Source organism: Rhea pennata, chromosome 1 (genome assembly GCF_028389875.1).
Source record: "Rhea pennata isolate bPtePen1 chromosome 1, bPtePen1.pri, whole genome shotgun sequence".
NCBI classification, from domain to species: domain Eukaryota; kingdom Metazoa; phylum Chordata; class Aves; order Rheiformes; family Rheidae; genus Rhea; species Rhea pennata.
In genome coordinates, this window is record NC_084663.1 from 76385391 (window position 1) to 76529569 (window position 144179).

Consider the following 144179-nt stretch of genomic DNA (forward strand, 5'->3'; position numbering starts at 1 on the left):
TAGGTCTGAGGCATGTTTCTTTACTGCCTTCCATTAGTGCTAGTTTCAATTTAAATTGACCTCCTGCTTTGTCACTTGGCATATATTCCAGCTTAAAACTATATATCTTGAAGTAATTCACTAGCCCTAATGATTTGGCTTTCAAGAGTTATATTAAACTTTTACATATGTATCAATCCTAAATCATTAGTAAGAGCCTAGAATCCACTTTCCCTCTATCTAAGTGTGTTTTGTTATGAGGTGTTGGCAAAATTAAGATCGTAAAACAAAGAATATTATGGGAGGGCAGAACCTTCAAGCTGAGTTGTCCAGTTTGTCCTTGACTGTAAATCTCCTTGCATAATTGGCTAGGATTGGCTCTCAATTATGAAAGCTATTATGCTTCTGATTTCTTGTATCCAGCTAAAGACACATTTGAACATACTGACAAGCTAGGTGGCTTTGTTGCCAAACACTGTCAGGACTGCCATGAAATCTTGGTGTCAGTCAAGTCAATCCTGAGATTACACTGACTCAGTGTAAGGGGTTACAGTTTCATACAGTGCTTCAGCATTGGCATATATTGCTTTTGCAGCAATACAGTAACCAAATATGTTGATAACTTACTTTCTAAAATATATGAAGTCAGAAACTGGTCTGTGCCTAGTTCTGCAGAACTCCACTTGACTAAGCATCCTTCCCTTTTTCAAAACGGGAAAATCCCGTGAATCAGAGAAGTTAGGTCTGTTTCAAATAACAAAATTTAAGGTGCGGAACCTTTTTCAGTGTGCCTATCTGACAGCTACTGTAGCAGATACGTATTTAACAAAGCATTTATGATATTTTGATATTAGGCTATAAAACAAGACACAGTGTTAAGAATCTCAAGAACTATTACTGTTTTTTCCTAGTACTGTCTACATTTTGAAATAGAGAAACACGTTTGGCGAAGAATGGGAATGTTTATATATCAAAATACTCTCAGGTGTTCAAAGTTTATTTTGGTCGTATTGATAAAATTAGGTGTATTCTGTTGCCTTAAACTCTTGTGTACAGTGTTTGTTCTTAAAGGCTGTTCAAACTCAATCCTTTAATATTACATGAGGGAGTACTAAGCTGGTATCGTCTGACCATTGTAGAAAGGAACGTGGCCTTCCTGAGTTGAGTCATCAACTAGGCTTACAAAAATAGCTTCAGTCTGCACTCTAATAATAAGTTTTAGTCCAAATTTAGTTTTGAGAAAACAATGATCTATAGTACTAAAACAAGGATGGGGAGATTTTGTCAGAGGCTGCATAGGCCTTTCAAGCACATTTGGAAGACTGTGCTTGATACCACACAGCATAGACTTACCCAGTAATAATAATGGGAGAAAAATGATGTTACAGGAGCCTTTGTTTGGACCGCTGCTGAAACTACATTAAAAGATAAAATGTTCTCCTGGCATATAGCAAATGCCCCAAAGTTATCCATACTACATAAAATATTCCTCTAAAAGCAAAATATAACTCATGCTGTTACTTAGTTAACACATGTTAGTATTGTACATATTTCTGTTTGAAATTTGTTGCTGGGTCTCTTAGAATGGATAAGATACAAATTAGGATGAGTAAGATAGAAATCAGATACAGTACTGGTATATTGGTATAGTCCTAAGCAAAATCCATGGTAGAATGGCTCAGACCTGAAGCAATTTTCCTCTTGGCTGATCATATTTCTAGCAATAGAGTTTGTCTGTGAAAAGATAAAAGGGGTAAGGAAGGTCTGCAGTAATGGCAGTTGCTCAAAAGCATGCCATTTGCTCGCATGGTAGTTTGCGTATCTTTTCACCTATTGACTAGTTGAAGTGCTCTCGCTCTTACAACCAGGCAGGGCAGTTCAGAACAGTAAGAGAGTGATAAATGCCTCCAAATACTACACCAGAAACCAGACCGGGATGCTTGTGGACTCTTAAATTTTATATGATCAGTACCAAGGTTGCGAATATGATTTGAAGGAGAATTTCTTCAGTTGTGCTAATATTTCTTACAGCCCTTTCTATGGCTGAAAGAGACCTGGGAGGACAGGAGTGTACTTTTCCTTTATACCAAAGGAATAAGAGCAGCTTCTTGGGATAAGGGCTTGTACAGACTTAACGCTGTAGTGAGGGCACCTCTGAGCCAGTGAGAAGATTGCAATGATGTGTGAAAAGGAGCGTGCACATTTGTGTTACTCCTCCTAACACGATGAGAGATTTCTTGGATCTGTTGAATATGAAATGTTAAAATTATTCTTTGTATTTGGAAGATCTGGCACATTAGGCACTGCTAAGGGCTAAAATGCCAGGTAGCGTTTGAGGAAGGTGAGAGAGGTAATGTGATAGGTTGCTAGAATGTAAGGAGCAGGTCTGCTATAATATTGTTAAGAGCATAACTGCATTTAATTTTAAAATGCAAGCTTTAGAAATATGATGCTGACTTTCTGACACTTAAGAAACCTTGCTTCAACACAAAACTGCTTGTTTTCTGTTGCTCTGTGCCCTGCTTGGTCTGTACTTGCTGCCAGTGGAAACATCTGCAAAGGATTAGAGACTAATATACAGTCTGCCTATCTTTCTAAAACACCTGTTGTTTTTTGTAGAGCATAGAAATTTCTGTCTGCATCATGCACTTTCAGAAGCATACAGAGAAAAGAAAGCAAATAGGCATTGCATTAGGACAGTCTATGTGAGCATTTACTCAGAATAATATTAATTACAGCTGTCGCATGGGAAAAAACCCTACTCCTTAATGGGACTAGGGGAGTTGAACTGACATGTAAGAAATTATCCTGAATTTTGTATGGGATAATAGGAGAACCATCCTAAAATTACCAAATTTTCGTGTATAGGGTTCTATCATTCTTTTCTTTAAAAGGGTAGAACCTGGCAACCACAGTGGTAGCTTTAGTTTTTAGGAGGATTTTTGCACAGCTTCTCTACTATGGTTTTGAAATAATGGTGTAATTGAACGTATAGCTGTTTTATAATGTCAGTGCTGAATCCCTGTTTGCAATTGCATTGCTCTTGTTGATTTTAACTTAATGCAGACAAGACCTTACACTGAATGTATTTTGTGCATGTCAGAACATTCAACTTTCATCCATTGTCCGGCAAAAAATACAGACTAGCCAGCAGCTGTTAGAGCTAACGTCTGCATGGAACAAATGGTCTTTGTAAAAGTTTTCTGGTTAAATAGAGAACTGTTTTGCTTCAGGGCAATTTAGATTAGGTAAAGTGGTACATTTCTACCTCAATATTCAAGAAGTAAAATTATTGAAAAAAAAAAAAAACATTTGGTATATCAGGAACAAAAACTAATTTTAATGGTGCCTTGTACCTAAGGTCTCTTATCTTACAAAAATAAATACAGGTATTATTATAATAGAACAAGGCTGTATATAATGATTTTCTACTTAAAACAGATGCTTTTACTTTGCTTCAGTATTGCCCCATATATTCAGTGAAATGTCACCATTATTTCATGCAACATATAATTACAATAATCTTTTGTATTCTAAAATTTTGAATGGAGTATAAAATGTTGTAAGACTTCAAGTAGAGGTAAACAGGAAACCTGTATAAAAAAAAGAATACCAGCAATGTTAATATGAGCAAATGCTAATTCAGACTTTTAATTGCTCCACAGAATATTAAAATCAACAGCACTGGGCTGAAATCAAAACAAGATTTTTGAACTCGATTGAATTTTTCCAGTGTAATTCTTTATTTGTGAAAAGACATGTTTATGCTCTGACAGTTTTCTTAATGAATATATTCTCAAAGGGACCTCATACCTGATGCGAGAGAGGGTACTAGAGAGCGTTTTCTGTAGTGTGTGCTGCTGGTGTCTTGTTCTGTGTGGCAGGTGTTTAAATGACTAATATTGTTGGCCTTCCTCATGCTTCTCCTCAGACAGAATATACACTTCAAATCAAAGGCCATCTGACCCATGCAGCAGCGGCAGCTGTGCTGCTTTGGATGGCTATGCCTATCGGACACTTAAACTGTAAAAGACTAACACATGCCTGAGGGCATTTACTGGCCTGAGTTGTTCATGGCCTGTATAGAAGAGCACTGTTTGTTCGAACCACTGGGATGCTTCTCAGAATGACTGCAGGTATTTTTGTTGTGTTTTTTGAAGTATAATTTTACTTTATTTTGTCTTGGGCACTCCCCTTTTCTGCTATAAATTTAAGCAGTTTCATTATAAATGTATAGGACATCAGAGCTGGAGGAGAAAGGATGTGTGTGTCTTTGAAACAGTGAAAGATGCTGCCTTGTAAGACTACATTTTAGGTATTGTGCTTAGGTCAGTGAAGTTTTATATGCTTTTTTTTGAACCACGTGTAGCTTGTCAGCCAATTTATATGTTCTGAAGTTTGTGCTTAAGGATTTTTCTGGTTGATTTCATAGTCAGTTCTAATACCTGAATGTTCTTGATTTTTTTTTTTTCCTTCAGGGGCTGGATAAAATGCTTTTTCCACATTGCCTAAAAGTTAAATGTAATCTAACATTTCAGCGTGAATTTGAATGAAGCATCAGCTCTGCTAGACCTGCTGTTGATCAACATGTGTGTTTTGCTGTGAATAGTGTTTGTTTTATGGAGTCAGGAAACTTCCGATCTATGGAAGGTTGACCATGAATTTGTAAACTGTCTCATTTGGCCTGTGCCAGTAAAATGCAGATGACATTCTTGAATTATTTAATTTTGCAAAAATGCAAATAACCTCAAATGGAATGGGCAACTTTGGCAATAATTTTTTTTCTATGCACCTCTTCAACCTAAGTAAAGCTGCCCTTTTACTTTCTTCTCTTTTTTTCTTTGTTTTTAATTTTTCCAAAATATTGTAATAGCACAGTGTTAGCTTACGACACAAAGAGCTGCAGGGGCTTTTGCACTCTCAAAGGATGCAATGTATGCCTGTTTTTTGTCTTGCTGCATGGGAGTGGATTTTACCTTAAGGAATGAGAAAACAGATCTGTAACTTTCTGGATACCTTACTGGTCAGCACTTAAAGCAAGAAATTATTAGGTAAAAATTAAACATACTCTGTATTTGAGGTCTCCATCTGGTGCACCAATTTATCACATAGGCCCTTGAAGATCTTTGCCATCGCCTTCCGGTTGATCCCCCCAGTTGGTACAGCTCTTAAACTTGACAAAGTTCTTTTTTAACTAGGGAGTGCTATGTATAAGCTAGGGCTGTATCTGATCATCATCATCACTGAACTGTTTTGAACCCTTCCCATGGAGGGCACAGGCTGTAAGAGGAGTGAATTGGTCTGTTGGGGAAGGTGATGACCTTCCTCAGGTCCCTTGAGCCTTCGCTGCAGGCCACCGTGCCCAGATAAGGAAAGGTGAGTGCCACGGGTCTGCTCTAGAAGCTGGCACCTCCTTAAGCTGAAAAATGTGCCGAAAGCACCAGTGATACACTGGTGCACAGGGATAAGTGGTCCAAGATGCTTCCCGAGGGCTTGAGGGAAAAGAGCAGGGGCAGCTAACTAGAACAGGCCAGGCATGCGTATGTCTCATTTGTATTTGCTTTGGAATAATTGGATACTTCACAAAAAAAAATAGCAAAGTTCTGTGATTATTTTGGTGATGGTGGCTATGACCAACAGGATTTTTAAGACATACATAGAGCTGTGCTCCCAGTTCTTGCTTGCTTTTGGCAGTGATTTACGGCACTATGGTACGTGACTGTATAGCTGACTGGACTGGAGCAGCAGAAGGCTTTAGTGGAAGACCATTATAAACACGAAATCTAATCCGTAAGAAGCAAATATTAAAGTAGCTGCAGGTTCTACTCCAAACCTGTGATTACCTCTCTGTTCTTTGCCTTAAAATAGGATTTGTCAGTTTTTCCTCTCTCCTCTTTTGCAAAATACAGCAGGGGGAATGGAGCCCATGAGGTGAACAGGAAAAATGCAATCAAATGCACAAGGGGAGCCAATTAGAGAAATGATGAGGTGAGAAAACATTATTTTCCAGAACCTTTCATTAGCTACTTATTTAAAAATTATTTTCAACGTGAAAAAGTAAAAGATTTTTTTTTTAAAAAAAGCAGCACAGGTTAAATTAGGCACATTTAGAATCTGCTCCAAGTTCTGTTAATAGCGGTTATGACAAACACAAAATGCTCAGCCTCTTTTTCTTAGAAACACCTTGGACAAAGTCAAACTGCATCCTATGTGGTGTTCCTCATTGGACAAAAAGGCACATTTCAGTTCAAAATCCTGCTTTTTTGTTTTCTCAATAGTATTCTCAATTCTGCATGACTGCCGTCCTATTTAACGAAAAGGCTACTCTGAGTTTTCTGCCTCTTTTCTTTCCTTGCAGTTTAGGGCAGCCCTGTGCAGCTTTGGGTAGTATATTCTTGACAGACATGGTATGGTAGCTGCTCGGTATAGCCAGTACCTTTTGGCCTTTGTCTGCAGGGTCAGTTACAGGCTTGTGATTAAATTTCCTTTCCCTACTTAGGCTGGTGGACAAGGCTGCCTAGTCCTGACTTCTGAAATGCACAGTATACTTTAAAAAGACATCTCTTTCACCTGTCCACTATTCTGACGGTGCTGTACCCTTGTATGTTCTTTGGTACTACCTTTATAATCTGAAACATGGACTAAAATTTGTCAGTCCAGCCAGCCATGTTCCTCTGAGAGCATCCTTTTTATTTTTATTTAAAAAAAAAAAAAAAAAAGTGTTTGCTCTTGAGCATATTTAGAGTTTGATCACCAAAGAGTTAATGTCAACTTGAAAAGAGACATCATTCCATCATCCGTAGCAGGCTGCAAATCTGTGATTACCTTTTTCATGAAAATCTGCAGTGCTGTTCAAAGGGGCCTTCCCACCCTTGGTCATGTGTTCCCACTGCTTCTCTTTTGCTGGCACTTGCACTTGTGTGACTTTATGCTCTGTCAGATCAGAAAGCTGGGCTGGGTGAAATTTTTATCTTTGATCAGGTGCCTAATAGCTGTTCTGGAAAAGCTACATGTAGCTGGAAGTGAGGTCTTTTTCAATGGCAGAGGGGATTAGCTCTGGCTAGACCTGTTGTGAAACTGCAAAGTCAGAAGAGTATTACTCAGGAAACTATTATGCTCTGGGTGTGTTATTTAGTGTTATTTCTGTGTCAGGTAAAGCAGGAAAATCTGTCCTGTATTCTGGGTGTGTGGCTCCTGTGCCTGTTGTGTTGAGGTGAATGTGTTTTTTTGCTGGAGTAAAGGCTGCTGATGGGGAACTGCTTGCAGGAGCAGGCCCAAAGGCATGTGCATAACTTCAGGTACCCAGCAGTCTCATTAAACTCAATGGGACCACTTCAGGGGCTTAGAGTTAAGTATGTGTGTAACACTGCAGGATGGGAGCCTAACATTGTAAATTCTTTAGGATCTGTTTTTAATGTGTATTCTGCAAAGCCCTTATCGCACTCCTGGGTGCTGTAAAATGATAAGTAATAAATTTGCTCCGTGGGATCACAACTTGCTTTGTTTTCTTGGGCTGTTTTTATGCACTATGCAGGTGGTGGGAGTGCTGGGCAATGTAGTGATCCCCTTCCTGCAATGCCCTGGGCCTGGGAATGCCGAGCGTGGCAGATGTGGCACCTCACGCCCTGTTCTCAAAATTGACTGCAAGAGAGATGCCAAATAGAGCAGGGAGCACATTGGAGGTGAGGGCTGGATGGATGCTGGGCTGCCAAATTAATAGGCAGATCCAAATTTGGCTGGTATGGTATAAAGCCACTGAGCTCAGCTGGCCTAAGCGGAGCTCTGACAAATGCCACAAGCTGAGAGTTTGCCCTTGATTTTGTCCTCTATTTTGTGGTGAGACTTGTGGCTTCACTTTTCTAGATTTTTTTCCCCCCTCCCTCCTGCTTGTTCTTTGCATTTGTCACTTGGGGACACCTAGTCCCTCTGAGCCCGTCAGTGGAAGCGACTGCCAAAGTGAGCTGAAATGGCACATATGCCCTTTGCAGCCCCCTATTCCCCCTTTCTTTTCAGTCCTAGTACACACAGCTGGGAAGGAAATCCCGGGCGAAACCTCTTAGTTTTGGCTGGAGGCCCTCTGGGCTCCCCTGGCGCTCCGAGGAAGCTTCAGGGCAGCCCTAGGGCGACCCCCTATCCCCAAACCCGGGACGCCGGTGCGAGAAGAGCCGCCGCCCCGCAGCTTCGCGAGCCGGGGCGCCATCCCGATCCCGGCCCCGGCCCCGGCCCCAGGAGGGCGGCGGCGGCGCCCGCGGCCTTCCTCGCCGTGGCAGGGCGCTGTGGCCGGCGGCAGCGGCTCGCAGCCCGCCCCTCTCCGCCGCGCACGCCCCCAGCCCGCCGGCCGCTCTCGCCGCGGCTCTCGGGCTGCGAGACCCGCTCCCCGCGGCAGCGCAGCGCAGCGCAGCGCAACGCAGGGGCCGGGCAGGCTCGCCGTCGCCGCTCGCCGCGCCGATGTCCTCCGCTCCCGTGCGGTCCCCCACGCTGCGGCCCCACAGGATGAAGAAGGACGAGTCGTTCTTGGGCAAGCTCGGCGGGACGCTGGCGAGGAAGAAGAAAGCCAAGGAGGGTGAGTCCGCCTGCGCTGCGGCCGCCGGGGAGTGAATCACAGCAGCGGCTTCCGCGGCCCCTGCGCGCAGCGGCGCAGAAACCCGCTTTGTGCCGGGGCCCCGGCGAGCGGGGGGCGCCGCGTGCTGCCCGCCGGGGCCCAACGGTCGCCGGCGGCCGTTGGTGGTGGGCGGTTGGGGCGGCTGCCGCGGGATCCCTCGCGGCGCCGTGTTGGGGGATCGGAGGTTGGGGGGGGTGTCTGAGACGGGCCAGCTCCTCTGCCCTCTTCCCCCTGGGCCGGCAGCTGCTCTGCTTCTGTACGAGAGGGAAACCCTGGAGCCCGCTTGCTTCTGTAAAATTAAACTTCTGGGAACAAAGGAGGGTTTTCCTTCTAGCCTGAGGCTGCAGCATGAAAGTTGAAACGGGAGCAGTTAAATCCATTCGTTTTGTCCCCAGCCTGGTTCATCCGTAGGTTTTATGTTGGAATAGGTGCTTTGCCTAGTGTGTTTTTCCTCCTAAAATATATTCAGCAAAAAAAACCCTTCACCCCCAAACCCCCCAAACGTGAAATGGATCCCTTATATTGGGGTATATACTGAGTGTCTTTAATTTAGGTTGTCACCACTGTGTTCTGGTGGAACAGTTAACGCCAGCCGGGCGCAAAGAAGTTGTAGCATCCTTCGCTGGTGTGGGGAGCCAGGAAAAAGGTCTGCGAGACCCCAGGTAAACTGCAGCCACGCAAGGGGCACTTTGCTGCTGCTGTATACCTGGGCAGCCCTCCCCAGGATGACAGCTGCCAGTTTGGGCTTAGCCTCACAGTGGTGAAATGGTCTTCATGTGGGGGTAACGGTGCAAAGCATTTCCTAACCACATTTATACAAAAGGCTGGGCAGAGATAGTGCTGTTTACTCTGAAGCTGTTTACTCGGGAGTCCTCTCTTTGCCACTGCACTGGATAAAAGTGATCCAGCCCTTTATGCACAAAATGCGGCTTTCCTCTAAAAAACATCGCCTTTGAGGGCGGCCTTTTCTGTTGGCCTCTCATTCTCTCACTGACCAAACACTGAGTTCTGTGGAGAAATTCCTGCTCCGCGTTAGTCACACACCGCTGCTGTCTGCTAGCAGGAAATTGGAGTGTCGTTTCCTTATGCTCTAATGTAATTTTGAGTTTGCGGATGATGAGGCTTGGCCTTGGTTGTGTTCTAGTGTCAAATAAGGGTAGGATAAGGAAGTCATTCTACTTCAGGTCTCCTTTCAACTGGTTATGGAGTAAGCACATGTTTTGCCCGTATCAAGTCCGTTAACTACCCATAACATTTAGAAGGCAGGTTTTTAATATTTAAAAATAAAATACTGGGCTTCAGAATTTGACTTAAGAAAATTGCTTCCCTTTCCCTCTCCAGCCTGTTTTGGTGTGGCTTTCCTTTGTCATCTATTTTTAATTAAGTTTCTCAGCTGTGGTTCTACTGAAGAAGGGCTGAAGCAGTCATGCCTTTCTGATGATGTAATTTACTTCTAAAGGAGAATGTTGGAGAAGAGGGATTCCGTCTACGTGCTTGGAAACTCTGCATTTCATTCAAAAGATTTTCGAACTGTAGCAGGTTGGCAGCATCCCTTCCTTTAATTAAAAAAAGGGGGCGGGGGAGCAATTTCAGCATTGTAAGTCTAAGGGGACATGTTGCCACAGTCAGGTTTAGAAGACACCATCTGCTCATTTTGCTGAACTTTCCCATTATTTTGCCAGCTCTCGTGAGGGCCACAGCTCCCTTCAGCTGTGGAATGGCCCATTTTAATTTTGACATTTTCCTTTAGTATTAGTAGTAAGGCTGCTACTGTGATAATACAAAGCAAGGTTATGTTATTGTCAACATGATGGAAAGGAAATTGTAATGTTCAACTCTTTAATATTTTTGAGTGTGCCTTTCAGTTTAAAAATATGAACAGAAAGAATATTTGGAAGCTGGTGGAGCTACCGGTTACTTATAACACGTTTACACCCAGCAGCGTGGTGCTAAGGGGAGATGGCTTTCAACCCTTTCACTTCTTCCTCAGTAGACATTTTAAGGCCTGGACAAGTCATTTTTTGCACTTTCGTATTCAGCCCAGTGTAGTATCTCCCTCAAGTACAAGCTCTTCAGACCACAGCTGTGAAACTGGAAGGGGCTGAGGGCTAAGGTGTGGAAAGGTGGTAGGGTGGGGACTGGCATCTGGCACAGAGAGGATATTCTGTAACAAAGTAGGAACTGGGCAACCACAGGGGCAAATTTCCAGGCTAGAAACTAAGTCTTTGTACATGACTGAAATAGAAGTAAATTGGAAACTCATCCAGGTGACGTTCCTTGATTGAATTGATAGACCATTTAAGGGGAATATGGTCAACTTTCGTTCTCTGCTTGGGAACCGCTCTACATGCGCAGGTTTTCCCTGCTCCCATTGGACAAGTGGAAGGTCAGCGAGGTGTGACTGATAGATTTCTGATTGGTTTCTCTGAGCGGACCAGCGGAGGTCAGAATGGTCTTCTAAAACTATATGTTGTCAGCTGTTTTCATGAAACAAACAGCAAACCAACATGTTGCCTGTTCTCTCCTACAAGCATGAAAAGTAAGCAAGCTGGAGAGCTCTTTCTAAACGTTTATTGCTTTCACTGGCCTGACTTCTGTATTTTAACATAAATAGTGGCCTGCTATCACAGTCTTAAGTATATTAATATAATGATCATTAACCTGGTGTGTACAACACTTGTAATCCTTTATCCTGAAGATATGAATCCTTTAGTCCACATGCATGACTTGTCCCTGGTCTATGTAGCTCAGAGATTCTTAGAATGGAACTGCAGAAGTTTTTGTTTGTTACTTAAGGTCATTTTTTTAAAAAATATGGGTGCTAGCCCTGGCATAAATTTCAATAATTTGTAGCTAGCACCCCGTAAACAACTGAAGTTAAATCATTTTTGGCTAACTACTTTATAAGATGCTGTCTTCTATTTTTAGTTAGGTTGTATTTGGAGAACAACATTCGTTAAGTGTCTCGAGACCATTGTAAATGCATGACGTTGCTTTATGACAGGACAATAAATAAAACTCTTAAGTACGTTGGTGATAGTAACTATGGTAGTATTTGAAGTATTTACCATAGCGTGTAAACAACTTTTCTGCTAATTTTGCTTTAGCTGTGTGGCATGACATAGTGGTTTGTCAGCAGATGCTTGTGGATGAGGTAGAGTTAATATTTCAGGTCAGATTCTACAACATTTTAGGTCAAATTCTGCAAGTCGTTTAAAAGTTTGAGGAAGTCTTTGAATTTTACTTGAAACCATTGCTTTATACTATTACACTTATATTTATGAATATAAACTGAGTTGACTCATTAGTTCATCCTGACTTAAAAATGAAAAGAAAACCCCCTGTTCGTTGGGAAACTGTTTTCATTCTGATTTCCTATGGAAATACAGTGTGTGTGTGTGCGTGTGTGTGATCTCACTGTCTGTTTGGCTCCTCCCTTCCTTTTCCTTCCCAGGAACATTTTCAACTGCTAGGTTGGCTAAAAGTGCCCCTGAGAGAAAACTACCAGTCTTAAGGGTCCAAATGTGTGACCAGTTAAAATAGGAAGACCATAGTGGAGCCCCACTGAAGGAAAAATTGCAAATAAGCTCAGCCCTTGTAAACTAGTAGGAAATCCACACAGGAGAGAAGCTATCCTAAAAAAGGAAGCAACTACAGACAGGGCGCTGAGTGGGGTTGTTCATTCTTTAATATTACAGTCAATCATTGCATGCATCCTTAGAGAGGCAAGCTTTGTTAGTTCTGATCCTCATGCAACCCCTAGAGTTTTACTTTTTAGTAACTTTTTCACATTAAGTTGTGTAAAAATCTGCATAAAATCTAAGAATGTGACATGGTTCTATCTTGATGTATCTTGGATCAAATCAAGATTTGCCAAATGTGTAAGGCAGTTAATAATTAGAATAGAATTCACAAGCTCTGAATTCTACTTAAATACCTCAGAAAACTGTAGTGTTGCCTGCAGAAAGCAGGATACAATTTGCAATATAGATGATCCCTTAGCTTCTTTTCAGATCCTGTATAAGATGCTGTTTTGGATAGTGCTGTATTTCATCTTGGTCTATAAAAGGAGCTTAAAATAATTCTCCTCTTTCTTGTTGGTCAAACAAAAGCAGTATCTTTGTATTGAAATAGAGCAGGTTTTGCTGCAAGTTTCACTCCCTGCCTGCTTGCAAAGCTTTGTTTTCTTTTCCTTATTACAGAATGTAGGAATGATCTGAGCAGCAAGTTATTTGGTGAAGTGAACTTTCTATTGTTGTGTGTGTGTGTGTGTGTCTGTATGGTGTACACAGTGAGGGAAATACAGGAGGCTTAATTACTAACTGTTGTTTCCCAGTGATGTGACTAAAGATTGGCACAGAGGTGAGAAAACTGCTCCAGAAAAGAGCAATGTGTTGCACCTGATGCGATCAATAGGTGTGGGCAAAGTAGAATTACTAGTGCTGCACAAGATGTAATTGCTGCAACAGTAGCTGAATAAAACAAAGGTTTTATGCCTATCAAGGGAGGTTAAAGCCTTGTTCTTGGGGTTTGTGCCTCAGTGAGACTGTGGCTAAGAAAACGTTACATTTGCCGACAGGCATTGCCAACTTGGTAAATAGCTTGCCAGCTGGGTGCTTCAAGGTTTTTTCTCTCAGAGGAACGTGGCTATTGCTCCCTCTGTTCTGCAGGGAGAAAAGCTGGGGGAGGGAGGAGAGGAAATGAGGTGACTTGCTCAAGGCCATCTGGCAAGCCAGTGACAAAGCCAGGGAAGAAAACTTATTTCCTGAGTCCTCTCTGGTGCAGTGATGTTCAGGCAAAGGTGCTGCATGATCTGCCCATTTCCCATGTGTACACACAAACTGAAACCCATTTCCAAGTTGTTCAGGCGGAATAACTTGTAGTGCCCAATCCACTTTTATTTCCTTATTTTCCATGAGGAAATAAGCTCAACACCAGAATTAAATTGAAGGAAATGGTTTCTTTATCATTCCTTTGAAACTGATGGGACTACTTGTGCAAGTAATTGGTTTCTGGAGGGAGTAAGAGGCTCGGAAATGGGTTACTCAGACCTATTTCACTGTCTTCACTGAGTGCATTTCAACTCTGTAAGGCATCCCCTTGAACGCAACAGGATAGGAGAATTGGACTTGCTTAGAAAATGGATCTCATCTTCTTTCATTTGATAGGATATGCTGAAAACCCTTAAAATCTCCCCCCCCCCTTTTTTTTAAAATGCACTCGATTGTGTGGTTTCCAGAGATGTGCCTGTGTAAACGCATTGCAAAAAATTGAACTCTGTCTCAGTGTGCTGAACCTTTACTATAGCCATTACCTAGTGGCTGCTTGAGACTTTAAAAAGAAATATTTAGCTTTGAAATGATTCTGAAAGATGCCTTTTAAATAGATCTTAGAAATATGTTAGTACCTTTAACTCAGTCTTCACTCACCTCACAGGTGGCCCATGTTGGCCATATTATCCATGCTGGAAATTTGTCCTGGTCACAGTGATTCTTGACCTGCTGTGCCTATGTATTGTACTTTATGAGCTGATGCTGGTGGAGTAAATGCTCTAACCTTTCTGTTGTAGAAGAACTGGGACTTTGGAGCTTGCCTTCTAGTGCCTAGAAACCTCGGGACAGAGGCGAGCTACTGACGTAGTGCCTGTGTTCAAGCTTCTGTCGCAATGCATGTCTGCGTTTCTGACTAGCTATCAAGTGCCAAGGAACTGTAGGGTGCCGGCTAGTCTTGTAGTATTTCTCACCCCAACAGCAACCTTCACAAGCAAATTTGCCTTTCCCAGCTCCTTGAGGTGTGAGCTTCAACTGGTTGCTTTTTACTCTCTTCTGGTGTGCTGTTCAATGTGCTTTTAAGGCTCTTCCTTTCAGTAGACTGGTAGTAGAACTCACTCCCAACTTGACCTACTTGCCGTGTCTGTAGTAGATGGCAGTGAATTCTTCATGTGATAGTCAAATAGAGAAGTAAGTAGGCTCTAATTCTGTGGGTCTGGTTCACACAAATATTTACGGCAGTATTGACAGAATATTCAATTGGGGGAGTGTGTACAGCATAATGTGCTATTGCAGCTGTAATATTTAAATAGAAGATGAGGCGGATGCTGGTTAAGCAGAATTATTTGTTTTTTAGGAGAGAAATTTGCATAAAATTATATTGAAATTTGAAATACTTTTCTAGCTATATATATGACTAGAGGGACAGTGTACAGGCACACACAAATTCAGGCTGAACTTAGGAATTCCTTACTACTGTTAATTTAAACAGAAAGAGACTTAATTTTCCTGTCGGGACTTGCGTAGCTTAGTTGTTGAGTATCTCCTGTAGGGCTCACTGGTACCTCTGACCATGTCTGTTTTAAGTCTTTTCTTGCTAGAGCAATGCTAATGGGAGTTACGAGATTCTATTCTGGTAAAAGTTTTACAGTAGATGTAGTTTATGTCAATGTCTCAACCAAAATAAACTTTTATATGCAAAAGAATCCTCTAACAGTGTAACTAAAAATGTGTTTTGCTGCTGTAGCTGCATCTGGACTCGGGTGGTTTAACCAACACAGCTTTAAGAGGGCTATCAGTGATACTGTACAGTTTTGGATAGCCACTGAACAACTGAGAGTTTTCTCCTAGGCAGGATGCAGCAAAAGTCAGCAAAATAGCTCCGTAGTTTTAATAGTAGATTGAAAAAAACCTGTTATTTTACAAAGATAGATATTTTGAAGTTGTTTTTATTTCAAAGTGGAAATAATTAAAATAAGATTAATTGCAAGAACACAATTATTTTTATCATAAACCTGTAGCAAGGTTGTTGTTAACATTTCTAATTCACCAAAATCAGAGTTTAGGATGAATTAAAAACAGTAACGTGAAGAATGGGAAATGGACTCCTTTTCTTCTTAAGAATCAGTCTACCCTTATTTAAAGGTAATCTTCCAGTGATATCTGTTTATTCTAATTTCTTCTAAATGGTTTATTAATATTTTGGGAGAAGCTTCTATAACCTTGCATCTGGATGTTTCTATTTCGAGGAGCCTGTGGTGAACCCTATGAGACTTTAGTGCAGGGAGGGCTGAACCCAGGCCTCATACAAATCGGGGGAGCTTCAAAGGCACAACTTTAAGCAGTGCCTGTGAAGATGCTCTTCACTGGACAGTGAGTGGGGACTCTTGGTCCCATTGAGGGCTAGGTGTGTGAAGGTGTGTAATGCATTATATCATACCGACTTAAGTACTCATTCAGCCTTTAAGAGTTGTAATATTTCAGATTTGTTTGTTAATGTAAACATGTTCTTCTAATTTGCACATAAGCAGTGAAAGAGTACAGAAGATTCAATATACTTATGCATAAGAGTGCTAAAAGTCTTTTTATGTACTTTAAGAACAGCTGTGGGTCAGTTGATCCAAAAACAGTTAAAGCTGGTGGAGTTTTTCAGCATACTGCTTTGGGCTTTGGATCATACCTTGATGTTAAAAGATCTAGAAGATTAGCAGGTAAACTCCTTCCATCACAAAAGCATGTCGGAACAACTTGTTGCTGAGGGATCCAGGCTTATGTGGTCTGCGGCAAGGCCAGCCATGAGGCAGAGTCTGCTGACTGCAGGAACGGGTGATCTAACAGTTACAGCTTTGCTATTAAGCTAAGGTTTTGTACGCATGTATCATGCATGCAGGTTTCATGAATACAGTTGAATCTTAAGTTTGTAGCAATAGAAGGGATTGGGGTGCTGAATTACTGTTATCTTTCAAAGGGATTTGGGTATTGAAATCTCTTGGGCCTGTGGATATTTTCCTGAGACTGACTCTCTCAGAGTTCTTGGGACATGATGGCTTGATGGAGACAGTAGAGAGGTTTATCATAAGGTGGAAGAGCTTTCTGCCTTTCATGTATCACAGTCTATTTATGGTCAGTGTTACACTCCGCTCCTGGAAATGGGCAAGCCTTTCTGCTTTCCTCATTAGCACTGGAGCACTGGAGTCTTGTTCCATTTTAAGGGTTTTCAGCCTTTCCATGTCCTTATGTCACTGGCTGAGCTCTTCTTTGCAGCAGCAGACTAGGGGCCATCCCTCAAACTCCTCACAGTTATTTGGGAGACCTGAGGGCACAGCAAGAAGGAAGGGAGGCGGGAGACAAGTTTCCCAAAGACTTTTTCTTTTGTTGGCTTCTGCTCATGACAGCAATCGTGACTCTAGCTGACCTCCAAGTTCCTTAAACTAATGGGATCTGGGTATTTTGTTGCAGAAGCCAGTGACTTAAAGGTCAGCCAGGTTGCTCCAAAGAAGGACCTGACCTATTGTCAACCTGTGCCAGTGTCTTTTGGGATGTGATTGATGGTATGGGTTTTGTTCTAGTTAGCTGTCACTGTGTCCACTGATAGATGCTTTCCTTTGCACAGTCCTCTAATTGAGCTGTTCTGTCAGTGATTTTAATAGTTGCTTAACCCCTCCCTTGTGCGTTCTCTATCCAGTCTGTGAAATGTGTTATACATGTACGTTGTCACTGACAAAACTTAGTTTTTCCCCTAGAGCACTGCAAAATCAACTGATGCAGTTGTCAGATTAACTCGCAAAGTATGCGTGTCTGCAGCAGGTTTTTCCAGCAGTATACAGCATTGGTATGCTTGCTTTCCATGCCGTCCCTGCAGCTGTGGGGTATGTGCCTTTGGTAGCTGTCATAAGTTGCATTGGCTCTTCTCATGCTGGGCTGAGGGATGGGAGGTGAAGGGAAGCATGGTATTTGGCACAGTGAGGAGGTGGAAGGAAGGCACTGGCAGAGTGAGCACTGGGAGAGCCTTGCTTTCTAGGGGCAGTTTCAGGCCTTGGCTCCTGGTACCTCCACTGCAGGACAAGCTGCTTGATGGGGCTGCACACTTTCCTCACCACCACAGGGTTTCCATGCATGGGAACTAAACCAGCACTCTTCATATGAGCAATAATGTGACACCTATTTGTCTTTGAGGGTGGGTTGAGCATGGTGGAGAAGTGGGAACAGGAACCTCTGTATTGCATGACTAATAAATCAGGAGCCAGCTAATCTCCAGGATGATGGGTATTCAGCTGCTCAGGTATAAATTTCCTAATTTGGACTTTTCTGTTTGTCAAGTAGAAAGCTGCAACCCAAAATTCGTGACTTCTGCTGTATATTTAGTTTAGTTGGAAAAGTATTATGGCTAGCACATGTGGTTTTAGGGTTTTGTAATTTGAATCCAGCTAACTCTTGCTCTGAAAACCAGATGTAGAGAGAACATACACACCTGGCAGCATGTACTGACCTAGAGCAGTGACTCTACTCTTACAGACTCTTTGGGCCATTAAATCACTGTTATTTCTTCGTGGAGGAACATACATCTGCACAATGAAGCTTCTAATTATAAATATTGTACACACAATTTGTTTACATGTACCACCTGCAGATCCCAGGCTAGGAACTTACAGCCCAATGGGAAGGCCATGGGACAGGATTCTGGTTTTGACTCTGTCAGGGGCTCTCAAGGCAATTTCTGGGAATTCAGTTTTGTCTCTCAGTGTTTCTCCAAATTAAAAAAAGGCTCTTTTGTAATCTTCTGAGATCTATCTGGCAATCAGGTATAACTCTCATAAAATCCCTTTTCAGTGCATGCTGCATTTTGGTTATAAAAGCAGCAAGCTGTTCTGGCTCCTATGAATTCCAGTTCCTCCTTTAGTACTTCTTACTTTCAGTAATTGAACAATAATAAAATACACTGAAAAAAAGGAGACTGTACGTTTTCCATTATAGCTGCCATATGGCCTCATTAGAGATTTCTAATTAGCTGAGAAGGTTGCATACACGATTTATTTAGAGTAAGGAAGGAGACAGAGAGCTGGAGGAGGAGGAGAACTTCTCTGATGACTGTATGGAATATGGTGTCTGTTTCTCTCTGACTTTAAATAGAAAAATGTGTGATCCTGAAAGTGTCTTCTCACTAGGTCTGTTTGGCAGCTGTAGGCATATCTGTTATTAAACAGATGCAGAGACTCCTGTCATGTTAAAATAGAATGTTTTTGTATATTCTCAAGCTTGCCTATCCTAACAAATGGATTGAAGGGATAGTGAGGCTTTGCAAAATCAACAGTATTTTCTTACTAAGTGGTAGAATGGAGAAAAGTACCAGGACATCCAGGCTGGAATTTTCTCCTTAGCATTATTCCTTGAAAATTGTCCCTTGGGATTATTGCTTGCCTTATTCCTTGCATGTGGCTCACAATTTTGTTACAGTGAATTGATTCCACTGGAACATTAGGCAGGATGTAAAGTATGGCTAGCAGTAGATATATCTTGGATCTACACTAAATTTGGTCTTTCAAGATTCTTGACCTAATCAGGTAATCAGCTAGGCCTATATAATGGAGCCCTATTGTGGAGGAACTGTGGATTTTAACTGGGTGCAGGATGTTGCACTAGTTCTGCTGTACCAGATGACTACACCTGGGAGCCAACCAAGCTGCTGCTGCCTCTACAGCAGCTCTGATGCTGTCTGCCACACAAACTGGTAGGGTTTTACTGCATGTGAAAATGGAGACACAGTGACAGCTGTCCTCATCTCGTTGACAATAGTCCAACTTCAAGCCGGACTTTTGAGGGTCCTTCAGACCAAGATTTCTCTGGTTCTCTGAAGCTGGATTCTTTGAGGGTCCCCTGTCAGGGGGAGAGAGGGATGGTAATGGGAAGGCAAGAGATACTGGCTTTGGGTATCCACTCTCTGCTCTTTGGCTGAAGGAGAAAAGTATGTATTTGTTTTCGTGAAGAGTCCAGGGTAACTGGGTACCTGTCTTTTTTCTCCTACTGCTACGTATTTAGGCTGATAGTTTCCTTCTTTTACTTGACCATTTACGATGCACTTATTGTGGCTTTTTTAGTTTAAAAGGTGAATTGTGGTGTCTGTTCCTTTGTCATCTCTGCTGATACCAGTATTATAAGCAGTAAGAAGGCTAAGGAGTTATGTTTGACCAGAAGATACTTTGATATTTAAGTTGTGTGTTTGTTTTGTACTGTCTTTCCAATAGTTTATTTCTGATCTCTTCATTCCTCTCACTTGCATATTACCACATGGATCACAGGTACCAGCATTTGCCAGGTTAGTTCAGCACCTGGTGGAGAGCCTTTCTCCATCTGCCCTTGAACCAACAGGGAATGAGTATGGGTTTTCTTTCCTGAAGACAATTTGATACAAATAATAATTTTTAGTGAATGACTTTTCTTCCCATTAATACTATTACAAGCAGATGAAGTGTCTGGTATCTTGGTAGAAGGCATCCTCATTTGTTTCCGTTATCCTCACTTGTTTCCTTTTTTTGCCTAAAAACCAGTGCATCAACATCACAGTTCTTTAAGAATTTATCAAAAAATGAAAACACAATTACTTTTGAAACTCTCTGAGCTAGAGAATTCCACTTTTATGCTGAACGCACAGGAGATGAGCAGTATTGTTCTGAGAAAACTGAATAATTTGCTGTGTTGCAGCATAGCTAGTCAGATGATTCTGTAAAGTGGTATTGGGAGTGTGAAAGATTTTGTATCTGTTATATTGGAAGAGTAAAAGCACACTGAATAATTCCTGTGCAGAATACAGAGGAAAAAAGATTCTCTTGTCTGCCTATGGCACTGCCTATGTTATGTGTTCTGTCTGTCTGGTGGTCTGTCTTGGGACCTGTCCTGTTTAACATCTTTACAAATGACCTGGAAGGGATGATGGAGGGTTTGCTCATGCTTTGCAGATAACACCAAACTGGGGGAATCAGTCAATACGCTTAAGGGCAGGGCTCAATGAGGAGGAGGCTCTCCTTCATGAGACCTAGAGAAGCTGAAGGAATGAGCCAACAAGGCCCTTGTGAAATTCAGCATGGCCAGATGTGAAGTCCTACACTTGGGAAGGGAGAAGCCCTTGCAGCAATACAGCCTGGGGACTGCCTGGCCGGGGATAGCTCTACTGAAAAGGCCCTGGGGTCCAGCTTGGCCAGTGAGCCAAGCATGGACCAGCAGTGTGCCAAGGTAGCAGTGAAGGCTGGCCACATCCTAGGCTGCATGAACTGGAGAGATGGCAGGTATAAATTGAAGCAAAGAGAGATTCAGACTGGGTGAAAGGAGAAACTTTTGCATACTGAGGACGGCCAAGCAGTGGAAGAGGCTGCCCAGGGAGGTGCAGTGTTGTTCCAGTTAGATTCAAACGTCCAGTTTGGCAAGCCAGCACAAACACACACAAACACTCTTCAGTAGCAAGCAGTTTATTAGTAGATACTTATGAACAGGCTGACCCGATGGTAATCTCAAGAAGGACCACTCCAATGCTTGTCCTGATCGTCTGCATGCTAAGAGGGAGAGGGTCAGCAGGCACAATCCTTGTGGGCGTCCCCGAGGAGGCAATGTGGTCCTCTGTTGTGTAGCAGCCTCTTCTTCTGAAAAATTCTGGTTATTTATGGTTATTTGCGGTAGGCAGGAGTTCTGGTACACGGGGCCAACAAGTGCAGGGAGTCTAGCCCAGCTCCACCCCGGCTGCACAACTGGGCTTTGATACTGTGCACACGTGCAGACTTATTTTGGGGGCCTCATTGACTTTGGGGGTTGCTATTTCATTACTCTTCAACTTCTGGCCTTCATGTTGACTGCTTCTCACGGTTGTTTTATGGCTGGAAGCCACAGAATTTATGTATAACCAACCGCTGTTCTTTCTCACAGATTTCCAAGACCTTGTTAGTTACTTATTTGTATTCTGCTTGACACAGTGGTATTGTTCTAGACACCAAAAGGTTACAACATGGACCATTCCCACCAGGTATCATGTAGTACGGATACATTGCTCTAGGCACATACTTTTGGTCACATGCTACACCAAAAGGTTACAACATGGATCATTCCCACCAAGTATCACGCAGTACGGATACAAGTGTCCATCCCTGGAGGTTTTCAAGATGCGACAGGATGAAGCCCTGAACAACCTGGTCTCACATCAGAGCTGGCCCTGTTTTGAACAGGAGGCTGGACTACAGACCTCCTGAAGTCCCTTCGACTTGAATGATTCTGTGATGCTACATGGCTCTCTGGCATCTTAGATCCACTGAAGGCTGAAGTGAGTATGTTTCTTGAATAGCGTGAAGTGTGTGGCATAATGATTCATGAGCATGTGAATAGAAGGTTGTGTGGTGGAACTGTGGTTTCTCATCAGGTCCTTTGACTGTTTTTGCATTTTTAAAGTCTTTAAGACATCTAGCTGCACTGGAACACCACCTTTTCAACCACATAGGACTTAATATTATCAATATAAAAACTTTTAAAGAGACTACAGAAAGCTAGAACTGCAAACCATGGAAAACTTTGGTTTTGTATGCTGAGTAAAAACAATAATAATAGAGCTGGAGGACTTGGTGAAATGTGAAATTATCTAGTACTTCAAGCTTATTTTGAGTAGATTCTTGGGCTAGCTGTTGTTTCATGACTGCATTTTGTTAGCCCTTGAGGGCTGCGGTTGAGGCTGGAATGGAGTCGCAGTTGGAGGCCTAGGATCTGCTCTTCCAATGTGGTCTTGGGCAACTCAGGACATGGTAATGCCTAATTCTTGTTTAAACAAGATAGAATTAAGGATGTGAATATTTTTATGGCAATTATTACTCTCACTGTGTCTTTCGCTCCTGGACTTTTTATCTGACTGTGGGCTCTTTGAGTTGCAGACTTTCTTTCACCATGAGCTTGTAACACTTACCTCTGAGGTGTTTGTCTTGGCAGACTCCCTTGGTACTGTAAGCAATGAGTAAAATAATTTCCCAAGTATGACCGGTTTGGAAACCATTGAGAAAACTTTTGTATTGTGCAGAGTCTGCTTGTGTAGTGACTTTCACTATGCACTGGATGCAGATAGGAAACAGGAAAGACAAGAACATCGTTAGTATACAGTACTCAGAAAAATGTGTTGAGTGTTTAGGATAAAGTTCCTAGTCTGAAGCCTATCTCTCCACTTGTCCTGAGTGTTTTGTTGAACTGAAAACCAGTCTTTACTAGGAAACCATAAATATTGATGTTACAAATATATGAAGGTTTTTCCAAACTTTTCCTTATCTGTCTTAGTGATGTTAGTGCATATGCTTAATAGCTGGAGTAGCACAGTTTGTGGTTTGCAGGATCCTTTATCTTAGCTTATTCTTCCTGTAGAGTCATGTTGCAGGAGCAAAAATGTTGCTTTTGTTGACTTGCAAGTCATAGCTGTAGTCTCCTTTCCATCTGTGTGAAGCTGGGTTGTTGAGCTCTGTCCTGTCAGCTGGGGAAGAAAGTGCCCTTCTCTTACAGCTTGTGTTCGTCTGCCATCACTGCCTTCGGAAGTGAGTCTGTTACTCTGTAGTTCTCTTGATGTTTTCAGAAGAACAACCAACAAAAAAAATATTTTCACATTTGGAAAGTAGATTGCTTTTGATGGTTGTTATTTTTAGGTGCCTTCATAGAGGGGGTGAAGAATATGGGGAAAACAGTAATCTGAAGCAAGTAAAACTGCTCAGACTGTTAGTTAAATAAATGGATTTCATTTAGGTACCTACAAACAGTGTCATAATCATGTGAAGGAGGTGGAGGGAAGTCTATGGAGGATATGGAAACCAGCTCAGTTGTAGAAAGCGTTACTATGAGCAGCAGTGGTGACTTTTCTGATACCAAGTGTTGTACTTGATAAAGTTTGCACAATTACATTTTATATGGGATCAGAAATAAAGTTTATAGGAGGCGATAAACTTAACAGCTGTTTTATCCCTGATTTCTGCATAATAGAGAAAGCAAGGGTTGGACTATGGACTATGAGTTTCTATTCCAGAGTAATACTATTAGCTCTGCCTCTGCCCTGTTGTCTCTTCTTTGGTGGTTTGCTTTGGCTGAACTCCTTACTCAAACATGTGCACTTTAAGTAATGATTCTAGTTTTTGGAGTCGCTTGATTAAAGAATTCTTATTGGTGTACGACACACACGGAAATCTGCCAGCTTAGGTACAGGTCTCAGACTGAGTTCGTAGTCTGTGAACATGCTGCTCCCTACCTGCTTGTGTCCATTATCTTCTGAGAAAAGCGTAGGAGAATCCTAAGCACTATATAGTAGCGTACTATGTTTCGTGGAGAACTGATAGTAGTAAACTTAATGCCTTAATGGAGGCAAATTCAGGCCAGAAGTCTCCAATTTTTTCCTCTTCTCATCAGACTTTTTCTTTCCTTATATTCTCATCAGGCAAATTTGACTCCACATCCTTTTTACAGATGGAAGTTTCCTTGGTGTTCACACTTAGTACTTGGAGAGATATAATCCTGCTCTATTGCTTCATGGGAAGAAATGCCTTTTTGTACTTTGTGATGGAATTTTAACTGGGCAATTTTGAGAAAGTACTTTATTTTTTTTTCCACTTCTGTCATGCAGAATTTGTGTCTAGAGGGAGGAGTACAGCTTTTCCTAGTTGCTTTTAGGATTCTTTCAGGATGCAGTTACTGCCTGTGATGTTTGAAGCTTCAGCCTGGCTTTTTCCTGTCAAAAACCCCTGGATATTGAAGCAATTTCTTCACAAGCTCAGGGCAATGCAAGTGGCAAAGGCATGCACAGTTCACACCTTGGAGCACAGAAGCTGTATAGTTTTGGTTTATCCTATGGTGGTGCTTAGGAACCCCAGCAAAGGATGGGTGCTTTACAGATTTTTTTTTTCCTTAGAAATAAAATACACAATTAAGGGCTTAGGGACCCTCTCTTTACCTGAAAGATTTTCCCATTTGTTAACAAGACTGTGCAAAAGCTAGTGCAAGAGGCAGAAAAATGTGGTTGAAGACTGCCATGTCCCTGAATGGGTGCAGTGTGTTTAACTTGTAGGATTTTGCTGCCAGCCCAGTGCTCTGGCTTACATGCAGGAACTAAGCACAGAGGACAGAACTATAGCAGTCAAGGTACATCTGAGAATAATTAAACGTGTAACAAGTAAGGAATCAAGTTTGCTGACCCCTCACTGCCCATCTGTGTGAAGGGGAGTGTTGTTCCATTTTTGGCAGGGAGGGCAAAATGTCAGAAGGGTTTGCTGAGAGATACTTGAAAATATCAGGCATGAGGGAGGGCAATTAAAAAAAAAGTAGCATTTTGAAAGCTGGGAGATTGCTGCTGGGAGGTCAGTGGAGGGAGTGCAAAGCGCAGCTGACTGGGTCAATATGTCTGCTCAGTGTTATGCTGGGGGGCTTTTTCAATACTTGGAAACCTGACTTGCACGGAAGTACCATCAGGAATGTTTCAAAACACCATCCTTGTCCACAGTCTCATTTCTGCCTCCTTTCTTCAGCCAGCATTAGTGTTTGTGTGCCCATATAGTGAAAATTATCTTTATACTCCCCTTTTCCTCCTGTTTATCTGGTTAGTTTTCAGCCACACTGAAACTCTGCTCTGTATCATGATGTGGTTTCTGCAAATGCTTGTGCCAGGAAAAAAAAGGGGGTGAGTGGCAGCATGGGGCAGAGGGAAGTCTGGAATGCCCTTTTGCTGACTGCATGGTTACGCGTCCAATGAAAACAGCCACTACCTCTAGTTTAAGACGTTAATTAAAGAAATGAGGACTTACAGGAGAAAGATGAGTCCTGAGTCTGACTTCTAGCTCCACGGCTCTCTGTGTTCTCCTGCCAAACCTGCATCTGGCATTTCTCCCTGGCAGAACTGATTTCTAAGGATTCCTAGTGAAGGATTTCCTAAACAGACATTACACTGGTCACTTGAGCCAAACTGAATGGGGTTGAAACAGGCAAGCAGCTTAATGCTGAAATAAATTTCTGGTCTGGTCCTTTGGTAGCCGTGGGGCTTGAATGGAATCAGTGTGACTGCTAGAAAGAAAACCAGAAAATACTTCCTACTTGGGCACAACGGCTCTTCTTAGCCTCTGTCACTGTTTATGCCCTGCAGCTGCAAGTCAGCTCCTGCTCCGTCAGTTGTTATCAGATTAATATCTTGGGGATATTTTCAGTTATTTCAGCAGTGTAACAGAAGCGGTAATCAGTTCTGCTTTGACTGTTTTGCTGCCCATAGCTGATAGACTGTAAGGTAAAGCTGTGCAGCACAGGTCATTGCTGGCTAGGGACAGGAACTGCCTCCTCTCCCCAGTGGCATGTGCCAGTGCTGGCATTCAGAGCTGTGCAGTGAGCGGAAGGAGGGAATTGATCCAGCAGATAGCAGCTTGCTTTTTGTGGGATTGAGCTTTCTTGCAGGATTAACATGGGGCATGTAACCATGGCTAAAGAGCTATCTGCTTAGTAACAGCAGATTCTCTCATTAATAGCCTTGAAAACTTTTTTTGGGTTACTGTGGTCTGTTGATCTCTTTATTGCTCTTTTTCAAGCTGTTTCTTCCCCTTTTCCCATTCTGCCTTAACACACCCTTCCTCTTTTAACTAAGGCTGGTGCTTGTGTGGGGCTGACCAGGACAGATGTAGCAGGGTTATGCTAGTTGTCTCAGCATGTCTTCAGGTTTCACTCACCAAAAATGCAAATTCTTTTTTAACAAAAAAAAAACCCACTTCTGTAGGAAAAATAAGATTTTTCATGGGAAAACCACTGAAAACAGTATTTCACCCTCCCAAACAAAACAAAACCCCAGTTTTTGATGATAGTTTCTGACTGCCTCATGTCAGATATCATGATATATATTGATTTACACCCACACACCCAAAACTCTTACTCTCACAGTCACTAGATAGACCACTAATGTTGGTAAGCCAGTGTAACCTGCTCTTTGCAACCAACAAGAAGGATTATTGCAACCCATTCTTTAGCTTTAAGGTCTTCCCATTTCTTTAAGTGACAGAGTCTGGATGTTGTAAGTGCCTTGTCTGTCTATTGAGGTATACAAATAATTTTCTTTATTACTCTTGTTGTGTTTTGAATGCGGTTGTTTGATACGATGCCTTTATGTAGATTTGATCAAGTCCTTTTGTCTTTGATCTGCTGTGGATTATTAATTCTCTAATTAATGTAGACTTTGTCTTTTCTCCTGCAGTTTCTAGCAAAATATCTTGTAGCCTTTTGTAAATGTTAAGCAATTAGTAATGCAGTTGCAGATAGGTCAATTCTGTGTGTGGTCTGTTCCTAGAAAAGGGACAAAGACTGCATCAACATATACTACATTTGGGGCTGGTTTGGATTTACTCAGTGTAACAGCTTTTATTGGAAAATGCCAATTTTTGTAAAACTTGGTCTTTTTATTCCTAGAAAATTTTTTGTTTTGAAGCTTTTTTTTGTAAAAGGCTTTTAGATGTCAGGTAGAAATTGTATGTGTGCATGAGTGTGTGTGTTGCTGTGTGCTAGACAAAGAACTGCGTGAACAGATGGGTGCTGCAGCCTCTTCCCCTCCAGGGAACTGCAGCCAGCCTTCTGATCTGATACTTGCCCACATGCAAGGGAAGACTGCTTCATCAGGAAAGATTGTCTGGTGTAGACACTTCTGATGTGTGAAAGAATGAGGGTTGTGTTCCTGATCTGAAGAGGGTTGGAATGGACTTCACCTGGGACTTTCCGTTTCCCAATGATTTTCTGAACTCTTATGATAGCAGCTGTAAACAGGCAAGGCACTATCTGAAAAAGTGTAGCTGATCTAGGTTTCGGCCTCATGAATATTAAGGAAACTTCTTCTTCTTCTTTTTTTTTCCTTTCTTTCTTTTTTCTTTCCTTTTTTTTTTTTTTTTTTTTTTTAATGGGAGCAGGCCAGGAGCTTCCCATGCAGTTTTAGTCATTGCATGTTTCTCCTCTCTGCACTGCTTGTACCAAGGAGGATGACAAAGTTATTTGACCAAATCATCTGTAATAAAGTCAAGGATAACAAACCGGACTAATAACTTCCAAAGTCAGAGTTTAATAAGGAGATCAAATTGCCTAATGTAAAAGTTTTGATGAGGCAGTGCTGAGGATCCAGCTCAATGCTGTTTGAATTTGAAAGAAAGCCCTGTACCCCAAAACCTGCAATTAGCGTTATGACAGCTGCTGCTTTCTGTGGGGTGAGACTCAGTCCTGCAGTCAGAAATAACTAGAGCTAAAATTAAATAGCATTTACCATCTGTTTTTGTAAGAAGCAGAGGCTTGTGGTCACTTTATATATATATATATATATATATATATATATATATATATAAAACAAGACAGTGAATGGTAGAGGCTTAAGAGGTGAACAGTGCTGTGTCCTTAATAAGTTTGTGCTTTCTTAAGATTATGCTGAAATTATTAAGGATGAATGTTGAAAAGATTTGATTATTGATGTCAGCTGGTTCCTTTTTATAAATAAGAGATTTTTACTGTGTTCCTGCTGACTGTTGAGATCCTTTCCTGGCTTATGAGAAAGCCTTGGCAACCTTCAGTGTTTCCAGCTTTCTACAGCTCATTGCTCCTGTTCTGTGCAGTTTGCATGAAACCCCTTGTAGAGGCAGCCTGCCTGGCTTACAGATGAAGCGGGGTATAGCATGCGTGTATATGACCTGCTTATTATATTAATTTGTTTGAAAGGCCAGTGTAACTTCCAATGTGGCTAAATCATGTCAGCTGCTGATACTGCCAGGAGGTTGTTGAAACATCAGAGGGCTGCCAGGAGCCCTTGCTGCTTCCTGGGCATCAGCAGAGAAGTGACCCTTCACTTGAGATTTTGAATTTCTGCTTTAGGGAAATAATCAGGGTTTTTACTGAATGCCTTGGCCGCTGGCCTGTCCTTTGTTGCAGTTGGATTTTGGTAGCATTGGCTGATGTGCTGCTCAAGTGATTTGGAGGGCTAATGCGACCCCTTATCTGAGGCTCAGCTCAGAGAGATGATCTCAGACTGGGAGGGGTGGAGGCGGGTAGCAGGCTCCAAGGGGGAAACAGTACCTAAAGTGGTCAGAGGTCTTTCCAATGCATCCTTGTCCTATATCATTTAGTTAAATCATTTAGACCGTCTGCAAGCTTTACCTTAATTCAGGCATAAACATTTCACAGAGTCCCTATAGTGTGTCGAGGTGGGGCAAACGCTGTTTGTGGGCAGGAGAGCATTTCCCGTCTCCCCTCTGGGATTTGGGCTGCTTGTACGAGTTTTGCTGGCACATCTGAGGGAGGTCTGCCATGATGCGAGTGTGCCAGCAGGAGCAGGCAAACCAGCCTGGAGATAGGTGTACAGGAAAGGTTTGCTAGGAAGCAGGCTGGACTGAGTGATTACTCCCTGGCCTGCACTCAATTTTGTACCTCTTCTTGTCTTCCCTGCACTGCAGGCTTCCGCTGACTGATCCATGGAATGAAATTATCTGGTGCTAGAGAAAGATGTTTTGCACAGATCTCATTTAGAGAGCAGGCGGGCAGTTTCAGCAGCATTGCCCAGGAAGATGTTCCTTGTGGGTGAAGGGAAAATAGAAGGAAGAGAGCCTGCAAGTGGGCAGGTGGAAGGCAGGCTAGGATTAGTAATATACCCCCTGTGGGATGCACCATGACCATAAGGTGTTGTGCAAGCTCAGCTCTGTTGTAGCAGTAAAATATCCCCGTGCATGAGTGGCTTATTTCACATAAGGGTCTGGAATAAACCTTACACCAAAGTCACTGTTGCTTGTATTAAGTCAGGGCTTGGTCAGGGACGGTTGGGGTTTGCTAGTTTAGTTATATCCGTAATCTTCTTAAGTGTATTTGGGTTTGAAAAAGTGTGATCTGAAGGACAGCTTTATTGTGACTTTGTAGACTTTTAATAAAACATTTATCAGGCTCTTTCCACCAGCATACCTGTTGCTCTGTCCTGACTGATTTGTTTTCATTGCAGTCTCCCTGCGTTGGTTTGCGGGTTCTGGTTTTTCTCCCCAGGTCGTGGGTCAGCTTCCTGTTCCTGCTCCTGTTCCTCTGTCTGCTTAACTGTGATAAGTGAACATGAGGGCAGTGAGCAGGGAAAAACCCCTCACCACTTGCTCAAACACAATGTGAAGAGCTTCTGGAGTTCAGCAGGCATTGGGAGAACCCTGGCAAATGTATATGCCTGGGAGCAATTGCTTGGGAACTGTGGATGATTGTGGAAACATTTTGTCATTTCCTTTCTAACTCATGGGACTATTTTCAGGACCTATGGAGTGTATATTTTTTTACTAACTCTCTGAAAACCTGTGGTAGGCCTAGCAGCACAGGCAAATGGAGGACGATGAAATAAGAACGTTTAGGTTGAGGGGAATGTGCTTATGTGCATGCTGATTGTTGCTTTGTGAACCTGCATGTTCTTCTGACAAGCTGCTGGAGTGGAAAATCTGCCAGTGCTTTGGCCAGAGGCTGAAGATGACTTTCACAGGGAACTCCCTGCCTGTGAAATGTTTGTATCAGTTCTTGCCCTTTAGCAGGCGGCAGCAGGCCAAGCGAGGTGCTTAGTGAGCAACAGAAGAAACAATGATATGGACTCCTGGCTAGGGTTATCCTTTGAATTTCCAACTAACCATGCAAAGTGCTTGTTCTCTTCTGCAGCCCCCACCCCCACACAGCAGCTGGGAGACTCTCTTACTGCCTCCTCCTATGTCACGGTGCCCAAATTAACATAGGTTTGGCTGTCTCCAAGTGTCAGTCCCTTGTCCAGTTGCCACTGCTCCTTGTGCACTCGGACCGCTGGTGCTGCTGGACTGTGGATGAGTGTGACAGAGCTCTGCGTGCCGAACAGCCCAGAATGGCAGGGCTCCTCTGCAGAAAGCGCAGAAAAGCAGGTACGAAAGCTTACGTTTGCAGCAAGAGTGCGTTGCTGAGCTGTTGGCATCGGACTTGGGGTTTCTGTAATGAGGGCTCGCTCTGGGCAGCAGGCTCTGGGAGGCCTCCTACTGAGGCAGCAGTGCTTTGCCTTTAGCAAGCAATTAGACAGTGTTTTTGATCCTGTGGAATGGGGCCAGCCACATTGCACTTGGAGACCAAATGTAAGGGTCTTACGTGGCTGCTCTTGCGATGAGGCACTAATGAGAGAGGGGGGCTTAATGCACAAATTCATATGAATGTTTTCTTTCAGTTTAGAGATTACTCAGAAAGGTGTTGATGTTAGGACAATGAAGACTATTTTGATACTTAAAAAAATGAAGGAATGTATTGTATTGACTGAACTTTAGGAACTGAATTTAGCCGCATTTGAGTGGTCTGTCTTAAAATGTACAGAGTATCTTGTTTAGACGATGTACGCTGAAGACAGTATTGTGCATTCACTGCCCCGTGGACCTTAGCAGCTCTCTTTTGCATCTGCAAAACATTCAGTACAGCAGTGCCCTGAACATGCTGAACACTTGGCTCTCCCAGAATTGTACAAATGCTGTAACAAAGGGAGTAAAATCAAGGAGGAAGACTAGTACTTTCAAAAGGAGTGCAGTTTAGATGGAATTTGGGCAACAGTAGTCCTAACAGCATTTTAAACATCTATACCTGTAATGTCCACTTTCCACGCAATTTTATTTGTGCCTTGTTATGACTGTATTCCTGTTGGCATCATAGTGCAGGAGCTGCTTGAGTGAGAAAGCTCCAGTTGGCCCCATGCAAATAGCCTGGGTAAAGCATGCTGTGAGAGCTGTTTTGGTCTGTTGCATGAGGCCTCTTAGCTCCCTGTCTTTCGTTTGGAAATTGTTCCAAAAAATAAGAATAGATGCAGAAAAGGGACAACTAAGAGTTTCTTTAAAAATGATATCTGTTCAAGAGGTTAAATCTCAGACTGTAGATGCTATGTGCTGTATTCAATTGAGAATGCTATTCTGTTCCCTTCCCACAGAAGGTGTGTAATACAGAAAGCAAGCTGTGCTGATACCGCCGTACTCCTTCCCGCAGGTTCTGTGCCGTATTAACTCCAACCAGCCACTCTGACGTGGTTCGTAAGACATAAGGTCTTAATCTGCGAGACTAGTGTTCATTGATTGCATAAGAACAGCATTTCACAACTGAGGATTTTAGTTGTGCATGATATCGTGCGGTAAATCTTGGAGCTGCCATTAAGAAGTGTGGTAATTTGCTTTCAGCGTCTTTTCATGTATCTACGAGAGAAGGAGTCAAGATTGTAGTGTGTTGTTATTCCCTTTCCTCCTCCCAGGCAGCAGGATCTCTTTTTTTACCCCTCTGCAGAGTGGGGCGGGGCAGCGAGTACTGACTTGGAATTTGGTAATGTATGCACGCTGCTTGCAAATGATTAGCCTGTGGTTTGATATATATATATATATATATATATATATATATATATATATATATATTTTTTCCAACAGGAAAGGGAAATAGTGACTGTTCTTGAAGGAAGTGCCTGTTGGGATACTGTGACTCTTAGATAACTGTTCCTCGTTTTCTTCTCCCAGAGAAGCATGCCTTGCAGATTTTCTAGTTATTCATCTGGAAATCCTTGCTTTCCTCCCAAAATAGTACAGGAGTACAGGACTTCAACCCCCTTCCTCACCTCCCTCCTGCCCCCACAGAGGACCAAAATACCACAAATGCCACCACAAAAGATCTTATCCCATGTACAGCACTGTCACTGAATGGATGGGAGTTATTACAGTATCTTGGTATCTCCTATTTCAAATGTGTGTATTTCAGTATTGTGACTTGCAACAAGTAATTGTCACCTGAGTTTAGAGAATGTAAAAACATTATAGCATTGTTAGCGCTTTTCTTACTGGCAAGTTCTGCAGAGATACTGAAAAATTAATCAGCCGTTTTCCTCAAATTCAGTTCTTTTCGTGTTGTGGGAGGTATGGAAGTATGTTAATATGTATTTTACTGATGCGAGGTATTTGACAAACTTCCCCAAATCAGAGTTGTAGGTTTGGAATAAGAGCTTGAAATCACAGATTTGTTTTCAGCTGACCATACTGTATCTATTTTTTTTAGCCAGCAGCAGTGCTAGAATTAAATACATTTTCATCTTGACTTGGCAAGTTTCCCTAGGGTTCTTTGAGACTTTTTAATAATAGCACGCAATCTAAACAATAGCAAGGCAACAGCAAACAGTAGTTGCTGGTGTTCTGCAGTTGGAAAAGATGATGATCAGTGGTGGTGGAGCTGTCAGAAAAGAAGTTTGGTTGTACAGTTTGCTGTCTGCTGTCTGCCCCTGCTTGCATCCTGCAGGAAGGGCTCACACCCATTTCTTATGGAGAAACAAGCACTCTCAGATTGCTCTTACCGCAGATTTGAGTCTCTTGCAAAGTATTCTCATGTGGTAGTCTGATGACTTTAGTTTAACAAAGTATAAAAGGATGTTATTTTCCGCTGCAGCTGCAGTTCCTAATTCTATTAACTCTGGGCCTATTTTCAAATGTGCCTACCAGATGTTTTCTTTTATTATGAATGCCCTCTTTTACCTTACGTGTCTTGCAAACTTTACATTTATTACACTATGTCTACTTTTTTTTCTTTTTAGTGAGTGACTTGCAAGAAGAGGGTAAAAATGCTATCAATGCACCAATGAACCCAAGCACCGTGGACATTCATCCAGAAGATACACTACTAGGTACAGTATTCATGCTACAGGCCTAGACTTACTGGGTATTAGTGAGGGCGATCACTGTGGTCCTATACCTGTTGCTTTACTGCTGAGTATAGATTGCTCAGTTGAAACTGAGAGAATTGAGTGTGGGCTGTTGCAGATGTAGATGAGACGGGCTAAAAAGGAATTTAAAGAGCAACATGCCAACTGTGCTCTTAAGTAGATCATAGGAAAATTGAGTTGTCCAATGAAGTGGTAGAGCAGTTGAATTCCTCTGTAGTTATTGTGAAAGGAAATAAAAAGTTGAGATCTGTGAAAAATCAGATGGAAAATAATACTGAATTTGTCTGCTTACATTTACTTCACTACCATTAACCCATTGTCCAAGTGCATCTCAGTCTTTATTTATCCTCACAGATGTCCTCCTATGGTAAGCAATTGGTATCTTCTCCATATATTAATAGGGAACTGAGGTGCAGAAGGATGAACCCACAGCAAGTCTGTAGCAGAAAGGTGTGATATGGTTCCTAGGCTCTCTTGGAACCCTTAAACCACCACATCTCACCATATATACTACAGTGCTGTTAACCAGTGGATACCATATTCTACCTTTGGTTATTGCTGCCACTTTGCAAATTGACTGTACAGCAAAATGGGATCTGATACTGAATGAACAGATGAGCGTTTAGGCTCGGGAAACAGTAATTAAATGTTAGGAGGACAGAAATTTGTAAGGCAATGAATAAGTATTCATAGAAAGGAGGTAAATTTTCAAAACATTTTTCCCTTGTGTATCAAATCTTGTTCAGAGCTTCAGTTTGCAGGGTTTTGGGTGTGTATTGTGTGTCACTTCCTTACAGCTAGACTGCCTGACTCATTCCAAGAAGCAATGAGGAAGTAAAGGAAAGGAGAGAAAAAAAAGAGAATAATAATAATTCATGTTTCTTCCTAGGTTTGTGGAAATTTGTCAAGTGTGTTCAGATAGCAGAGACTTATTCTATAAACAGATTAGAGATCCTGTGAAATACCAAATCCAAATGTCTGGGAAAGGTGTAACACAACTTAGATGGTATAGTCGGTCTTGTACCTACAATGTGTGAATCTCAAGTTTCCCATCTGACAGCCGTGATGTCCAGCACAGTAATAGTGAGTCAATGTAGTTTGGTCATTGTGCAGATTTTAAAGGGTTCCTTTATGCCAGGTGACTGTGGCATGACCTGTGGTCATATCAAAACTTCTCCTTTGTTGTCATGCTGGAAGGAATGTCAACATCCAGCAATACAGTACCACCAAGAAATGCTTAGTGTAACTTGAAAGCCACAAATGGTGTAACTGCATCAGTGCAGCAACCCACTTGGTCTAATTAGCTTTTCTGAGAAGTGGGTCCAAGCATAATGCTGCAATTTGGCTATGATATTTCCAGGATTGAAGCTGGTGCCCTCAGTTCATCAGAATTAGGATTACCAGCATATTCAGACCTCACTTTGGTATTTGAATGTGGTGCTGCTTTTGGGAAGGATAAATGTGTATGGTTTCCACTCGTGTACTTGAGAGAAACACACACAGGCTGGGCTGCCTAGGTGAACTGCTTGGGATACACTGACTTTATCAGGGTTCAAAGATGTCTTCCACATGAAGTTCAGGCAAGCAAATACTTGTATGAGATCTCTTTTTTGTGGGAGATTGGCCATTGACTTCAAATAAACATCTTTTCCATATTGCCGTCTAGACTCAGCTAAAGATAAGGTTTCTGCAAATGCTTATTTTAGCTGAAGATAAGTGGATCTCCTCAAATAGCTGTGACACCATCACCTATTCTTGTGTTCCTGTTGTGTAGTAGCTGAACTAACTTAGATCACAGCTTGTCACAGCTATTACAAATCTAACTTAGACCACAGCTATCACTTAGCTACTAAAGGAACTAAAATGAAGGGTGCAGGAAGAGGCCTACTCCTTGAAAGCATGTGCCAGAATTTAAAATACCAGACTTGGTCCAGCTGCTTCTTAAATATTGCTGTCCTTATCTCTGGTAGAATTTAAACATTTTTTTTGATGCATGTGTCCATGTGCACTATTATGGTAAAGATAATCTTGCCAAACTTTGTTTAGTTGTTAACCTGGCTGAGCTAAAGTTCACTACTGATATTTCTGTATCAAATCATACTTTGTAATAATTAGTCTTTACATTTATGCCTCCTGTATTTGTCCTGCTCACTATTGGAGAATATTTCTCACATCTTTCCATCCCACAGCAATAGAAAAAATAGAGGACTCTACCCCTGAGAAATCTCCTTTGTGTCCTTCCCCCAAGCCCAAGTACAAATGATGTAAATTGGGCTCATTTTCACTGAAAGTTAACCACAGGATAAGCAATTCATGCCTTCTGAGCAGCATGCTTGTGACCCTGCAACTTGCTGAATTTCAGAGAACAGGAGAATAGAGGCACAAACCATCACCCTAAGCCTCAGCCATTGCACTGAGCATAGTGCCATAAGCTTGCTAAACTCAAGATGGTATAATTTGGGAAGGGTGGTTTCAAATTTGAATTAAATACAAATTGAAGGCAGGGAAAATTAATTGACTACAGTCTTTGGTGTGGTAATATTGATATGCACCACTTAGGATGGTGATTTTTCTTGTGTATTCTGCATACAGACAGTCTGAGCTGAGGAAGGTCAGTGGAGACAATCTTATTTTAGGGAAGTTCTCTGAAAAAAAATGCCTAACACTTTGATCATTGGATATTCCCTTGCTAGGGTGATGACTAGGCACTGTCATTTCTTAATCAGCTGCCAGCCCACTTCATGAATAATTATTGTTGCATTATTCTCAACAGTGTACATTTGCAGTGGATCTAATTAAAGTTTTCTGTTTTACTTCGACAGAGGAGAATGAGGAACGCACCATGATTGATCCTAACTCAAAAGAAGACCCCAAGTTCAAAGAACTGATCAAGGTAGGAAATCAGTATTTTATCCATCTTAAAAAATTTTATACGGTGAGCTAGAGTTATTTACAAGCTGGTTAGGAAGAGTACAGTTGAGGAATAACAGCTTATTACTGAAGTATATCTGTGAAAACTAAGGTCACCAACATGGATGGTACTGGTAAGGCTAAAAGCAACCAAGAAAGAAAAAAAATAAAAGGTTTAAAGAATGTCAGAGTGCCTATGGTAGTTAGGGAGTGAAGCTCCGTGATCACTTTGATAATCACGGGATATAAATGGAGGATCAATGCTTAGCTTGAATCTAGCTGCACGTACATTCTTCTCAGTGACACACAAATCCGAGCTCCCTGTCACAACAAGAACAGGGAAGGAATCTTGGAAAGCAGCAATGAGATTTCAGGAAAAGAAAGAGTAGGACTGAAATAAGAAAGGGCATGGTAGAGGAGAATTAAAGGGAGACTCTGACATTATAGGAAGGTAGGAAATGAGATTCTTCTTGCCCTATATTCTGTTGTTGCTTAAGAAGAGAAGAAAAAAGAATGCTCTCAGTCATGAGAGCAGGCAGACTAGGCTCATCTGCCCTCAACTCTTATATTAAATGGCATCATGGTCTTTCAGAGCATGGACAGAGACTGACAGAAGAGTAAGCTGATCAACTGCTTTAGCTAATCGAATTCATTTCCAGCCCATTCTGTATGTCAAGGAAAAGATTAGGTTAACCAATGATTTTCTACCTCACAAGAACTTGCTAACTCATGACTTGGCAATTCAGTTGCTCAGAAGTTCTTAAACATGAGTTTGTTCTGATTATCTTCCACACGGTTCTCATCATTTTTACTGTGGCAGTGAATAATTTAGCATTTGTAAAAAGAGCCTGTGCTGCTCTTGAACTTCTTTAAATTATTGGTCTTAATGGCTTCTTGGAGCAGAATGTTCAATGGGCATTTTAGTCCTGTTGGTCAGGATGTGCAAAACACATTTGTTTTGTTTTCAGTGCCTCTGCCTCCCATGTTTCATTTTTTTTGGTTATCCTTTTGTACATGTCTTGTATGACTGGGAGGTTGAAAGCTTTTAGTTTACCTATGTGCTAGGAAATGGGCCAGATTGTCCAGAATCTGTATTGTAACTGGAGACACCTGCCTAAGGTGTTGGGGATGATGATGTTCCTAGCTATGCTGACATGAGATGTGGCTTTGAGCCTCAGGAGTACACACAGTTTGTGCTGTGTATGATGAAGGGTTTGATCCTGAGAGACTAGTATTTAGGAGAACCATTTCTATGTGGTTAAGTGGTTGAGGTTAACATAAAATAATTTGAGCTGGAAGAGAAGTGCTGGCAGTTTTGAATAAATACAGCCTCTTTCCAAAAAAACTTTTTGTGCTTGTCTTTTATTTCCTACTACATTTCCTTTGGATGAAGAATTTTTTTAAAAAATCATTTTTGTTAGAAACCGCAAGGTAGCTATGATTAGATGGGTCTGAACACTTTGGATGATGTATATTCACTCCAAGTAGGGGGGTGGGCTGCTGCACATTGCTTCCAGGAAACCTTGTGCACCCTATGTGTGAACATATACCTCAGCACTTGGTATATCTTAAAAACAAGCCAACAGATCTGTTATTAACATTGCAGTAGTATGGTTAGGATTATAAAACCACATCAAACCCAGTTTAGTGAGGAGCTGTGCTTAAGTTTTTGTTATCATAATTCACCTGGACTATATCATGATTTTAAATGAGGTGGATTGCACGTTCTTTCTTTGTTAATACCCAAATTTCTTATTTCTCTGAAAAGATACAGTGGTCTTGCATTACTCCTTCAAAACATACTGTGGTTTCTTTGCAGAGATATTATGATGAATAATTCAGTTGAACCAGAGTGGTTGCAATGAAGGAACCCAATGCACTCTCTGATGCAGGAGGTGGAATATCAAGATTGCATTTCCTTTGTTGCATTGAAAGTTTTGCTCTTGAATTTAATGAGTTGTAGAGTCTTCCAGGGATATCATAGTCTAGAAAGGTTGTATTTTTTGATTTTAAAACCCTGAAAACCTTTGGAGGGAATGAAGATCAGTCACACAGCAACACTGGTTTGAGTGCTTACACTGCATTACAGAATGAGGCTCTGGTTCACTCTGCCAGTTCACACTTACGTGAAGAGAGTAATGTATTAGCAATTAAACTGGAGCAGCCAGTGCAAGAAACATCTAACTGGGAATTATTTCCTTAGAGTTGTCATCCAGGGACAGAGAGAGATCCTGTAGAGTGTCCACGTGAAAATGGTCTAAGTTAGGTAATTGCTAAACATTTGCATGCCTCTAATCAGGTGAGAGTTTTCAGAGAGATTTAGCAGGAGAGACATTTAACATTATGTTGGTGTGAATCTGTAAATTGGGGAGGGGTTTGAAATATATTGGCAAAAACACTTTTTGCCATGGAATTTGTATAACTTGGCAGGGGGGAAAAATTTATTACTTGTTTTGTGTTCTTCAGTGGTTAATCAACTTTTCTAAGAGTCACAGTGTTGCAAGAGAACTGGCCATGTTACGTGTTGTGCAGTGCCAGCCAGAAGAAAGGGCTGCCTTCTCCGGAGAGCTTGAAATCAAAGGTTTTTATAGTTCAGAACAGTTCTGTGTTTTGTCTCCTCAAGGATGAATGTGTCAGTAGGAGCAATAGTGTCTGGTGCCTTTTAAAATTTGGCAGTATAGCTTAGTTTCACTGGTGCCAGCCCAAATTTCTTTCAACACCAGAGGTGGTAGAAGTGCTAGTGGTTTGCCAGCACTGATTTTGAGCATTTCAGTTCTCCTGTCATTCACTTGCAGTCGAGGTAAATGGAAACGTGGTGAAAAAGGAAGCAAAGGTATCTGTTGCTGATACTGCTTTAGTATCTCTTTGTCTCCACAAAATATTGTTTTATTTCCTGCTTGTCTGATGTCAGAAGAATTGCATGCGTAGTAGATGCGCAAACTTGTTGATCAGTGCAAACTTTTGTGAGCATTTGGAAGTGATTAGGACAGGGCTGTTGTAGCTCTGGAAGGCAGACTGTATAATGTTGTGGTAATGCAGAAAGACACCCCCCCCCCCCCCCAAAAAAAAAAGGGGGGGGGGGAAATAGAAACAAACCATTTCTTAGTCTGTCTAAAGCAAATACACAGTGAATCTCCCTCACTGAAGGCTGGTCAGTTGAGGATGCTGAAATAGATGCTTTAAATGTTCTTGCACATATGAAAATGATCCGGAACTAGAACTATGACTTAACAGGTATTGTTTATTATCATCATAGTCTGCTCTTAAAAAACAAAAGATCTCTGTTTGCAGGCTGGCAGAGCTTTGTGCATAGTCAAAAGATTTCAGGTCTGATACGATTTTTTTAATATGAATTTCCGTGTTCAACCCTGAAGTCAGTAAAGCTTTCAGATTTTTAGTTTTTTATTGCCTAATTCTTCCAGCTCCTACAGGGTAAAAAAGGAGTTATTAAAATCAAGGTTTTCTTTGTTTGCTGTTTTTAGTAACTGGATTTCCTGTTTTCCCATTGTGTCGGATGCACTGGTATATTTTGTTTTGTTTTTCATTTTATTCATTATTATGTAGCAGTGATCATGGAGTTCTTACGCCCTTGAACTCTACAGATTAACTCTGCAAGTGCCTCATCACCATGGGAGCAGTCAGCCTAGAGAACAGAAATGCTTCATGTATGAAGCTGGTGTAGTTTGGTACGAAACCCCATCTTACATGAACTAAAAAACAAGTGAACAAGGCAAATGATTTTTTTCCTTCTAGATTTCTTGCAGTGTTTTATTTCAGCTGTCACCCTCATGGCAAATTTCAGTTTTCAGGCCAGTGTTTAGTAATGCAGCATGGCTCATTGAATCAGACATGTGTGTTTGCCCTACAAATGGTATTATAAATGTATGTATCAGAATTTAAAGCACTGCTGGAAATTTTGTAATGACGAACATGTGCGTCTGAGTGTTTGATGCAATTCAAGAACGTTTTCTATGAGTGTGGATGTTCACGGAAGGGCAAGTATGGTATTGAGGACATGGGGATATTATAATAAAGTTTTAAAATCACTGTTTATTCCCTAACCTATAGAAGGTTTTCTGGAAGAGTAGCTTTCTGTAAAGTTATGATCCAGCAAGATACCATAACAAACACTGTGAGTCTCCAAGTGCTGAACAAGAAGAGAGACTGAGGATGTGTTAGAGATATTTGCTGGATGTGGGATCATTAATGACATGTGAGACATTACTCTGGCTTCGCTGGCCGTGGTGCAGGAGGAGAAGTATAGTGGTGGTGCTGGGAGGAAGGTTGCTGCAGGAAAGTTTTTCCTCACTCCTGCAGGCTGTCTCTTGCACCATTTCTTTATGCACCAAACATTGCTCTGGCTTAAAAGTTAGCATTGAACAGCAGATGTGTAAAGTACAGGCACAGAAGTGAAGGAATGGGGTAGAGCAGTGTGGGATTTGACAGGTTCAGATTAAGCATATTTTCATGCATGGGAACAACTCTGTGGCTGCAATTTATGTCTGCTTTCCTCTAGGTACTCTTTGCCTCTATCAAGGTGTTTAACTTTTTAGGTTAAACTCAGGTTTTTGAATATTTTGTGCTTCTGTCTTTGCATAAGGGAGCAACTATGAAGAACTAGAGAGCTGACTTTCCGTGAGAAAAGAGTCAAAGTATTTCTGTGTGTTAGTCATTTAAATAAGCCCAAATTGTGTTGCTTTTTTTCCCCTTGCGAAAGTTAAACAAATTAAAAAGGAATGTTGACTCCTACATTAAAAAGCTACTTTCAGGTTTTTATTTATAATCCAGTGGCATTTTGTAGATTCAGACTTCAATACCATTCAGCACTAGAAAGAGGAAATAAAATATTAATTACAGGTTTCAAAAGACTAGTATTTGAATCTTCCCTTAACAAAGCTACTGAGCACTTCTGGAAATCTGTCTGCTTCATGTAAGGACTTAAATGGGATCTGATTTCAAATGATAATTTCAGCTGCACATGATGTTTTTTTGAAAGTCGTCAACTATAAATCTCATAGATGACTCAAGTCTTCTATGTCTTTGATTTCTTCGGTTGTTCTCTGTCGATGTCTGTATGTATCAAGCTCATATTGTTTGGGAACTTTACAGTTGCCTTAACAGGCTGCAAAAATCTGTTTTTAGATGACCTGGGACAAGAAAGTGTCTAATTATTGAGAAGCTGCTTTTCTGTAGCACTGTTGAATAGTCTTTGAGACCAAAGATGGTATCTCTCTTCCTGCTGTCTTTCAGCTGTGGCAATCTTTAACTAGCTTTAAAAACTTGCTGTAACATCTTCCTCCAGCCCTTTACCATAAACGTCCCTCTGTGCCCTGAAAAAGACTGAAAAGAGACAAGTGCATTTAGGGAGTTTTTTCTCCAAATGTGGTCATGGCTTCCCATCTGTGGAGTAGAGCCTTGCCAACTGTTTTGTTGATGCTGCATCTTCTACTGAGCCTTTGCTGGCTATAATTTCTGATAGGCTAATTTTGGTTGATGATTTCAAACAAAACCAAGGGGTTTGGCACCCTATTCCTGATGGTAGCTAGCGTGTTATGATCCTTGGAAAATCCCAAGGAAAAGGACTGAGCAGAGAGAGTTAACATGATCAGAGATTGCTGAAGGGGTCCTGAGAACTACTAGAGGATAAAATGCAGAAGGAGCAGTCCTTTTGACATTTTTCTCTCCCTACATTTGATCTATATCAGGCGTGTGACGCAGGAGCAAGATTGTTTCTAGGGCGTGTTGGAGCAGGTGCTGGGAGGCAGGTGGCCCACCATTTCTCTCTTGACCACAGGCTGAAGTAGGAGGAAGACCGTTCCTGCCACGGCAGGGCGTTGCGCTGCCCCTCTCAACCCAGGACCTCAAATGTTAGGTCAGCTGGTGGATCCACAGGCTACATCTGTCCCGGGCTGCAGGAGCAGGGGAGGTACAATGGGCAATTTGTTGTCAGTCTGAGCTGGGAAGGTGCTGCAGCAGGGAAGCATGAGGTGGGAGAAGGAGGAGGAGAAACTGGATGATTCTTCTGTGTAACAAGTGATATAGGATGAATGTGAAAGCAAGTGAGAGCCTGGGGCTTTGTTGTATGTGTTGGGGTAGTGGTAGCTGTAATCATCCAGAGGAGGCCATCAGATACAGGGAATGGTCCAACTGATAGCCACGGTTCTTGTAAGGTCGCAGAGGAGAAGTGGAGTGTGATTGAAATGATACAGAGTACATACTCAGGTCTCTACATCTGTTTTTTAACATCATCTCTACTTTCCCTTTACCTCCTTTAGAGAAGACCACTACTGATGTGTTGCTGATGCTACCTTGTGAATAACTCATCAAAAAAGTTTTTTCTTCTCAGCTGCCTAGAGGGAAGAAAAATCTCATAATAAAAATGATTCCTTTAAGGAGCTTCCTTTCAGTACAAAATGATTTATATGTGTGTGCATTGAATCTGATCTTTACTCTCTCCAAATTGGCTGGTTGCCATTATCTCTCAGCTAAAATTTGCCACTCATATGCTATTTTTAGAGCTGAATTTTAGCCCTGCTCATTTTCAGAGTGCTTTGGAGGTACTGGAGATGGAGATTAGAGGTACATGAAGCATGAGCATTCCAGTTTTGAACTGTAAACTTCACTGTGGAAATTAAGCCTAGCAAAACTTTCTTGAGGTTGATAGATTCAATGAAACTGGGTAGTTAGGCAGAATTAGTTAAATGTCATTGTGAACAGCATATTTAAGTGTTCGTGTTTATTACTATTGCCAAAGCATGTGTTTTCCAGTGGAAGGCTATACTTGTTTTTGTTTCATAATTTCTTCAATATTAAAAAAAAAAGTTGTTAGCCATCATGACTGCCAAGTAGAGGCAGAAATATGGGGTGTAATCAGGAAGTGAATCTAAAGAATCCACAATTTTATGTGAAGTAAATTAAAAACCTTATGATTTTAAATTCAGACTTTCTACGATTCTAGTGGCTCTAGTTAATGGATTTTGCATGTTGCTGACTGGCAGTTCTGTACTCCTCTTTTCTAACATGGGATTTAGCAGAAAAACATTAAATCTCTTCCCACGTAATTATATTATTTTTGCAAAAATCCTTTAATTTTCCAAATATTAAATTGGGGGAAAATACTACTGCCAACTTCAAACTGTCAACACTGTTTTTCCTGTAACTATTTGGAAATTGTTATCTTTGGCACCTGAAAAATGTAATCGGTTCATTTTCTTTTTAAAGATTCTTTATGCTTACTCCTGTTTTGCAGGCAACTGAATGATTTTTTTTAATTATGGTAATCAGTATATGGGGACTATCGTATATATTGCAGGATAGCTGTTAGGTCCAGTTGACCAAAAATTTAATTCCAGACGCCTCTATTTTGCAATAGCTCTAACGCAAAATGCCTTGTCTTTTTGCTAAATGGCAGAGATACATCTCATGGATCTATTTAGCTCATATTAATAGGAGCAGATACTTTTTTCTCTCTGAAATACTTCCATCTGGCCCACCATTCAGTGTCTGTGCAGAATAGAAATTCGTGGAGGGAAAGCTGAGAGTCTCCATGCCAGCTAAGTTTCAAGGGATTGTTGTCCTCTACTTGTAGGTCTGCAGGTAAGACATGATATTTGGAGCCCAGGCTAAATAGATACTAGCAAGGAATATTGTTGCAGAGCCACTAGCTGCTACTTGCTTTAGAACTGGTGCAATAAAGAAACATTTTAATGAGGAAAAATAGAGGGCCACTAAACTTCCAGCTCTTCCAAGACCTGAATTAAAAGTAACAAAAACAGAAGCATCTTTTCACCATTATTTCTCTGTGATTTGGAAACAGGGTAAGCCTTGCTTTGTTCCTGATTATTGCCTGGGATAGAAGGAACATATTTCAGTGGTTTTTAGTCATTTGTCTCCCATTTCTGTATTTCAGGTTCTAATTGATTGGATAAATGATGTGCTGGTGGAGGAGAGGATCATTGTCAAACAACTTGAAGAAGACCTTTATGATGGACAGGTGCTGCAGAAGCTGCTGGGTGAGTTCACATGAGAGAAGAAGGCCCCAAGGACTAGAAGGGGCACAAAATTAATCCTCTCCAAAGCTGTAGATGGCAGCAAGTCTGTGCAGTAACTCACCATCTCACCAGAGGTGCAGATTGTTTTGCTGATAGCTACAGTGTCACCTTCTCCATGTTCTCACAGGGTGTTTTAAAAGGGGAGGAAATCAAGATGATTTTTAGATATCTGATTTGTGGACTAAGAAGAGCCAGACAACTGTAATGTGGAAGAGAAAATGTGAAGAGATGAATGTTTATGATGTGGGGGGGGGGATCAAGCAGAAGCTATATGGTCCAAAATTGTGTCTGTGGAGTTCACTCCTGAAAGCTTTTGGGGTGAGAACTTTTTTGAGATCATAATAGAATTATTTTTAGAAAAAACTTTGGACAAATAGAGTGCATGACAACAGACATGTGCTCCTAATGCATTCTTATGCGTGTCAGGAGGAATGATGCATAAAGGGTTATACTCAGTAAAGCAGTTGTGATTTGGCAACTCCCTTGCCTTTGCAATCCAGTGTTCACTCAGGAAGCATGATGGAAAAATCTTCTAATGATGATGCAGGGTTTCACGCGGCACTTCTAGCACACAAAGAGACTTTAAGCTCCAAGCGCCATGGTAAATACACTCCAGTTGTCTCTTGGGAGCCAGATAAGTAAAATGAAAGCAATCTACTTTTGATAGATTTTTAAGTGTGGGCTAGGATATGGGCTGTATGTGTCAGAGTGAGCCAAGAAGATTTAATGGTGCTAATTTTATTGGCTCTAATGGATGCTACTTACTGAATTTTCTGCATATGCTACTTAAGTAACAGTGCAGTGTTCTGGTGAATGTTCACAAGCTTTTAAACATTAGTTAACAATAACTGCTTTGTGTGTGGTTAAAACTCCCTTAAAATAGCTTGAGGAACAAAATGAGTGCTTTTAACACTTCTTGGTTAGACAGTGACTGATACCCCTTCAGATGTGGACAGAGGTGAAGTGGTGTAGCTTTGACTGAGGAGTATTTGCATGAATACAAAACGGTTACGGGTTTGGGGCAGCATCCGGTGGGTTATGTTATGTGAATTACCAGCTCTAGTGTGATATCTTTAAGGCTGTTCAGAAGTTGGAGGTCAAATTTTTTATTGTTACCTAAGTGTCTGTCTGAGGGACTTTGCCAGTCTTAGCACCAAGCTATGCTTCCTGTTACTGCGGCTTCTCCAGAAGCCTTTTGAAGTAAGTGGGGTGAGCTTGCAGTCCTGTAAGAGTCCTTTCTGGAATGCTGGGAACAGCATTGCAGACAGACGTGCAAGTTTGCCTCAGTCTCTCTTGCTGAAGGTAATGATTGGTACGTGACCACAGTCTGACTTCAGAGGATAATAAGAGGGCAGAATCACACTTCCTGATGAAGACCCTGCTGTTTCAGCTGACGGTAATGTGTTTTATTGTAACCATTTGTCAGAGGGAGTTTAGGCAATCAGTGATGTGTGCAGAGGCCACAGTTGCACCCTTAGGTCCACAGAGGATTTGCAAAATGCTTGGTTGTATGTGCACACATAGCTTAGCTGGACTCAGTAGCATGTCTTACAGAAGGAAAGTTAGGCAAGTTTATCTTTGCAGGCTTGAGGCTTTAACTGCACTGGCTTTTTCTCATCTTCTTCCCACTGGGCCGCTGACTGGAGAACCCTCCCTGCATCTCCCTGCCCTAAAGCCCTCACAAGTCGTCGTCGATCTTGCATTGTCACAACGTAAGTTCTTCAGTACTGGCTTGATTTCTTCAGCAAGAGGCATGCCGCTGAGTCTAGCCATCCTCGCAGTGCCTGAGTGATGCGAGAGGCAGCGAAGCACGTCCCGCTGGCGGGGGTGCTCCTAGCACTTGAGGCCTTGAGATTAAGTCAGCCATTGATTTCACACTCGTCTGCTCTCCCTTTGCTGACAGCACAGCAGGGTCATTAAACCTCAGCTAGCAGTTACTGTTCCTTGTGTGGGAGAGACGTTTCAGGAAGATCTATGTGTTGAGGGGAAGGCAGAAAAAATGACTTGTCAGTGGGCTTGCTCTGAAGCAGCTCAGAGATTAGCAAGTAGCTGTGCGACTGATTGGGAAGGGCTCACTGCTTGGCTGGTTTTGTCAAGGTGCAAGCCTGAGAGAGGCTGGAGTGGCTTGGTATTCGCCATGGCAGGGAGAGAGAAAATCAGTTTCTACTTGGTGAATTGATGGTTCACCTGCACTGAGAATAGATAGGAGCTGTAACACATGACCAAAATATGAACATTGTAGGATAAAATTTCTTTTTCTTTCTTCTTTTTTTTTTTGAAGTTATACGGTCATTTAAAATCATATTAAATGTTTTTGGCAATCGGTATGAAAAAAAGACTCAGAGATCTTGGCTAAAGAACATTTTTTCCAGTTAATATTTCAGATACTGATTTTTAAAAAAATACCCACTCTGTTACTAGAAAATGTTAAAATGTTCAAAGCATTCATGAACTGATAACATGCAAGTGTCTTCTGTTTGGCTTAGTAAAATATTTTGGTGTTTGTCACTGGTTTTCTGTTCCTTTGTTTTTATATCTATAGCTAGATAAAATGTCCCAAACAAAAGCAGTCTTGAATTTGACAGCATAAATATTTCCATTATTGGAATAACATGTTCTGACAACTCTGAAACATTTCAAAAAGAATCTTGAAGCCTCTCCTGTCTTGAGAAAGCTGTTTTGGTGAAGTGTGTTTTTGTTGTTTTAAAACCAGCAATAATAATACATAACTGGAATATGCTCAGCCAGTCCTGCCTTCCTACTTTCCTAGTCTCAACAGCACAGTGAGCGTGACCATTTTTTCCCCAGGCTGGAGGGAGAAAAGACATTGGCTGTTACCACTTCTCTGGCAGCTGGAGAGCTCTTACCCTAACCTTCCCCAGCTTGCTTTTTGAGAGAGAGAGAGAGAAATTCAGCTCTGGTGTCTTTGGTGAGGGTCACAATGCAGAGAAAGAAAAGAATGACTTGTGTATGATTTTGGTAACAAATAACTATATTACAGAAACAGAGCTCAGCTTTTAGTAATGATGTTTAGCAAAACTTCCTGCATTAATTCATTTTTAGAAGTAATCAACCATCTTGATAACATGACAATATTCTGCCAATTTACATTTTTAAATCAGTTTCACTAAACCGGTATGAATCTATTAGTGGATACTGTTCTAAGGGTTTGAGGAGATGCACTTTGATTTACTTGAAATTCATAACTTCAGCTGAACTGAACTAAAGCTTTTTAGACTAAAGTAAATGTAAATGCAAAATTTCTTCCCTTTCCCCCTTTCCCCCCTGTATGAACTTCCATTATTAAAAAAGTCCATTAAACTGGTGCAAATTCCTTGTGGAGAGGATGCTGAATTGTACTGAAGTTTTTCAGCAGTGGGAAAAAAAAAACCAGGGGCACAACCATTATTAACTTTGTGCCTATCTGAAAGTTATATCTTTTGAAACCAGATTGGAAACATGTTCTGCCAGACTTTATCTGTTTTCCACTGCAGAGTTTACTGGAGTTGACACACTTTGATGAAAAGCTTGCTTTCAGCCATTTGTTTTCTGAGGGTAATCACTCTTGTAAAATTTTCAGCTGAGGCCAGCTCTGATGGCTGGTGCTCTGTGCTCTTTATTCCCATGCAGGCCCTTGTTCCATCTAATATTGCCTGTTCTTTTCACTGTTACTTTCTCTAAATACAGAAAAATTAGCTGACCGTAAACTGAATGTGGCAGAAGTGACGCAGTCTGAAATTGGTCAGAAACAAAAGCTGCAGACGGTGCTGGAAGCTGTCCATGACTTGCTGCGGCCCCATGGCTGGACAATCAAGTGGAACGTTGACTGTAAGGATGCTTTTATGCCTCCTCTGGGCTTCCCAGACCAGGAAAATATAGTAACCAATAAATCGATCAGCTTCTCTGTACTCTAGTGGTGTTTGATTTTTGTTTATTTGCATAGAGACTGCTATCAAATCCATGCATGGGTTGTACCTGATACCTTCTCATGTAGCCTTTGTTTGGACTTTCCCAGACATGCAGGGCTATGGGATAATTGAAGGACGTTTTCTGTTAACCACATGCTTTAAAATGTTTTCTGTTTGCTCTCTGAAGTTGAATCCCTACAGTTACGAGAAATTTGTTAGATGTCCGATTACTAGAGGATGGTCTAGGCTTTCTGGCCACCACAGTGAGAGGCAAGAGCCTGCCTAGAGATGCATCTTTTGACAGGCTAAGCCAAAAGCACACTCAGTTCCAGCCTAGCCTGTTATGTTCCAGAAGTGAGAACGGAGTTTGAGAGATCCCTTCATCCAGGTAGTGGACGGTGTTTGTCTCTCGCAGGCAACCAAGCTTGTACTACCACTTTCAAAGTCTGCTAAAAGCAGGATTTTGCAGTATTCTGTAGTGGAAAGAGAGTGATAATCGAGTCCAGCTCTTTTTCCTCATTGACTAGAGAGGTAGCTGAAGTTTCTCTTAAGTTAGATAGGTAACATGAAGGGAGGGCTGAGTCTAGACTTTACTGCCTGTAAAAATTATTTTGTAGGCTTTATTAGTTCAGGAAAAAGAAGAAAGAAAGAAAAAGAAAGACAGAAGACTTTGCTTACTATAGACTTTTTTTCAGTTCTACAGCTTTTCTTTTTCCAGAGCTGTTTGTTTCAAATCGGGGTTCAATATGCTTTCATTTGCTTCCTTTTTCCCTGTTCCCTGCAGCAATCCATGGCAAGAATCTGATTTCCATTCTTCATCTTCTGGTAGCTTTGGCAATGCATTTTCGGGCTCCTATTCGACTGCCTGAACATGTGTCTGTACAAGTGGTAGTTGTGCGGGTGAGTATGAACCAGTATGAGAATGTAATCAGAGCAGTCCCTAGTTATCATGCTGATTTTTATACTGCAGGCTGCTGCTCTCCATTGTCCCTCTGCCTTTCTTCAGTTAGAAAATTGTCCTAGTTGTTAAGTGAATCCTAGTCCTAGGAACCCAGCTTTTTAATATTTAAACCTGGTCCTAAGAATATCATATGCCTAATATGCTTGGGATTGCTGCTTGCTACTGCAGTATCAAGCTGCAAGCATGTGATGGGGTTTTTGTGAAAGAGAATGGTGCCTCTAACTTTCAGCAGTTTAGTAAATGATTTATACCTTTTTTTTTTTTTTTTTTTTTTTTTTTTTTTTAATAGAGAAGCCCTTCAAACACAAATAGTACAAGGAGGAGTTTCAGCATATAGACTCTTCCTTGCCTGAAAATCCTGTTACTGTTTTCCCCCAAAGATGTATTGTTCAGACTTTGACGTATTGTTTTCCTTGGTGTACTTGTGACTTTCATCATTACTTTCAAAGCCTCATGTTTTTGTTAGCTTTCATTAGTTATGGAGATGAGGTCTGACCTGAGGAACCTTGACTTCTTGTCTACTTCCCTAGATATTGCTATATTTATTCCTTGCTCTGCTTGATGTTAACCATTTCCTTTCAGTCTACAAAGACATTATTTTCAGAGCATACATACTCTGGCTTTTTATCCTGCCTTCTATCCCAGCAGAGACTTCCACAGCATTATTGTCTGTAGTATTTGAATCTAGCTTTTCCAAACAGCTGTTGAAGTACTAGGCAGAGCTGTTCCTGCTGGCTGCTCTCCTGGTCACGCCATGACTGTGGTGGTGGGCAATGCTGTTTTTGCAAGGCAGGCTCAGTTGCTGGCAGCAGGCTGTGCAAATGCCTTAATGCTTTCTGTATATCTAGTGTTAGGGCTGTCAGATTTTCAAGTAGAATTCCTTTCAAGAACAAGGAAGATAAAATAATCCCAAACTCTTGTTTCGCAAATGCAGATCCCCTTACGTGATGAAGTTATATGGTGGTTGATTAGGCAAACCTCATTTTGCATTAGGTTAAATAATGGCATTTTCCAGGCTGCCTGCCTGAGTGCGCTAGAGGCACATGGTGTGGTGTAAATGGGTACTAATAGATCCCTGGCTCACAATGAATATACATGTTATCTTTTAGAAGTGCTTTTGAATTGCCTTTAGACAGTTCTTTCAGGTAGTCCTTTCGTTTTAAGAACTGTGAGTTAGGTTTGAAGCAGCATAAACAGGAAGAGAAGACTGATATCCTTTTTATCTTCTTTTAATTATATTAAAAGGGTATGGGGAAAAACGTGTGTATAAAGTGATCAGCAGTCCTCCAGCTCTCTCTTTACTCTCTCATAATAAGAAAACTATTATATCGTAGATTATCATCATCAATATTATTGTTAAACAATCTCTTTTTAAATATCTCAGTCATGATTAGGTTTCTGCCAAACTAGATCATGATAAATATAAGATATTTTATCTGAGAAATATTAGTTTAAATGCCTCGTCTTGCCTGGATGTGCATTTAAAGAAATTAATCAACAGTTTTAAAAGTGACTTCTTTGTAAAATTACAAAATTGATGCAGGAGCAAGAAAACCTTGCAAGATATTGTAGGAGTGTTGTGCAAGAACACATCCACACTGAAATTTTCAAGATCAGTTAAGTCTCACTTTCATGGGTGGCTGGGCACTGAGATTTATCATTGTCAATATTTTGAGCTGGTGGCACATCATATAGCTTCTTGCCCAGAAGAGCAGTGCTTACAGTATGAAAATGCCAGAGTTAGGCTGGCTTAACAAGTTATTGCTTAGCGAAGTTAGCATGTGCATTTTCATAGACTGTATCAGAGCAATGCAGAATACCTTATTAGCTTGCGTAAGTGCTGTGGACCTTTTCTTTTCTGATTTTCAGTGACCTTCCTAGTAAAATGGAAAAATGCTATGACAACACTGTGCTATAGAGAAAGTATTTGAGATCTTAAAAGACAGGTGGTGATTTTTCCCTTCTCTAAAATTCTGCTCACTGTTAAGAATCTTGATTGGTTCTTGGGTACTAGACTTAAGACTTTCCTGTGTTGCTAGATTCTGTTTTTTGATTAAAATAGAATGTTTTAAGCACGGCAGTAAATGCTCAAGTTATCCTAGGTATCCTAATAGAGCAAGAGTTTAGGTGAGTCTTTTGATTAAGATCTTATTGATAGCCATTTCAAGTGCTGAGTTAAGAGTCTAATAAGATAGTACTTGTTTTAATACGTGGATCATTCAGCATTTACCTCTTGTTCCAGCCTTCCTCAGTTAGGGCAAGGGAGGAAGAAACTTTGTGGTTTTAATGCCTACTTTCAGTGAGAACTGAATATCTTGAGACTTTTCTCCTAGCTTATTCTACCTCCTGATATTTGAAACATGAATTTACAGCATATAAATGCTCAGCAGTGATTCAGCAAAAGCATTATTGGAAAACAGTATAAAAACTGTTAAGGCATACTGTATATTGGTTATTTTTACAAGGCTCAGTAACGGTTGTCTTCTGTACTTACTTTTCCTCTTGCTCATTTTTAAAATTGCAGCATGTGCCACCTTGGTGCCCCTGGGAGATCTGAGGTATTTTTGCAGTAATTCTATTGAAGTCTGAATTGCAAACTGAAAGGTCAGAGGCAAAGCAGGATGGAGAGTAAGTGTATCTGGTAGTGGTGATGCAGAAAATCAGAGTTTTATTAAAGATTGGCATTTGTTTTTGGATTGCAAGGCTGATGGACTTAGGCTCATTGTAAGGACAGTGTGCTCAGCTGCCTGTTAGGGGGCTACAGAGCTGCCATTTTCACCCCTCGGAGAATCAGTGTTGTCATCCATTCTTATTTCTCTTCAAATATTTGGAGGCATTATTGATTAGTCACCACTTACTGAAGTTTTTTTGCTCACAGTTTGTAGCTTCTTCCCCCTGAAGTACATGGTGCCTGGAAGATGTGCAGAAGGTTATGTTAGTAGAGCAGAGGCTTGGTGAGATGGAATAAAGGCAACATTGGTTTGTATTCAAGAAAATACTGCCCTGTCAGTTACTTCCTCATTTTTCCATCTGTGGTGTCATCCTAGCTTGTTTTATCAAACCTTCTGGCACAAATCATAGCTATGACGACTGCAGGGGAGCAGAATTAGATGGATTTGTGATAGGGAGCTGAAGGATCTGTAGACGTGGTCAGCAGGCTAGATCTTGTGCAAGGCCAGGCACTGGCATGAGTGGTGGCAGCAGAATGGTGGTGGGAGAAAACTGCTCCCACTGTGCTTTCAGCTAGGCTGCTGGGGGGCTTGAGAAAGCAACACTGCCTTCATTTTTTGAACAGGGAGAGGAAGGGAAGGAATTCTTGCTACTGTTTCTTGGATTTAAATTTTTTATTTCTTATATTGCTTCTGCGGAAGGATGTGTTCCTCTTCGAAGGGGACGCATATACTCAGTGTAAGGACATGTTAAGAAAGTTTTGGAATCAAGTAAATGTACTTCTAGCCTCCAGTGAGAGGCACAAACCATGTCTCAAACTCTGTAAAGGCTCAGAAAACTTTGGTCCCACCTCTGTTAGGGGACTATGTCTTAATAGAGCCTGGAGAAATCTGTTTTGAAGTTGAGTCTCATTAGGTTCTTTTGATCTCATCAGATCTCTCTGTTGGGTAGAAGAGTTAATGCAGAAAACTACCTGAGAAAAGAAAATCCAGTAAAAGGGAAATTTCCACCATGAAATCAGTAGTCAGGCTTTTTCTACTCCCTTCATTTCCTTGGCGGATGTGCTCCTGACAATAGCGTGATTGGTGGCTTCAGGCAGATTCCTGCTCCAGGAGAGCCTCCCACCTGCACCAAACTGTTTGCCAGCACACCTAACCCTCTGGCCTGGGGGCAGTGGTCATTGCTATTTTAGTCTAGACCCCTCGTGAAAGCCAGGCTGCCAATTGTGTCAAAGTGTTGGTTGACACCATGATATAAACAAGCATCCGTGGGGCACTTAAGACTGGGCTGACAAACTCAAATCTGTGTTGTGGGCATCATGTTGCCTCTGCTCTCAGGAGAATTGCTAGCAAGTGTGTTGGCTGCAGATCCACATACGTCTCCCAAACATTCATTTGACTGTTGGCCTGAAAAATGCCAGTGCTCTAGGACTGAGGCTTCCTCTGTCAGTCCTACCCCTGCAAAACTTAGTCTTAGCAAGCACATTTTATGCAACATCTCTTCAGGGTTTCTGAAATACAATCAGTGCTGTAGAATCGCTAATGAACTTGTCCTGAATTAATGCAATCTCAATTTCTAACTTCCCTTTTGTTTTCCAGAAACGTGAAGGTCTTCTTCAGACCACTCATGTTACGGAGGAGCTCACAACTACGACAGAGTAAGCACAAAATGCTTTCTATTTAGTGTTGGAGTGTGTCTGTGAGTGTATGATGTGAAATCATATACAGAGACAAAACAGGCATAATCTTCCCCACTCCTGCTGCTAAATTAAAAAAATTTCATGTGTTACTTTTTTAAGTATGTAGAAACAACTTTGTTTCTGGAAACACCTTGCAAAGCAGAAATGAGTTGTCTTTGCAGTCTTGTGTGACAAAAGCTTTTCACTGGGTATTTCTTTGAGAGTGAGACCTTTGTGGATTTTTTTTTTTTTTTGCTGCATGTAACCATATATAACCGATCTCTGCCCAGTGGTGTTGCTCCTCTCAAATAAAGGACCAGTGTAGATACTTTGGGGAAGAATTAAAGAATTCCTTGAAATACCTCTCAAAATTGGAGTGATGCCTCATAAAAGGTAGGAGGAGAGATGGTCTCTATTTCATATAGCACCTCAGGAAAAGAGCTCAGCAAAATAAACAAACCTCTTCTCTCCACAGTTTTTTCAATGGCTTTACTTGGTTTTGTTTTTACAGGGTGTGTGTGTGGTTTTTTTTCCTTTTTTTTTTCTTTTTTAGCAAGGAAAAGGGTAGACATGCACTTTGGCTGAAAATAAAAGCTGAGAGTCTCCTTCATGTGGCCTGAAGGCAACTCTTTTAACAGGGGCTTACACAGTTTATCAGTGTATTGGCTCCCTGTAGAGTTGGCTCAGCTTTCCATAACTTTGAAGATAAATGAAATACCATGTGGCTTGCTCGGCAGGGTAGATCTTTCAGATGGAAGCATTCAGAAATTAGATCATAACATCTCTGTGTGGACATTAAAGATGTCAGTGTTTTTTGTAGGATCAGAGATCTGCCTCAGTGTTTCAGGCCAAAATTCCTCCCTGCACTCCTGTGCTCTTGGACAATGTATTTAGCTTTGTTAGATGCAATCTCCACAATGGTGTTTGGACATCTGCAGCTAGAAGGATACTTACAGATAGGCATGCGGCTTTATACATGTGTGTTATTCAGTTGTTTAATATTATACAATATTAAAAGGTTAATACATGTTGCAAACCCAAATTTAAGTAGAGGTACAAGAATCACCAGAGCCAAAGAATCTAACTTATATTGAATACTTCCAGATTTCCCTGTGCAGATCAGTGCCTGATTCTCAGCTGATGGTAAACATCTGCATATGTCTGTTAATGTCACTAGCTGTGAAAATGATTCATATGTGGCTGTATTAATTATATAACATCGAGAGATGGTATATGTTTTCTTCCTTCATAGAAAACAGATAAAAATGGGCTAGGTAACACCTAACCAAGGTCATTCTGAGCGGTGTGATGTATTCTCTGCTGACTATATTTGTGGAAACTGTACTCAGAAAGATATTTGTTCATTCACTGTTCATCATAAAAATGACTATACATAAGAAATCATAATTATGTATTAAAAATTTTACTTTTCCATTAATTTAAAATATATCTTCCTGGTCGTCTGCTGGGGACATTCCTGCAGCACACTGGATCTGGTCTGCAACATGCTCAGCCTTCTAGCCTTCGTAGGAGTGGATAGCCCTCAGTGTCTTGCAGGAAAAGGCCTGTTAAGCCCATGGTCTTGTCTTTTCAAAGTGATTATTCATGAACTAACCTAATATTTCTGAATGCTCTGACTTGCAGGATGATGATGGGAAGATTTGGTAAGTAACGAAGTTGATTCTGAAATTTTTTAATTTATGTCAGGCACAGAAATTATGTCTGTTTTCCTTGAACAGATTAAGACAGTGTATTGAGCAATTCCGCAGAGTTGGAATGTATTGCGGGGGTGGGTGTTTTACTATGCTCGGATGTGGAGCATAATGAGTAGAGCCTGACCATCCTGTCCTTTGCTCTTTGAACTGGTCTCTTAGTTTGTTTTCATCCATATGTAATGAATAAAAGCACTGCCACAAAGAACAAAATCTCCTAGTGCTGTTCTTATGGCTTTCAAAGAGAAATCTTTGCAACACTTGACAGTAAGAGTTGCACCTTCTTCAGAGTGTGGCTATTTAAATAGTATATAAATGAACATATGAAAATTATTGAAGCATAGGCTTATGGTTCAAGATCTAAGGAAGCTCTGATTTGCTTGTCTGCATTCAGCCATCGATCGTTCTCTGTACTAATTATCTTGCATGAATTATCTGATCCCCTCCCTGCTCACCAGGGATTTTACTAACCAGAGAACTGGTCTTCTAAACACATAGCAAGAGTTTTGCTGTTGCTTCCAGGAGTCTTTCTCTTTTTACATAGCCTGACTCTGACTGTGTTGGTTTTGTTAGTAGCGTTAAATCACTTCCACTCATCTGAGAGATGTGAGCTCCTGTAAAGGACTCTGTGAGACTATGAACAAGTCATTTAGTTTCTGTTCCCCAGCTGCAATATGCAAACACTCGCATTTTCCTTCACTGCAGAGTATGTGCGTTAATGAGTAAAAGGTATTTGGAAAATAAGTAATGCACGGGAGGGAGTGGGAAGGTATATAACATATCCTTAGATAGCAGAAGAGTTTGGATAATAAATAAGTTTGTTTATTTTACAATAGCAAGTGTTAAAATGTGTTTTGCAAATGTGAATGTGGAAAAACAGTTGAAACCAATGAAAATTTTTAGCAGCTCATAAGCCCCCCAGAATTTTCCAGCAGTGCTTTTTGATGTGTTTTTTGCACAACTGCAAATGGTTAGGGTTTTTTAGGGTCCTTTACCTGATGATGACAGTTCCATCCAAAAAAACTCTATTTGGAGAATTTCAGTCAGTTCTAAGCTACCACAATGTGAAATACTGCACTTCTATATTAAATTTAGTAGATCTTAGATTGGATTAGGTATTGTTACAAAGTATGTGAAGGTGTAACACTTCTACAGTAATTTAAATCTTCATACTGTAACTGGGTTAGAAAACACAGGTAAGTAAGCTTTGTTCTTAGTACATTGCAGAATCAGGTCTTACGTGTTCCATTTTAAGCTTTACTGAAGTCAAGGTTACCACTAATAAACTTAAAATTAACCATAGGAGTATCTGATTTTGATGCTGAACAGTCATTGTGAACATAGCTTTAATTATTGCTATATTGTAGAGCACCAAAATAAGGTGATGTTCCATTAGCCCGCTAAGTTAAGATTCAAGCACAGTGAAAATTTTTTTCATTTTAATTTTTCCCAACCTGTATATTTTGTGTACAGATTATGAATGGCAGAAAAGGGAAGTCGGTGAACGATATGTTTATTTTCAGTTACCCCTAAAATTCGCAGTGTAGTTTGTTCTGGGCATTGGTTAAATGCCAAAATAGGGGAACAATTTTAGCTTGAGTCTCTGTTCTGTGGTTTTCTAAGGTAGATGCTCAAGCATGTGACACACAGCTTGCTTTCCATACTTGGCTGTTACAGGTATATTGATTCTTTTTTTTTAACATTGTGTTTATGTTTTTTGTAAAACCAGAACGCGATGCCTTTGACACACTCTTTGATCATGCACCGGATAAACTCAGCGTAGTCAAGAAGGTAAAACAAACAAACAAACAAACAAAAACACCCAACAAAAAAAGTTTCGATTTCTACTTTTTTTTTTTTTTTTTTTTGGTTATGCTTTTGAAAACTATCCAGAAAGATCTGGCAAATAGCAGAAGATGATTCTGAAATAACAAAACATAGTGTCTGTCCCCAGAAGATTGCTGTTTCAGAGCCAATGAGGCCTTGATTTGCTGGCTGCAGTCAGGCTTGTGTGGTTGTTCTTGTTTCTTGCAATGCAAGAAACAGACACTATTAAATTGCAGTTGCGTATTTTGTTTTGGGCACACCTAAGCGAGATGAAAAGGTTACCTTTCCCAGCTGGCTGCTTGTCATCTTATTGTCATCTTATCTCCCTCCTCTTCTGCCAGAGGTTAGTGCTTCCTGTAACAGTATAACTGCTTCTACAATTGCTCCTGTATCTGATTTAGTCAAAATAGTGCAGGAACAGCTGCTCTGCAAAGTATCTAGAGTAATTTCAGAGCATTCTGACTGGACAGTCATATGTGCTTTTATGTCCCGGCTGCTGTCCTCCTGCACGGAGTGGCTGGCCTGTAAGGTAACGAGTAACTGGCAGTGGTGACATCTTTGTTAGGCAGAATAGTACTTTTGTCTTCAGCCTCCTAAAGAAGCAGCTGCACTTCAGTTTTTAGCTCATTTTTGTATTAAAGATGCTCTTCCACTACTGGAAGTAATTTTCCATAGAACCCTGTGGTTGAGGAGGAATAGGTAGAAATGTGATTCTCCCATAAACACACATGCAACAGACAAAGCTTTTATAGAAAAGTTTGAGTGCTTTCATCTTAAGAGTTCTTCTACTCAACACTAGCTTGGAAGGTCTTCTGATCTCTTCTGAAATGCTAAGCGCTATCACACAGCACACGTATCTGTACACAAAACTGTTCTTCACATAGCTGTTTGTAGTAGGCAGAGCACAGAGGTAAAGTAGCTGTTGATCTCTGCTAGCTTTTGTTAATGCTTCCTTCTGGAAGAGAACAGATAAAGAAGAGACTCCATGTTATTCTGTCAGTTTGTTCCACCGTGACTATTAAACTACTTAGCAGAAGAGTAGTACTCAAAAGTTCAGAATTGTAATCTGTCCCTTCATTTTATATGAAACAGAGGATGTATGCATTTAAAATAATGCTTTTAAATCTATAATTTTAACTTTCCAATCTGGAATATCTTCTAGAGAAATATTAAAGTTGATAGAGAATTAAGTTAACACTATATATGTAATAAAAATGTCAACATCCAGCTCTGTAACCCTCCTGGAAGTGTTCTAAGCAGGTCACCAGATCTCTGCGTTTGAATACGTTTGTGCAGTTGTTACTCACCTGGCTCATAGGAGCAGGACCTTGCCCAACTGCTTCCTGCGGGTATAGAAGTACATAATACAGATTTGAGGAACATCTTGTCTGTAACTTGCTAGTTTATATGCACTGGCCACTCGGTAAACAGAGTTTTCTCTGTTTACCTGTGCACTATTGGCATCTTCTTTTGGGAGTCTTAGCTCAGTGCTGGTGATGCCTTGCCCCCAGGCAGCAGATCTTCTCCAAGAACCTGAAGAGATTCGTGCAGACAGTAAATGCAGCTAAATTCCTTGCTTCATCTTCACAAAGAACTTGCAAAAGAACCAATGTCATCACAGAGTTTTCCCACAACACTAATGTTTAATGTCCTAGGAAAAATAAACTGGAAAGAAGTATGTAATAGCACCATCTGGTGACTTCTGCTGTATGTTGCAACAAAACCGACTATATTGCTGAGTTATTTTCAATTTTGTATACTTATTTTTGCAAAAGAAAATAGCTCATGGTGGTATTTATTAAGCCTAAAAGTGTCTTAATATGCTAACCCTTTCACATAGACATTGACTGTATTTTCTAATACCATTGATTCTGGTATTTTCTTTTGTAGTCTCTGATCACCTTTGTGAATAAACACTTGAACAAACTGAATTTGGAAGTAACTGAGTTAGAAACACAGGTAGGAGACATGATTTTTTGTGTGTGTAATCTCTCTGTATAAATTACAAATATAAGCCTTCGTGCCATAAAACCTTGTTATGGAGCTGCTTATCTTTGCGTATGTGAATTTATGGGATCAGAGGCTCTATCTTTTAAATAGCAATTACGTGCATTGATGTTTGCTTCCTTTGTGTACACTTACACATATTTTATATTGCTGATAATTTGCATTCCATTTTGTAAGGAGAAATTTTTGAATAATTAATATATTCATGTTAATGACTATAGAATATGGCTGATTTTCAGGGTAATTTGTGTCTCGCTTCAAAGTGGAATGCTGCGAAGCAGTTGCTATAGTTATGGGTGGTTGATGGGCTGTGTCTTTTCTTGCTGTGAGGATTCATGATGAGCTGGTGTAACTTCTTAATAATGGGCTCCCTGGGGCTCTCTGAAGGTATGTGGACTGCAGTGTGCAGTTCATCACAGAGATATCATTGCTAGCTTTGATCACATCAAAGTGGGGGCTGGAAACAATTTTGTGGTTGCAGCACAGGCCTTTGTATGCTCTTCTTCATCCTGCTGTCTGGGGAGTATGTGTTCTGTGCTTGTTTTCCAGCAGTGTGAATTAGCAAGTCTGAGCTCTTGTACTGCAGTGGCTTGAGAGTCATTAGTACCCAAGTTAGCTTGTTTAAAGCTCACTGAGGTAGCCGCCAGCTACCGCAGCCTGCTCTGTAGAAGTTCCCTGTCTCTTGCTCAGAAATGGGTAGTGAATATGCTTTGAAATCTCAAGCAAGTGTGAATTTTGGTGGCAGTGGGATAGTTCTCACTCTGCAGGTGACATTATGCAGATTTCACACATGGTTTTGGCTATATTTTAATAATGGAAACAAGAATTCTTTCTAAAATTTGCTGAACCTTAGATACATGGTTAGCCTAGTGTCCTGGCAAAAAGGGGAGCATGGCATCTAGAGAATTATTCCTGGACTATTAGTAATTGGTTTAGCTCTTGTTTAGTCTAGTACAAATCATTCACTGATATTTTGTAGCTTTGCTGAAGCAAATAGGTGACTTTTCCCTGGATATGTTTTGTCATAATATATCTGAGGTATCCAACAATTTATTTTTGAGAAGAATAGCAAATGCTACGTACACCGTATCAGAATCACAGGTGAGAGTTCTGTTTGAAATATATAGCATCATCCCTAGCTAGCAAAAAAGGTAGTTTGTCTGTCTGGTAGGAACACTGAACAGTATTACTGAAAGTACTTAGTAAGAATTTAGTATTTACTGTAACTGTAAATAATCTATTTTGGCTTTGAACAAACTTATTTTTGTGAATTTAGATTTCCTACCTATGGCATGGTAGACTTAATTTCAGGTTTGGATTAAGGCCAGAGATTTGAATGTCCAGCTCACATGACCTAAAAGAAGGATTGTATTTGAAATGACCATGTACTATAGTAGTAGAGCTGGAAGTATATTATGTGGCAACACGCTTCCTAGGAAATCTCTCTTTTTATTCCTCTAATTGAAAAAATCTACTTGAACACTGCAGTGAAGTTGGCAAGATTTCTGAAGAAAGAAAATGAGAATGAGCAAATGCAATAGCATACATAAATGTTTTTACCTCACCCTTAAGTATTCAGTTGCCTTGTAAATAGAGAAGTGGCTGGAAATACAGTGGACCTTGTTTTCAATCACTGCCTCATTCAAAACAGATACGCTGCAGCCCTAAGGAGTGCAAATTGTAGGCAACTCCCAGGCGAATTACTTCTAATTTCTTCTGCTTAGAGCTATTTGCTGTATGTAAATAATTTAAAGTCATTGGTACATGATCTTGAACAAGTTAATGTTATAGCTGTTGGGCTTCCTTGTTTTACTGAGGAAATAGGAAATAATGCTACCGGATGTAGGGAGAAAGCCTGGTATCCCATTTTTTGTGTTTTGGGGGATTTTTGTCTTTTTTATTTTTTCTTTTAAATCTGACAAGACAGCAACTCTATCAACAGGCTCCAAAGAACAGATTGATTCAGCTTGCTCAGCTGAACCTGTGATTGCATGGGTATAGGTGGATTTGGGGAGTAAATGAAACAAAGTCCTAAATGCTTCTGCTATACTTCCTATCAATTCCTTGTCATGCCTGAAAGGAACAGTCTCTGCCTCCTAAACTGTCTTATGTCTCTGTGTTAACAAACTCAAGTGGTAGAAATCAAGGTAGCTACTTTGGGCCATGCATTCTTTGTTCTGCTTGCTTAGGAATACTTGCTTGAAAACAGATGCTTCTACCTAGGAACGTCATCACTATTTCTATTTAGTTTGCAGATGGCGTTTACTTGGTATTGTTGATGGGTCTTCTTGAAGACTATTTCGTTCCACTTCACAACTTCTACTTAACGCCTGAAAGTTTTGATCAGAAGGTGGGTAGAAATTCCAGGTTATATTCTTTTTGCTGTTACCACACATGGTATTTTCCGTTCACCGGGTCTTTTCTGTTTGTGTGCAGTAAATCAGAGCCTGGCATGTTCATCTCTTCATGAGCTGTGATGCTTGATAGTTAATAGAATTTGTACTTCTAAAAGTTGTTTGAGAAATCAAGGGATAAATCCCAGCAGTTAAGCAAGAAAGGTATTCTCTTTCTTGCATCAGATGACACACAATATTCATGAATGTCTAGAAGGAATAAATCAGTAAGTGCTTTGTACTATGTAGTGCTTTGCATAATCAAAGTGATTTATTTACTTAAGTGTTTTCTTAAATTATAGTACTGCTTTGAAGTCCTTTTGTGCACAGAGTGCCTTACTGTGCTAGAAATGAGAGCTGAAGCCTGATCTTATCTAGTATTTACTATATAAATAGGCAAGAAAGACAAAAGGCAAGGGATGGGAAGCTGTGCTTTATCCCCATTCTTTACAAAGAGATTGACATGTGAATAGAGTAGGTGTCACTTAGTAAATCAGTCCTGAAAACTGACTACTGATCTTGTATCTGTTGCCTAACAGCCATCAATTCTTTTCTTCTGTGGTTGCCTTCATGTTTTTACAAACTAAGTGAATAAATATCTTTACCTGATAAGTAAATGAGATGCTATAGTTGAGGAGGCAGTACCTGGGCCGTGGTCATTGGTTGGACTAGAGTTACAGCCTGTATGCTGTGTGCAGGCAGGTAATCTGTTTTGTACCTGACTATAGAGCCGGGAGGGAGACCCTGATCCTGCCAGGGATGGAGCATCAGCCAATTGCCTGTCTGAAGTCAGCTTGCGAGCACAGAGATCTTGTTTTGTGTCCAGTTCCTGGCAGTAGCATCACCAATATTGCTGACTTTAAATTTTGAGAGAAAGTTCTAGCTTCTCATTTTAAGTTATTTCTTTCTGTTTGGTAAGGAGTGAATGACTTGCATTCTTACAGTGTTTCAGACAAAACAAGCTTTGAGGAAAAGGAATGCATTCCTTGCAGTCTTAAGGGTCAGGATATTAGGGATGGAAGGGGAGAAAATAAAGATCTTGCTCTTAGCCCCATACTTGTTCCATTCTCCTGTATCATTTCCTGGTATTAATAATGAGAAGGTTGTTTAACACAGCAAACATACTTTATTATCATGACCAAGTGTTCACCTCCTCCTGCAGGTGTTTCTGAACATGCCCACATGTCTGTGTATATTTATTGCCTGATACCTGGATACGATAACCCTGACTTCAGTGCAGGTCCTTGCTGTCAAACGCTCCTTGGCAGTTACAGGGAAGGTCAGGACTTTAGTGTTGGTGGGATAATCCTGAGTGGATCATATCAGCATTACAAGAGGGAATTAGGCTGTGCTAAGTGGACACTGTTACAATCCCAGGCTAATGTGCTGAGCCTGCTGGTTGCATGGCTTATATAGGGTTAGTTGACTTCCTCAGTAGAAGGCTAGTTGCCATTTGGGAGCTTGAAGGGGCTCCCTGAACACAAGAGATCAGGCTGTGATGCGAGAGGCCTCTCTGTGTTAGGTTTGTGGATAGTATGGGGAATAGTTGATTTTGAATATTGAATACAATACAGGAATTTCACAGAGCAGTAGGAAAGTAGTTATCTATTAGCTCTTGAGCAAGCTCTCAGTCATAGCTTTTTCTTCCTTAGTTGTTGCAGTGGCTTGAATTTCTCCCCTTGTACATATGCAGGATGCTGAGCTGTAGCCAACACCTGTTCAGTCAATATTTTATTGTTAACTGTTAAAATTCGTAAGGGTTATCCAACATTCCTAAAGCACTGTTTTTGTGAGGAGTCTTTGCTGTGAGGAAACGGTATATGTAAATGAAGATGAGTAACTGAGATATGTTCTGTGTTTTTTGGAAAAGGAAAAAAAATAGTCTTGAAAATGATTGGTTTTGTCACAATGAGTGAGGAGAAACTGGAGCGGAAGAAAGGTGAATAAAGTCCTGAGCAATAAATGTCAGTGAAAGAGGCCTTTCTTCATCTTGTTGCAGGGGAACTTTTATGCATAACTCCCTGATTTTGAAGATGAGTAGGTTTAATTAAATTTCTACCCCTTGCTATGTATCTCCAGACCTGTCATTTGCAGGAACAAAAACACACAGAATTCATAATCCAAATTACCTAGCTTAAATTTCAGTAAGCAGAGAAAAGAAAGCTGCATTGCAGTATTTCTCCTTAAACCAATGTTCTTTCCTCAACAAATATCTTCTCTTAATCTTACCTTGCATTTTTGTCTGTTTTTTTTCTCTCTGTCTTCGTATTTGTGGTGACTTCATCCTTGGTGGCACAGTTGTGACTAGCTTGTTTTGCAGATTCACTGTACAGTCTATTCAGGAGCTGCTACCACCAACTACTTCTCTGACATTCATTAGAAAAACTTAATTTGACTTGTATTTCCATTTTCAAGGGAGGGGAAGCAAAGGCACAAAGAGGCTAAGGGATTTGCACAAGGTCATCCAACAAACAGCCTTGCTCCTTGCTGATGATGTGCACAGCTGATGCTGCTTGGTGTATTGCTGATGATAATGCGAAAAAGATTAACCGTATATGGTTACATGGTATGTAACCATGTGTGGAATGGCAAGATGCCTGCTGCAATGAGGCCTGAAGGCTCTGTTGCACGTCTTACTGGGTGCTCTCTGGCCTCCACCATAGAGACTTTGCTGGGGCCTAATGGGGTTTCCCGGTTTATACAGTACCCACTCACAGTTTTTATGCTTGAAATTCGGGAATCTTCTGTTATATCAAAAAATGAATAATATAATGATAATAATGGTCTATAATGATATAATCTTTCTCTTAGTCTCTCAGAGATACTTTCTGGCATACTCAAATGTGTAAATATCTCGTATTGATTTAAATAGAATTATAATTTTATGTGTCAAAAGGGGGAGAGAATGAAGTTTTTTTTTTTTTTTTTTTTTTAATTTGATTAAAGCTTTTCAATGACTGTATTACTTTGGGACTCTAAACAGTTTTCCTTTTTCAGGTCCATAACGTTTCCTTTGCTTTTGAGCTGATGCAAGATGGAGGACTCAAGAAACCAAAAGCTCGCCCTGAAGGTATGAACATGACTTGTGGTTTTAAACTGTATGTAAAGACATGATAGCAGTTGCATTTCAAGTGCATCTCCATTAAAGACAGTAGGGTCACAAAATGGAGAAGATAGTGCACACATGGACAGTTTTCTAAAGAATTCATTATCAATGCAATATGTCCTTACCTGTGTTTCTTATCTGGAATAGATCCTCCAAGGTGTACAACTCTAGTTTCAGTGAATGATTCAAGAGCTTTCCAGTGTTATGTTATAAAATTAGCTGGTATTCTCAGTCAGAATTCTAGAAGGAAGCTTTTCATGCTGTAAATCCCATCATTGTTATATTTGGTGTTAGTTTGGACTTCTGTGATCAGACTGCAGTGACAGATAACTGAGAGTCTTTTCTTATTCTTAGAAGAACTGGTAGCAAACTCTCTTCTTCGTTTATATGGCCTTCAGGGTCAGAAATGAATGATGTAAAAACTGATGTTTTGCCTTTAAAACCTCTGAATCTTGAAACTAATGAGGTCTGCAGCGTTGCTTGTGCTGAGGCTAGAAAGAGGAATTAAACTTTCTGACAGCCAGCTGAGCAGATTTTATTCTTAGTGATACAAACTACATGCATGTTAGAGGCTTCCACAAAACAAACAGGAAAACAAGGACCTCATGAGGAATGGTCACTATGACGAAAAATGAAATAAAATGGCAGCAGTAAATAGATAAACAAATAATGGAGCAGGTTGTAGTGGGGGAAAAGAGACCATGTTAAATACATGTGTGTCCTGTCAGTGCTGTCCTTCTAAATTTGGGAATGAAAAGTGCTACTAAGGAAGAATTGAATGAAATAAAGACACTAACTTGGGAGACCAAAACTGGAGGAATGTTTTGAGTATCGGAGCTGATTCCATGAGATTATGAGGAGGACAAGGAAACTGGAGAAATACAAATGCAGGATCAGGAATGGCAATTTTTTGAGTGGAAGGGATTAAAAAGACTGTAATAAAAGACCAGGTAAGCTAAATAAGCCTGATTTTGGAGTGATAAACAATTAAAAGCCTAGAAGATGACTTGTCTAGTTGAAAGATTGCCTTTTTGTTTTGTTTTTATGTTGCTTGATCTGACAGAGATTATAACCTCCATGTAAGGCAATGCTATGTATATCCTTATACTACCATGACTGAACACTTTTGCAAATCGTATTTGATTTGCTCCAGACATGGTGTGTGGGTTCAGTAAGCAGCAGAATATCAGTATTGTTATACCTGAGTTGGATCTGATGGTCCATGGAAGCTTTAAGTGTTTTATTAATTTAAAATTTAATTATTAACTGAAGTTAGAAAGCCACATTAACTCTTAAAGCATTCCTCTTTGCTTTATGCTGCTGCTGGATGTACAACGTTTTGTGGGTATTCCTTCCTCTACTGTGTGTATACCCATTTCCTTTGGCAGAAGCTCGCAGCTATTGGAATGAGTGTGCTCGTGTTGTGTATGGCGCTGACATTTCCTGTAATACAGACTGTTATTCTTGAAAAACTGCTTCTGCAAAACGTTTTGTGGGTGGCATCCTCTGTGTCTGCCATGTAGATCCATTGTTCAGTTCTGGACAGGCTGGAAAACATGTTAGGTGGATCTGTGTTCTTCAGTGTGAACTGGGTAGTAAATGCTTCTTGAATTAGTTGCTGTAGGCTTTTCATCACAAGCATTATGTAAAAAGCAGGAAATTGTAGTTTTTATTTCTGTGACCCATGCTTTCTGCATTGCTTGCGAGAAACAGGTCTCATTTAATATTTCATTGTGTCTTGTTACCAGTGATGCACAAAAATAGGAGCGTACAGGCCAGATCTTGTTCTCTGTTCTTCCAGCCCTATTCAGTAGATTGAGCCAGCAGCAGAGCTTTATGGTGAATTATTATAGCAAGAGTACATTTTAGTGGATTGATTTATTAATCTCTAAAGGGATTCTGATGGAGTGTGAAACTTTTAAATTAATGGAATATTTTAAACTACTTTGATTTATAGCTATTTTCAGTTAACATTTTATTAGTTATTGCTGGTAATTTTATGAGTTCGTATGCTTAGTCTTAAAAAAAAGAAATGTCAGGTTGAGCATATGTTTATTCCTGAGAATGCCTGTTAGACACTGATCAATATCACCCACACAGGGAGGACGCAGCTCACACTAGGGTACTCCTTAATGTAGCAAGCAGTCTGAAAAACAGGAAATAGACTAGCTTTACAGTATAACTTTCTTAATGGTGAAGGTGATTAACCATCAGTCTGAGTTGTTGAGGGATGTAGCTGGAGTTTCTCCATGGGAAGATTTAAAAAGAAAAACTCTCCACTTTTAAGCTTGTATTTGTAGTTCAGCCACAGCTTGGTTAGTAAGCTCAATACAGTATTCATAAGGTGAAGTTCTCTGAAGACTGTATTTTACGTAAGACTGGACTGTGTGACCACAGTACTTTCTCCTGTGTGACCACAGTACTTTCTCCTGACTCTAACTGCCAGATAAAAAAGCTGGGTCTGGTCCCTCCTTTGGTGGGAGCCATGCCTCTGACGCTTGTGGAGATCAGAAGTGGGTGCTGAAGCTGCAAGTGCTGCTGGGGGTTAGAAGTAGGCCTTAAATGGCTCTGTCAGTATGAGAAGGGCGTGAGGAGGGTGCCTGCCTGGTGCACTGCTGCTGTGTTGGGTCCCTCACTCATGCCAGAGCCAGCTCTTAGCCTTAACCGTGGTGCTCCACAGCCCTGTGCCCCCAGCTGCTCTCTCCATAGGATCTGCCCTAGTTTCCTGACTGTGCTTCTAGCTTCCAGCCATGTTTCTTCTATACCATCTAGATTTAACTTTCTCTCCACTGGTATCTTGATGTTGGTTTATCTGTCAGCCAGAGGCAACAACTGAACCCTGCAATACCTGAATGCAGCAATTCCATGCTGCAGCAGCTGGCGCGGGTGGTGGCAGCTGCTCAGGGAAGAGACTCATCTTGCTTTCAGGGGAAGATAGGTGCCAGGGAGAAAAGATAACCAAATGGAAGGAGTATGGCAAATACCCTAAAAATCTATGAATGTTTAGTACTCTAGCCATTATTCTCTCATTTGGAGCTGGCTATCTGGGCCATTTTTTGGCATTTTCATAGTGCCAGGACTATTTTGTTTCATTGTTGCAAATCAAAGTGGTTGTGAGCATCAGTGAGTCAAATCTACCAGTAGATGTCTCTACACCAGATATTTACCTTGATTTGCCAGTTACAGAATGGATAGCTGTTGGGAAACATTGTTTCCTATGGCTAAATTTACATTTTAAATTTGTCTCTGAGGCTGCTGGGTCTAGGTCTAAAAGAACCAATGCTGATTCTAACTGTTTCAGGCTGTTATCTTACTGGGAATGCTATGATAGTAAACAGCTTTCTGTGAATCCTGGAAAACTTAAAAATATATTTCATAGTTCAGTTCTGGGGGTAAGATACACTCTTTCTTCAGGATGCATTTTTTCAGAGCAGTTGAAATAGGATCTTTCTTTGGGGCAGTAGAAGTTTCTGTTGTAACATATGAAGTCATGAAAGGGAAAGATAAAATAATACAGTAAAAAAAAAGAAAAGTTTGAAAGGTCACTGAAAATATCAGATGAACTGTGGGGATATACACTGCTGTCCAGTATGGGGTGGAGGGGAAAGGCGAGGAGGTGCTGGCAGTGATTCTTCCAAACAGGCAGTAGGTGTTTTCCTTGGACTTCACATTAATTACACATAGTCTGTTAACTGTTTGCTATCTTCCTAATTCCCCAAGTGTTTTTTAAAGTATCTTTTCTTCTTGATACTTTTTCCATAGATACTATTCTCCATGTAGTTTTACTTCCTCCTCCTTCCTTATCTATGTACCCTTTCCTTTCACCTCTTCAGCCTTCTCTGTATTTTGCCTCCCGCCTCTGCTGCAGTCCCTAGATTACATGTCTGTGGTATTTCCTGATACTTTATTATAGTAATAGGATGGGAGGTGCTAGCAGAAAACCTTTTGTTGAGAGCTACCGGAACTGTTCCCTGGTCTAGAATAGTAAGAATTATTAGGTAATATTATTAGAAAATTGTTAGATAATAGAAAACTCAGAGTATGCTGGGAGAATTTAAATTTTGTTTGTTTGTGGATTGTATGATTGCAGAGTTGCTGGCATATGAGGTTCAGAGCTGCACATGTGTGCAGTTACTTGTTCGCTTCTTCTACAGCTAGTATAGTCGTTGGTGAAAATTCCGAAGAGACTATACTTATGATGTTATTGCCAGCAGCAAGTGTTTTCAAAGCCCTTATCCCAGGTATCAGACGGGAATATGTTTCCTCTGTAACTATATTTAGATGGGGAAGGGAAGCTAGGAACTACTTTTCTTCTGTTTCCCAGAAAAGTTTAGCTGTAACTCTAGTATCATGAAAGTGTTTGAAGTGCATCATGCAGACACATTTAAAAAGCTTGACTTGAGGAGATCATACATATGGGGGTTTTCTGTTGCTGTTCCTACAGGCTCAAAGATGAGAAGGCTTTTGTTCCTTTGAGGGCAAACAAGGAGGAAGAACTAGAAGCAAATTAAGAATTTCTCCTTTTTTTTTTTCCCGCAGATGTTGTCAACTTGGATCTGAAGTCTACCCTCAGGGTTCTGTACAACCTCTTCACAAAATATAAGAACATTGAGTGACCCTGGAAGCTGCTGAGGTGTTCATCCTTCCAACCTCCTTAGGAAAAAAACCCACAATAAAAACACCTTCAGCACACTCCTTTTGTGCCTTACTATGCTATACCTCATGCATTCTTTCTGCACTTGATGTGGTCTCTTCTTTAGCTCCTTGTATGACAATCCCACTAAAAATAATGCATGTGTATTCTCTAGGTCACTTGAAAAAGTGTTGGTATTTCACACTTCTGTCAGAAAACATTGTTGGGTCTATTGTATGTTATGGTCAACAAATGTTCTCCTTGTGATAAAGGAAATATGCCACTAACTACTTTAATAAGCAGGGAAACCATGAGACCTTCCTCATGGCTGAAGACCCTTTGATGCTAATATTAGACTTCTTTTGCAAACTTCTTGGTTGCTACTGGCATTGGATGGTTTTCCAGATGCAAGTGTTAGGAATAGAAAATCAATGCTGGAATTTATTTAGAAGCTGAGCCTTTTCTGTTAAATAGGAGTTTTGTATGTTCTGCCTAGGGTGGGGGGTGGAGGGGATTACAGGCTTTGTCTGAATCTGCCTGGTGAAAGCCTTGAAGCTTTCTTCGGTTTTTGTGTTAACCTCATACTACTCAGTGTTATTGCCGTTCAGTGTTTACACAGAATAAGTCTTGCAATGGTGTCTACTTTTATTTCAGTTGCAGTCAGTATTTTGAGTGTGCAGCTTGAATCAGGCCAGTCAGGAGCTAGTCAAATGTGCATATGTTGGATTAATGCATTTCCTCTCCAATCATTTCTGAAATGTACATGAGGACTAATGACAGTTATCGACAACTTGACAGTTTAAAGGTTGACTCTTCATTTCATGTAGCTAAATTAAAGGGTCAGATTCCTGCTGAAGTTATTGGCAGCTGTACAATACTGGGGCTCTGGCATTTATAAACAGTTTTATGTATCTTCTTTCCTGAAGAGTACAATTGAATTCTTGGTATAAATAAGAGCTTGCCTTTACTTCTGGATTGCACTGGATTATGTCAGACGTAGTGTATGTGCATAGTGCAAGCCAATGGTTAGTATTCAGATTTGAAGCTCTTTAGTGATGTTCAGTTATGCTTTAAATTAATTTCATCCAGTTGCTTTGTGTCATCCCAAGAGATACTCTGCTAGGCTCTGGCCTAGTCCTGTAGTCTTTTAAGCTGTTACAGATTTTAGTGGGGATCTGTTTTTTTAAAAAAAGAATTACTAGTTTATCCTGGAGACTCTAGTTACCTCATAGCACCTAATGGATTTCATCTGTAAAGCTGTTCCTGGCTTTTGATGTCTTAGTTATAGTAGTGTGTACAGAGAGACAGTGCTGGAATATGAGTAGTCTGAGTAAATTTTTGAGAAAAGTTGTTTGGAGGAAATGGGATTGTAATTTCCAGAATAAATTATTTGTGAAATATGCATGTACTACAGTTTCTTTCTTTGGAATGCATAGGAGAGGGATTTGACCACAGAACTGTTGCTTTTATGTATCACGTCAGGGACTTCTTTTTATGGACAGCTATGATTTTTTTGTGAAATATAAGGCAGAGTACCCCAAGAGGAAGCAGATACAATTGCTTCAATAGAAGGAGGCTTCTATTTTTCCCTAAGAATAGACTTTTTACACCAAGCTTTATTTACCCTTCTGAGTTCAAAGGGAAACATGCTATCTGAATTGTTGTATAATGGAGATTTTTTCCTTTCTTCCTTCAGCCTTTTTTAATCTCAGAAATGTGGGGAAAAATGGGCTTCTGCCGCTTTGTTTTGGGGTTCTAAGTTCTAGTATTGACTTATTTGTGTTACTTGTGCTCTCCCTGCTCGTTCCCCTTCCTCAGCCCCCAAAAGGTGGAAGAAGGTTTCCCTTTTCTTCCATGATAAATTCGGGTCACATCTACTGTAGAAAGTTCTGTGGGGAGGCAGTGCTTGTGTATGCTTTAGGAAAGAACTGATCTCAGTGTTTATACAGTGCACAGTACAGTAGGACTTGAATTTCAGATGGGGCCATTAGACTCTACCATAGTGCCATCAGTTATTATAGAGGAGACTTGCAGAGGTACTGTGGGCAATGGTCAGCTGGAACTTTCAGATCTCCTGAAAGTTAATGAAGTTGGTCCAAATCTCTCGTGCTGTGAAGTAAGGGTATCATGGTACTCAAAGCTGGAAGATGATTGACTGAAAAGTCTCTCAAACTTTGTTTAATTCAGTATGTTACTGGGAGACAAGAGATCTGTTAAGGAACTGTCATTCCACCCACCTCCTTTCAGTTAAGGTAGAAGTGCCAAGGCTGTGCATATTCTCTGAGGTGTTAGGAAAGTCCTCCAGAGAATCTAGTTTTGAAATTCCTGGCAATACTAATACCAAAAGCAAAAATAAAATAACAAGTGGAGAGAAGAGCAGTTTTGGGTTGAGGGAGTTGATTATTTCTGAGAAAGGAATTTGTAATTGGTATCTGCATTGCATGTGAGCAGGTATGAACATGTTGCCAAGTTTTAAAATGGTTTGCTATTTTGTTCAATTAGGATTTTCTGGTCCTTTTCTTGAAACCAAAATCCCTTCTCTACAACCTGAGACATAGGTTCCTTTTAGTATTCCTTACATTAATATCCCATCAAGTGATGTTGCAGACTTGATGTCCTGGACAGATTGGAGGCAAGTGTCATATCCTGTGGGTTTTATTATATTTTAAAATCTGCTGGTAAATGTTGCACAGGGAAAAAATGCTCCTTTTCATTCTTGAATTCTTTCATTCTATGCTCCTTGCTGTCTAGCCAGGTAACTCTTCTTGCAGACACTGTCCTTATTGTTGACTAGATTTGGAGAGGAAATGCAAACTAGTTTACAGAAAGATTAACGCAAACAAAACCTTCTCTAAATACCTGTTTTTTTTTCATACCTCTCTGTTATATAGGCATGACACTTATCTCTTTTTCTCTTAAAAAGATAAGTCAATGTTAAAAATGTTATTCACGAACTTTTTGTGTAACTGGAGTTTTAGACATGTTCCCTTGGGGACCAGTGGGGTAGATTTGCATCCTACTGAGTTCATCTGGAATATTGAATGCTCTGCAGCGTTATAGCTCCCACATTTTTAAGTACTTAAGGAAAGGTCTGTCTTTTTCAGCCTATGCAGCTTGTCTTCTAGATGCATCTGCTAGATATACTCAGTTCCAGTAAGCTATATTATCACAGAAGAAGCCCAGATACTCCCAGCTGCATCCTGCTTCTCAAGATGGAAAAACAACAAAAACAAGATTTTTTTTCCCCTCTTAATCAATGTAAAACCTTGCAGGGCTTTCTACCCCTCTCCCCCAAAACCCAGTGCTTTCAGTATTAATGTATTTTTAAAAACCTTTTCTACTGTTTTTAACAGTGTTTACTCTGGATTTCTAGCTACTAAAAATGGCTTGCAGATAAAATTCGGAACTTGTCATATGCTGAACATATCCAGCTGTGTGACAAGGGTTGTGTACTGTAAGCAAGTTACAATGCAATGCTATGTTTGCTAAAAATGACAGCAGGAGTGTTGTAGAAAATCAGTGCATGGTTTGTGACAACTGTAATATTTATTCAAATAAATAAATGATAATCACTTGTTTTTCTACATCTTTTGGGGGCTATATGGACAAGTGTAGGGGAAGAACTTTTGAAAGATGGGCTTCAACTATTGTCTTCATCAAAGTTCCTTGATCTGTATGAGGCCTTGTAAAGCAGTGAACATGGGTTTCTGGCACCAATAAGCAATATGTCCATGCAGACACTAATGACCTTGGTTGTAGGTTTCATTGCCTCCCCTCCCCCCCCCATATTGCACTGCTACTGGGCGTGATCCACTTCTTCACTTCTCCTTTCCCCAAAAGAAAACTAACTGGATTACACTCTCTGAAGTCTGTAAAAGAGTAGGGTTCAGCCCTTCCACAGCAGTACAGAGGGAAGCCAAAGCTGGAGTCCAGGAGTGTCTGCAGAGTAGCTGAGAAGCCAGAAGCCCATATGCGTCTGGAGGACTATTGAAAATGCCTGTGGGTTTTCCTTTTTGTCTGGTATGGAGAGAGCAAAGAGTGGCTCTGTGAGGAGCAAAGAGTGGCTCTGTGATAAGCAAGATTGTGTGGAGAACCAGGAAAATGCTTTATCAAAACCTGTTACTGGTGGGAGTACTACTGATTCCTTGAATTGTTCCTTGCTGTTTCTGTATGAGGGCCAGGTGTGTGAGGCTGCGCATGCATGAGGTGTGCTTCAGGAGTGTAGGGGAAGAGTCTGGCTCGAGGGTGAGATGGGGATAAAATCAAATGCAATTCTGATACAATTTAGTAATGCTGGTACAAAAGACAGAATACAGAAGACTGGATGCTTTATGCACTGGTGACAGCATCACTCCTTGAAGGAAGACAAATGTTTATCCCACATGTATTTTGGACTGTTGTTCTTTTAGTACTGCGGAACTGTAATTGAACAAGACTTTCAAAGAAGAAGTTACCTGAGCTCCCAGTGCAAGTAGGGGAGAGTTACAAATCAATTTCCCACCTTTTAATTATTTGTTCCTTCTACCTGCTGATATGGAACTGGATTTGTCTAAAGGTCCCAACAGCATCTCTGTATATACCTTCCTTTTGTTTTTCTTCTCTGCATTCCTAGGCTGCAGCATGTGCTCCTACAGAGGTAAGAAGTTAATTGAACTTCTCTAACCTGATGCCATGTCATTGCCCTTTGATCCCTAGATCCAGGATTTTAGGTTAAGTTCTCAGTTGCTAATAGTTCGTGGCAGCTGGAAATCTGTCTTCAGCCTACTTTTGTTTATCCAATTTAGCTCATTTCCATGCAGTCGTGTCTAGCCTATGGAGCTAGACACAGGAATGGGTCCCTTAATAGCATTAAAGCAGACCAGTGTAATTAGTGTAGCTGTTTGCCGTCTCATTCTGGGATTTCACAGAGGGCTGCAGAGTTGCTTTTCATTTCAGAAAGAGCTAACAACTGCAACTGCTACTTGATGGAAGCATCAAGCTTCCCTCTTGAACAAGTGATGGAGAAGACAAGGCAGAGTAGCAGCACTGCCTAGTGAACAGGTGCCGTCTGTGGCTTGCTACGTGTAAGCTGCTCCTTCTACCAGCTAGGAAGAAAAGAGCATTTTATAATGCAGATCAGCACTAAAGGATCATGAGTACAAGGTATAGTGTCGCATGATGACATCATTTATTAGTGGTTTTTTTATTATTAGATGCAAAAAAATGAGCACTGTGAGTTGACCCAAGGATGTGCACTAGCAAGCTGTCATGCCGTGCAGTACTATGGAAGAATGATCGTATCTTCCCAATACTTTTTGTTATTTCAAGGAGTTGCAGGGACGTATGTTTCCTCCATTTGTGTTTCTGTTTATTTTTGTCTCCGGCAGGGACCGAGCACATAGACAATTGAGTTCCGGATACCACTGTGGTTTCGTTTTTAAGGGCAGCCAGTGCTGCGCGGTGCAACTTCCCTCTTGCATTTTTCTATGCGCCTCGAGCTGCCCTGCATGGGAGACTGCAGCTTCGGCACAAAACTGCTCAAACCTCGGTGTCAGTCTCATCCTCTGATAAACTGCGTATCGCTTGCTGGAAAAAGATCTTGGAAGAGCTTCCGGAGAATTACTAAAGGAGAAAGCAGTAAGTTTGGGAAAGGGATTTTTTTTTAAATAATGTAAAACTACATCCACATGGATTGTTTTTGGTAGAACAACATCTCTTCTGAGGCTAATGAGCAAAAATGGCTCGCTAGACTTAATGTATCGTGCTCAAGAAGGAAGTAAAACCAAGTTTTAAATTGGGCACATTCATGTTCTCGTTCTTTTTCATTTGTTTTTTAATTCTGGTGTGCTGAAGGCAGCAGCATTAACTGACTTTCCCCATTTGGTTTTTGTTCCCACCTCAGCACGATCTATTTAGCAAACTCTTCTTAGGCAATGTGTTTGAGCTAATGTGGAGCAGGGCTTTTGTCTTTTCAAACAGGAAATAAAGCAGTTGAAGCAACTTGGTAACATCGGCTGAAAAAGCAAGTGCCTTGTGTATATCCTACAGTTGATTTATAGGTCAGAGACCGCTGTTAGCATGTGAATGTGTTCTAGCAGAGATGTCTGGAGCCTGACTGTGAGGGCTCAGAGAGAAAAAGGGAGCTGCTCTGTCTTGGAGAATTAATTGTTTTATCAGTAATTGTTCATTGCAACGTTGTGCAAGTCCAGCTCTCGGCCTAGCAAAAATTCACTCGTTGGCCACCTCAGCAGGTGATCTAGGAGAAATACAACAGCTATTCACTTGAAAACAAACAAACCTGTACATTTGTGTCATTGTGTCCGTAACAGAAAATAAAATACCAAATTATGCCGTATCATTTGAAGAGGCAATAAGTAAATCTCAATGTTGTTTAAGAATTCCAGCATGAAATCCCACTGCAATCAGTATTCAAGCTGTTGTCTCATAAAACTCTCCTCCAAGTACTGATAAATAATACATGCAAGAGGATGAAGGCCAGAGAAAATAGCATGTTAGTAACAGTCGTGAATAGCAAATTGGAAAGATGGGCTGCAGAGTTCAGCAAACTCGTGTGTGAGATGCACACCTTCCATCCCTTCCTGCTCCTCAGCAAACAGCTAAGCTAAAGGAGGCCAAAGGCAGTTGTGTTCTGTTTGCTGTCATTTCTGCTGTTTGGTATTCTTTGAAAGGCTGCTGTCTAGGATCAGGCCTCACAGAAATGAAACTTGACACAAGAGGGACTACTCTAGAGTGCTAATTATTAGTAATAAGGAATGAATCTGTTACGTGCTAAGGAACTGCAGGTCTTGGGCTCTGAAATGGCTGTTGGAAATCAGTGTAGATAAATACGAAGTGAAACAGATGGAGCAAAAACAATCCCAGCTCTACAGATAAATGATGGTCTGTGAGCTGACTGTTGCTATTCACGAATAAACTCTTGGGATTATAATAGATAGCTCCATGCAAGTGTCAGCTCTGAACTCAGCAGTGATCAAAAGGCAGTGTTAGGAATTACTGGGAAAGGGATGCACAACAAACCTGAAAACATTACAGTGCGCCTCTCTAAATCCATGCAGCTCTGGGTCCTGGTAGTTCAAAAAGGATATAGTTGCACTGGAGAAAGTTCGGGAAAGGGAAGTTGATGAAAGGTTTGAAATGGTTTCTATGTGCTGCTCCCTTGTTTCTTCAGCCAGGAGAAGAGATGACTGATGAGGGTGTATGACAGAAATGTAGAAAACGTTACTGTTATCTAGTAACTCGTAGTGAGGTGAAGGGCTTGACTCAGTGATTCTCTCTGGCCCTCACCCATAGTTCTGTGTTCGAAAAAGTATTTTGACTTATTTGTTGTGTATTGCCATTGTGTTTTAATTTGAGGACATCTGTATTGGGAAGGAAAGTAGTTCTGCAATCTGTATTTAAAATAAAAATCCTTGGGAAGGATTAACATCCTTCCTAATTCATATCTAGGCAGACTTGTGTACCCAGAAGCAGGTCTTTTTTTTTTTTTTTTTTTTTTCCCTGCAATTCTGCCAGCTGGTCTAATAAAAGATACTGCTTCTATTCAGTAACTTTTCTCAGTAATTTAACTACTGCAGACTTGATTTAATAGTTGTTAAGTACTGGTCATTTTTATAATAGATACTCATTGATACCTAGAAGAGGAAAGCTTTTTCATTTCAGTTGAAATAAGATTTTGCTACTCTAATTTAGATGAAACAAAATGGGGTGGAATGAAGGCATTCCATAGTACTGCAATGTCCCCATATTTTAGTGATTAACAGCAGAAAAGGAAACTCCTTTTTAAATTTTCAGATTTTTTAAAAATAAGTCATCCACAAATCATGAAATAGTAACTTAAAAAAAAAGAAACTTTCTGTTTGTGCGTTTTCTTCTGGGCACTCGTTTTGATCTTAACATACTTTTGCTAATGTATCTTGTTCTCTCCCTCCCATATATATTTTTTTTAATAGTTAACCAGGAGTGAAAAAAGACAATGGATCCAGACTTTCTAAATGTGTTTACACAGCAGGCTGCACTTAATCAATTTGAAGTTGAAAATGACATTGCTCAAGGTATGTACTTTATGAACCAGGACAGAAAAAGGTCAGAGGAATGACCTAAAGATCTAAGCAGAAAATTTGCAGTACAAATTAATTGTATTCTTTTTTTTTTTTTTTTCCCAGCAGTGCTCCCAGCGTTTAATCAGCTACAAGTGAACTCCTAGTGTGTGTGTAATTTCGCCTCTGATTCTCTAGAGGCAAATCATGAGGCACTAACACAAGTTCTAGCTGATCCCTTACCTGAAACTTAAACTTCATATACAAGGGTCTGCCCAAATTTGGTTCTTTTTTTCCAGAATTGACCTTTGGATGTTATTGATTTGAATTCCATTGAAATATAATTTCTGATTGTAGTTGCAGTACTCTGATATACCATTTTCTCCCTCAGAGGAAATCTGTTAAAATTAAAACTGACAGTGTTTCTACATATGAAGCTTAGAGATACTGGCTAATATTAAATTGATAGCAGATTTTATAGAAAACCTACATTGCTCGTATCTGATAGTTTTAATGGATTTTGTTTACTTCCTTTCGTAGGAGAGAAGAGGAAACTCATAAAACCCACCTCTCGCAATAATTCCAAATTGGAAGAATTAAAACTGGTACCACTTCTTTTACTATATTATTTAAGTCTCACCCCAGGTTGTTTTAACCTCTTGTGGTAGTGCTCAGCCATGTAAACTACTAGCCTCTCTGGCCCAGTCCCACACTCTCTAAGGACATAGACTGAGTCTGGTTTTGGCACTTGGGCTACACACGAACAGACAAGAGCTTTTGCTTAAGCACAAGTACCAGAATAGCTGGGGCCGTACTGGATCAACCTTCAAGTGCTGACATTGCACAGAAGTGGTCACTGGCGTGTGTAAAGCTGCTTCTTTTCTTACATAATCTCTCTCCTAACTCGGGACATGTGGATGATGCATGCCAGAAGTGCCCCGTTGCTGGTTCGTTGGAACTGTAATGCAATAGCAAAGAGAATGGCTGTGGTTTGAAAACAAATCCACATTAACTTTACTGTTACTAAAGGCTGCTCTTCTGACACATGCAAGTTTACTGTCTTGATCCCATGAGAGCAAGTTTTCAGATTGCCTCCATGCTGATTTGCAACAGTTTTCTGTTCTGTCTTCTGCCTTGTGTCTACTGGTTGTCAGTGGCAGCTGGCTTAGGGAAAGCTGTGATGCCTCCCAACCAGGGTAATATAAAGCAGAGACAGAAGGGATGAGGGGTCTGCAAGTCACCACTGGAACTCAGGAGAAAAAGCTTGCAAAATCATTGTATGGTATATTGTTTGCTTGAAGTAACTGTGAAGGATGAAACCTGTTTCAAAGGAGACTGCTTTATTTACAAGTAATTTTGAAAATATCCCCTGTGCATTCAATCACCATATTTTTCTAATGTCACAGCCCAGAGGAAAGTTAGCATACTGAAATTTCCTGCAAGAAAATGACCTCTCTCTTTTGAGACCAGCACTTCTTGCATTATGAGATACTAAAATTGTTATAAATATCAAGAAAATGAGCTTAGGTTATGCACTAATATGTGTATATATTGTATTCATAAAGTCATAAATGTGTATGTTTATTATGTTTTCTCAAACCTTCATGCACACTCAATCAAGAAGATTTAGTTTTTGTCAGGCGCTCACAATATTTTTATACAAAGAGAGAATCTTGAAAGGTAGTACTGCGAAATGCAATTATATTGTCTACAGAGACACTGAATATATTTTTCTCAGAGTGCCAAGAATGAAGAGATTTCTTTAGTTTATGAAGATTTCTGTGAGCTTCAGTGTTTAATCCGTTTCCTGTCACAGTCACTTGAAATAATAGTTTTTACCCTCTAACTTCTTTTCTGTGGAAGATGGGGAGGTGGGATTTGAGCCCCAAAAGAGGGAATCTCCTGTGCGCCTGTCAGTGCCACAGGTCGTCATCTTGATCTAAAGAGCTCACGACTCCTTTAGAGAAGAGATAATGATTGTGGGGAGGGGGGCATTGAGTTATCTTCAAGGGAAGGGGAGCAAAGAAAGTCGTTTCAGAAAGATACTGTGTTCCAGTGCATTTTCATCTTGAGATGGCTTTTGGGAACTAGGAAATGTGAACTGCCAGGTCGCTCACTGTAGTTGTTATTAATATCAAACTGCAGGTAAAAGACAGGGTGGTTAAATTTAGAAGCTAGTGGAAAACGTCTTTTTTGCGTATTCTTTCTCCTATCCCTACCTATTCATTTTTAGATACAATTGTCTGCTCTTTTGGAGTGGAGTCCGAAACAGAGCTGTCTGGTCGGCAGGCTGTGATCATCACTGTTGAGAGCAGAGGCAGCAAACAAAGAATCTCATAAATTGCACTTAGCACTGCATTGCATTTGACCGTACCATTACTTTGGTGGTATGAGTCTCTCCCTTGCAAATCCAGAGCGTTATCAGAACCAGAACAGTAAGCAGCAGCGGAGGGGCACAGCTTTTTGCTCCAGAAAAGTGCAGGTTCCTTTTTAGTTGAGGAAGTATATGTTTCAAACACTTTGACAGCTTCTCAGTTCAGGGAAGTGCCAGAACAAGGCATTCGTGGTTCTTGTGCAGTTTCAAGCATCCCAGAGACGCTTTTTCTTATGGGCTGTTTTTTAATATTTTTGTTACCTTTGGCTGACCTGCAGGGATCTGCTGTGAATCTTTCCCTCTATTTATAGTAAGTGGGAAGGGTATAATCCACAAAAAGAACTCCAACCACTCACCTGTAGCAGTAATAATAGCAATACCAAAAATAATAACTCCTCTTTCTGGAGGTTCTTGCTAACAACCAGCTGGGGCTAGTGCTTTTTGGTTCTGCTTCAGTCCGTGAGCTTCGTGCAGCCGATCATCAGTGCTCAGCAGACGGTTTGATCGTCACCTTTCGCTGCAGGGTCTCGCAGCTGCAGCGTGGTTAGTAGTGGTAGTCTGGTAGCGGTGGCTGAATGCTAATCCCCTTTCATCAGCTCGCATTGTGAGAGACGGCAAAGAGGGATGAAGCAATCACTGGTACAGCTTGAGGGACCACGTCGGGGGGAGGCATTTTCCTCGGATAACTCCCTCGCCACAACTCTTCCTCTGATAGCTGCTGTTGGTAGCAGCAAGTCTGGCGATGCACAGCAGATGTGCTTCCAAGCATTTCTACTCAATGACAGAATCATGCTGTATTGGAATATTAGCTCTGGTCTTTTTTCCCGTTATATCAGCATATGTAGGCAAAGCGCATGCTTGGGGAAATGCTTCTGGATTCTTTTGGACTTGTGTGTAGAAGTGCAGTGCACAAGGGTCTGGCTGCAGAGAAAAAAGAACGTAGCTGGGAGCACGAGTCCTTCTCAGCCAGCCCTTGGCTTCCTAAGCAGTTTCCTTTTGCACAAGTAGGAAAAAGAGTAGAAAGAGCAATGAAAGGAATGCCACATAAGAAGGTGGGGAGGAAAAATGGAGTCCCTCCTCTCCTAATTTAGAGAGAGGATAGTACAAAATTACGGCGAGAAAACAAAAATAGGAGAGAAAAGGCAAGAGTGCTACTTATATTCATGATCGTAATAAACAGCAGAACGAGTGAAGCCTCTTTGCTTATGAACTTTTGTCTCAAGTGTGTGTGTGTGTGTGTGTGTGTGTGTGTGTGTGTGTGTGTGTGTGTGTATTCTCTGATGTCTAGTAAAGGCTGGGGGCGGGAGGTGCACTCTGCAGCCTGTTTCCTGACAGAAGCAGGAATAGGGTCTGCTCTACCTGTGTATCTATTTTTACAAAATGCACAGGCATATAACTTCTGAGATGTCTACACCCCTTACAGAATTGGCCAGCAAGCCTAATGATGTTGGGGAGAACTGATACTTTGCATTTCCTTTAAAAAGAAAAAAAAAAATGGAAAGCCCAAAAGAAATGGAGAATGAGAACAAAACCAGATGTGAGATAACAGGACTAAGGAGTAACGCAATACAGTGCTGAATATGGTTTTAAACAACAACAATATAGTTTCAACTGCTTTATTTTCCTCTACAGTTTTTGATTGACTGGATTAACACAACTCTGAAACAGGAACACATAGTAGTCAAAAGTCTGGAGGAGGATTTGTTTGATGGGCTGGTACTTCATCATCTTTTGGGTAAGCTGCTTTTTTGAATTTAGCTCCCAAGAAAATCAAGCAGGAACTTTTGGATCAAAGGATAAACAGCATGAATTGGAATAGTAGTAGAACTACTGGAATCTTACTTCTCTTTAATGGAAAAACAGAAGTGCACTACGAACAATTTATGGTTACTATTCTCAACAAATGCCTGCTGATCTTCTGTTCTTTTTATATAGTTACATTTTCTTCTTGTGATGTTACCAGCAACATGGGATGGAATCAGCACTGAAATTTGTTAGTTCTGGTTTTTTTGTAAAAAAAAAAAAAAAAAAAAAAAAAGTTTTAGGCCTAAACACTGGGTTGGGACCAGAGCTGATGAAAGTCTAAGAGGCTGTCTTTATTTCAAGGGGTCAATATGAATATGTGACAGCTGAAACCCAGCTTTTTTTAGGTTGATTTCTCTCTCTCCCTCTCTCCTATCTCTGCTTTGCTGTTTTTCCCTTTTCACTCTCCTCAGGGATGCATTTTCAAACTGTATCTCTTTTTAACCAAAGCTGAGGACTGTAGTATGGGTAGAGTTGGCTTACTTTCCTCAGTTAGTTGCCCAGCAGTGATCTGGAATTTCTTCTGTTTTTGTGAGCTGATTTGACCTTTGTGAGGTGATCGGCAGGGAAGGTCCACTCACTGCGTTCCTGTAGCTTCCACCAGAAGAACGAGGAACGCGGAGCGCTGGGGTCGGGGAACGACGCTGTGAGCAGTGACTCGAGTCGGACCCTTTTTGCAGAGCCTCACTCATTTTACTGAGGCTTTTGGAGAGCGCAGAAATTTAACAAGGCATATGCAGCTGCAGGATGTGGGTCTGTGCTTTGGAAGTTATTAACTGGTATCAGGCATTTAAAGCAAGACTTCGTGCGCTTTGCTGTGATTTTATGTTTTTGTTTTCCCTTTATTTTCCCTTGGCGGTAAAATACATACTTTTTCATATGGACTCTCTGTTGAAGAAAACCTAGGATCTCTCAAGCTCGATGTTGACAAGATTGCATTAACAGAAAAAAAACAGCGACAGAAGCTCTCTGTGATTCTGGAGGCGGTGGCTAAGTGTTTGCAGCTGGAAGAAAATCAGCTGAAATGGAGTGTTGAATGTAGGTGCAAAAGAGAAATGGGAGGGAATTATCCATCCTGGGGTCCTCTACTATAAGTCTGCTATGAGGCAAAGGATGTTTTGGGGCTAAGGGTGCTACAACAGGACTTAAATAACATTTCAATTACTAGTTGAACTACAAGTCGGACAGGAATATCTGACAAACATCGGGTCATGCAAGCCTCATTCTCAAAGTGTGTGGACTGCTCTTCAAGTTATGGATCACTTATGGCCCTCAGCATCCTTGTGTATATCTCACCAGATGTTAAATTAAGTGATGGTATTGCTTATTTGTGATATTGTATAACCCGCAATCTGATGCCCCACCTGTGATATGGCCTTCCATGACTTTGAGATCCTTTGCACAGGGAGAATTTAGGATATTACAGTGAGATTTAATTTGCTTTGCATGCTAAAAATTATTTTCTTTCTTTATATGGAATAGCTATCTTGACAAAAGACCTACTGAGCACGTTGCATCTTCTGGTTGCAATAGCAAAACACTTCCAACCGAATTTGGCTATTCCTCCAAATGTTCAAGTGGAAACAATCACTATTGAGGTAATTATGGTTTTATATTTGTTACTATGGATCACAGAGACCTTTCACAGGACTTAATTTGCTTAGAGCTAGGGAGAAGTGTGTGTACAGCTGTAAAAAAAGATGTTTTTTTTTTTTTTTTTTTGCTTTCTGTGAACTATGTCTTTTAATTTCTAAGTTGTTTGCTGCTCTGAACTATTACTTTGTGCTCAGTTCAGATGCTATATCTTCAAAAGGGCAGAAATATTATTCTGTCTCTTCTCCTTGATGCGAAAGAAATGGTCCAAATTGAAAACAGGTATAGATCTTTGTGAACGAAGAAAAAAAGAAACAAATTCTGCTGTTACCATCTACAAGTATTTTAAAATAGAAACCTACACTCTTAAATCATGGTATTTGTTTAATACTAAGTATTTATCTCCTTAGAGGAAGGGAGTTTTTGCTATCTGAGGTCATATTTTGGTATTTTTCTCTACAAGCTAAGATCTGCATACTTTCTTTTTGTCTCCTGTTTCTTGAAATCGATGCTGGAAATTCACACCTGATTCTGTGTCTCTGGGACTTCAGAAGAACATCATATTTCCCACAATTTTGTCACAAGTTTAACAAAACTTGTGACATAGTCCGTATGCCCATAGTCCATATGCCATTAGCTAGTGCTCTTCCCTCTTTGGAACATCAAATGGCGCTGAGATGGTGCATGTGCTTAAGCTACATACTTCACTTGGAGAGGATTAAAAATGTCCTGGAGGAAGAGTCTCTTCTGGGACTCGATTCTGCCAGGGTAGCCTTGGCACTCATTGCAGCCTAGCGCTTAAGCATGTGAGTAGCCTCTCTGATTTCTGATTGGAGTCTAAAGCTCATGTAGTGCAAGACTGCTTAGTTAAAAATTCAGACTGTTAGTAAAGCAGCCTGCCATGTAGTTTCTTACTTGTGGATACCTCAGCCACTCCAAAATCAGAAGGGATCATTTATGAAAGTACAGCCTTGGAAAATGATACTAACTCTGAAGACAAATGGCAGTTGAGATAATATGGGCGATGCTCTGGGATTATGGTAGTGAGCAAAATCTCAAGAGAAATTGATGCTCTTGAGGGAGAAAAGAAATCTTTAGGTTAAAAGTGAGGGAAACCCATAATGTCAAGGGTTCAGAAGAGGGGCAGAAAAACTGCAAAAGTGTTTGAGGGCAGGAAAGAGAAAATGTGGAAGAGGCCCAGAAGAGACAGGAGAAGGGCCAGCCTTCCTGTGATGCTTGCCAGGAGTGAGGTCCTACCTTTGCCCTGATGTGCTGGATGTGCTTGCATTGCAGCACAGATCATGGGAGAGCTCACAGCAAGCAGGCAGGCAGCAGTCCTGATGGCAATATATCGACTCAAAAGACTTGACTCAGAAGAGAAGGGGTTTCACTGCCTGCAGAGGGAGAGCGGCGAGCATCAAATACTTCCCTGTGGAAAAGATACCGGTCAGGTGCCTGACTAAAGCAGCAGGATGTGCAGGGATGCTGATTTTCTCCTGCTGCTTCTGGCTGTCAGTTGGGTAGTTGCTCTCTTGCAGTAATTGAAGATGTGTTTTGATGGTATGCGGAATACGAAGGTCAATGTAAATGGTTAGAGCTGAGGAGAAAAGGTGCAAGGACATAAGCAAAGATCCCAGGTAGCTTCAGCAACAGGAAGACTTGCCATTCTGTATCTAAGCAAGCCTCCAAAGCTAAGGTCCCTGTGAAGGAATTCATTTGGTGGGTGGCAGGCTGAGTAGTGAGGTCCTTATATGGCAGAGGCGACCACCTCCAGAGCTGTAAAATTAAAGGTTCCTTAACACAGGGAGCTGCACGAGGAGATCACTGTGAGTTCAAGCTCACCCGGACCAGCTTAGCGCAGACATCAGCTGTCTGAGCTGAGGTGTCAGCCCCAGACATCACCAGCTGAGGGACTTCCTGGTTTTCCTTTGCTCCCTCTCATGGGGAAATGGGTAATTTCTGGTTGAAGAGTGAGAAGAACAGAAGAGAATAGTAACCTCTTAAAGTGCCTGCACTAATTTCACTAGAGTTCTTGAGTAAATGCCCTCTGATAAGTGCTTATGACACCAAACAGGTCCTGAGCGTCTCCTTATTGCTTTCAGATTTTTTTTTTTTGAAATAAAAATGAAAATATTTGTTGTCTTTTTAACAGAACACCTCCAGAGGATTAAAGACAGAAACTATAGTGGAATGTATCACAGATGCCAAGTAAGAGGGGATGTATGTTGGCTTTTACACTGTGAATCAGAAAGGAAATGTTGTGTGGGGGGGTTTCCCCTTAAAAGAAAGCTGGGCGCATGAAAGCAATGAAAATTACAATACCAGGAATACATACGCATATGAACTGTTCTGGGGATTTCTTTTTTTTTTTCTTTCTTTTTTTTTTTTTTTTCCTTGCCTCAACTTAAGTATTATGGGCTAATACCTTTCTGGTTTACTCTTTATTTAAATTTCTCTAAAAGACTGTCTGTGAGCATTTCTGAGGCTTGATATTTGTTGCTGCCATGGAATTAGTGCCTGAAGCAAAGGCACTAATCAATCCTCATTAGATTTTACTGGTAGTAGTAAAACCTAACAAATATAGTAATAAAAATCCAGTATTGTACGTTTACATGTCCAGAAATAAACTAGAAATTTTATATAGCCACAGTGGTTTAAATCTACTAACAGTTCATTGCTATTGTGTTATTAAATTAAGAAAAAGGAAGCAGTTTTTCTGTATTTTACTGTTGAACTAAGCTTTGCGCTTGCTGAGTTTGTGAGGTGCTGTGATTGTTAAATGAGTTGAATAGTAGGATACCATTTATACACAGAATGTGAACATCTTTCCAAGAACTAGAAATAGGTTTTCCTACTATCATCTTTTATATACAGAACATCTTTAAATATCATGAGGTTACCGAAAGAGGATATTGCAAATTATGCTTATAAAATAAATGTTTATTAGTCTGTGTGCCAATTAAAATCTTAATGTACTTCCAAGTACCTATACAGGTATACTTAAAAATGACTGTTGGAGAGTTGTTCTGACATAAAGTTAATGACACTTTGTAATGTATCTCCTACTTCATAAGATGCCTGATGGCACACACAAGCTTTACTAATGAATAGAATTAGTTCTACTAAAGTGTTTTTCCCTAACTCTTTCTTTTTATTGTACTTTTTAGAGAAAATTTAGAAGACCAGTCAAGTAAGTACTCATATTGCCAAATTCAGTGCTTCTCTACTATGCTTTATTATGCACCAAATTTTGTTTCATTTCCCTTGCAATAAAAATCAGTACATTCCTACTACTAGAGCTAGCAGTTTCATGGGTTTCTCTTAGGGTTTTTCTTCCAAGTGTCTTCTGTTAATGACTATTCATATCAAGACAATATAGTTTGGGGGAAAAAAACACAAAAATTGATCTCTCTCACTTCGGTGGAACTATTTGTGAACATAATGGCCTGAGAATTGTGCTTCAAATTGGTACTAGTTTTAGTGTAGTTTCCTTTCCTTTCTGTAGTTTGCAAAATAAAATTTTGAAATTTCTGAGTACTTGATTATAGACAGCAGCTCAGTAAAACAAACATCCTCCCCTGATTTTGGCCTTAGGAAATGCTTCCTAAGTGTGCGAGATGAGATGAGCCTGCAGGAAGCTCTGTGCACTGCTTAAGGTTCAACACAAGGCTTTTGGTTTGCACACTCTGAGCTGGTCCTTCCTGCAAGGGGCATGTTTTATGTGCAGCGAATCAACAGAAGCATTATAATTCTCTACTGTGTCCTTTATGTTAGCATTCCCATCCTTTGCAGAGGTGTAAAATGTTTCATTTAATACATGTTTAGCGCTTACTTCCCTGAGTGGCAAAAGTGTAAGTGGGTATTTTCTCCAGTGGTCTGATTCTGCTGGGGAGAGAAATCATAGAACCAGTAAGATTGGAAGGGATCTCTGGAGATCATCTAGTCCAACCTCCCTGCTCAAGCAAGGTCATGTTAGACAGGGTTGCATTCAGGTGGGTTTTGAGTATCTCCAGAGAAGGAGACTCCAGAACCAGAAATCAGAACTCCACTCTTCAAAATGCTGTCTCCATCTGTTTTTAACACTGCTCACTTACCAAAGAAAAAGCACAGCCACATCTCCAAGTGTGGCTCCAGAAGAGGGCTCTCGAGTTTGCGAGAACCTTGCAGCCTTCAGGCTGTCACTCCAGCGATTTGTTTGATTGATTCACTGATTTTCTAACGATGCTGCAGCAACCCTGTAGCAGGGTGAAAGGAAAAACCTCAGGAAAGTCTAACAATTATGCTCCTGGATGCCTTGGATTTTAAAGGTGTTTCACATGCTTGCCTTGTGCTGCCACCAGAGCAGTCTTGGGGACGGGGCGCTGCGGGGAGATGCAGACTGCGCCGGCTGAAACTGGAGGTGAGGGTGGGAGTTCACAAAGAATTTCATGTACCTCATTTCCTTGGAAATCTTTAACAATCTTTCAAGGTTAAAAAACATGACTTAAAAGGGAGGAACTGTATAACTTGCCAAAGTTACCTGTTGCTTGGGCTAGTGGTAGCACAAGCTGGAGACCCTCTGCAGGCAAAAATTTGGGAGCTGGCTGGAGAAAATTGTTTTCTCTGTGGAAGTTGGACTAAAGTGGAGCCTGAACCCCTGCTCTCTGTTAAATATTAAAGCAGAATTTCCCCCCTCTTCCAATAGCTCTTTTTCTTCCTTGTTTATAAGATGTGAACGCCCTTCTCCTTCTCGAGCTACTTCAAACCTCTGATATGGCAGTTATCTCAAATAATGCCAATTAATGTTGTTTCATTATAGCGAATGATGCCTTTGATGAATTATTCAGCCATGCTCCAGATAGACTGGATGCAGTAAAACAGGTAATTTAATTTTTAAATAGACATTGAAATTTGTAAGGTAAAAAATAATTCATGACTTCCCTGGAAAAAAAAGTCCTCATTTCTTCTCTCTTCTCCTCCACATTTATTTTCTTTAGGTATTTCTGCAGTTTGTCAACCAGCATGTTGGAAAATTAGGATTAAATGTGAAAGACATCGAATCTCAGGTAGCCTGCTCAGAGCTGTGTGTTAACATGTTTTGTCAGCTATTGGAGCGTTTCTTCTCTTTATTAGGATTCTTGTTGTAGTAATTCCAAACTTGGCAACACAACAATTATTTCTAGCTTCAGGTTAAAATCACAGGCTTCAGCCTCTGAAGCTAATAAGATAAGCAATGGAAAAATATAGCTTTACATTGAATACTGTGTGCTTCTTGTAGTGCTACAGGGAGTAATTTGAAGAACCTCTTAACTCCTGTGGACTGCGTTTCCTTTTTGGGGGAAACAAGGATGTTGGGGCTATTCAACGGAAAGCTGAGCTGGTTGATGACGTGCTCATAAGGGGCTTTGGCATTTCCTCCCCAGTCCCCAGCAAAAAGGGGAGTAAACGTGCCTCCTCCCGTGCCTTTCCCATGCTGAGATGTGTGCTGGAGGGCCGAGGAGCCCCGGGACATCCTGTGGGGCTTCTCCTTCCCCTGCTTCCCCAGCCCACGCGTGCCCCTTCGCTTCGGGCACTCAGAATTGCCACGCGGTGACGGTTCCCGTGGGCCACCGGGGAGCGCGGGGGAAGCGCACAGCTCCAGGGCTCTGCTGGGTCCTCCTGACGGATGGCCATGAGAAAGGAGGTTTCAAATGTGTTTTGTCATAAATCTCTGGGACTAGGCAGATTGATTGATTTATTTATAATTACATACGTGATTGCCTGAATTCTCATCGCATCCGGAATAGCTTGTTTTAATTGTTAGCCTTTAATAATTTCACATTGCTACTAAGGTTGCTTATGTAACTAAGTGTGAAGTTTACTGTGTAAGAGGTGCAAGAAATTGAATTTTTAACATGTCTAATTGCCGGTGTGCCATTTCATTTCCTTTTTGACTAGAATGGCATTTCTCTCGAGTGATTTACTAAAGGCCAATTTAATAAATAATATCGGGATCATCATTCTAGTTTGCAGATGGAGTCATCTTACTCCTGTTGATCGGACAACTGGAGGGTTACTTCCTGAATTTAAGGGATTTCTTCCTGACTCCAGCCAACACCGCAGAGATGGTAGGTTATTATTTAATTACTTAGGGCCTGAGGCTTCAAACGGTGCCTCTGTTTATACGCACCTGTATGTCAGCGAAGAGCTCTGTGTGGCTTGCTGTACCCGTATATGAAGTCAAATGCATGCAGAGTACTATTGCAGAGCTGCTTGTCCTGGGTTTTAGTCACTTATCTCGCACCTTTCGAGAGCTATGTCAAATCCTTTTTGCTTGAGACCCGACACAAAAAGGAGCCTCTCCCCAGCACGATTTGCATTCCAGGATCCCCTCACAAAAGTGACTTTCTTCTGATGCCACATCTCACGGCAGTTAATCTCCTGGGGCAATATTTATTTGTAATGAAAATTCTGAGGTCCCTTATTGATTAAACAAAAAATACTTAGGTGAAGCTTCTCATTAAAATGTTTCGAAGACCAATTGTCTGAGCCCTAGGTTTAAATTTTGTCAAAAAACTCACTGCCGTAAATTAATGACTGCTAAAAATGTTAGGAAAATTTGGATTTTTAAAGTAAAATTATTCAAAACTGGGAAATATATTTTAAAGAATCAAATCAAATAAATCAGAGCATGTCTTCTGGTTATTCTTCCCTTCCTCCTCTTCTACCTGGCTTTCAAAATTGTTTGCTCTGGTCTACTGAATGGGAAATAACTTTTTAATATTTCAAGCAAACTTTTCCAGAGAAATCAGTGAAAAATTTGGGCTTAAAATTATGTCGATAACCTTTCTGTTCTTGGGTCAGCCCTGTTTAAGCCTTGCAGATCCCTTTCAGGGAAGTAGATACCCCTGCATTTCGGGCGTGAATCAGAACCTAACAACACTGTACGTGCCAGTAACTTCATTTCAGCAGAGTTACTTTCAAATACCGCAGTTGCTATTGAACACTTTGCCAAAGTGCTATTTACCGCTTGCGTCTTCTAGGATGTTCGTTACGAGATAAAAAGCAGAATGACAATCTAACTAAAAATATTGAACTCCTGTAGCTCAACTTTCATCTCCACGTAAAATACACCTTTCAGTTCCCCTGTGTATTTTGACTCCCTGTCATTTTAGATGTTAATTGGTACAGTAAAGTATGAAGACGTAACCTTTGCTGTGATTTAAAAGATGTCATTCCTGTTATGGAAGTGGTGACAACTGTGCATACCGTTGAGATCAGTGTGGTGTAGCAACTGGCGGTCAAGCTGAAAGCCTGTAGTTCGAAGCTGCTACTTGGTGAATCACAAGGAGAGGAAACTGTGCTGAGAGTAGGGATACTGAAAAATTAGTCTTGGATGCTCGCATGTATATTAAAGTATATATTCTGAGACAAAGCAAATAATCATGAAATATGGAAGGCACAGTGGGCGGTCTGGAGGTCAGGTTGGGAGGGCCCTTGTGCTTCACAAAACTGAATTTTTACTAGATCAGGCCCAGACCCCAAATACCTCAAACTTCCCCCTCCCTATCAAGTTGTAAATCTTAAATAATTTTCCAGTGCTTTTGAGTCTGGAAGTGCTGCTGGACAAAACAGCTTGTTTTTATAAGTTGCCCTTCTTTGGTAATTACTGGCATTTCTGTCTGCAGATTTATTTTGAAATCTGCATTTTATCTATTCTTGCAACTCTCATGTATTTACTGAGGGGAAAATATGACCTTTTCTCCTGTGCTGGTTCATTAAGAAAACATTCGATTTATTCATTCTGATCTGAAAATCGTGTAGGTCTGTATGTGAGCTTAAACTCTGCCGTCTGCCAACTGGGAGAGGCGGAAAACAAGCTCAAATTCAAACTGTCAGGCTCTGCTACTCATAAAACACAGAACCGGGTGAAATGGAAATCTATTGCTTCACTTCAGAGCATGCAGCTTTTCCTGGGCTTATGCACGCGGGACCGCAGTGCTTGTTGTCGGAAGGTAATAAGGAGCAGCATGCCAACGTTTTACAATGTACCTTCCCAAGGATAAATCGACTGGGAGCCAAAGGGCTGTAAGAGGATACAATCTGAAGTCCTTGCAGGTCTTATTGCTTCCTTAGAGGAATAAGGAAGCTAATTACAGCCAAATACACAATCACCTGCATGGTGCAAGAGGTGGAGCATAGTATTTTTTTTTTTTTTTTGACAGTGATTACTGCATGTGCCTGTGATGCTGATTTTATGCAAGGAAGAGAGAAAAATAAGTGAGGAAAATTCAGAACTTGCCCCCCACTTTGATTCATAGGGGCATGTTTAATTTCTCATGAATAATATTAAAAGCATCATCACTACTGTTATCATGTATAAATATACTTATCCTTTAAAACATAAGCTTCTAGCTCACAATTACTGCCGATCAGAAAATTTTCAATCTTTATGGTTTTAAACAAAATACCAAGAATGTCTTCCTTGCACTTTTAGGGGACTTTTTCATTTCAAATATAATCAGCATATGGGGCATTAAAAAAAAAAGTTGAAATAAATTCCTTGCATCTGCTGCATTCAGTTGTGAATCTAACCTATTCTCCCAATGGAAACATCTATTAACACAAGACTCTCACAGGTGAAATCTGTTTTCAAGTAAATGGGTTGTTCTACCTATCTCATGGGATACATTTTATTGGAGATTGGGTTCTACCTCAGATTTTATATGCTAATTAGTAGAAATTCTGATAAGCACTCCATCAAGGCCAAAAAGAGGAACATGAATCAATATCTATCTTCAATTCCTAGAGAAATGCTTTTAAAAATAATTAGGCAGAGAACATTTTCTGTTGCATTGATCTCACTTTCTCAACAACAGCTTCACAACGTGAACCTTGCGTTGGACTTGCTGACAGATGGAGGACTGCTCAATTTTTCTGTGAACTCTGAAGGTGAGTCCCAACACGCAAACTTGCCTGAAATTGCTAATACCCTGGTTCAGCCAAAGGTAAGGTTTTGCAATGTGACACTGATTCTTTGCATTATATGGCTGCCCCATAGCTCTGCATTCAGAGCAAACAATGGAATATTTTTTTTGAACAACATTTATTTCTATGCTTGAAAAAGTTCTATTGTTATAACTTCAGTGTGCACGTTGGTCATGCAAGAGTCATTGCCTTTTTGCCGTATTGCATAGAACTAGGAGTTTGCAGAGCTATTTCTGTTAAAACTGGAAAAGGGTAATTTGCATGAGTTGGAGTCTCCATTTTAAGTTCTAACGTTTGTGTGAAAGGAGTTAAAACTGTGCTTTTTCCTTTGCACTGCCTCAAATGTAGAGTTGATCAATATATGAAATATTGGTGCCAACAACTGCAGGTCATTTAGTACAATTTCACTGGGAAAATCCTCAGGCAATGCTTTAATTTAGTATCATTTAGGGTACTTAATAGATATACTTTTTAGACTGTTTAAGGATCTCATCTAATAGTGTTTCATTATTAGCCTGTCTTCTAGTGATTTACAGCAATGTAAGAGGAATAGTAAATCCTCCACATTGCTTAACGTCTTCCATTACATTTATTAAACATGAGAGCAGGTTGCTTAGCAAAAACATGAAAGCTGAAACCTGAAAGAAAAAAAAAAAAACAATCAACAGCAGCAAAATATGATGGAAACATTGCAACTGAAAAATAAAGTATTAGGTAATGCCTGCAACAATTAGAGCAGAATCATAAAAAACTAAACCCGTAAAGCCCATTAAATTATCTACTCTCTTCTCTGCTGGTGAACAATTGTTTCTTGCTATCCTGTCTTCCAACAAGATAGTGCAGTGAAAGCCTCTTAAGTTCATTTGAGAAATCAAACAATTTTCTAACTCTGTAGATCCTGTTTTGTTGCTTATTATGACTAGATAGTCTCAGTTTGCATTATAATTGGGGAAAGGTGGAAGACTGTCTTTGGCAGATGGCGCCTCTTTTTATTCCAGGGATTTCTAATGATTCCCATCTGGTTTGGTTTTTCTTATGTATCCACAGATATTGTGAAAGGTGATATGAAGACTACACTGCGGATTCTGTATTGCTTATATTCCAAATATAAGACCAAAGAAACATGAAGAGGAAGGCTAAGCACTTGGACCTTTTTTTCTTGCTTTTCTTTTCTTTCATTATTTTCCTGACATGTTGTGGTCTGATTTTTTTTGAACTTCCAGCTGTATGTTTGTCCCTGTGCTTGTATGTGCATGCACTTGTCTTTCGTGCTTGCTGTATTAATATGTATAGACAAGTATGTTTTCATGCAAAATTTCACATATACCGCTTGAATTTCCTGGGTATATGAGTTTAACTAGAGCAAAGTCATTCTGTAATTCTGAAGCTATCCTTTGCTCTTTCTGAGGCTATAATATGGGAAAGAAGTCTAATATGTGTTTGTTCTAGACTACAGTGTTTTTGCCTCTGGAATGGGATTTGGAAGCTAGTATTATAACTTTGCACTTTTCTGGTTCTGATTCACTCTGGAAATTAGAGAGATGGGTGACCCATCGTGGTATCTCTGCAAATATAACAAATATACTTGAAGCTCAAGTTCAAAAGCTTTTGTGCAGAGGTGGCCAGCTGCTCTCAAACAAGGTTGTGTGGATTGGAAAGCAAATGAATGTGTAATTGAAAGGAAACCTGAACTTACAAATTACTTGATAAAAATTACTCCATTTGCCTGCTCAAATCTGGAAGGGGAACTCAGAACCATGTGCTAACGTGGGACTGTATGATAATGAAGGGGACTCCTACACCACCATGGAAAGACCTCTGCCACTCCCTTTGGCACACTAGTGCTGCGGGTACTCTCAGCTCCCCTGGGACTCGCTTAGCTGATTTTGTCCAGCAGTTGTCCCAAGCATCCCAGCAGCCCCCCTCTGAACACATTTTTGCAAAAACCACAATTTATGTTAACTATCACCCTGGGTCTTTCTCTGGGGTTTTAGATCAGAACTCCTTCAAAACCTCCATCTGCTTCTTTGACCTTAAAATTATGTCATATTTGTGTTGCATAAAGCTCAAGTTCCAATAAAAAAAAAAAGTTTTGATACTATTTTGGCTTTCCTCTTAACTGACTTAATTTCCTGTAGTCAGTGATTCTGACATTTGATCTCTGATCTGATCCTCCATCTGTGTGTTAAGGAGAAACCAAAGCACGCCTAGTGTGAGGTCTGACATTTACAGTTGAGAATGTGTTGTGTCTAGTTCTTGACACGCAGCCTAGGGAGGATCCTCAGATAGCAATGGTGATACATCCTCAAGTCCTGCCTTTGAAAATGATGATAATGCAAATAATAAAATTGCTATAAACCTAATCCTTTTTGCACCAATAATTACCTCATTATGTTTTTATAGAGGAAAAGCCAATGTGTGGTGCCAATGAGCTGCCAGATCAACTTGTTTCTCTAGCAAAAATTAATTATGTATGCCCTTTCAAAAGATTTAAGTCAGAACTGCTTGCTCTTTCATGTACAACTCTCCATAGGTATCTTGTTTTTTTCCTTTATGGGCTTCAAACAATTGCTTGGGCTTTCTTAGAAGTTAGTCCTCCCTTTGCGGAGCTCTGCTGTCATTGCTGTAATATTCCCAGTGGGTTACCGAATAAATCACTCCTGAGTGGATAAGACAAGGATGCTGCTTGTGGGGACCAGGGGCCAGGAAAGGATTTGGTGGTGGTGCTGACAATGCAGTAGGGGCATTGCCTTTTCCGTCTAGGAACTAACCTAGCCCTGGTCCGACGGCAACTAATACTCAAGGATGTAGTTTGATTTTCTTTTCCTCTTTCCTGCTTTCCTCTTTCCTCATGTGGTGAGTTTTGTGGTCCACCCATCTAGCAGAAGTCAATGTGGTGCTTTTGAAGATTTCACAGTCTTGCACGTTGCTGTTGAAGGAAGTCTAGTTCTGGATATTCAATAAAAGCGAGGGCCATATTCCCTTCCTTACACCAGCTTGCTTAAACCTGTTGTGAACTAGTCATTCTTGGGAAAACACACAGGGGAGAGACAATGACAGCTAATGTGGTTGAATCAAAAATGTAGTGAGACCAAAACTGAATGTTTTAATCTGTTTTTCATGGTATGAGCTGATTTACAGCATGCTTAATGTTTCTGAGCACTTTGATAAGTGTGTGCCTCAGTATAAAGAGCTGGCGTTTGATTCCTTAAAGCATGCAACAGAATTTTACTAATCCATCACACAGGCACCCACTCCATAAATCTGTATAGAATATACAAGTACACTATTTACATTTGGGATATAGTCACAGACTTGGCATAGCTTGGATAGTAAATGTAAACTGACAGAGCTAAAGAGAATATTCCAGGAGTTTGGAACTGGGGAAAATAGAAATATATATTATTGTTCTCAGACGTTACTTTTGCCTTATATCATGGAATGTGAGGGGGAATTTCTTCACTGTGAGCCCTGGACCAGGTTGCCCGGAGAAGTTGTGCAGTCTCCTTCTCCGGAGATATTCAAGGCCTGCCTGGATGCAACCCTGTCTAACATGCTCTAGGTGACCCTGCTTGAGCAGGGAGGTTGGACTAGATGATCTCCAGAGGTCCCTTCCAACCTTACTGATTCTATGGTTCTATGATCAACTTGGTTCCCTATTCCTTTACAAGTATAAGTCAATAAAAACAAAAGCTGCTTAGTCTGTTTAAGCTGGCAAATTAACTATGGTATTTTGAATAAAATAAACTCTCTCTATGCAAGCCTGCTCCTTGACACACAATTAAATTTACAATGTTCATGTTTAAATGCTAGACAGTAAGCAATTTCTGATGGAAAAACTATGTGGACTAATAATTTTTCTTTCCCTAGGCTCTGTAGCTAGGTAGGCAAGCTGAACCATGATGACTCCTCAGGTTTCAAATGGAGTCATTTGTGTATGAAACATTTGACACATTGACTGAAAATAAAGTCCATCTATCTTTTAAATATCCAGTAACTGGTCCTAGAATTTCTGAGGCAGAGAAGAGCCCTGCAGGAGCTTGTGTTACTGTAAGTGACTTGGTATCTGTAGCTACGTGGCAAGGCAACAGCAGAAACTTGGAACAGGTCTGAAATGTTGCTAGCTCTTGCTTGCCTTCATTTTCTTGTTGTCTTGTCTTTCCAAAGTATACTGCTAAATAAACATGAAGGTCTCTTTCCAAATGCATAGCAGCAAGTGAATAAAGGGAACTAAGACAGGTCCTGGCTACAAAGCCTGGGAAAGTTGTTAGATATCTGACCCTGGAGTCAAAACTGCTCCTCCTTGGGAGCTACTTCCTACATGTGCTCCTTTGGAATGGCAACTATCTTCAAGGTCTATCCTTTTCCTTTTTCCTATTTTTTGCCCTATTCTTACTCTTTTCATATGTTCTCAGTTATGCTGCTTGACATGCAGTATCTATGTGGAAACATCCTCATAGTCAAATGTTTCTTTGGTAATTTGGCTTTCAAACCATGAAAGCAACTAATCCAAATTCTTACTTAGTATGTGCTCATGCGTGTGTGTGTGCGCGCATGTGTGTGAAGGAATCTTGGTGGTCTTTCTCTTCTGTGCTTCTAAAATTTTCCTAAAGAATAAAAGCTATTGTCAGTTTTCGCACATTTGTTTTTCCCTAATGAATTAATATTATCATGAAGAAAGATGAAAGTGGAGGTGTTAGATGAATTAGAGGATGAAGTAGTTAGAGGATATTGGCCTTTCTACTTGCTGTGGCAATGGATGGTTTTCCTCTGGCACTCTAAATTTTCTAGGATGGTGGCAAGTTGAGGTGACTTGTGGGGAGACTATTTCTGAGGTTAGAAGGAGTCAAATCAAGGGAGCAGTACTGCAAGTTGGAACATCCCTCTCCCCCACATCTTATCCATCAGCAGGTACTGTACTTTCTGGAATTTTAAAATTAAAAAATACTACTTTTCTTTAGCCCTTTGATTTGAAAAACACCAGGGCACCTTTTGTGATTGATTTTTAGTGCCTGCAGATTCCCAAGCCTTTGCCCTCTATATCATTCTCTTACAGAAGGGTTCCCATAAACCCTTATGTTCCAGCCACTGACTAAAATGAAAGTTTTTAAGGACTTTATCCACTAATGTCCTTTCTCAGGCTGAACATACGAATCACACACCTAGATGAGAGCAAAATAGCATGAAGCCAGACAAATGTTAGAGGAGAAGAGACGAGCTTGGTCAGGAAGTGATGAATTTCATCTGTAGAAAAATGCCTAGCTGGTTGGTTGAGTTTGAGTAAAACTGTCTAAATCTGGGTCCTAAAATCTTGTTGTCATGCCTCTGGAGAATAGCAGTTCAGGTACTTTATGCTGCCCTCTTCATCCATATTCCAAATGCTCATCAGACTTTACCTCCTGTAGATATCTCCTGGTGTTATCCTGGTCATATCTCCTACCATCTATGCCAAGCTCTTCCTCTTATTGTAGCAAATTGTAGCATGTATGATTAGTTTTTCTTAAGAAATGGAACCCAAATGAGGAGTTCTGCCCATGATGGAAAATGGAAACTCTAAACACATGAACTGAAACTCCTGTGGTGAGCTGCAAATATTTTTTTTTTCTCACCATGCATCTTCACCTCCTCCTTTATTTATTTATGTGTATGTTTGTCTATTTATAATTTTAAATCCACTTTTCCATTGGGAAAACATTGTATTTTAATGAAAAATGTCAACAATCATATTCAACTACCATTTTCATGTCAGGGCAGTATGTGCCTAGACTGCATTACACACTTACAGTGAAATGTCCAGGGGAATGATGAGTGCCAGTTTGTTTCTGGGTTTTGGATGTCTTTCAGGACCACCTGTTGCATAATGCAGTTGCCAACCCTAGGCCAGAGAACATAATAAGTATTTTAGATTCTGGAAGCCCTGCACTAACCAGGCTTTTATGGACCAAAAACCAGTAAAAATAAAAGGTATAGAGTCAAAAGGCCACAGATTTCAGAGTAGTAGTTAGCTGAATATTTCAGGAAAGCTTTTGCTTTCCTGAAGTGGTGTTAAAAGTATACTCTATGATTTTAAGTGCATACAACAAAATGCACTTTTAGTGCAGTTTTATTTCTGTTATATAGTATAAAAGAGTATATAAAGTATGGACCATGTTAAGTTATGATACTGTAATAGTAATGTAAGGAAATCTTAGTGGAATCAGGTCTATGTATTGTCAGACTATTCTACAGAAAGACCAAATGAAATCACACAAAAATTAATAACCCTCAAATTACAGCCTATTCCTAGCATCCAGCTTTTCTACGTATTCTTTCCCTGTGTGTTCCAGTACTTTGCTGTTCTGTTTCCTTGTCCCCACATTTTCCTTCCATCTGCTGGCTCCTTGATGTGCTGATTACCTGGGCGGTTAAGCAGCTGCCTTTTTGCAGCGCCTGCTGCTTCTCTGCTCTGTGCTCAGAGCTGCAGAGGTGTCGCTGGGAAGGTATCTTCTAGAGAAGTTGCATTTGCAATGCGAAAAAGCTATGAACAATTTCTTAAACACCAGCTGGCTGCTGTGTATAAGAATTTAAAGTATTTCTTAGTGGTATGCAAGAAGAATTCCTTTGTCCTTCCTCCAACATAAAAAAGTCAAAGACAGAAGTCTTATTGTTTTGGTTTTAACCTACTATGTTAGGGATGCAGCAGAACTATATCCAGATCACACTAACGATCTAATTTTCCATTCCTGTTTCAACTTTTCATTTGAGGCAGCTAGGACTAATGTATGCATATGTGTTTGTGTATAGTTTTGCTGGATGTGTTCCCTCTTTGGTAGGAAGATGTTGACCAGGGAGGGTTTGAACATTTCTGGATGTTTGAGAACTCCAGCAGATTGGATTCCTCTGATGTAGTTGTTGTATGCCAGGATATTTTGGGGGTCACGTGTGGGATTTCTGGATATTGTCTCCCAGTTAGTGCTGCTGGAAATGTACCCTCTGCTATATTGCCATCTGCAGTAGCCTAATTGTGTCAGGTTTGCAGAGTGCAAGTAGAATAAATGTGTAGCCTGTAACTAATAGGTATGTTCCTCTCCCCACTCCTCAGGTTTATTCTATGAGCTGCAATTTTTGTGCACATATTTCTATATAGGAAATCTTGTAATTGCTAATGACTTCAGCAATAGTGAATAGCAATAGAAAACTGGGCATTTCCTAAGGCAAAACATTGAGGTTGCTGTTGGTACAATTTGAGTACAGACAATAGGAGTAGACCCCTCACACGAAGATCTCCCCTAAATTAAGGTATCTTGGTAGAGAAATCTAGCTATGTAATCTTCCTATCCGCCTACATGTAAAGCTTGAGTCCTAGTAATATTACAGTGTTTGAGGAGGCACAAGGATAAGTTTGATCTCAGTGCTTTTCTAATTTTTCAGTGGGATGCCCTTTGAGAAGTCCCTTGGTTCTGCTGAGGGTATAGAGAGCAATGAAGTCTGTATGGAAAAGGATTTTGTAGGATCTTAGACATGAAGCTGGAAGGGCAAGAATTGTTGATAGAATTCCCTATGGGGATCCCCACTATAGAAATGTTGACTCTGGCTCGTCACTAAGTTTAGAAACCAGGAAAAACATGTAACATGCACTTTATGTAGAGCAGATGGTGAAACAGGCTTTACTGATTGCAGTGAATCAAATAACAGATTGTCTAGAAAAGTTTGCTTGCTTTTGGCAGACAATTTAATTCAGCTCATAGTATGCTACTGCAGTTCATTGCGCATCTCTGCAAAAGTAGGCAGCTAACACGTTTTATGTCATCTGCTTTATAAAAAGTTTCTTAAATGACAAAAAAAAAAAAAAGAAAAAGAAAAGTTAGAAGATGAGTTGTGTCCCTACTTTTACTCTTGAGTGGAGGTAGGGAAAAGAGTTTTGAATTTGTGAGTAGAAAAGGCAGTTTGAGATTCATGAAATTGATTCAGTCTCTTTCCAGTTGGTACAAACGTATTTTTCATAATCTTCTGTACTTTTTGAAATATTTTCTCATTTGTAGTTTGGAATGGAAGAAACATGAAAATCACAGAACTTATTGCAGAAAACGTAGTTTCTACAAAGCTCTAATGTCAACAACAACAGAGAAGACCAGATAGATTTAGCAAACCAAATTACCATTTAATCTTAACAGTAACAACAAAGCATATATGAACATGAATGTTAAACTAATAATAAGTCTTTGTTTACAGCTTGATCGTATTGAGCATGATCGTATTGAGCATGATGGTGGGATCCTAGGATGCACTAGCTTCTTTGGGTCCTTCTGTGTGCGTGCCATTGCATGTTATTCTCTTCTGTGAAATAGTTTCTCAGAAACGCTGTGCTGTAAGCCAGGCAAGAATACTTAGCTGAGTTGGCTCTCACCTGCTCTTGTCTGGTATGGTTAGCAAGTGGACTGAGGTGTTACATCAAAGGTGACTCACTCTTCCCATGTTCTTTTAGCTTTGTCAGGTGAGTGTCAGTCAGAAGCTGTTGTCAAGTTACCTGCTCGCTATGAAGCTGAGCTGACAATGTGTTGGACATGTCAACATGTCAAAGACACGATATAGTGTTTACAAATGATATCTGAGGAGCCTGAAGTCCTACAGACTGTGGCTGTATGTGGTCCCAAGTGGTAATAATTTGTCTTGAAAATGATTTTTTTTCTTTAAAAATATCATAATCTTTAGCTGATAGTGCAAATCACTACACAGGTTTCACATTGCATTTATTTGTTGCACATCCAGTATATAAAATCGATTTGTCAAGATATGATTAATGTTTTCATCAGAAGATAAGAGTCAATGATGTTACTGAGGAGCCTATTTCTTCACTGTGAACCCTAAAAATTCATATTTCTTGTGCTACAGACCACTAGTCACTACCTTGGCCAAAATGGTGACTAGCACACTGTCAGAAGCCGTGCATTGCCGCATGACACGTCTGTAGGTGCAAGGTATGACTTATGCTGGCAAGGATTAGGTTGGAGAAGGGAGGAGGTGTGCTGGCATCCTCACGGTATGCAATTCTTATAGGCCTTGGAGTTTTTCAAGAAGGAGATGACAGCAGGTTGTTCCCAGCAAACCTGGCCAGCTGACAGACCTGCCTGTCATTGACAGCTGGTACGGTTTTTATTATGTCTTTGTTACTTAGCGGGATTTGCCAGTTTCCCCTAGTTCAGCCTGGCTGCCATTTCCCGTTATCACCAGCTGGACTGAAGCTTGCAAGGGGGCTCTCATTTTTGATATCTCTTTACCATGGTAGTTGCCATCTCCTAGGATTTCCACCAAAACCTGCCCAGAGACTACATGCCTATGGCTGTGTGGATTTGGAGAGGTATTCAGTACCTCTGGGTAAGCATATGACCTGTGAGAAGCATCAAAACCTCCGTGAAAGGTATGTGTCATGGGAGGATGATATGAGAAGTGGATTTAAGGGCTGCAGGACAGTACAGGGGAATGCTGCACTTGGAAGAGGCTCAGGGGCGCAGATAGTCTGGAAGAGGAAGACTCAACTGGAAAGTTATAAGAGAAGAGAGAAAATGTGCTGCTGAGTCCAGAGCCTCAGCCCCTCCAGTGATAACCCCCTTCTTCATTATCTTCAGCATTTGGGAATGGGGAGCAGGGTGGCAGAGGGTCTCCAAAGCAAAGACTGAGCCATCAGGAATGTGACAATCTTGTGAGACAAAACACCTGGAAGAAGTTACCCTAAGTTCAAAAGCACTCAAAGTACAGCCTAACATATTTTTTAAATGCCTTTTTTTAGGCATAAACAAACAAAAAGAAAAGGTTCACATTTTCCCAGTCAGGGTTCCTCACATCTTATTTTCAAAGAAGAAGGTGACAGTGCAGGAGGACACAGTAATGTAGGGAAGATACCTGCCCCAACCTCAACCCTGCAGAATCAAGCTAGGTGCCTGAGGACTATCAAGGTTGGGTCCTGTAGAGCAGCATGTTTAGTTTCCAGCAGGCAGAGTGCAGTCTGCTTTAATATCAACTTATACGTGCTACTAACACCTTGACCTTGTACTACTTCTGCTGGTGCAGAGCCTCAGAAAGTAGGCTCAGATTCAAGTCTTTGCTTGGGGCCTACCTTGCTGTACAGCTGACACTTGCGTCCTGTGGTCATGTCGGACTGATTCCTCACTACTTTACTCCATGTGAGTTTATTCCTGCAGGAACTGGGTATGAAATGTTGCCAGTACGCAATGGTGATGATTTACAGTCAGCTTTGCATAGGAGTAAGTGACTACACAATATTCAGGGCAGAAGAGAAGAAAATCACTCAGATCTGTCTGCGTGCGAGAGGAGGTGGATTGCGCACTGGAACATGCAGTGTCACCCTCCTCCTGTCACTCTGGAGGAAGAATTGGCCTTGTCTAAAATTTGTACTTTCTGGGTCCCATGGGTGCTTTTTTTCAAGGCGCCCACCACTGACTTAACTGTGAATTCAGTGGGAGTTAAGCCAAATTGGAGCACTGTGGAAAAGCCTTTTCAAAATATGTAATCTGCCATTCATGGGGATGTTGTCTGGAAGCCTTCCAGAGCAGCTCTCGGGCCAAACAGGATCATCTCTGGATGCTTTTAAGAGTGACAGACTCCATCAGTTAGATGCAAATGGAATGTAGGATGAGTGTGGGAAACCTGGTGCTTACCTGCTATAACAGGAAGAACTGACACTACTACTGAACGTCGTCCCACCTCCTACTCACAACTCTTCAACACAAAAGCTTTTACAGATTTTGCTGCTCTAGAAAGTCCATTTGCTAGCCTGGAGTCGGTCGAATCCAGAAACATTCATTTGCAGTCCTAGTAGCAGTGTGAAATGTTCACTTCAATTTTGCACATAATCTATTTTTGATTAACTTCAGATGTTTTTTCTGACTTTTCAGCTGCAGCCTATTTGCATACTTTGCCATATTTGCATGTGAACAAAGAGTATTTGGGCATGAACAAGGATATTTCCTTATTACTTTCTGCTATCTCAGATTGCTTCTCATCCAAGCGTAGAAGCAAATCCAGTATTAGTGGTTTAAGACTTAATAGTATATCAGGCAGCTGAAACAAACAGTATATGGCAATCCTGTTTGCATAATCTTTGGGGAAATAACTGCAGACAACCAGTACTTCCAAAGAAAGTAGATTGGGTTTTAACCGATCGATAATCAACCATAGCAAAATTCATCCACAAATAGCCTTACTTAGTACACTGGAAAATTCCCTAATAGTGGAAAGTGTGTTTCTCCCTAAGATTCTTCTTTCTGTGATTTGATAGTTCTAGTAAGCTGATTGCTGTTAGTTTAATTTCATATTTATCTTTTCATGATGATGTATTTTAACGGCTGCTTTGGCCTGCTAACTTCTAATGATTTTATTTTTTTTTAAATGAAGGCTTTTCACAAACTAGATTTATTTCACAGCAAAGAATGAGCTGAAGCAGAAATCTCACATTTCCAGACCGGGTTTGCCATGCCATTACACTGAGCCTTGTGAAGCAGAGGGATGCCTTATGGGGAGGTGTGGAGGGGATGTAAGGTTAGTTAACTCTTTGCACAAAAAGGCATTGACACAACCCTGCTGCTTTGCCTTTTTTTTGCAGCTGAGGGGGATCACCTGTGTCATCCTTGCTGTCCCGGCGGGTGGTGGGGAGAGCTGGAGCGTGAGGAGAAGGCTTACTCTTTGCTTTGGCCCGCTGCAGCTGGGAGCGCAGGTGGCAGCAGGTGTTTCCAATCTAGGCAGCAGCCCAGGGGCCTGGGAGAGCTGGGTGGGGTGGTCCTGTCCTGTCCCGTCCTGTCCCATAGTGCGGCCCCGATGCTCAGGGCAGGGTGGCTGGAGGGCAGCTCCCGTGGAGCGGGCTGTTGTCGGGTGCTGTCACCTGTGATGGCAGAAACCAGGTAAAGCTCTGCGGAGCTGGGTTTTGGGGCCGAGCTGCCGGCAGCAGCAGGAAGTTGCTGAGATGTTGGGTGGGTGCAGGGGACGAGGAGAAGAGGGGTTTTTGGGGGGCTGAGGCAGAGCCCGCCCTGGCAGTGCTGCGGGGTGGGCAAAGCTTTTCCCGCAGCCGAAGGCGAGCGCGGTGGTGCGCGTGCCCACTTACGGTCCCGCGCCGTGCGGTTTGGGGAACGATCCTCTTCCTTGAGGTGCCTCTCAAAAAGGAGCGGTTTCATCCCCGGGGCTTGCGAAACCACTGCCGGCCGCTTCGCGTAAGCGGCTGTGTTTGCGCTCGGCAGTGCTTGCAGACGGAGGAGGGTGAGTCATTTTGTTGGGTCTGCTCGTGGGGAAGATGTCGCACTCGGCCCCCCGTGCTCCCGCGCCTGCCCACGCCGCCGGAGCCGCCTTGCGCTCTGGAGGCCCGAAATAAAAAAAAAAAAGCCCTGTGAATCCCTCCCCCTCCAGCTTCAGCAGCTCCATTGGAGCTATTTCTGAAGCTGTCACTTCGTGTTTCTCTCTTTATTATTATTATTATTATTTTTGACGTTGGAAACGCTGCTGCCTGGGACAGGCAGGCGAGCGCGCTGCACTTTGCAGTAGGAGGCCCCAGAAGGACAGACAGACGCGGGCTCAGCGGTGCCAAATCTCATTACGGCGTCCCCAGGGGCGCGCTGCACGTGAGGCCATTTCAAAGCACGCCAGGCTCTCCAAAAGGTGCCATCCGGACCCAGCTGGATGGGAGTTTTCTTAGTGCACACACACACACATGCAAAAATGCTGGCTTTCTGCATCTCAAATTCTACAAAAAATTCCCTTCCCGAGTATCTAAATGGAAATCATGACTAAATAGGGAATGATCAAGTAACGAAGAAATTTCACTAATCGTGTTCTGCCGTGAGAAGTGAGAATCTGAACAAATGCATGCTAAATTATACAATGTTTCTGGTGGATGGGGAAGAGACACCAAGTTTACAGCAAATATTATATTTAGTTGTAAAACCATGTAGATTCATGAGTACAAGTCAAGGAATATCTACCCTTTTTATTAAAAGAAAAGAGGCACTAATGCAAGTTAAAGTCTTTAACTAATAAAGATAAGTTTCCCTGCTTCAGATAACAGGGAGGATGGCAGAAGCAACTCTCTGGCAGTGTTGGACACTTACAGGACTGCTATATTTGGGTAAAATTCAGTGGTAAGAACCAAAACAAAATCTACTTCAGAGGCTTTTCTCCCACTGTCCCACTCCTTTATTCCTTTGCTTTCATCCTAGCCCTCTCTTAACTTTTCTTTGCTTGGAGAAAATGGACTTTAGAAACAAAATGGCTTTATAAATAACCTGAGAACAATTGATCATCAAAAAATTAGCACGGGAATGGCTAGGACAGAAAACAGCAACTTGCAGTTAGAAATCTTTACAGATGCAAGGGTGAGGATTTATGTCTTGTCGGTACTGAGCAGCTAAGATTTGAAGCAGTGAAACAAAGTACCATGCAATGCACTGGCACTGGGGAGTGAATTAACATTAAAAATAATCCACAAATCAAGAAAAGTACTGGTAAACATTGAATTAGCTTTTTGCAGGTTGACAACCCATCTCGATACACTCAGTGCAAGAGATAGATGCTAGACTCAATATCCCAGTTTGAGATCCTGGTATAGGAAACTGCAGCATGTAACAGGTACTAGGAGGTGGATGAGATGGATCCAGAGAAGGTGGGAAAAGGCTACCGGAAAATTTCTAACTTATTTTCAAGTGGCAGACAACGATCCATAAAATAATTGGATGGGAGGGCTTAGTTGTGTGGATGACTGCTTTAGGCAGAGGATCCCATCTCAAGACACTTGAGCTCAACCCTCAAGCTGTGCCTACGTACAGCTTTGGTTGCTGTGGTCTAGTAAAAGCTTTTCTGTGTAGTGTAGTGAATGCCAGGTAATTTCTCCTGGCCCGAGTTGCCTGGACGCCAAACTGCTGCGATGCTGTTTACGTGAAGTGAGGAAGCGGCATGCAGGGAGGAACGGGGCAGCCTATGGTTTTTGTATGCCTTAGGTCAACAGAAAGCAGTTTGAGTAAAATTGTCCTCTCTTAGACTCTCTCTTAATTTTAGTGTTTTTCTTTAATTATTTACCTCAAAATATTTTGCTTCTTCAGTTTGCTCAAAGGTGCCATGGAGGCTTCCCTCTCCTTCCCTAGAACTGAAAGGGAGATAAGATCCTGCTGAAAAAGGTTTGCACTTTATTACTCAGGAAGGACAAAGTTACTCATGATTTAACGGAGGTAGTGTCTTATTCAGAGACTGTTAATGGTGCTCACTGCCTTGGGGTGTACCCTGTTTTCAGTATTCCTGTCCAATAAACAACTATTTCATTAAAAAGGGATTTAACTGCATTAGCCAAGGGTTGTCAAAGCACAATAGCTTTATGTCTTGCTCCAAATGCTACAGAAATGTTTCCACTGCATTACATGGATGGAAAGTTGGAGTGCACTTGCTGACCTCTGTGCCGTGAAAGTCAAAATGACATCAGCAGTAATATATTTTTCCTCTGCAAAATTTTAATGAACTAAAAATAGATAAAGACATCTTAAAATGAAGCAGTGTTTTTGGAAAGGAAACATATTAAGGTTGCTTCCCTTACCGCAGTCCTGCAAACTATCCATGCACAGATGTGATAGCAACACCAGAGGCTTCAGAGACCCCAGCAGAGGCCTTGCTTATGCCTGCTGATTTCTTTGCAAGAGGCACTCAGATCATAGCATTGCACTACAGAATTAAACACTTACAAGAGATAGAAAATTGGATCAACAAGGAATTAAAGTTTCATAGCAGGAAAGAACCAGAATATCCTTGCAAAGGAAAGAAATAAATATGGCAAACTTCCATTGCAACAAAAGAGACTTAACACATACTAAGTGTGATCCGATGCATGTGACTTCAGTTTTTTTCAGGCTGGCCAAAGTCTAAAACCTCTGCCTCAGGCTTTTGGAAAGTGGTGGTGAGTAAAGCTTCATGCAAAGAGCTGCAGCGGGTGACCAGCTGCAGGGGTATTTATCTTCGACATTTGTATAGTCATGCTTATTTTCATAAAAAAGGAAAAAAAAGCCAACATATCCACAGTTGGTTATAAATGTGCATCTTTCTAATGGGGAACAACTTGTAATTATACTAGAGAATTGTTTCTGAACAGAAAATGAGTACTCTGCCAGAGGTCTCATGTGTGAGTGGAGGTGGCAGAGCAAAGTGAGTATGCTGTCATACTAATGCTTCAAAAAGCAGGAAACCTGAACTCAAAATGTACCTTTTATGGTCAATAGCTGATAGTGAGGAATGGTTTGGTTTTGTAATGGGGGTGGGAGAAAGAAAGATATTCCTGGTTAGATATTAAATGATTTGTTTGCATTCTTTTTTCTTTAGTCTGTAACTTGCTGCTTTTGTGTTCCTATTGCAAAATGCTTTCTAGATCAGTCGATGCTACAGCTATAAAAAACAAAAGAACAAAGCCATAAACCAGTTTAATTGAGCATAACAAACTAAACTACTCTATCAGAAACAGATTAAAAAAAAAGTTATAAATGTTCAGAAAAGGAAGAGCAATATTTACAGGTTGTGTCACAGAAATATGATTGTTTTTAAAGGAAGGCCTTTGGGGGAAAAAAGTTGCTGTGAAATGCTTTGTTTCCCCTATTAAAAGGAAATTAAGACAAAGTAATACAAAATATCTTCATTTTTACCTTTGTGCATTTGGGAAGGGCACTGTGGGGGGAACACAAGGGCTGCAGAATGATGCTTCGAAGGAGGGAGGTGAGGTGGAGGATTTGGTTTGTGTGAAGGCTCCTTGTTTCTACTAGGCTTATTTGGCAATATAAAAAACCTAGTATTCTAGAAGAGAAAAATGTTAGGAGAAGAATATAGTTTAGTAGTGGCAGTTTTATTTATTTCTTTATTTATTAATGACGTTTCTGGGAAAGAGTGCTGTGCAGTGGAGGTGCCCGCTTGCTTGGCTGCATGTGTGAAGCCCAGGCTCTGTGGTGGCACAGGCAGCACAGAAAAACCGCTAGGGCTCCTGGGGTACCACGTGGAACCCTTACTTTCCCCTGTATGTGTCCACCGTCCCAACTGATGTTGACATCTGGGCACCACTAGGGTGCTGCTGCTGGCCCTCCTCTGCGTGAGGGAAGGTGGACTATCTTCTAGATGAATTAACCTTAGATAAGTCCCAGGTGAAGGACTTTGGTTTGGAGGAGGGACTATAGCTAGTGCCTTGCACTAGACCGCCAAGACCTCCACAACATTTTGCCTGCTAATGCTGCTCTTATTGCCTTATTTCCAAGCAGGACTGAGGCGTCAAAGCTGATGGTACCAAGTAGCTCAGCGGGCCCAGCCGCAGCACCTCCCTCTCTAGTAGCAACTGTGGGCTGGCTGCTGATTCATCTGCATGGGCAGAAACCTGGGGGACGAGTGGCTGGTAGTGAGTAGTGCACTATCAGATTATATTCCGGAGACTATCATTTTTACTCGCCGCTCCCTTCTGCTTGTTGAAGCCATACGTTCGGGGTAGCGCTTTCTGAGTGAACGTGGCTTTTGGCAGCGGGGAACGGTCAGAAAGGGCTGTTGCGTGTCCTGGGAAGGCTGATGCCCTTGCTGTGGCAGCGAGGGTGGTCGGCCAGGGCGACCGGCTCAGGCAAATCAAAATAATGTGGTTGGCCATGGCTTGCTTGTGAGGCTGCAGAACGGCTGATGTTGGGGAGGGACGGCGCCAAGTGAAGGAGAGGACACTGAGGTGCAGGGAAGGAGCATCTGACTGCCCTTGCTCTTGAGTGCTTGCATTGACCTTCCTCGTGTCAGTTTGGCTTACCTTATTAAGAGCAGCAGAAATTCAGCCTGTGAACCCTTGCCCGAGGGTCCCTAAGTAAGGGTTACCCCTAGTAAGGGATTACAGAATGTGTTATTTTAGCACAGTGCTTTGTTGAGGCTTTGTTGCTCTTTCCTTTTCTGTGTGCACTTTCTTCTTCTATGACAAGAGTGTTCATTTACCCCTGATTACGGTCCTTGTTTTCAGTATCCAAATGGCAAGTGTGGAGGACTCCCCAGAGGGGTTAACCACTGCCAAGCTCTGCATCCTCATTTGTACTTGTTTAGCAATTTCCAAACATGGGTATTTTACATGACAAATCCCATTTTCCTGAGGTCCCTAAAGCGCTTCAGAAAAGCCAGTTAACTGTGATTCCCATTTTTTTTCATAAAGTAGGTAATGAATATTATGTTGCTGTTATTTATTAGCAACTTGTTGGAGATCGAGTGTTATTGTGTCCACCTCCCCTCTAACTTTTTTCAAATTATGCTGATTTTGTACTCTACCCAACTTTCTGTAAGTGGAGATGCTTATAACATTTTTTCATTAATGCAGTAGAAGGATAAATCTATTCTCTAGAGAAAAATCACCCTGGGAGGCAGAAATGTGCCTGGAATCACAATTACTTATTATACCTGAGCTGATCATGACACTTCATCAGCTTTCTCATGCAAATGGATATATTCACCAGTATCTGTTTAAAACAGACTCCTACATTCATTGACTGCAGCATTAGCAGAGGTGAAAGCAAAATGGATCCAAACATAATCAAAGCCAATTCTCTGAGGATTCTGCCTGTCTGCTCCTTTTTAATCTGGTGCTCAGCTGGGATAGTGAGAAAGATATAATGAAAGACTTTCCTCCAAGTCTGTTCAGGTTCAGGGCTTAGGGACCGAGTCGTGTCCAGTTTCCTTGCTAATTTGCAATAAATTTTGAAAAACCTAGGTCCTTCAGTTCTCTTTGTCTTGTAGAATGGGTGTGCTAATAGGCCCTCAGAATGATATTAGCAGTTTGAGTTACTATTTTTGGCTTTTTCTGAGACTTTCAGGTAACAGGAGAAACTATTTACATTCAAATTGCATTTGTCTCCTTGTAGGTCTCTAATTTTCATATGACTTGGCTAAGAGTGAATGGTATTGCTGGTATTCAACAAATGATGATTCCTTACTATTCCTGCAGCACTATCAGTAATGATACCTCTCCATCTCTAGGACTCCTTTTTGAGTATGTTTAAGTAGGAACACATACTAAAGCATAACTTTGCATACCTCAGACATTTCACTCCCATACTCTGGGAACACCTCCAACTTGTTGGCATATACTCAGTTATAATCCAGGGAAATCACTTCAACAGCAAAAGGCGTATTTCCAAGATGATGTCTTAATGAGGACAATCCTTTGGAGTGCTTTCTGAATCTGTTGTCTTATCGGATTAAGTATGTATAAACGTGCTGCAGAAATAATATCTTGGCTTAGCTATCTACTTCAAACTCAGTTTTATGTAGTAATGCCTTGGAAGAAGGCATGAAATTCTTCAGATACTGACAAATATCTTTGCAACTTCAGAAACTAGATTGGGAGCCCCATATCACCAGCATCAAAAGATTGCTACAGGCTCTTTCCCCCTAGATTGTCAGTCTCTCCTAACCCCTGTGATGGTCAGTAGAAAAGGGTGTTTCGTCAGTGTGACAGTCTTTTGGTGATTCCCCATGATCACATCTTTAATCTAAAGGTTTAGGACTTAACCCAGGCATGACCTTCATGCAGTTTGTGCAAAGCTAAAACACTGATGATATATATAAAATCAATATCATCATATATATATTTTCCTGCAAAGCTAGTTGAAATCTTAGAATGGGTATGGTCTTTATAGAAATTCAAGGAAAGACAGTGATATTCCACTTGATAGAAATGCAAGGATCTTTTGTCTTCATTTTTTTTAGCTGCATCTACCTGTTTTCTTCTCTGGCCCCTTCGCATTGAGCCTGTTGTTGGCTGAGGCATATAGGAGGGCCTGAGTATTGGAAATCTCTCCTGAAGGGTGTGAAGCATTCTCTGATGGAGATACGAAAATATGCTGCGTTCTTGTATAGTGTTTTTTGGGGGGGAACCATGATTATCCCCCCCCCTTTTTTTTTAATTATACCCATAGCATGAGAAATTGCTTCAAAAGAGAACGAGTGAAGACTCTCTTGAGAAATAGCAAAATTTGTCAGAAAGCTGCAATGTGTTGCGGAAAGCAACATACACACCAAACCGTCTAGAAATAAAAACTCTCAAAGCTGCAAAGTCAGGAAATGCCATAATTTAGAATGCTTGTTCTATTTGACGTGCTTTTCTGTGCATATGAACTAGAAGGAGGTTATCATGATGTATTCCCTGCTGTAGAACTTAACTGAAACAAGCTATTGTGCGCATAACCCTTTGCATTTGTTAAGTAGTGAGTACCAGAGATGACTGCCTGGTCTTGACAGTTTTTCTGGCTTGCAGGTCTGAGTTCTGTTCTTACCTATGGTATAAAATTTTTGTGTGACACTGGACCTTAATCTTTTTTCTAAATTCTCAGGAAAATGGCATTTTATATGGCCTGAGTTTGGGGTAAGCAGGAAATCATTTTAACTGAGGGGAGGAGGGAACTGGAAAATGCCAAAACACTGAGGAGCTTTGTTTCCATGGTTTAGGTGAAACTTTCTGACTTTTTAGTGCAAAATGGTATTTTTCATTTAAAAATTGACATACTCTAAATCACATTAAAAAAAGGTCTGAAAATAATTATCCTGACAGAAAATGAAAGTATGTTTTTGTCTGAAAGAAATATCTATGAATTTAAGAGTGAATACAGTACCATTTGCAATGTCATGGAGAGCCCATGTGAAAATGAATTGTTCTGGTTTCATAAAAACTGTGACTAGTGGGCTGGACATGGAGCCGGGGATCAGTGATGGGGAAAGTCAGCTAGCTGTCCATTTGGGCTGCATGTGTGCATAGGCGAAGGCGTCTTGTGGAAAAACTGCATGTGGTCAGGTCTTTAAAGATGCCATCTCTGTGTTTATGTGCGAGAGGGATGAATCCTGATTCTACTCAATGTCTTAAATTTTGCTCATCCTAACTTCTAACTGCCTACTTTTTTGACTTTGTAATAAAAGTCTTTATAGTGTGTTAGCGTGCATTTTCCTTGTTTGTGGAAAAGAAAATGAAAAAACGGTTTTAATGCCGTGTGTGTCAGCATGGTGCTGACACGGATCAGCAGCAGGATGGCAATCGGCAGGTCCATCCACCGTGGAGACCTCCAGGGCTGATGATGGAAATGAGGACCATGGTAGGTTGCCACGCTCTGTGTGAAGCAAAGCTGGTGAAGGATGAGATATTTATGCTCATGAGAAGACAGAGCCTGGCGTGCACGCTGACTTCTCTGGCTCTGGAGGGAAATGTAGTCTAAGATGCACAGGGTCTTCTGTTTTCCCCTGTACTTGACTCTCCTCTCCCGTTCCCTTCCACTCACCCCATTTTTGGCCTGTTTGCATCCTCCTGCGAATGAAGTCTCCTGCTTCTCAAGCCTGCCGTGGTCTTCAGAGCTCAAACTTCCAGTCTGGGTCTCCTAAATTTAAGCTGCCCACTGGGTTGTGGTGCCAGGAGGCCGTGGTGGGGCCAGGCTGATTGCCCTCTGCCAAGAAACATAAAACCCTTCAGAAGTGGGCTGGTGCTCGGCCACAGCAGCCCAGTCGTTCATGCTTTCTGTCTGCAAGCCTTGGAAGCTCTGGGAGTCTTGATGGGGCAGCATCTTTGGTAGATTTTGAGCTTTTAAATCTGAGCAGCTGTACTAATTGCAAGAACAAGATGGGATAACAAAGATCTGCCTACTGTAGTGATAAAACAACAGAAAGCAGCTATTTTCCAGAAAGATCACCAGAAAAAGCCCACATTTCCCATTCACAAGTCACGTTTTCAGAAGCAAGTAAATTATCTTGTCTCAAGTTTTAAAAAACAAAAAAAACCCTCCATAAGGAAGACACCCTGCATCCACCTAGATGGCTGAAGCGAGGCTCAGCTCTATAAAGCAACTGAAAGCATGGCTCTGTACAGGAAATACTAAGCAATTTCAATAATAGGTGGTATTATCAGCTCCGCCTCTGATAGAGTTGAATGAATAATGTGAGATTATGGTAGAGCGCTTTTATTCAGCTGTTGCTGAGGCTTAGGCAGAGACTACTGTTATTATGCATTTGAATTATGGGGCGTGAAGATTAATGATGTGCAAATTAGCAGCATTCTGCTACAAGTAATTTTTGCTTTCATTTCCCGCTGTCATCACTGAATGGCAACATGCGCCTACATTTGTAATGTACAAATGCTACATTAAATGTTAAATTAGATATCGACTCATCTCATTTTCCATGCTGAAATGCACCTACTACAGGGAAAGTTTTTGCTTCCGTAAACCTCTACTGCCCCTTGGTCAATAATTTGTATCAGATAATATTCGCAGTGTGTACCTTTATGTAAATTATAGGGATTCATGACTATCTGGTGTTTTTCAGCCTTTCTATTAGAGCCACAGTATTAACTCTGCCTGCAGGTTACTCTGCTTTCCCAGTAACTCTCCCCTTATCATTATCCTATCATCATTTTCCATGTTTGCTGCATTCTTTAGGTCAAATGATTTTTTTTTTCCTTGGGGCTTAGACAAAGAGAAATATTGCTTATTCTACTACCATTTTTTTTACCTTGTGATGTAGCTGCAAAGAGTCAGTTGTTGCCATCTTCCTTCTCCTCTGATCACATTGTTTATAGCAGATGTTTTTTCCCCATTAATCTCACTGCTAATCTGTTTCTTTGGTTCATTTTGCTTTAAAACAAATAGTATTAGTTATCTGCTGCTCATTCTGCAACTCGTAATAAAATGAAACCCCCAAAACCTGCTTTAGAGGTTCGTGCCGGTGTGGGCAGGGAGCCCGGCAGAGCTGCCGGAGGGAACGAGCCGTGGGAAGTGCCCCGCCGTGGCAGCGGTGGACGCCGGCCCCTCGGAAACATTGAGCTTGGCTGGAGTTCGCTTGCTTGGGGTTTGGGATTTCAAATATAAAATTTAAAATAAATTTTTCCGTGAATTCCGGCGGGAGTCGTAGCATTAAGGCTCCGGTTTATAGCGCGTTTCCATTAGTTCTGTGGTGTTTGGAGATGCAGACGTTTAAATGGCTGTGACCGGGTTTAAAAGCCTCCTTCAGCCTGGCTGCCTCCAGATAGTGCTGCTTTTAAATCCCGTTGGTGTCATTTGAAAGCCTCGCCACCAAAGACGACGAGGGAGAGGGGGGTGTTTCCTGCTCTTTCCTTCAAGCACTGGCCCTAAGGCTGTCATTGAGACGACACAGCGTTAGCTCAGGGAAATATGGAAGACACTTGAAATAGTTTTCTTAGAAAAATGAGCTCAGACTCTGTATCGTCAGGGAAAGTCTGCTCGAAGCACCATGTTGGAAGTGGTTCTGTACTTAAAACATATCTTTCAAAGGAATGTCCTGGACTATATGTGTATATACATACACATATATATAAATAAAATATATATATGTATATATTTTAATTTATGGGATGCCAAAAAATGACAAATTACTGTCTTGGGTGTAGTTAGTTCTGCACTAGGATATTACTAAATGGCCTCCAAAAGAATGAAATATTTGCCCTTCCCCACGAGAAACACTGTTCACAGAAATTTCGAAACAACAACCTCTGGCATGTACCTGTCAACGTTCAGGCCCTCATGGGCTGCTTTGTAATTTAGAAAAGAAAGGGTTGCAGCTAAATTAGAAAAATAGGGCATATTTAAAATCACATGCAATAAAAGCATTGAAGTTAGCACACTTCAAGGTCCTCATGAGTTGTTTAGATGGAGCAAATTATATATTAAAATGTGTTATGTGAATTGTTAATTGCCAGTTGCAAGTTTAAAGTCTTATTTGCAATGTGCTGTCACAATCTGAACTATTCAGTGTTTCTCAGTGTATATTTAACTTAAATAGCGATTGTAATGTGCTGCAGCTGTTCTTGCAGACAGAATGGGTACAGGATGAAGGCTGAAAACGTACGCCTCTTTTTGGTCTTTTAAATTCAGGAATAAAAAATGCAATGTCTTTAAGTTACTTGGAAAAAAATTAATTGAAAGTCCCTACATGCACAATTCCTTCTAGTCACCTGCTGGACAAACTGCTACGTTGTTTCGTTTGGTTTTAGCGAGCGCTTGATCCTAAACATTGCCATATTGCCTATTAATCAGAAAATAAGCAACAGCTGGCTGGCAGCCAAGAGGCATAACTCAGTATTTGCACAATTTAATTTCTGCTGCTTCTTCCGATTTAGATTGGCAACTGCGTAACGATTTAAAGGGTTTGCAAAGTCAATCGTAGGTAGGACATTCCCATAGTCAATTTATGTCGTGTTGTCAGAGGTGACTTTGGATGTCAGGGATGAAAACTCATTTTTGCCACCACTGCTTTGAGCTTTGTGGGTCCAAGTCAGTTGAGGAAAGTGAGTTATACAAGGTATTTATGAGGTTTAACATCTGCCTAATTTGTAGTAGATATAGAGTAGAATCTGTTTTATGAAGAGCGTAACCTTTAAAAGAAAACCGAGCGGGCTTCAGAGGACAACCTTTATCCAGTATTGCTAAGAGGCAAAAGCTGGGTTATTGGGTAAGAGCGGACTCTGGCAGCCGGGGCCAGGGTTGCTCTTTCGGAAGAGAGAAGGTGTTGGGGGAATTCAGTCATGTAACTTTCTTTCTAGAATAGTTTTTAAAATGTGGTCAATAAAGAAATGCCACAGTTTCTTCCTGATGGATTCCTCAGAAATGGTGAAAACCCTGCTCAGGAAGAGGTGCAGGTTTTTGCATGGGAGACAGCTGACAACACTTTTGATTTTTCTTCCTTTTACCTGTGATCTTATTTTTAATTAAGCCGTTGGAAACTTGCATTATTTTCACAGCTAAAAATGCTAGAGTGTGTTCTTAGCAGAGCTGTGGCCTTTTGAATCAATAAATCACAGAAGGAAAAATAACCAGAAAAAAAAAAATTAGGTTTAGGTCTCTTTAGGCGCTGTCAGAGTGTGGCTCCGATTTCCTTATTAGATGCATATTTGTGTGCATCAGCATCAAGGTACCTTCATGCAGCTCTGTACTGAGCTGGAGTTCTTGAGCTTTAAAATCAGTGTCCTAATAACATATGCAATATTTTAGTTGATCTGGATGAATTAAAAATCACCCTGGTAAAAAGACTCCAAGCTGCATCTCACCACTTCTATACAAACAATGCTTTAATCTCATGCTAATTAGTAACATACACCCCCCTGTTTTGCCATTGTACAGGATAAACCAGCCAAATACAGTTATTTATCAATTTAATTTGATCATGTTGCAGAAATGTCAAAATATTAGCTGAGCAAATTAATTCCTACAGTTTCACATATGTTTTCCTGAAATGAAATCAAGGATAGCAGTCATCTTGCTTCAAGTCCTCCCACAATGTTGCAGGAGTTTTCTTCCAAAAATTTATCTGAAGTGTCCTCCTGCTCTTAATTGGCAGCAAATCGGAGAATATTTAAATGCTCCTTCGCTAACCTCCCCGCTAATGAAAGCGCAAACAGGCAGGAGGTTGCCCAAAATGGTGACGGTGCCTCCATCCTTGCACGTACCCAAGGCAGTGGTTAGGTCAGACAACGACCAGGGGTCACCTGCAACCTAACTAAGTCTATGGTTTGCTGTGGTGCACCTTGCTAGTCTGAACGGGATGGGGGAAAGGCAAGAAAAAGCCACAGAGCGTGGCAGGTCTCTGAAAACACGACTACACTTCTCTTACAGACACTTAAAAACTAATTTTGGCCATCTAATTCGAAGTGAAGCTGAGTGTTTTTGTAACAAGGGAGATGAATGCTTTTTCCTTCCAGCTAGCCACGTGAAGGGGCATTTTGAAGTGGGACTTGTTTCTCCAAGATCCCGGCTTAGCACTCTGCTTGCATAAACTGATCCATACTGCCTGTAACTGTGGCACTTGAGCAGCCCTGGCCATTAAGCCCTTGTGTGGCTGGAGGTATTTTTGAAGAAAAGATTGGCATCTCATTATTTTTCCATGGAAAAAGCCCTTAGAGTTGGGAGCTCATGTTGTGTGTTTTTCTGAGTGTATAATTTCTTTCTGGGTCAAACAACAGACCCTTTTAAAAATGTATATCCTTTGGCTTCTTTTTGTGCAAATACCACAGCTGTATCTAAGTCCAGTGAAATTTGTTACAAAGGTATCAAAAACGTGGACTTTCATGTGTACATGCTTCATTTCCTGGGAGAAGTCAGTACTTGGAGATGAAAAGCATTAATGGATCTTAAAAATCAAGAATATTCTATTTGAAAAACATACAAAACCCTCTCATTATTTTAAACAAGAATTGAGACAACATTTGCTGCCCAGAGCAGGCAGTGCCTGACCCTTATTATAGGTGGTACGGCTGAACACACAGTGAAGTGGGAGCCTTGGCAGATCTTGAATCAGGAACAAGCTGGAAGGAATCGATGGGACTAGCACAGGGCTAGCTCTGCAGGGGTACATTGACATGCGACTCACCTGTGCTTTTTTTTTTTTTTTTTTTTTTCCCCAAACTCCTAATGGGAACAAGCCCTTAGTTTCCAGAGGTATACGTTGAGTATCAAGGGTTTGTTAGGAGCACACTGCCAGGGTTCTTCACGTGTAGGTCGTGTTTTGAAGTACGTGCCTTATGACTAAAGCGCTCAAGTTGTGCTGCACAAATGTTGTGTGTTGAGTCACTGAAGAAAAAAAGCTATCAGTGGAATCCATTTAAGGAAATGTTTCCTCGCTGTCCCCTCCTGAATGATGTCTACCTGCCTCTGTATTTGCACGCACACAGTTTAAAATGCAATGTCTCGTGGAGGTATGCTGTGAACATCAGAACACGGCTGATCGTTTTGAGGGAAAAACTCCAACGCAGGCAGAGCTATGAAGCATGCCATGGTCATTCAGGCAAAGGGTGGTGTCTTGTGTCTGTGAGAAATGATGTGTCCTAGCCTCCACCAAACTCTGAATTGAGGAGGAGCTGGGACCCAAAGCAAAGTCATATAAAAGAATGTTTTCTGTATAGATACATAAATGTTTATTTTCTATATGATATTCAAACCTTTATATTCCCTTCATACCTATGCCTTTTACAGGGAATCATCATATACCCCTACTTCTGCCAGTCTGAGAATGATCTATGCGGAAATGCATGGACATCTGTAACTTTTATAAACAACTTGTTTGATTGCAAGTAGCAGAAGCTGTGATTGCTGCTTCTCCACAGAAGAGAGGCAACACTGACAGTAACACATCTAATTTTAGCACTGCTCTTCTTGTATTTCTTCTTGTAGGATTTGTGGTCACACTTTGACTTCTCTGGTGGGAACTGGAAAGTTGAAGGGTGAATTCAAGCCCCTTAAGATGCTTCCATGCTGGGTGACTAACCAAGGGGCAGTGGTTTCTGTGATGTGGAAAGCTATGCATTAAAACGAGGTTGCTTTCACAAAAGACAACAAGCAGGTTGCATACATGACTGACCTAAGCACAACTTGAAGACTCATGACCTGGAAACTTAATGTATCTATCTTAGAAATTCTTGCTATTGGATCTGCATTGGCAAAGCCTCTTTCATAGTATATTCACTTTATTGTATGCTATTTTAATTAACTATTAGGTGCACGAAATGACTAGATCAGATAGTACTACTGTGTGTGAAGGTTACCAGTGTGTCTCTGTGTAAGGCTCTGTTTTAAGTTGATTGTAACCTCACTATGCTTCAGCTGCAAATTTCCCAAGCCTGATGTTAGCCCCTCTCTGAATCCCACAGGAAACTTTCACTAAAGAGATTTTACTGTTTCCAAGAATGAGGTAAGAAGAAAATATCTGCTTTTGCTCGTGGTAAGACTACTCAAAACGTTCAGCCTTTCTCTGCATGAAGATATGATTTAACATTTAACAGTGAGACACTTGCACACCAAGGATGTGCTCTGAACTTGTCCTGGCTCTAGTGCAGTTTGCACATTATCGGTAGAGGCTCATTGCAGTTTGGCAGCTGAAGTCTTCAGTGAATTTACCTCAGCGAAGCTCCTCTCCTTCCTCATTCATGTGACTTGGGGCAAAATGGCAATACTGAGCTCACTGGATATATCTGTGCAAGTGGTTCCTCACCACTGAGTCGAGGAACCACAGTCCAGTCCTCACAGAGAAACAACTGTATCTCAGTTAAATGTGTATTTCCATTTACCTTATATTCCTCACATCCAGTTGCATTTGAGAGTATTTCTCTATAATGACCCATGTATTACTGTTTGCTTTCTCTATGAATTAGTGTCTAAAAGTTTCTGGATCTTTAAAATGAGTTCACATGTTTTTTTTCCCCTGCAAAAATGAGCAGTGCTGTTGAGAATTGATATATGGCATCTGTATACATGCCTGAAAAATCTTCAGTTCTTTCGGTGTAAGGATCTCATGAAACCTATGTAGACATGAGCCAAAACTGAATCTCTCCTATATGATCCCTCTTTGCTACAGGGTCTAAATAATAGATAGAAAGGGAATTGAGCACAAGTGTGGAATTGTAACTGTGGGAGTTTGTGCCCTTTCACTTGTTGGCAGCTTACTGGAAATACAGAGTTTGAATTGATTGCACTTACTTTGAAATATTTTAAGAGGAGGACAAAGGATGTCAAACTTTTAATGCTTCTCTGGCATCTCTGCCTGCTTTTAGCTCTCTATCGCACCTTTGAAACTTGCTGGGCAAACAGGCAAGGATAAGGAAAGTTCAAATAAAATTAAAACAGGGTTTGTTTCCAAATACAATGCATAGCAATACAGCAATCTGGGCAAATTTGGGTAAATAGGGTGTTTAGTTTTTTTTTTTTTTTTTTTTTTTTTTTTTAATTGGTGAAGTGGAAGGGATGAAAACTTGAGTGATTTCTGCTTGATGTGCTGTTCCTCCAGCAGGGTTTGCTGCTTCCACAAACTCTTGTTACATAGATTTTTTTTCTCTTCCTCCTATATGTATAACAAGCAGTACAGATCTTAAGTCCTAAGAGGAAGATACTTATGCAAAATTCGGTGATATTAGCTGAGCTGTTTCTTAGTGAAGAACATGAGAAGGGTTGAGATCTCCCTGGGAGCAGGTGGCTGAAAAATTAAGAAATCAAACTCCAAATTAATTGGAGCTAATCAACTGATTGGGTGTCTGATGAGCACAAATTACCTTGCCCCATGGTTTTCACAGCTGGTGCGTAGCTAGCTGATGAAATTCCTGAAACTATACATATAATATGATGAATAAATCTCTGACCAATGGAATTGTACGTAATCAGCGAAAGGTTCAGGAGTTTCTGACTCCTGAGGCTATAGAAGGCTTGTATGCAGACACACACATCTATTTTTTTCTAAAAAATAGTTTGGACTTGAGAAAAAGACATTTTTGCAATGCCAGAGGCAGATTGTTTGCCAAAGTCATTACAGTATCTCAGCAAATTTGTGTGATGAAGTCGGTGGTATCCAAAACCACTTGTATAACATTGAGCAATATTGTGTAATTTCATTGCTGGGAGGAAAACCCTAGGATGCAAATGAGTGTTAAAGATTGATGCACAGAAGTAAGTGAGAGGGCAAATTTGAACCACACAGGCAAACTGGTGTAATCCTGTGTTACTGTCCCGGGAAGAAACAGAGGGTATGGAAAGAAAATGTATCAGCTGGACATAAGGAGTTGTTTTTGTAATTATTTTTATTTAATATTTTCTTCAATGACACAGGCAGAAAATGTAAGACTGTATTAATAGAATTTGCTGCTGGCACAAATGTGGGGGCATTTATCTATATGGGGATGGCTGAGTAGCAGACAGCAGGATGGAAAGGGCTGTTAGCAGTAATGGAAGGGTAATGCAACAAGTATTTGCCCATTTATATGAAGCTTTGGCAGAGGGGCAAAAGGCACAGCCAGAGACTGGATGATTCCTGGTAAATTCATAGTATCATCCCTCTGACTATGGGGGATCTCAAGGAATCTCAGTGATTTTTCAATAACATGAGTTTTGAGGTTTGAAATCGCAAAACAATGCTGTTTCCCCAGGCTTATGCTAGGGGCCAACCTTTTCCCTGCCACTTTCAAAAAACAGTCCAGAAACTTCCTCTGCAGTGCTTTAGTTCTGTGAATTTCTAAGCCTGGGAAAAGACTTTTAATTGGTCTCCAGCATTTTAGTGGCTCAGATATCATCCCTTCTATTGTCCATAAAAAGATAAGGAATTTGGTCATGCATTCCCGTATTAGTCATCATCTTGTATCAACTGTCATCAATAAGGAAAAGAACATTAATCTCTTACTGCTTGACTTGCACATTCTGAAGATACTGATCTATGGGGCTTAAGCAAAAAATTAATGTGAAAGGTATAGCTCTGCGTTTAGTTGAACAGAGGCAGATCTGGAGACAAATTTAGATATTTTATTGATTTGATAATCAAAGGGTTGATAGAGGGACCTGGGCAAGCTAACAAATCTGTTGAAAATCTAGTTTTATTAGGCTAATATGTGTGTGTGTGTGTGTGTGTGTATTATTATTATTATTATTATTTTCTTTCCTAGTATTTTTCCATGGCAAACCAGAGGCCACTGTCATGCATGGGATCTAGTCTTCATTATGTGAGATTAAACTAACTCCCAGTAATGTCAGCTATAGCAAATACTGGGAACCCCACTGAGTGAATAAAGTAGTAGATAGGGCTGGGGGCAGGACAGGAGGTATAATACACCGTTCGGCTCTGTGACTATGCAAGTGGCTTTGGCTTAGGTGCCGAAGAAATGTTTGAAAAACTGAGTTGCAGTTTTTGGATATTTTGGCACATAAGACTGAATCTTGCATAAAGGCTGTTAAAAATGTTAATCCACTCTAGGAGAGCATTTCTGAATCTTCTGGAGCTTTGGTTCCTTGGTTGCAAAATGAGATGATTTATTTCCCCCCCCCTTTCTTTTTTTATCTTCTATATTTAGACTAGGACAGGGAATATTTTTTCTTTGTGAATGAGCACGGCCTATTAAAATGAGGCCTCAGTTTAAGCTATGATTTCTAAGTGCCATTATTTTCATAATTTCTGTGAGGATCCAATATTTATGGGAGTGATGACATAGAATTCTCATGCAGTTGGTGTGGAAAGGAAACCGTTTCTGTGTGGGGAAAAAGACATTTTGCTGAATAATTGGTAGAGACAATAACCAAAAGTGCAATCCACCAAGCCTCTTATACATGGGCTACGAAAACTGCTTCTCTGTGCTCCCTTGCTTGTTTAATACAAGCAATTCCCACTGAAGGACTTAAATCTGATCATGATATTAGAACCAGATGCACCTGAGTGGAAATAGAAAAAAAAAATGAGAGAGATTAATCCTTCTGCTTCTCAGTCTTTGTTGCTGGCCTGGTTTGTCCTAATGCCTACCCTCTCTTCCTAAAAAATGAAACTCAGTTACTTTGACACCGGTCCCTTGTCTCCCCAAATGATCAGGAAAAAGAGAAATTAATTTACATTTTCTGTTAACACTGCCTCTGCTGTCACCAATTTGCCTCTACCATCTCTGAATTTTTACTCTTTCAGCTGACCTCTCTCATCTTGTGTGCTGGAAATAGCATCTTACTGTCTCTCATTGAGTGCAGTGCAATCTTCTTTCTAGTCTTTGCTGTAGCTTTAACTGTAGCACTTCCATTTCTGCTTGTCTAGGAATGTCCCCATCCATGTGGGACCTGGCATTTTCCTCCTCTATAAAGTACATCTTTTTTTTTTTTTCCTTTTTTTTTTCTTGCTGCTAGCTTTTGCATTTCCTTGTTCCTCCATGTTTACAGTGTTTTACCTCCATCCATTCTCATCACCATATAGCAGCAGAAAAGTAAATGGCAGACACCATATGGTACTGTGTGGTGTCTTTTGAATGCTTTTGATTTTTCTTGCACCTTTTATCAGTCTCCAGAACTTGCCTTACTCTTGAAATGTGCCTTGCTCAAATCCCAAATCCTTCCAGAGCTAAGGGTTTCCTTGGTATTGAATCTAATTGGTCTTCTTTAAAAATCTAATTAGAACTCTTTCTTCGAGAGTCTTTACTTTTAAATCTGTCAACGCTGCTTCTGAAGAGAGCTGTGCTCCCCTTTTGCAGTGCTTTGCACTGCGCCTTCTCCGGCACTACGCAGAAATGATTCTGGATCTCTAGCACTGCTTATATTTTCCCTCTTTTCCTTATTCGTAATATCATTTACACACGGCGTTAGTGCCATTGACAGCCCTTTGAATTTTGCAAAGGGTTGAAACTTTGAAAGACGAGGAAATAGATTGTTTCTTTGAGCTGGGTGCCCTATCTGATTATTTATAAAAATCTGTGTCTATTTATGCATTATTTTATAACATTCAGTTGCCTACGAGCCCTCTGCTGTCTTTGTTGTCTGCCTTTCCACAGTGAAGTGTTTCTGTCCCACTGCGGTGGTTAATTTGAAGCATGGTAGGAGGAGTCGGAGCTATTCAGATCTAAATCCGTAGAGCACCAGGCTCCTGCAGAAAGGTTAGAAGCATTTTAAAAACCAGGCTGGCCAGGGAAGCAGTGTGCACATACGGGCTGCTCTCAATAGCTACCACAGGTGGTTGCACACGAGAGCGTCTCTGCGTTATATGCCGTTTTCAGCACAAACTGAGCGAGACTACGCCTCGAGTTATTCCAGCCTCTTGAAGACTTACGTGGAAATCACGCGGTTATAGTTTTATATAGTGAGATCGTAACATCGCTGCCTTTGCAATTGTGCTGATGCACGAAAAGAGTTAAGGACTTTTGTTAGCGAGGCTCTTTGCTGTCCTCAACTGCAGGATGGCTCTAACCTCATCAGCAGTCTAAATTCTAAATTGTCTTAAACCGGCTGTGGACATCCTCTCCATGGCTTTTTTTTAAACCTGAAGTTGTTTTTTCATCGAAGCTTTTTTATCTTTTCTGAGAAGATTAGCAGGGCTTTTGAAGCCCAGCTGCATCAGTTATTGCTGAAGTTAAATCATTCCCTGCCACCCGCTCTCTGACACCCCTTCCTAGCTCCCTTTGGGATTTATTTTATCCAGTCATTGCAGCTATTGGGTAAAGCTGGCCTTTGAGGCAGACTTGTGAACCAAGAGGCAAATGCCTTCCCTTGAGTCCCTCAAGGGCTCTTGGTGCATCAAGATTGATACCCCTACCAGACGTCATCCCGGTCCTGACTAGGTTCTGCCCTGCTTTTATTATCTTGTTTACTGCGAGATTTGCCTTAGGAAGAAGACCACATCAAGCAGCTGCCTTTTTATCGGTTCTTGTTTGGGAAAGGTAGTGCTGAACACAGATATTCCCACAATTAAGGGCACAAGATCTACTTTCTTCTCTCAGCTCTGCTGTTCATTCCTTCTGAGATGGGGTGAATTGCACATTCTGTTTTTTTTTTCTTTATCACTTTCAGTTGGGGTTTTTGATATCTTCTGCTTTCCTTTTTATCTCTTTAGATATTGTCTTGAACAGTGTTCAGCATATCCAATTTTACAGTGAGAGAGCTGAACCACTGAGACAGCCAAAGTCATGATTTTTAAAGGGATTTTATTCCTGAAGTGAATGAAAGGTGCTTGATAAGGTGTCTGGGCACTTTGTTCCTTCTGCAATCAAGGCAAGGTGTTAGAGGTCGCGTGCTGACTTGTGCCTGAGCAAGGAAGATGGATCTCAACTGTGGCACCCCTATACCTGCAATAGTGGCCTCCCTTCTGCTAGAAGCAGCATAGATGTTGAACAACTTCTAAATGAAAGCCAAAAAATGATGCTGTGTAAATACCTTAATTTAAAATTACCTCAAAGGCAGCACGATGGATTGCTAGCAGAATTTAATCATTTTTTTCCTCTGGCTTTGTAGAGCCCAGTGCAGCTTAATCCCTTTAATATGCTTTGGTTAAAACACAGCATCTCTTTGGAAATTAATATTCAAACTAAGGAAATCATTTTTGGATTTGCAGAGAAGAAGAAATGCGGGAAAAATATGGAGAATTTTTGCATTAGTGGTGTAAAATGACATAGCAAACATTCTTCTTAAAACAGCAATTTTGCAGTGCACTATCTCTTCCCAGTTTTGTTTCCCATTGCCCTACAACTATTATATTAATTTCCAAGATCCTTATATTTACTGTTTGTCGTGTTGTTACTAATGAAAATGTTATTCATAGATTATTATTATTATTACTTGAAGTCAAATGAAGGCATAGTGACTGACCAGATTTGAAACCATTCTCTTCCCTTTTCTTCCTTCTTCTGCTTTCTAGAGTTTGTAGAAAGGATTTGTGTTTGTGCAAAAAAATGTATTTACCAGCAAACATCCAGACAACAGAGTGTTTCCCAAAATATTTCTCTTATAAATGCTAATTAGCTATTTTGAAAGCTCTCTGGGAGCAGAAATAATATTCAGTGACTTCAGTGATCAGTTATGTAGCACGAATAGCAAATAACTGAAAGAGAATATGCACAGTAGTGGTAATACGTTTTTGAAGATGATAGCTTTTTACAACAAGGTGAAAAAAACATCGTTTACCACTTAATTTTGGTGAAAGGATGAAAGGCAACCTTGATAAAAATTTCCTTGAAATCAGTGAGGTTCCATCCTCTTAAGCCCAGACTCAAAAGTTAAGTCACAGTGCTGTATGCACCACATACTATGCTTAACAACGTATTTAGCATAGTAGTGCAATTTTAGGTAGAATAAGTTGTCATGAAGATAAAAGAGGATTTTAAAAAGGTTTGTTGCTTGCAGTATGTTCGGTGACTTATTCATAAGCTGCCATTTTCATTAGAGTATCTGATCTGCAAGTTTTACGTACTGCTTTAAAACCCTTAGTAAATAACTGTGGGAGGAGGAGTGGGAATCATAAAGCTAATATGTTTTCAGTAACAAGTTCAATAACAAAATTCTTCTCTATCCTTATTTTTGCAATGCAGAATTTTGTTGAGATGCTTTTCCTCCAATTTAAATATTAGAAAGTTCACTTTTTTATTAGAATTTTCTTCCTTATAAGTCAAAAAGACAAAGAGTGTTTTTATTTATTTATTTATTTATTTATTTTAACTGAAAAGGTAATATGCTTCCAAAGCCTCTCCTTTTCCCTTCTGTTGTACTAACCATTAGCTCCTAAGGAGTGGATGGCATCCTGACTGTTGCTGATGTGCCACGATGTATGGTGGCAGTCCAGGTGATGTCAAGTTAAGATCTTTGAGCCATTCATGCTTGCAGGGCCAGCAATTTCAGGCTGACACCTGTTTTTCAGTCTGGTGCTAATTTGGATGCTATTGGGAATGATTTTGGCTGATCAGTAGTTCTTTTGATAACTTGTGATGGATGTCAGCCTCATGTTTTATAACTAGAAGTTCTGGAGGAAATAAATATTTCCTCAAAAAGAAAGTGTGCATGCATATAAAGAAAGGAGAGAGAGCACTTGCATATGTGAACATGTTTTATAAGCAAGTGAGGAAAAAAATGAATTATTCTGTACATCACTTTTCACTCTGAGATGATCTTTCAAGTCTGGTTCCCAAGCTACCTTTAATGAAGCAGCTGGTCGAGGCAGACTGGATAGGCCGATCTGCGGCAGTGTGTCTCATTTGTATAAATATAATATCCATCATGGTGCACGAATGATTCAGTCTCTGTTTTCCACTTTAACTCTCTTCAGTTCTGCAAGAATAATGGATGTTCCAAGTGTTTCATTAACAGATGTGTCACTTTGCTACCAGTCATCCAGCTGCTGGTCTTCTGACTGCTTAACCTGTTACTGGACAGCTTCCGAAAGGCAGAGTGTGCATTTGCAAACCCCCGCCCCCCAACTAAACTGGCAGTCATGGAGCTCTTATGCTTGCACCTCATTCGAAGCCTGCTGCAGCAGCCCCAGAGCACATGAATTCAACCCAAGCAGATGAGGAAAACACTTCGCTACCTGTATCGCATCAAATTTAGTTTGCAGAGAAAGCAGTGGTAGTAGATGTAATAAATTGTAACTATTTGTTCATTGTTTAGAAGGAGGAATAAGCCGATGGAGGGGGAGGAGGAGGTTTTACAACAATCAGGGTTGAGACATGGTGTCAGACAAATAAATTATGGTAAGCACAAAAGCTTATATGACCCCTTGTGGAACCAGTGTCGGGGCCCTAGCTATCTTGCAGGACTATGAAGAGCTGAAGTAAGCAACAAGCTGCTCAGAGGTTTTGAAGGTAAAAGGATAAAGAAAAGATAAGCAGGCACCTGTAATTTTCTCACAGAACAGCATCCCAAAAGGGAGTCAACACAACAGATAAGCAAACCCCTGTGATCACTCACAAGGAGACAAACCAAAATAAAGAGACAGAAGAAGACCACGGCCTTCCTCTCCACGACCACCAGAGAGCTTCAGATGACCCCCCCCAGCAACTCACACATGCGCAAAACGCACCAGGAGATTACAACGCAGACCATAAAAAGGGGACTGTATGTGAAGGAGGCGCGCGCCGTTGGCGGAGCTGAGACTCCCCGGCTGCCCAGCGCTGTTTTGCTTGTGGCTGCTTGCTTAATTAAATAAATTGTTCACATGATTTAACAAACTCTCTGTATGAATTAACCTTCAAGAGAGTAACTTATGACAGTAGAGTGCGGAGTTGTGCAAGCTGACAGGCTCAGTGCACCCTAACAACAATATTTAAAGGCATTTAATGAAATTTAGTAACACTTCAGCTTTGGCAGCCTGACTGAGCCAATGACTCTCCATTATACATTGACAGATATGATAAATGTTGGGGAACTGATTTACAAAGATTAATAACAGCTTTTAGATACATTACTCTGATGTCAAAGTTCTTCAAAAATACTTTTGACACCCCTCCCTTAAATTGCACTAGCAGCAGTCATGCTGTTAATTAAATGACAGCATATACTTTAAAATGCTCAGCATCGCACCACAAAAGAGCTCAGATTTTTTTTTTCTTTTTCTTTTTTTTTTTTAGTGTTCTGTTCAGTGCCTGCGAAGAGTGTGATGAAGATGGATAGGACAGTTTGGTATAGGAGAAGCGGCTTTTAGGAGCCATCTGTGTTTTTACTGATGAGAATGAATTTTAACTAATGAAAACTTTACTGATAAATGTTGTGCGTACTGCGGCAACAGCACACGGTGATTAGATTTTATATAGTAGCTTAGTGAACAGAGATGGAATATCCCGCAAAGAGCATCTGCCTTATTTTCATTACAGTCTTTCTCCTGCCCCCCCCCCCCATCTTAAATTGCTACATCTTGTTGGAAAATGTCAGAAAGGTTTGGCACACTTTAAACAGCAAATATGCTTGAAGTTGTGGAGTGGTCATGTCATTTCCAGAAGCTGAGGAAGCTCTTTCAGCTAAGGTCAGGGTTGACCCCAGAATCCAATGATCTGAACTTCTTACGTTGCTGCTTACTAGAGCTTGTAAAAAAAAAGGGGGGGAGGACACCAAAGCAAATCCTGATGGTTATCAGTGATCTCCTGCTACATCAATAGCTCTTCTGGGGCACTCTGAGGCAAAATCTGACCAGAAACGATCTGAGTTACCTATTACATATTTTTTTGTGAAGGGGATGTTTTGATGAAACAGCTCATGTTGGGGATGCCAGTTTTTCAGATAGGCTGGATGTCCCTTTCCTGAAAACACATAGTCTGCTGAGGAGCCTTCTAGGCACTGGATGACTCTAGTCTCCAGGCACTGGAAATGTCTGCAGGACCCTGGTGGGATACGTTCTCAGCTAATCCAGAGTCTCTAGCCTAGGAATTGCTCAGACTCCCTTTATATTGAAGGAGAGAGTGAAGGTTTCTGTGGTACGATGCGTCTCAACCAAGGCAAGCATCTAAAGTGAGACCTGTGCACTCCACTGGACTGCAAGCACTGATTTCTCTCAGTTCAGTGGGACATGAGGGTGAATCTGGATGCTGATGCTGGATGAGAAGAATCCCACATTGCCTCCTCCTCCACCAGCCTGAGGGTCTTCTGGTTGCCCTTTCTCTGCCTGGAAATGAAAAAGGAAATTCTTTAATTCCTTTTCTAACCTAGCTGCCATTTTACAGGAAAGATTACCTCTTAGCTGTTTTCCCTCCCCATTCACTCTGTTGTTATCCTTTTTAATCTCATTTATGATCACACAACTGTACGGAAATAATAGTAAAGGTTCCTGTTCCTCATTTCCACTTGTGCATGCCATGCTATATTGGTTCCCGGTGATGTGACCCTGATGTGCCTTTTTAGTGCTCTCTATAACCTTCTGTAATCTATTGCTTTACATACAAAATAACTCATCTCTTCAACGTGTTTAGATAAATGCTGCTTATCTGCAGATGAAGCAGAAGAATGGCAAAATAAATGCAATGTTCAACCTTGAACATCTAGAAAATGCTGGATGTTTAAAGTCTGAGAGATTAAAAGTAAGTCTAATGGGCTTTTGGTTTTTCCTCTGAGCTTTTGAGCACTTGAGTTATCCTAACTTTTCTTCTTAGAAAATATTAGGTGCTTCCCCCTGCCTCCCAAGTGAATGTCAATACTCCCTTGAAGCAATGCAGGTGTAAGAGATGGTATTTAGAAAAGACGTCACATGTTTGTGAGAGCTACATGAAGGAGTAGGTTTGTGCCATCCCGCAGCCACTCTCTGGGGCCTGGCCACCTAGCCCCTTTTAGCAAGTTCTTGCATTTAGTTTTTTCTTATATGCAGATGGCAGTTATAAATGCCAGGATTTATACTGTTCATACTGTGTGTCTTAATCATAGATATGTAAGGAGATACGTAATCAGTATTGTAAATTCTCAGCAACAGTATGACTCTTAATGCACCGGCACTATTATAGCCTTTCTGCTGTTTGAGTTTGCTTGCAGCTGCTATTTTCTGCCATGCTGAGCTGATATGATCCTTCACAGGAGACCTTTTCTGAAAGAAGAAAGAGGAGCAGGTAAGGCTAAAAGAAGGAGAAAGGTTGGCAGAAGTAGCTTTTTATTTTCTCTCTTTCCTTGGCCTTAAATGACAAGGGAAGATATATGAAGAGAGAAAAAAAAATCAATATGAAGTTAAAGAAAATGAATGTACTTAAATAGGGACTTGGTCGTCAATCTCTAAAATCCAGCACTTCGATACTGCAGGCATAATTATGGATTTAGGTAAACAGAAATACATCAGCAAGGCTTACGAATTATTAGTATTTTGCAGTGTAATGTTTGTGGGAGATTAGAACACATCATTAAAGATGAAAGGTTATTTTCAGAGCTCACTTAAGTTTTAAATCGCATCCTTGCAGAGTCCAAGAGTGACCTTCGAGTGAGCTTGGGACAGGCTGCAGCCCAGAAATGTGGCTCACCGTGAGCTCGCTCAACAGTGATGCCTCCTGTGGAGGGGCAGAGGAGCAGCACAAGGGACACTCAGAGTTTTAGGCTATTCAGCTTCATAACCGTTTTCAATATGCTTATTAAATGGCTTAGTCTTTTAAAAGTGAGAAAAGAAAAAAGTCTTCTATTGCCTCCGGTGTAAAAGTGCTCTTTAGAGACTAGATTTATGCACAAGCTTACTCCTATTAAGCTAGTTATTTGGTAGGAACCTGTAGAGCTAATTCTAAATTGTGCACCAAGCACTCTCCAAACTTGGTTTTAATTAAGTAGCAATTACATGTCTGCATATCTTCACACACCTAAATAATTATTTCAGTGTTTTTTGGCTTACTGAATCCCATCTGCTTGCCCTTGCTATCAAAGCCGGCTTGCCCACAACAATAATTCTGTTGTGCAATTATTTTATAGGGTGATGTGGAAATTTATGAGGTGGTGAGAAAGGAGATATTACCTTCTTACGGTATTTTGTCATACTAATATGATTCATTAGGACTTGGACTTACAGGGATTTTCAGTAACTCTTCGTCTAATTTGGCCTTCGTGAATGGCTGTTTTTTTGCTGTTATAAATTGCAAAATCTTTGGGGAAAACAATGAAATACTATCAACTTTGATAGCAGAAACTGACCCTAATAATTCAGGACTAGAAAGAATAACAACAGGGAAAATTATGTTCTGTCGAGCAAGACTAGAGCAATGTGTACTAGAGTTCTTGTATGATCCTTAATTGTGTATTATTATGGCTTTTTTTCTGGACTGAAAGCATTATATTTTAAAACATTGTCTTTATTTTGTGACTTGTGGTTTTAAACTGGAAATAACTGATGTGGATCTTAAGTTAAAAAAAAAAATCTTACAGTCTCCTTTTAGGAGCTGACATGGGGCTGGCTGAGGCTTTGTCCCCAAGGCTTTAAGGCAGTACCCTGACATGTTTGAAGAGGTATCAGCACTGGGAATACTTTCTGTCATATGTGAACTCTGCATCTAAAGCAACGCTGTTTGCCAACCATTTAGCTAGCTGCTGAAGTATCCTGTTTGTATCAAATAATTGTGCTTATAATTAGCAGGCATAAATGTAAAAGCCCTTTGAAAAATGTGTTCTTCAATATCAAAGCAGTACCACAAATGGATCCTTTTGTGTTGCTGCTGAAGTGAGCCTGGATCTGCGGTTTAACTTGTTTGAATCATGGTGATTTTCAGCGCATTTCTTCCAAAGGTTCTGAAGATTTTAAAGTCTGAATGTGTTGCGCTTGAATACCGTGTTTGAATAGATGTGCCATGTGCCAATTAACCGCAAGGCTACGTGAAATGAAAGCTGGGAAGTGAAGACACCTTTTCAAACTGAAATCATATGAAGTGTTTTAAATGGGCAGGGGAGGGAGGAAATAGCCAAATTAGAAGTAAGAAAGGAAGCTGGACAGCCCTGTTTTGGAAAGATCGCCAAGGGATCTCTGATCACCGTGAGAGCCTAGGATCTTGATTTTTCTGTCTCATCCGAAAAACAATACCTCCTACCACCACTGCACCAGAGGGACTTTTGTGTTGTGATCACCGATCTAAGACTAGGATTTGGAAATGTTGACTGCTTCTGAAAGCCTTTAGAGGGGTCTGTCAAATGTAAGGTGTTTTGTATCATTCATACATGCACTCACCAGACCTTAGCCTCTGGTTTCTCATGGGCTGCTGGAGTTGGAAACTAATCCTGTACGTTTTTCTGGGAGCTGGCACTCCATATATTTTCACAAGGAACAAAGCCTTAATTTTCTAGACTTGGGAAATTCTGAATCCTAAATATTTCATAGCAGAGTGATTAGAAAGGCCAGCATTATAATTACAACTACATTTTTAAGGTCTAATATTTTTTTAGGATGCTAGAGCTGGAAAATGTATATCTTTTTTGCCAGTGTAACCATTTTTACAGCTCTGAGATTTCCTTCGATATTAAGCCTTTCAAATACTACTCTTTCCCCATGAAGATGTTAATGATGTTGACTTTCAGCCAGCCTCAACTCAGTAAGTCCCAGAATTTGGACCATTCAAAATTCCAGACCCATTTTCCTGGGAAGTGGCTTATGCCCCCTCAAGGGAAGGATGCCACATACTTATTCATAAGCACTTCCATTTTTGTAGTATCTTGAGATCTGCTGTAGTATCCTATCCAAGTAATTATCTGTTTCACCCCTGCCTAGCTTATATGATTTGACAAGGTCAAAACAGAGGATGGCTTGTACTTGTTGGGAAAAGCATGGTGTGAGATAATATAGGAGCTGACGACAGTAATTTGTTCAAATATGCAACATATAAGGAAAAAATTGAGGGAGTACAAACTGATTTTCAAGGTCAATCATATTGTATATATAGAGACATATTTGAAAGAGAAAACTTAATCATCCAAAATCGTGTGCCAAATTTTTAGCCAGCATTCTACAATGTATCTTCAAAGTACATCCTCTCCATTTAAGTGGAGTTAGGAAGATCTGGTCTCTCCTCTTAAGATTTGTCCATCTGCTTCAAAGGAATGCTAGAAAAAATGGCAATTTAAAAATAAGAATAGTAAGAAAACTAAGGTGGTGATATTTTCTCAAACGGTGATCATTTACGTAAACGACTGCACCACTTGTCTCCTCTTCACAGAGACAGCTGCTATTTTCTGCGTGTACCTGAATACCACTGCTTGACAGCCTCTGCACCTGCCCTGCCTTTCCCCCACTGCCTATTTTCAGTCCTGGACTACAAAGGAATTTCACCCAAGAGCTCTTCTGTCATGTCCAGTTCACTCGATTGTCCACACGTAAACGTCTTTGCCACTTCAGAATGGCAATGACTTTAAACCAACTAATTTCATAGCTGAGTTATATTTGTTTTCCAATGTTACCCATGCTGTTGTGCATCTGACAGCTGTGACTGGACTCTTCACAGCTGTAGACCCCACCAGTGTCGATGATACGCATGTCCTTTATGTGTGATCATGGTGAGCCATTTCCTTCTACCACTCCAAATTAATGCTAATAACATTTGACTGCTATTTTTACAAAACAAAAAAAACTGTATGGAGCTGTTGTGTTTTAGTTGTTTAGGAAACAGCTCCTGAACATTTACTCCCAAGCTTTCTATACTTTTTTTTGTGTGAATTCCAGCTTACACTCACGATTTCTGGAGCTGAGGCTTTGAGAAAAGTGCCAGACCTCTGCATCTGGTAATATGATGTTTCCAGCCTCCATTATTTTGATGCATATTTTAGGAATGCTGGTAGACTGATAAATATGAAGTGCAGAAAATAACCTCCTTGGCGCTACGGTACGGTTTCCACTTCATCCTTTGGCTCTGGAAAAGATGCTTTTATGGTTTATTTATTTTATTTATTGATCTTTCCCCCTCTTCTACAAAGGTTTCGCCTATGCTTTAAAAAGAAATGTGCATCCAGCATGGTTGAAGGGCAGAGTATTCAGCTTCCGCCAAAAAAGAAATGTTTCTGCATAAAATGTTTGCCCATTTGTATAGCAGCTGAAATGACCCATAGGATCTGCTACCAGCTGGAGAACCCAGAGAGGAGAAAGGAAGGGGAATTTTGTAGCTGAATCTTATAGAAGCAAGGAGTACTTACAGAAAGGCTTAGTTTGCTGAGAGGGGCCCTTTGAGGGAGAAAAGCAAGTTTCTGCTAGGAAACACAACGAAAGAATAAAAGGATATTGAAAAGCTACAGTATTTGGGAAGGATGGGGAAGCAAAGAACCAGAATAAGCTTGTCTTTGGTCCATGTCTCTCAGGAGAGTTTTTATTTATGCGTTCTGTTTGGTGTTGGGTGGGAGAAAGGCCTAATATTGCCTCATTACACAGTATTATCGTGTAATCCAGAAAGGAAAGGATTTTCTCAAGCTTTGCCAGAAAATTGCTACAAAATGCTGCTACTCAGTACAGAGCCAGCAGAGCTCTGAGAGAGCACCTGCCCTGGCCAGATGGGAGTAATGTGCTTGGTTCTGCTGGGACATCTGAGGAGTTGGCTGTTTTGTTATGAACCAAGGTGCAAATGTGGAGTGCTGTGACAAAATCCAGACCCCAGCGTAGAGAAGCTCTCGCTCTAAAAGCAAGACAAAATGTTCTATTGCCATCCACAAGGTGTGGTTGCTCCAGAAGGCTTGAGAAAGAAAGTTCAAGAAGATGATTCTTGGTCCCCTCGTCCATTTGGCTGGTGGTGTCAAATGGCTTTATGGGGAACAGAAGAGCTTGTGAAATGGTGCTATGCTGCAACTTCCTGAGTGTAAGTAAGTGCTCAAACCTCCAACAGATTAATTTTATACTAAACATGATACAATTTTTTTGTGTGGAAAGTCACTGCTGTAGCTAGAGCGATATTGAGTGGGTAAATTAGGGACCTTTTCAGTCTGAGGTTGGGGAAGTATAGAGAAAAACATGCCTGGAAATTGTTACGTGATCAAATTGGTCTGAGAAAGCTGTAATGGCGCAGCACTGTCATTGACATCCTAATGGATACTTTCCTTGTGAGGCAATACAGGAATTATAAATGGAGAGAACCTATTCAGGTCATCCGGTTCTTTCCATGACAACACAGTGCTCTACTGCTATATCACATTTTTCTGGTACTCATCTACTAGCACTTAGCCATCTGATGTTATTTTGTTAAAATTAACCCCCAACTTCATTGAACCCTTCTGCCTAACTGTGAGATAAACAACATATAGTTCTCTTTCTAATAGTTTTGGAAAAAAAAGTAACTCGATCAGGTGAAACCACCCAATAAGTTTTGGTAACAGTCTTCGGATCACACATAACATCTCTTGTATTTCAGTTCTGTCACTGCAGTGGTGTTTGAAAGCAGACTAACCCTTTGAGAGTCTTTTAAGGAACAGATCCCAGAATAGGGTAGAGAGCGCCCTTTGTATCTTCAGAGACTATAAATCTCCTTGAAAGGATCTCATATCTCTGGCTTTTTCTGGTGCTGTGAAAAAAACCCTAGGTTGCTATTTTTCCAAGAGAGATTTGAAGTGTCTGTGTAATGTTCAAAGCTACTCCTTTCTGTGATTGGATGTGACTGATTCTGAGCAATCAGGATCGCTCGTGTTTGTGTCCGAGACATGGCACGCTAAGAGGAAGCTTCTCATGATCAATTCATCAACTTAATGAAACCTCAAATGTCTTACAATCTGTGGAAGAAGAGAAAGCTCAATAACCGGTAAAACATCCAGACTTAACTGTGTATATCAGTGTCATTAATGTACCTGTGGAAATTCAGTCCGTTCATGATCATTACAAGGCCAGAAGATAGGCAAAGCATGCTAAATAACAACAGCTGAGCTCTAATGTGTATCTTCTGCCTTGAAAGCTTTGGTTTGAAAGTCTTGTGAGGAGTGTTCCTAATTGCCTCCAGTTAAGCAAAAACCACTTGTGCTGTTTCATCTGCTTGCATTCACAGCAATTACTCTATCTGTGAGAGAGAATACCCTTTAGGTTTCCGAATTTATTCACTGAATATTTATACAGACTTATCTGGAAAGAGCAAAGCCTTGCTGGTCTTTATTCTTCATATCTTAGTACGTGGATCTTGCTTCCTGTTCCAGAAGAAGTATCCTAAAGTGCATCCAGGTCTCAGTGAACCACGGCCAGTAGCAAGATGATTAGATAAAACTGGAGAAAAAATACTACTGCCAAAGTATTAGTGCTGCCACAAGCTACCCACATAATTATTTGGATAGGTCACTTATGGTGGAATTTGACTGATAAACCTAGATTCCTAGCACCATAGGTTTGAGGTTTTTTTAGCAGTCTGAAATTTTTGCACCCTCATGGCAAATCTTACAGCGTGGATGGGATTTAAGGGTGATTTGTATCTTTCTGGACTGGCAGCTGAAGATGAGGTGGGGAGACCCATAGCACCTAAAATTACACAAGATATTGAGGCAACTGAATCCCACTCTTTATGGGCAAACAAACAAACAAAACCGCAGCTTTAGCTGTCTCAGCATTCACCCTATCCATTACATTTAGCTGGCAGACGTGTGCTGAGCACAGGGGTATCACCAGGCTATGAGCTATTCTCCTCTTCCTGTTGAAGCTATGCTGCAAATTCAGAAAACATTTCAAGATTTAGTGGCTCTGGGAAAAGGAATGTGGCTCTTGCTAATGGTAAAAACAAGGTTTGCGGTTGCCTGTGTCCAGCTGAAGGAAATTTTAGGCTGTGTCCTATGCTCTGGACCCAACCATGACTGCCAGGCTATGCCGCTTCTGTGTGGCTTCATGCTCCAGCCTGTGCTGAGCCGGCTGGATTTCCAGGTGAGAAACTCGAGTGAGGCAGGAAGGATTGGTGTTTTCCCCTCCTCACCCCCTCTTTCTGCAGGCAGTATGGATGCAACAGGTTTAAGCCATGCAAATTCTGAGTCAAGTTCTAGCACAGCTGTTGAAGGCAGGTTAGATATTGTTATATGTTTTACCCAGAGACAGTGAGGGACACTGTCAGGTTGTGTGATGACTGTCCAGGAAAGGGCTGGATGACCTGACCTCACTTTCCCAGGGGAGCGCTACAGGCCCCATCTCCAGACAAGGAATGCAGGACAGACTTATGAAGTCATTCCATCCCATCCCATCCCTGCACGTAGACTCCTACATGCCATAAAAGCACTGGCAGAAACCAGAGCTCTTGAATTCTCTGTCTAAATGCATTTAAACATTTGCACGGTTAAGCTAGCTGAAGCCTGACATATATCTGTAGGACTGAAGATGGGTTTTCACAGCCTGCTGGCCTTCAGACAGGGTGTGTGGGCTGCATCAAGTGTGATATCAAGCAAGGAACCAAAATGCTTGCTAATTTTTTGCCTCAGGGAAAGATGGTGTAATAGTGATTAAAGTAAAATTCAAATTTCTTTCCTCTGCAGAAGCTTCATTACACCAAGCTGTAAGCTTCCTCTCAATACTATTAATTGCAGGCTGCAATCTAGCCTTTTGCTTTCCGACATAGCAGTGCTGCCTTTCAAATTCCCCTCTCACAATGTCTTTGGCAGTAGAGAATGGTCCATAATAAGGCTGTATAATTGTATAGTCTAAATGTCTATTCTTTTTTTTCCTGACAAGGTGGCAGGTTTTTCTGGAACTTCTTCCACATTAAAACAAAGATGTGTTTTTGTTAAAGATATGATCCTGTCCCTTTCCTCCCTCCTGCTCTGTTAATCTGTCTTAAGTGATGTCTCTCTGGACATCTCACATTAAAGAGTACACTTATTTTTTCTCAGCTGCAAATATTTTCCATCAAATTCTTGGAATCTTCCTTCTCTAAGTCTATGCTTTCCATCTCTTGCCATGAACATCTGAAGCTCCTCTGAGAGAAAATGAGACAACAAGGTTGGAGGCGAGTGGCACCAGGCACATGTGATGATGGGCTGCTGCTGTTTGGTAGTAACAACAGTTTGATAGTAACGATAATCTTTGTATTTTCAATAAATGCCAGAGATCTGGCACACTCAGTTGGGGCAACTTGGGCAAGTGAATACCTGAGGTTGCCTTTTGGAAGACCAGGTTTCTGGTCCCAGCTCTGCCAAGCTGGAATTTGCTCAGCTTCTAATGCCGCAAGTTTTGTGACACAGAGGAATCCTGCTTGCTTGTGTTTTATGGGGTAGGCACACGAGAGGAAAGCTGAACATACTGAAATAGAACTGAATACAGGCAATGCCCTTGCTTGGTGAGCTGGGAGTGTTTATCTTCCATTCCACCTTCTCGTGCGAGCCACAGCCCTAATCTGGCCGTATGGCTCAACAGTCAGTTGGGTTTTACCAAATGTTGTGGGTCTGGAAGGAAGGGCAGATGAAAGAGTGTCACAACCCACTGCTTAAGGAGTAACAATTTGGGCTGGATTTCAGCTGCTAGTGGAGCTCCCCACCAATACTTGTGCTTGACTTTTATCATGAAGAGACTGAAACATGGACGGAAATGCGAGCTTGAAATAAGTAAGTAAATGGGCTCTCCTCTCCCACTGACACCCACTCAAGGCTGAATCTGGAAAGTTTTTACTTCAAAGAAGCAGCGAAAATGTTCTTTTAGTTTGTAAAGCTGATTATTTGGCTTAAGAGAAAAGGTCTATGGAGTAATTTCTGAACAAAGATGCTCTGAGTAGGCTGCTTTGCATAAACTTTAATATGTTTCCACGCTTTCTACTTATAGTGTTAACGATGACGTGACTTTTGTCCGTTTTTATAGAAAACAATGCATATGCTCATTATAATATATGCTCTTCCCATTTTAAATTTAAAACACGCTTGTATTAAGATTAAAAATTTTTTTCTTGCTTTTGTGTTCTTCAATTATCCCTGTGGCAGTTCCACGCTTATTGCTGCCCCCTCTGCACTGCAGGAGCGGAGCGTTCATCCTATCTGAAAGCTGCTCTTTGGTACTTCAGCTTTTTTTCCTGTCACTTTAGAGAATCTCTCTGCAGCAGGGATCTTGATGCATTTGGGGCTGTAAGAAATGACTGTGCCAGCACAGTGCAAGAGGGGCAGATGTTCCTGAGTTAGGAACTGGGAAGGCAATAGCTGCAGCAGGGCAGCGCTGCATTTCTCCTTGCAAACCTGAAGTCATAAATTTTGGCTAGAGGGAAGCACCGTTGTTGTTCGTTCGTTCTTTCTTTCTTTCTTTCTTTCTTTTTTTTTTTTTTTTTTTTCCCCAAGCTCTGTCCAAAAAGCGCTTGACATTATGTTACTAATCAGAAAGGGCATCTCCGGCAATGCACAGTGTGGTGCTCCATTACACCAGGTGTTTTGGCCAGGAAAAACCATTTGCAGATCATGAATGTTTTCTGCTAGAGGACTGTTGATATTTTTCTTTTTTCTTTCTTTCTTTTTTCTTTTCTCTCTCTCTTTTTTTTTTTTTTTTTTTTTTTTTTGCTGACTTCCAGGTTGAGGATGTTAAGGAGGGAGGGAGAAGGGAACTGGAAATCCCCAGGTACAAAAGATGGGCAGAAAAGGCCTGCTTTTTAATTGCAGTCACTTCTCTGACCAAAGAGGTGCGAGATGGTCATGTTGACTGAGCCCCTCGCTCAGAGGACTCCGGTGCGAATCTGCCTGCCCAGACGAGTCGGGGCTGAAGGAGGGGCTTGGCGGAAAGGCTGCAGCTCTGTTTTGAGGGTCCCGTGGCCTAGAAAGGGCACTGGGCAGGGAAAAAATTCGGGTCGATGCAGTCGGAGAACCAGAGGTGATGGTGATGGCTCAACATGGGGTCACAGCGTTGTGGGAGTGGGGATACGGGTCTCTTTCTAAATAACTGGTGTTTTTCCATAGAAGGAGGGAGGAGATATTTTCAGCCATTTAAAAGTGGTGAAAAATCTCTTTCCTCCTCTCTCTTTCTTAATTTTCCCTGTTGGTTAATTCTTTGTGTTTCCATCTCCTCACCCAGTGAAACAAAATGGACCATTTTCCTTTTGTTTCTAGCTGGTTTATCTCCCGGCTTCTCAGAAATCAGTGCAAAGCTGCAAAATCTGGACTGACAGTCAAAGAGATATTAGGACCTGTGAATGAGAAACTAGTTCCATTTTGTCTTCAAACAAATAAATAAAAAACCCAAAAGACCCCAGAAACTCAGGCCTAAAAAAAAAAAAAAAAAAGCTTCTGAAAGCATTGCTTTGAGTTAATAATTTCAACTTCAGTTTCAACAATAGTAAGGTTCTCCTCCCATGTACAGGCTAGGTGGAAAGTAAAGATTAAAAAAAATTGTTGCAGGTATTTTTTACATTAGAATTTCATTTCCTAATTTTAAATTGGTGCTTTAATAAAACTTTGCCAACTGCCTTAGCACCAGACTTTTTCCAGTCGCTTTTCAAATGTTATGTAACCCCTTTGCCACAGAGCATTATTTAGCTCAAGCTGTCATTATAGCGCAACAGGAATTTCATTCTTTCCTCATTTGCTTTTAGTACACACTGCTGCTCACGCAGATGGCACCCATGCGAGGCAGTAATTTCATATTCGGTTTAATGAACAGAAGATGTCTCGGCTGCGGTGCGTACGCAGGAGTCGCTGCCGTGGCACAGCGGCACCATCCCTCTCCGCCTGCCTTCGCCGCAGCCGGCGGCTCGTTGGCGAGTCCCCTTGGCCGTGCCTCTGCTAACCAGTTGCTTTCTGACCGGTGCTCACCATTTCCTTTTGACATACACCACTCCTCAGACTTTGTACAAATACCCCCGCCCTCAAGTGAATAGAAGAGCTGAATTTACCTCCATGTCTCCCGTGAAAAAGCTTCCTTCCCGTTGTGCGCAGGAGCGACGTGCAGCCGTAGCACTCTGGGTACCACTGCACCCCTGTACGTGCCATTCCTCTGAAGGAGGGAGGACCACAAACCAAAACTCTCCGTTTCCTCAGCTACCCCGCAAGACGATGTTTAGCTAATATTAAGCATTGTTCTGCTCGCTTTATGAATCTCTTGTTTCCTTCAAAAAGATGATTATTAGGAGGGTGACTGATTGGTTCCTGTTCAACAGATTTCTTAGCAAATGGGGATGAGGCTTAAGTTTTTAGGTGGGACGGATTCTGGTGGAAGTGCTGAAGAAGCATAAATATTGTTCTCAACTGAAGCTGAGAGAGATGGGACAAATCAGGAGTTTTGTTGTAAAAGGGAGGACATGTCAGTGAGAGACTGGAGAAGGCAGATCTGGATATGTTGGTTAAGCAGAGGTTGATGTAGCTGATTCTACTAAAAAGACACTGCCTAATTCATTTAGGGAACTGGGAAATACTGCTTTTCTCCTTCAAGGTCTTGCAGAGTCACTTGGCACCATGTGTGCAATCCTGGTTGCTGATGTTGCCGAAAGATGCACTTGAGCCAGTGCAAACGCAAAGAAAAATAACACTGAGGTGAACAGGGAACAAGGTGTCTGTCTCAGCCTAACGAAAGGCATTATTTATTTAGCTTGGCCAAGGAAGGTTGCAAAGGGTTACAATGTGTGCTGGCAAGGCATTCAAACATGCTGTGAGCACTGAACGTGGTGAAGAGCTATTTAAGTTGTTATAGCCTAGCAGCAACACTTAAGAGCTAAAATAAATTTTCAGATAAGACAACCGAATACCTTCTGGGTCAGAGACTAAATGCAGTGAAACATTTAAATCCTTTCCAGAGGACTACAGCCTGGCCCTGGCAAGTGAAACAGGCCCACTCCCGGTGGAGTGGTGGGACAGGGAAACCCCTGGCAGTGCCTGGAAGGTGCCACTGTTCTCGGCAGTTTCTGTTATTTGCAGTGGTCAGTCAAAAAGGTTATTATCAAGTGTTCAGGCCTCGTTGTACTTGGACCACTTTGTTTTAATCCCTCCAATGGAGAAAAAGGTTTTTTTGGATGTTCTTTGATTTAGAGGGTTCTTCTACATGCTCTAGTTTTGTTTACACTCTACACCTAGCTGCAAGTGGCTGGCCACTGTCCTTGTGTAATTTGTAAGGGTGCTATATCCTGCATCAAATTAAAGGAGTGGCTTGAAACAAGTGGAAGAGTAATAGTGGCACAAAATGAACTGCTTAAATTCATAGCTGACCAATTTACAGACTTAAAGAAGGCTCCCAGCCATCTGGGAAATCGACTTCTGGAAAAGCCCTGCAAATCCCTGAGAACAAGGACCTGAAATTGAAGCTAGAGATTTGTAAACTTATAGGAGGGATTTATAACGCAATAGGGGAATACATGCAGGCAGAAATACAGCTTGTGATTCACGTATATATATCTCTAATGGGCTTTGAAAGGAGACTAGGTTGATATTTGCATCACATTGATATTGTACTAATCCTATGCTTTAGGCCTTTCACTGGCTCCTTGCTGAGACTGAAAATGAATTTATTTCTCCTTTGTCTATAACTAGACATGGGAGATAGTGATGTTTATATATCTTGCTCAGTGACTCAGAGTGAAATACATCACCACCTTTGGAAAGAGAAAGGATTTTTTTTTTCCTCAGGTGAGATTGGCAAGGACTATGCAGCTTTCTTTTTAGCTCTTCCTTCTAAAACAGTGTGTGATTAACCACCTGGGAGCTAAACCTAACACATTCCTGCTATTATAGGCACTTAGGACATCTGTAACGCTCTTGAGCTCTTCTAATCTCTTTCGCATCTATTCCTTATAGTTGGCTGTTGCAATCCTTTGCAACAAGCCTTTACTGGGTATTGGGGTTGTTTTGTGGCTTTCGGAGTAGATGCCTGCTACAAGTGGTACGAAATGGTCTTTTCTAGTCTCATGCTCTCCTGACATCCTTATGCCATGGTTTTCTCTCTTTATTCTCTGCATGTCCATAGCTGAGGTTACAGCGTTCTTTGTTACTCTTTCCACATTCAGACCATTGCCTCTGTATTTCCCTTCCCAAAACCTTTAGGCATTACATACTTGGGGTTTTGTATACAGGAGAACAGATAGAGAAGGGAATGGGAAGACTTCACCATGCTAACAGAGGAGTCCTACCAGCATTACTATACTGTAGTATTTATTATAGGAGCTGCTTACAGCAGAGCTATCTAAATATTTAGTTTCATATTGCACTTACAGCCACTCACTATTCTTCTGAGGAAAGAAAATGGCATGTTTCAAATCGAATCTGATAAAAACTTGAAAACCTGGATGTGTTTCATTAACCCATTTCTTCAGTTCCCAAGTATAGAGTCAAAAAAAAAAAAAAAAAAAAAAAAAAAAAAATCCACATCAGCCATAAGCAGAGGTGACTAATTTGCAGTAGCATCATTGTTGTCTTATGATGACAGAGGCTGTGGGAGGCTGGAGCTGAGACTCGGGAATACACGAGCTGCATGTGTCTTCGGGGTGGTAAAAGCCATATACTCTTGGATATCTTCATTTCTTTGATTTTTATGATCTTCTATGGGGCATGTTGTTATATGCAGGCTTTAAGACAGTCTGGTTTATGCAGACTAGCACCACTGAGCTGTGCTGGGCCATGCTCACTATGAGATGTCCCCTGCACTTTTACTGATCTCATCAGCTGGTCTCAGGTGCAAGTTTCTCTTTACAACTGAAACAAATTTCTGCTTTCTATAGGAAAAGATCTAATCCCCAAACCTGGAATGCCAGGGCAGCTGTGACCTTGGTCACGCAGATGTCCTCTGTCATAGGTAGGTCAAATCCTGGCCCTGAATGTTCACAGACGCTTTAGAAACTTAGACCAAGACTGGCAAGTTAAGGCTTAGGCTTCTTCTTAAATTCTCTTCTAGATTTAAAAGTAGCAAACTGGATTCCAAACATTTCCATCAGCTGGCATAGGGACTTCTTCGTCAATGACCTGGATGAGGGGACAGAGTGCCTCCTCAGCAAGTTTGCTGATGATACCAAGCTGGGAGGAGTGGCTGATACACCTGAGGGCTGTGCTGCCCTTCAGAGAGACCTGGACAGGCTGGAGAGCTGGGCGGAGAGGAACCTCATGAGGTTCAAAAAGGGCAAGTGCAGAGTCCTGCATCTAGGGAAAAATAATCCTAGGCACCAGTACAAGCTGGGGGCTGACCTCCTGGGGAGCAGCTCTGCAGAGAAGGACCTGGGAGTGATGGTGGACAAGTGGACTATGAGCCAGCAATGTGCCCTTGTGGCCAAGAAGGCCAATGGTGTCCTGGGGTGCATTAGGAAGAGTGTTGTCAGCAGGTGGAGGGAGGTGATCCTGCCCCTCTACTCAGCCCTGGGGAGGCCTCATCTCGAGTACTGTGTCCAGTTCTGGGCTCCCCAGTACAAGAGAAACATGGAGCTACTGGAGAGAGTCCAGCGGAGGGCTAGGAAGATGATCAGAGGGCTGGAGCATCTGCCCTATGAGGAGCGGCTGTGAGAGCTGGGCCTGTTTAGCCTGGGGAAGAGAAGACTGAGGGGGGATCTTATCAATGTGTATAAGTACCTGAAGGGAGGATGTCAGGGGGATGGAGACAAACTCTTTTCAGTTGCCCCGTGTGACAGGACAAGAGGCAATGGGCAGAAAAGGAAGTTCTGTCTGAAGGTGAGGGGGAATTTCTTTACTGTGAGAGTGATGGAGCCCTGGACCAGGTTGCCCAGAGAGGTTGTGGAGTCTCCTTCTCTGGAGATCTTCAAGGCCCGTCTGGATGCAACCCTGTCTAACAAGCTGTAGGTGACCCTGCTTGAGCAGGGAGGTTGGACTAGATGATCTCCAGAGGTCCCTTGCAACTGTACTGATTCTATGATTCTATGATTGCCTGTATTTATTTATTTATTTGTTGGTTGTAGAATGCAGCTGTAGCTGGGTTGCTAAATAACTTGACAAAATAAAGATCCTTCTCAGATAATGGGCCAAAGCAGGATGATTTAACCCAAGGTCTGGAATAGCTGGCACTG

At 41.0% G+C, this 144179-nt stretch overlaps 2 protein-coding genes across 3 annotated transcripts; both read left to right on the top strand.

Moving 5' to 3' along the window:
• Positions 1-8322: 8322 nt before the first annotated feature.
• Positions 8323-72471, top strand: PARVB (parvin beta). 2 transcript variants are annotated; one of them, XM_062592372.1, is made up of 13 exons: positions 8323-8542; positions 32915-33004; positions 35866-35936; positions 43863-43965; positions 47692-47832; positions 48697-48812; positions 53142-53200; positions 54866-54885; positions 56663-56724; positions 58651-58719; positions 61016-61117; positions 64158-64230; positions 68806-72471. In XM_062592372.1, the coding sequence occupies exons 1-13, from the start codon at positions 8428-8430 to the stop codon at positions 68880-68882; spliced, it is 1098 nt and encodes a 365-aa protein (XP_062448356.1). In that variant the 5' UTR covers positions 8323-8427; the 3' UTR covers positions 68883-72471. The 2 variants fall into 2 exon arrangements, with proteins under 2 accessions (XP_062448356.1, XP_062448366.1); XM_062592382.1 differs by lacking the exon at positions 8323-8542 and adding an exon at positions 30113-30245.
• A 1798-nt stretch (positions 72472-74269) lies between these two features.
• Positions 74270-94657, top strand: PARVG (parvin gamma). Its single transcript, XM_062592394.1, has 13 exons — positions 74270-74515; positions 76849-76950; positions 77476-77540; positions 80942-81044; positions 82010-82150; positions 82595-82710; positions 84858-84913; positions 85873-85895; positions 87504-87565; positions 87682-87750; positions 88690-88791; positions 91543-91615; positions 92699-94657. The coding sequence occupies exons 2-13, from the start codon at positions 76872-76874 to the stop codon at positions 92776-92778; spliced, it is 969 nt and encodes a 322-aa protein (XP_062448378.1). The 5' UTR covers positions 74270-74515; positions 76849-76871; the 3' UTR covers positions 92779-94657.
• The last annotated feature ends 49522 nt before the right edge of the window (positions 94658-144179 follow it).

Coding starts and splice junctions, on each gene's coding strand:
- PARVB (XM_062592372.1), top strand. CDS start 8,428: ATGTCCTCCGCTCCCGTGCGGTCCCCCACGCTGCGGCCCCACAGGATG. Junction 8,543..32,914: donor GAAGAAGAAAGCCAAGGAGG/GTGAGTCCGCCT, acceptor TTTTCTTTTTAG/TGAGTGACTTGCAAGAAGAG. Junction 35,937..43,862: donor AGTTCAAAGAACTGATCAAG/GTAGGAAATCAG, acceptor TCTGTATTTCAG/GTTCTAATTGATTGGATAAA.
- PARVG (XM_062592394.1), top strand. CDS start 76,872: ATGGATCCAGACTTTCTAAATGTGTTTACACAGCAGGCTGCACTTAAT. Junction 76,951..77,475: donor TGAAAATGACATTGCTCAAG/GTATGTACTTTA, acceptor TTCCTTTCGTAG/GAGAGAAGAGGAAACTCATA. Junction 88,792..91,542: donor CAGCCAACACCGCAGAGATG/GTAGGTTATTAT, acceptor TCTCAACAACAG/CTTCACAACGTGAACCTTGC.